This window comes from Euprymna scolopes, chromosome 46 (assembly GCF_053919585.1).
Source record: "Euprymna scolopes isolate OS-2025 chromosome 46, ASM5391958v1, whole genome shotgun sequence".
Taxonomy (NCBI): Eukaryota; Metazoa; Mollusca; class Cephalopoda; order Sepiida; family Sepiolidae; genus Euprymna; species Euprymna scolopes.
The window spans coordinates 179,845,392-179,989,260 of record NC_136527.1 but is presented as its reverse complement, the minus strand read 5'-3'; the positions used below and the strand labels follow the sequence as shown (position 1 = coordinate 179,989,260).

At 29.2% G+C, this 143,869-nt stretch overlaps 1 long non-coding RNA gene and 1 other non-coding gene across 3 annotated transcripts; both read right to left on the bottom strand.

Moving 5' to 3' along the window:
* Positions 1-28,536: 28,536 nt before the first annotated feature.
* Positions 28,537-82,977, bottom strand: LOC145271285 (uncharacterized). 2 transcript variants are annotated; one of them, XR_013865805.1, is made up of 3 exons: positions 82,757-82,977; positions 36,415-36,502; positions 28,537-30,499 (listed from the first exon to the last, which is right to left on the bottom strand). It is a non-coding gene; the product is annotated as an uncharacterized LOC145271285 (long non-coding RNA). The 2 variants fall into 2 exon arrangements; XR_013865806.1 differs by lacking the exon at positions 82,757-82,977 and adding an exon at positions 38,031-38,454.
* A 14,196-nt stretch (positions 82,978-97,173) lies between these two features.
* On the bottom strand, positions 97,174-97,336 carry LOC145271546 (U1 spliceosomal RNA). The gene has a single exon (XR_013865956.1). It is a non-coding gene; the product is annotated as a U1 spliceosomal RNA (small nuclear RNA).
* Between the last annotated feature and the right edge of the window lie 46,533 nt (positions 97,337-143,869).

Sequence of the window (143,869 nt, the reverse complement as noted above, 5' to 3'; positions counted from 1 at the left end):
TATAAAAAAATGAAAATATCGAACAAAAGTTTATATTGTACGTATCCGTTATGGAATGAAGTTCTTCGGAAAAAAATCACTTAATTTTAGCAAGTAGTTTTTTTTTTTTTTACAGCAAAAAACAATTTGTTATGATACCGATAAAAAGGTTACATTTTTTAAGAAAAAAAAGCTAGTATTAAAGATGGAGGGGGGTCGGCGCTTTAAACTGAGTTATCTCCCCGCGGTGTTTTAAAAAAAATTAAAAGATTCCAACGCGCTGCCATAAAAACGTGTTTTTTTCCGCTTAAGAAAAAAAAAAACTACTTGATCAAATTAAGTGAAATATTTTTTCGGAGATCTTCAGTCCCAAACGGATATTATAACCTTTTTCGATATTTTCATTGTTTAATGTCTTGAATAAACTGTACAAGTACCTAAATAAAACCTGCAAAAAAAAAATAGCATTAAGTGTTTTCTTCTAACCATTTGTATTTGTGACAACGAGTTGCCAACAAGTCGATTAGTGCTTGCTGCAGTGCTGCAGTCTGCACGTTCTTCAGATGCTACACTTCAATTTCTTGTTCTCTGTTAGTGATGAAGCATTGTAAATAGTGAGGAGGTATTGTAAATAGTGAGAAAACATTGTAAATAGTGAAGAGGTATTGTAAATTTTGCTCGGTATCATAACAAATTGCTTTTTCGCTGTAAAAAAAAAAAAAAAAAAAAAAAAAGGTACTTGATGAAATTAAGTGAATTTTTTTTCGGAGAACTTAGTTCCATAACGGATACATACAATTTAAACTTTTTTCGATATTTTCATTGTTTAATGTCTTGAATAAACTGTACAAGTACCAAAACCTTAACTATCTAAACAAAAAATAGCATTAAGTGTTTTCTTTTAATCATTTGTTTTTGTGACAACGAGTTGGCAACAAGTCGAGTAGTGCTGCAGCTGCACTGCTGCAGTGCTGCACGTTCTTCTGCTACACTTCAATTTCTTTTTCTCTGTTATTGAGGAGGCATTGTAAATAGGAACACCAAGTTGTGATACACAATTCCAGTGGATCACGAACAACACAACATTACACACATTACATTACATTAGAAGGAAATTGGAGTTTGTTTAATCACATCAAGTCTGTGCAATACCTTACGGGATGCGTGTATTATTATTATTCTCATCATTATTATTATTATTATTATTATTATTATTCCCTGTAAAAATAATTATTAGTCGAAGACAGCAATATATCAGAATCTCATGACGCCTATATATATTTTTTTAAATATTTTTTATCTGCTTTTTTGTGGGGAAGGAATATACTGTATTCGATACACCATTATCATTTTAAAATACTCATTGTGTTAATATTTACATTAAAAACTTAATTTAAGATTATGCTATATAGCAATACAATGAAGTGTTAAAAAAACAATAAATCATAAATGTTTAACAAGAAAAAAATACTGTTTGTAAAAACGGATTTTAAAAAATATCGTTTCATTAAATAAAATCTTACAAAAACGCCTTCCTTAATCTGAGTGAGACGAGTTTTATTTATTTTGTATTCTACCCTAACAATTTAATAAATAAAAGATAACGATTGAATTTCACTTGAAAATCCTAACTAAAATAAGCATGGTTCGTATTCTGAATAAGTACCGAATAATAAAACATATTTCTATCTCTTCTGTGAGTTCGTTCTATTTGGATTCGAAAACGAATCATAATTTAATCCAGGGCAACGTCGGGTCACGTTGCTAGTTCTTTATACAAATTAATGGCGCCGTCGTATTGCAAACAATTTATTCACGGATATACTGTTATGCGGCATAAATATAATGTGTATAAAAATAGTATATTATAAGTTTTTAATGCGGAACAATATGTTTTTATAAAAATATTTTTATTTCGTAATAAATTTACTATTATATAAATTGAAAAAAATATTTGTTAAATTTGTAAATCAAGATAACGGTTTTTATTAAGAAACCAATTCAAAACCTGAAATAGAAATATTGAATTTTTTTTTTCTAGTTATTTCTGTGGTTTTCCGGCGACAACCAATACAAATGCAAATTATGCGACGGAGTCTTTATTGGCCGAAAACATAAAAGTTACGTTTAGCAAAGATATGTTTGTTTCATTCGTCTGTTAATGTTGAATTATTTTCGTCTTATGAATTGTCAATACGTCCCAAGTCGCACACATCATCGGAAAACACGTAATTAACGAACATTTAACGTTTCATTTTAACAGTTTATCATTTTTTTAAAATCTTTTAATTTTTTAATATTTTTCATTCTTTTATATTTAAAAAAAAATCACGTATAAATTGTGTGTTTGTATCTTTTAATTACTTTTCAATTTTCAGTTTAATTTTTTAATGAATTGGACATACAAAATCGAAAATTTACGATTTACTAAAGAAATTACAACAAACAAAATTATCGGTTTGGGACAAAATAATTGAAAGCAATTTGTTTCGTATTGGATTTCCTATATTAACAGGTAAGTTTATTTCTTGATATATTTTTTTTATTTTATTCCTATACTTTTCGTAATTTGATGCATTTTAGCAAGTTTATTTTTAATGTATTCCTATAACACACACACACACACACACACACACACACACACACACACACACACACACAAAATCCCCATAGATTCCCCCATTGCCAGATTGCGGTTTTTTTACAAATAAATTTAAATAGTAAATGTGTAGTTTTCCAATGCAAATGGCTGCCGACTGTTATGTCATTTAAACATCTGCTATTTTAAACCTGTTCTTTTACTTTTAGAAAATCTTGGCATTTAACAGAATCCAACAAACACACAAAAAAGGGGTTAGAAATTAAATATACAATAAATAAAAGTTATTGTATACTTCATTTATTTTTGTATTTTAAATTGGTTTTAAATGGCGGCAGGTTTGTTTTCCATGAAGAAAACTGTGAGTCGCCATCTTGTATGCAAAAATGCTCGTAAAAACCGAATGTTTGGGATTAAAAAAAAACAGTATTTAATACTACTTGAAATTTTAAGCGAGATAGATACTAAATTAAATTTTATTGATTATGGTAACATTTCTTTATTGATTTTTGTCCCCTTAATTATTCGTTTGCTTCTTTGATTATTTTTCCAATTTATTTGTGAAAATCAAACCGGTATTTTATTAATCGATCTAAACTAGAAAAAAACATTAAATTAAACAAAACAAGAAAAACAAAATATTGTGAAAATAAAACCGGTGCAATTTTAGTTTTTCGTACTCATGCACAATACGGAACGTGCTGAAATAATAAGGTTATTATTTAGAAACCCATGTTTAACATGTGGAATTATTCTGTACTAATAATAAATAATTGAAGTGAAAATTAAATAAAACCTGAACTTCTATCTAAAAAAAAAATAGCATTATATGTACTAAGTGTTTTCTTAACCATTTTTTTTTTTTGCCATCAAGTCGAAAAGTGCACGATGTCTTTCATTCGTCTAATGCAGTGGTTGGTTCTCAACTTTTTTTCTGTTTTACTCGTGGGCCCCTTTTTCCCTAATTTTATCTTGGTGGGCCCCTTCATGAGTATTGGTCATAAGACAATCTTCTATTTTTCACTCATATAAATTTTGAGGCTTTAATAATCAAAGAAATATTATATAATTAAGCTTTATTTTTAAATGAAAACTAATTTAATGCAAATAAAGTATTCTACAACAACTATAATAATTATGATAATAATGATAAGTTTTATGTTGTGCCTGTGGACCCCCAGATATATTCCATTGACTCCTAGGCTCCATGTGGACCCCGGTTGAGAACCCCTGGTCTAATGCTTTCAATCATAACAACGCCATGTTGTGAAACAAAAAAATGCAATTCCAGTGGATCAGGAACAACAAAACATTACACACATTACACAATAGAAAGAAATAATTTAAGCACTGAGTCTGTGCAATGAGGAGCAAATACCTTAAAGGATGTGTGTATTATTATCATTATTGTTATTATTATTATTATTATTATTATAGTTATTATTATAGTTGTTATTATTATTATTGTCAGTATTATTGTTATTATTATTATTATTATTATTATTATTATTATTATTATTATTTGTAGAAATAATTATCAGTCGAGGACAGGAAAATATCCAAGAATTTTTTTTTCAGATTTCTCCTGACGATGTTATTAAAAGAAATATTTTTTAATCTACTATTTTTTTTAACTTTTTTTTTTTTGGGGGGGGGGTCCTGTATTCGATACATCATCATCATTTAAAAATAAGCATTGCATTTATATTTACATTAAAAATGAATTCAAGATTATGCAATACAGCAATAATATGAATTGCTAAAAATAACAAATTATAAATGTTTCACATGAAAAAATAATGTTTTTTAAAAAAAGATTTTATATTTTAAAAAATTATAATTTCATTAAATAAAATCTTACAAAAACGCCTTCCTTAATCTGAGTGGAACGAGTTTTATTTATTTTGTATTCTACCCAAACAATTTAATAAACAAAAGATAACGATTGAATTTCACTTGAAAATCCTAAACCTAGCATGGTCCGTATTCTGAATAAATACTGAATAATAAAAACGTAGTATTTCTGTCTTTATCTCTTCTGTGAGTTCGGTCTATATGGAGTAGAAAACAGCTGGATCGATTTTTTTAAATTTCACACGAAGGTACGTTATATGTTTGGCAGTGTTTTAAGATAGGTTTTGTGTCGGAATGCCTTTGATAAGTATCGAAAATCAAAATAATGAAAGAAGGAACAGACGATTTTGTCCAAAGTTAACATCTTTTACAACTAAACATCACATGTACATTTGACAAGCTTTATTAACATAAAAGCCGAATGGCTCAACAGAAACGTTTTTGATATATCAGAGGCGCGTTTGAAATAAATGTTTTAGTTTCAAGCACCATTTCACAGTGATACTTGACTTTTTCATTTTAAACTTAAATTTAAGTCATTATCACCGCACAACAACCAGTAATTCCAGGAATATAAACTAAACAGAAAGTTATTTGATATGACAGAGGCGCGTTCGAAATTAATGTTTCTGTTTAGACAACAACTGAAGCATGATACTTGACTTTCGCATTTTAAACTTAAATGCAAGCCATTATATATGCAAATTATTTGATAACATCAACAGTAGATTCTCTACAGTGCAATGTAGATTACACTTTATTGTGAAAGTCACTTGACTTTCGCATTTTAAACTTAAATTCAAGCCATTATGCAATTTATTTGATAAAATCAACAGTAGGTTCTCTACAGTGCAATGTAGATTACACTTTATTGTGAAAGTCACTGCGATGGGCATGTGAAGCTTCCTCCTGGTGCATCGCGATAGTTCTCCAATTAGAGCATGCAATCAATCGATTTGATTGAAAAATAGTCAATTTCATCGATTTCGATGACAATAAATATATGGGAGTGTGACACATTTGTTGATCATAATTTAATCCAGGGCAACATCGGGTCACGTTGCTAGTTTTTTTATACAAATTAATGGCGCCGTCGTATTGCAAACAATTTATTCACGGATATACTCTGTTATACGGCATAAATATAATGTGTATAAAGATAGTCAATCGTAAGTTTTTAATGCTGAACAATATTTTTTTATAAAAATATTTTTATTTCCTAATAATTTTAATATTATATAAATTGAAAAAAAAAATTTATTAAATTTGTAAATTAAAATAATAACGGTTAATATTAAGAAAGCAATTAAAAACCTGAAATAGAAAAAATGAATTCCAAGTAAAATCAGTTAATTGCCATGTCGCAATTATGAACATATCCAAAAATGAAGAAGAAAGACTTTGGAAGAAATTCCAAAATCTGGCATCTTGAAGGAATAAATGATTAGAGTGAAAGGCTTTCCAGCATCTAGAGATCTCTGCAATTAAGTGGCAGGATTTCATTGCTAAACACGCCTGCCGGCTGTATGTACGTCAAGAGGTCACAAGTGCGATGAGTTTGTCAGAGCATATCCCGTTAAAATGATATGATTGTGTCCGTTAAAGGAAAAGGGGCAATACAATTTTTCTGCAATTAAAAAAGTACATAGAGTTTATAAAATATAGATTTTACTATAATAAACTTGTATTTTTCTGCAATTGAAAATAAATTATCACGTTTATAAAAATGTAGATTTTTTATTTTAAAAAAAGCTTGTATTTTCTGCAATTAAAAATAAAATATACAGTTTATAAATAAATAGATGTTCCTACTAAAAACATTTTTCGTTATGCAATAAAAAAAAACTGCAAAAAAGCATTTAAAACTACTTTCAAATGAAAGAAATGAACCAGTAAATTAAATTTTTTAACTAAAGTAAATTTTATTCGCAACGATAACATTTATTTATTGTATATTTGTTGTTTTTTTTCTTAATTATTTGTTTTCTTCACTGGTAAATCTAAAAAAATATGGATTTTTATTAATTAATTTTTATTGCGGACTATTATCCTCATCTTTTTCTTAGTTTTTCACGACGTTTCGGCCAACTATTCCTCTGGCCTTCGTCAGGTGGTAACCGCGACGGATAGGAACTCTGAATCTCCTGGCTGCATTCTCTGCAATTACTACCATCCGTAGTTGTTGTCGGCTCACCACGTTTTGGCCAAGTATGCCTCTGGCCGGATTTGCATAGGATTGAAACCGCTATCTTCAGACAATTCTCACCTGGAACCGTAGAGATATAACGTCTCTATCAACTGCGCCACGGGCCCTGGGTTAAAGCTGGTGAGACGACAGCCACTACGGCAGGCAGTAATTGCATAGAATGCAGTCAGGAAATTCAGACGAAGGCCAGAGAAATAAAAATTAATAAATAAAAGTTAAATAAATAAAAAGTAATAAATAAAAGTTAAATAAATAAAAATTAATAAATAAGATTAAATAAATAAAAATTAATAAGATTAAATAAATAAAAAATTAATAAATAAGATTAAATAAATAAAAATTAATAAATAAAAGTTAAATAAATAAAAATTAATAAATAAAAGTTAAATAAATAAAAATTAATAAATAAAAGTTAAATAAATAAAAATTAATAAATAAAAGTTAAATAAATAAAAATTAATAAATAAAAGTTAAATAAATAAAAATTAATAAATAAAAGTTAAATAAATAAAAATTAATAAATAAAAGTTAAATAAATAAAAATTAATAAATAAAAGTTAAATAAATAAAAATTAATAAATAAAAGTTAAATAAATAAAAATGAATAAATAAAAGTTAAATAAATAAAAATGAATAAATAAAAGTTAAATAAATAAGAATGAAAAATAAAAGTTAAATAAATAAGAATGAATAAATTGAAGTTAAATAAATAAAAATTAATAAATTAAAATTAAATAAATAAAAATTAATGAATAACAGTAAAATAAATAAAAATTAAATAAATATAAATGAATAAATAAAAGTTAAATAAATAAAAATGAATAAATAAATGTTAAATAAATAAAAAATAATAAATAAATGTTAAATAAATAAAAAATAATAAATAAACGGTAAATAAATAAAAAATAATAAATAAACGGTAAATAAATAAAAAAATAATAAATAAACGTTAAATAAATAAAAAATAATAAATAAAAGTTAAATAAATAAAAATTAATAAATAAATGTTAAATAAATAAAAATTAATAAATAATACTCATCTCAATGAATTCCAATTAAAATAATATAAATTTTTATTGTTCTGCGATTAAAACTAAAATCTACAAAACTCCTTCTTAACATGACGAGGACAATTTTTAATATTCTGTACGTTAATCTTATATTTTAATAAACAAAAAATACGACAATAACTTAATTTAATTAATTTATTTTTAAATAGACCAGTCTGTATTCTGTACTATTTTTCTTATTGCTTTTTAAAATGAGTGAAGGGGGTCAAAATGTTAATACATTTTGGGCATCGCTCATTCATTTTTGCACGTACCTGGAAAAAACATTTATTTGTGATACGGCATTAATCTGAGCTGTTAATAAAAATAAATTAAGAAAATTTTAACCTGAGAAAAATACAATTTATAAAATCATAGATTTTATTAATAAAGAATTGTTATTTAATTTTTTTTTTATTAAATCTACAAAAAATATTAACATAACGTGTATGGACCATTTTTGTTTAACATTTTAATAAACGAAAGATGAGGTAACAACCTAGTTTTATTGAATATATATATATATATATATATAATGTGTATGTGTGTATATATGTGTATATATATAATGTGTATATATGTGTATGTGTATATATAAAATGTGTATGTGTATATATAAAATGTGTATGTGTATATATATATATATATAAATAAAATGTGTGTATATATATATATATAAAATGTGTATGTATATATATATATATATATACTACGTATATATATATAATGTGTATGTGTATATATAATGTGTGTATATATAATGTGTGTATATATAATGTGTATATATATATAATGTGTATGTCTATATATATAATGTGTATGTGTATATAAAATGTGTATATATAATGTGTATGTATATATATATAATGTGTGTATATATATAATGTGTATGTGTATATGTAATGTATATATATATATATATATATATATATATATATATATATATATATATATATATATATATATATATATAAATGGCGTAATGTAAATAAAAGTATATGGTAATTAGCGGCTTCTCTTCCAAGTTTTCGAATTTTGAATCATGCCCAAATGTATTTTATTTCCATTTTGGTAGATTGATAGTTGATATTTTTTCTAATGAGTTAAGGTCAAAGAGATTCATTGATTGATATAATCATTAAGTGAATGATTTTGTGCTACAAAACAGATACTTTAGGAATTGTAACTGTCAACTGAATTGAAGTAATAAATTGTAAAATTGTAAAAATTATGGAATTTGTAATATAGACTTCATTATGTTGTTTGTAATTATATTGGCCTTCTTAAATAAGGATTTGCATATATGAAAAAGAAATATATGTGAATAAAAAATATTTCCATATATATAATCTGTAGAAATATATTTTCTTATGATATATACCAAACCTTATTTAAGAAGCTTAATATAATTACATAGGAATATAGTGAATAAATGACAAAAATATATTCCAAAATTCATGATGTCACCATCTTATAATTTATTCCTTTAATTCAGTTGACACTTAACAATTCTTGAGAGCATTTGTTTCGTATCGCAAAACCAATCACTCAATTATTATGTAAATCAGTGAATCTATTATGCCCCTAACTCGTCAGAAGAAATAGCAACAATCAATCCGTCAAAGAAATAAAGTGTGATTTGGCATGAAGAGGAAGGGAGACTCCAAATCCTATCTTTCCCTTTTTAATTTTAAATGGATTGTCTTGCTTTATCCGGATCTCTAAATACATGAAAGCACGTCCCACAAAATCAGCATCACATTTGAATTTAAACTGATAAACAACATTACCGCAGTTGACATAAAGCACACTGACTTTGCGCAAAAGACAGGTAGATCTAATAGTATATACTAAACCTAAGAAAACAAGTTATAATCATACTAACAATGTGTTTTTCAATTATATACTTTTTCCTTCTCTTACTATTTACTGCAATAAGCCTGTCATAAAGCTTCTCTTACTAGTTACTGCAATAAGCCTGTCATAAAGCTTCTCTTACTAGTTACTGCAATAAGCCTGTCATAAAGCTTCTCTTACTAGTTACTGCAATAAGCCTGTCATAAAGCTTCTCTTACTAGTTACTGCAATAAGCCTGTCATAAAGCTTCTCTTACTAGTTACTGCAATAAGCCTGTCATAAAGCTTCTCTTACTAGTTACTGCAATAAGCCTGTCATAAAGCTTCTCTTACTAGTTACTGCAATAAGCCTGTCATAAAGCTTCTCTTACTAGTTACTGCAATAAGCCTGTCATAAAGCTCAACTTTCACATATTTACTTCAGCCACATTGTAGTGCGTACACAACGAGGGCATAATCACATTAATACAACAGTTCTTGTCAGACCACCGAAGTTAAGCACTGTTGAACCCGGTCAGTACCAGATGGGTGACAATTTGGGAATACTAGGCGCTGTATGTAGGAGGACTTGGACACTTCCCTGCAAGAACAACAAAAACCTGTCATTAGCCCTTCTGTCCAGGATATCCATATGACTGGGTTTAACATAGCGCAGACGGTTACATGCAAATACAGTACCGTGAGTGAAATGAAGTCACTATAAAGAAAAAGAAGACTATAAAAAGGAGAGCACGTTCGTTAGAGACGTGGATGACGTTCGAAAGCACGTTCGAGAAAACGATAACGTGAGAGATGTCACAGCCGTAACGAGAAATCACATGTGGCGGGAGAATGAGGAAATAAATGTCGTGCAGGTAGGTCTAATAGTATACACTGACATTGCGCAAAAGACAGCAAATTGACTTTGCACAAAAGACAGGTAGCTCTAATAGTATACTGACATTGCGCAAAATACAGCAAATTGACTTTGCGCAAAAAAAAAACAGATAGGTCTAATAGTATACACCGAACCTAAGGAAACAAGTTATAATCATACTAACAATGTGTTTTTCAATTTTATGCTTTTCTCAAAAAGTAAATTTAAATAAAGAATACATTTTAAACATAATAATTTTGATAATTTAAAATCTTTATTTTTTAATAAGATCTTCTGGATACCCATTTTTAATGACTATTTTCCTGAACTTACCTCTTTTCAGAGTAGAGTCTGCTAGGTGAATAACTCCTGACAGCTCTATGAATCAAATTATGAATTAAACCAGGCTTTCGTTATTTGGGTAGAAAACGTTCATGTAAATGATAATGGCACTCAAAAGAATGCATCAAATCTCAGTTTGAAATTCATTCAAAGTAAAACGTATTAACATGTGATAACGAATACCATGTGAACGGAGACAATTTTATTCAAATAATTAAAACGTAAGAGAATGAATCAATTAAGAGTCTGGATGTTAATGAAATATTTTACCATTTAAGATAAAACAAACTGAATGCAAATACTATAAAAATTGAATTTCATTTATTTTTTATTTGCAGATATTCATGGTTGAACAATTTTGCTGAAGTTGAACTGATTATTATTTTTATAAACATTAACTGGTCAACAGATTTATTTTAACTGATCATTTTTTATAAGCATTTACTAGTGAAAAGATGTATTTGAACTGATCATTATTTTTATGAACATGTACTGGTGAAAGAATGTATTTGAACTGATCATTATTTTTATGAACATTTATTGGTGAACAGATTTATTTGAACTGATCATTATTTTTCTAAACATTTACTGGTGAAAGAATGTATTTGAACTGATCATTATTTTTATAAACATTTACTTGTGAAAAGATGTATTTGAACTGACCATTATTTTTCTAAACATGTACTGGTGAAAAGATGTATTTGAACTGATCATTATTTTTCTAAACATTTACTGATGAAAAGCTAAGATGTATTCTTGTGAAATATGTGAATATTCTTGTTCTGCTGAATCAGATTTAACAACACATATGAGAAGTCACAGAGCAGACAATTTATATTCTTGTGAAATATGTGAATATTCTTGTTCTGATGAATCAGATTTAATAACAAATACTAGAACTCACAGTGCAGAAAATTTATATTCTTGTGAAATATGTAAATATTCTTGTTCTGATGAATCAGATTTAATAACACATACTAGAACTCACAGTGCAGACAATTTATATTCTTGTGAAATATGTGAATATAATTGTTCAAATAAAACAAATTTAGTAATACATATAATAACTCACAGTGCAGAAGATGCAAATTCACGTGAAATACGTGAATATAATTGTTCTGATGAATCAAACAATAAAGAAACCCCATATTCCTGTAAAATATGTGATTATTCTTGTTCTAATAAATCAAATTTAATGACACATATGAGAACTCACAGTGGTGAAAACCCATATTCTTGTAAAATATGTGATTATTCTTGTTCTCAAAAGTCACATTTAGTGACACATATGAGAACACACAGTCGTGAAAGGCCATATTCTTGTAAAATATGTGGTCATTCTTTTACTCACAAGTCAAGTTTATTGAGACATATGATAACTCACAGTGGTGAAAAGCCATATTCTTGTAAAATATGTGATTATTCTTTTACTCGAAAGTCAGATTTAGTGAGACATATGAGAACTCACAGTGGAGAAAAGCCATATTCTTGTAAAATATGTGATTATTCTTTTACTCGAAAGTCAAGTTTAGTGAGACATATGAGAACTCACAGTGGTGAAAAGCCATATTCTTGTAAAATATGTGATTATTCTTGTTCTAATAAATCAAATTTAGTGACACATATGAGAACTCACAGTAAGGAAACGAAATAGTCTTGTATATCGTGAATATTCTATTTCTAAAAACTCAACCTTAGTGGGACTTATGAGGACTTGCACTTCTACAAGTTGATCAAATCAAAAATAATTTTACGACATAAGGAATAATGAAAACTTTTTCCAAAATAATTTAAATAAAATCCAAAGCAGAGTTCATGCACTCTTACAATAAAACAACTAAGAGTAACACCATGGATAACTGGATAAATAAATTTAAAAACAACATAAAACGTTTTCCACAAATTGATTCAACATTAAATTTAATGAAATAATTACATAAAAAATAACCAATTTAAACCCAACACTTTGTTATCTAAGGAGATTTAAAAAAAAACATAAGGTTTACATATTTAAAACCATATAAGTTTAACATGTTCAAAAATGTATTAGTTTAACATATCCAAAAACATTAGTTTAACTTATCCAAAAAATATTAATTTAACATATTAAAACATATTAGCTTAACATATTCAGCAGATATTAGTTTAACATATCCAAAATATATTAGTTTAACATATCCAAAACATATTAGTTTAACATATCCAAAACATATTAGTTTAACATATCCAAAACATATTAGTTTAACATATCCTAAAAACATATTAGTTTAACATATCCTAAAAACATATTAGTTTAACATATCCTATAAACATATTAGTTTAACATATCCAAAACATATTGGTTTAACACATTCGAAAACATTTTTTTAAATATATTAAACTAATATGTTTTTTGGAATATGTTAAACTAATATGCTTTTGGAATATGTTAAACTAATAAGCTTTTGGAATATGATAACCGAATATGATTTTTGGAATATGATAACCTAATATGATTTTTGGATATGTTAAAGTAATGTGTTTTTGAATATACTAAAAACATATTAGTTTAACATATTCCCAAAACATATTTGTTTAACAAATCCCAAAATCATGCTGAAAAGAAGTTTTTAAGTTATAGACATTTTTTAGTAAAATCAACTTTCTTAATAAAGGATAATCGTAAAATACTTCCATGCAAGAATACACTTCATCCGTACATACACACCATCAATAAGATTATGTAATAAGACAGTCAAACAAATAATATCATAAAAATGTCTGCTGCGAACCAAAACAAAACAGTCGGCAAAAAAACACCAATAATTTCTATTGTAGAAACTGACCATTTATGCAAACCTACGCCAATAATTTCTATTATAAAAACGGGACCTATATCAATACCAACACCAATAATTCTATCCAATAAAACTGAACATATATGACCACCAACACCAATAATTTCAATTGCAAAAAAACTGGATGTATATGACAACTAACACAAATAATGTCAAGGTGCAAAAACCGGAGTATATAAAAACCAACACTATTGAACAAACCTGGACATATATGACAACCAACATCAATAATTTCAAAATGCAAAAAACTGGACACATATGACATGCAACACCAATAATTTCAAGATGCAAAAAACTGGACGTATATGACATGCAACTCCAATAATTTATATTGCATAAAACGACGCATATGACAAGCAACTCCAATAATTTATATTGCAAAAAAACTGGACGCATATTACAAGCAACACCAATAATTTCTATTGCAAAAAAACTCGACGTATATGACAACCAACACCAATAATTTCGAGATGCAAAAAACTGGACATATATGACAAGCAACACCAATAATTTCAGGATGCAAAAAAAACTGGACGCATATGATAAGCAACACCAATAATTTCAAGATGAAAAAAACTGGACGTATATGACAACCACCAGCAATAATTTCTATTGCAAAAAACTGGACTCATGACAACCAATACCAATAATTTCACGATGCAAAAAACTGGACGCATATGATAAGCAACACAAATAATTTCAAGATGCAAAACACAAGACGCATATGACAACCAAGACAAATAATTTCAAGATGCAAAAAAATCAATTTCTTTTGTTTTATATATTTTTCATTCCCAATTTTTAATTATAATTTTAACAGTTTCTTTTCTTTAATTAATTAACAGATTGGAAATAAAATTATACATTTTTACCAACGTCTGACTCATTAAATGCTTCAAACTTTTTATATATTTTTCATTCCCAATTTTGAATTAGATTTTCCAACTGTTTCTTTACTTTAATTAAAAGATTGTAAATAAAATTATTTCTTTAAATAAATTTGTGTTCGTTTATTCATTCAAGATTGAAAGTCACAGATAAATAAACATTACCTTTGAAAATTCAGTATAGAAATGATTATTAAAATTTCTCAGTTGTATCTTTGTGAAACATGAACAAATTTATGACACAAAGACAGGCTTGCAACGTCTTTTCTGTGCGAGGGAGGTTGCAGGCAAGAGAAAGGGGTACCCTCCACTAGGCTACGAAGTACACCCTATCAAGGCAGTATAGGTTGTTTTTAGCAGCTCCTGCCCAGATGTGGCAGCAGATCTCCATCCTTGGACGTATTTGGCTTTTATACAGATAGAGAATTGCATCATTAGTGAGATATCTACTGGAGCGGTAAAAGGATCCTACCATTTTTTCCAGCGAACTTGACAACGGACTTGATGTATGTGTTCCGTTTCAGATCAGGAGTAAAGGGCAATCCCAGAAGCTTGTCAGAATATAGAGCTTGCCCTAGACGAGAGCAACTCATATAAATTAATGCCAGGTGGGGATCAGAACGTTGATGATATAAAGATAGGAGCTTGGTTTTAGATGCATTAAAAGTAACCAGCCATCCCTTCCCCCATTGTACCACGCGCTCAAGATCAGAGGAGAGAGAATCAGAGAGAAATTGGTCATTAACCACCTTTGATATGTTGCCATAGATGGTCGTGCCATAAGCATAGATGTCAAAGAATGATTTAAGTATGTGTTTTGGGAGATCATTGATGTAGATCAGGAAGAGAGTTGGATCCAGGATGGACCCCAGAAGGACTTCAGCATTAATACTGTGAGCCTCTGAAAGCAGTTGATTTACATGTACTTAGGCCATCTTATCCCTCATGAGGAATAAACCCTTCCAAAATAAAGGCTATCATAGACATGCCTCTCCCCAAAAATAAAAAAGACATACAACGATTTTTGGGGACTGACAAATTCATAGCGAAATATTCATAGGTAACTACACCGCTAAGAAAACTCCTACACAACGATGCACTCTGGTCATTTGAAAAATCTCAAATAGAGGCTGTAGAGAAATTAAAATATATAATAACAATTTTTTTAATTCTATGATCCTTCTAAAGAAATAAAATTTACCACTGATGCTAGCAAACAAAGCGTAGGCGCAGTTCCATAATAAAAACATAATGAAACATGGCTACCCGTTTCATATGCATCACGATCGACAACTCCTGCTGAAGAAAACTATTTTTCTATTGAATTGGAAACACTTAACATAGTGTTTGCCTGTAACAAATTTCACTATGGAAGAAAATTTTATATTGAAAACGATCATAAACCATTAAGGCAGATTTTTAAAATATCGCTCACCAAAAGCCATCCGAGAATACAAAGATTTCTCATGGCACTCCAAAAAGTGTAATATATCCCAGGTCGAGAATCCGTAATTGCTGAGGCATTGTCGCGTGCATATATATCGCACACCTTACAAAAGATACCTGATATGGAGATGGACAAATGTATCCATACGATCCTAAAACAATACCCTATGAGCGATACAGAAACTTGACGTAGACTGAGAAGAGACCGGCAAATACTCAACATTACAAATGCTTCTGAAATATGCAACGTCAACTTGGCCAGAAAATAAAGACGTACCACTCAAAATAGCGCCGTATATGCCAGTTCAGGATGAAATATCGGTTGTCAAAGGACTAGTACTAAAAGGTACACGAATAACGGTCCCCACCTCTTTAAGAAAAGAAGCCCTACAAAAGATCCATACGGGACACTTAGGAATTGAGAAATTCATTACACGAGCAAAAGAAGTCATATATTGGATCAACGTAAATCATCAGATAACAGAAATGATAGGCACATATGCACACACTGTTTAAAATCATAGAAACCAACAACCGTCAGAATCTCTAATGCACCATGAAATACCAGTAACACTATGAAATACCAGTAACAAAGTTGCGACGGATATTTTTTTATTTATACAATAAAGCATAATAATAGAATACACAACGATAAAGTTTGATATCCACAAACTTGATGACTGTAAATCACGCATAGTGATCAAGAAAATAAAAAACTTTCGCAAAATTGTTTATTTCACAAACTGCGATTAGTGACAATGGACCTGAATTCGCATAATCAGAATTTAAACCATTTTTTAAAGATTGGGAGTTCAAACACATCACGACAAATTAGAACTATTCATAATTACATTTTTTTACATGGGGGTCACCACTTATCAAGGCCAGAAGGCCACTCAGGGATAAAGAAATATACAAAGTATAAAAAGGACACTAATAAAGTCATATAAAAGCAACCATATCTAGCAATGTTACATTAAAAGATAAATCGCCGTCGCCAACCCAACAACTAATGAAAAGATTGCTTATGACAAACCTTCCTAACATCATGCATAATAAAGCAATGAAAAGGCATGAAACAGATAAAAAGTCTAAAGAACTATCAACACTAAGCAAATGGAACCTGAAAGGTACAATTGTTAAGAAAACTAAAAGAGCCTCGTTCATATTTAGCAAAAACAGAACAAGAAAACTATTTAAGACATAAGGGGCGCCCCCCCTTAAAAACAAATGCAAATCCAACACCCAAAGTTACACACGACTATGAAAACATATTAAATCAAGAAAATAGTGCAAGATAAGCCGTACCACAAATGGACACGGAAAAGAGAACAACAACATTTAGGCTTCCAGCCAGATACAACACTAGTTAAATATATATAGAATAAAAAATAAAACCTTTTTTTCGAAGTAAAAACTGAAGATGTTATATGCATCAAGTAACATGATTTATCTCCCCTTGACTGGGATTACTCTTACCATCAATATTGCCTGCAACCTCCCACCACACAATCACGTGGTATATCGTAGTAGCAAAAACTACTACTCCTTTGTGTTAATAAAGCTTTTGTCTCGTTCACACGTGTGTCTCTCTCTTCTCTCCATGTTCTAACAAATCTTTACTAATACAGTCCACATAATGCAACAGATATGAGCATAAAAGCCAGAAACATGTACTGCAGTTTTATTGCTGTTCGCTGATTTAGGTATGTAAAACAAAACAAAGAAAATAGAAAAGCTGGTTCAGGGTAGACTGCCTGAACAGCTACAGCGAAGCAGGGGATTATTCTGCCCCATGAGATGCTTGCTGGGAGGTTATGAGTGTTTGCTCATCATAAGTTCATTTTTGATGGTGGTCGTACCACCCTACCATTACGGGTACGTTTTTGAGTGTCATTTGGTATGTTTGGGGATGCACATACAAGTGGATCCACAGACGTCACACATTTTTGTGGAGCTGTGTTGGGGAGGTCTTGCAACATTTGTGGGGTAGGCGTCACTGGAATACCTCTTATGTGTTGTCGGTTTCTTCGCAACACATGCCCATTGACATTCTCCAGGAGATAGGAGCGGTGACCATCTACATGGGATACTACAGTCGCTGGGTCCCAGCTTCCAGACAAAAGATTCTGTACCCTTACTCGTTGACCATGGTATAGGGTTGATAGATCTTCCTTAAGTGCATGTCGGTCAAAATACATCTTTTGGTTCTACTGGCGTTGTTGGAATGCGTTGTATATCTGATACTGATCATGGTTGTCGTTTCTGATTTTGGTGATCAGTGGAGATTGGATTTATCTACCCAGGAGTAGTTGTGCAGGGCTTGGTATGACATTTGAAATTGGGGTGCAGCTCCAGTGCAGCAGTGCGATCTCAGGAGTTGTTCCCGACTGTTTGGCTTTAATGAGAATATTCTTGATAGTCCTTATTTGACGTTCTATGAAGCCATTCCCTTGTGGTCTCCGAGGTAACGGGGTCTCATAATAGAAGCCCCATTCTTTGGCGAATTCGAGGTAGAGATGACTATCTTTGATTTCGAGGTAGAGATGACTATCTTTTATTTGGCGTGTGATGTTCACTACGACACTACTTGGTGAATTATCAGATAGACGTTTGACTATAGGATACTTTGAGTAATAGTCAGCTATGATCAACCATTGACTTCACTGCAGATCAAACAGGTCTGTGTCAACTACGTCCCATGGCTTTGTTAGGATGTCATGTTGCATTAGCGGCTCTTGCATTTGGGAGGGCTGATGCTGTTGACAGATACTGCATGACTTTGTGAACTGTTCAATGTCTTTGTTTATGTTTACCCAGTGAACAGTGTCCTTGGCAAGGAGTTTTGTGTTCTCTTGTCCTAAATGAGCAGCATGTAGTTGTTCTAATGTCTTTTTGCAGTGTCTGGGGGATGACGATTTGTTTTCCTTTGAGGGCAATTGAGAGCTGATCTCTTAGGCCCCAGAACACTCTAATGTCAATGGGCAGTTGCTAGATTGTCTCTGGCCATCCCGTGATGATGGTCTCTCTCAGTTGGTTAAGCAGATGATCCGCTGCCGTACACGTTCTTAGCTGTTCGATGTAATTAGTGGAAAAACGAACTGTATCAACCCGGACATCAAGTTCCATAAGGGCCGCATTACAAGATGGTGGTAGGCGCGATAATCCATCAGCCAAGATGTTGTCAGATCCCTTGTTATATGTGAGCCTGAAGTTGTATCCTTGGAGTTTTATTAGCATTCTTTGCAGACGTGCCGGGGCTGAGGTGAGCGGTTTGTCGATGATCACAGTGAGGGGTTTGTGGTTTGGAAATTGTGGCTATAAAGGTATGTGTGGAACCTCTATGTGCCAAATACGATGGCCAGTAGCTCCAGTTCGATACATGCGTATCTCTGTTCTGTCTGTGTGAGGTTCTTGCTAGCATATGTGACAACCGATAGATTGCCATCCTCATCTGGTTGTAGCAGAGCTGCACAGATTCCATGTAAACTCGAATCACAGTGCATGTATATCGGTTTTTAGGGTCAAAATAGTGGAGCAGGGAGGTTTCGGATACTTCATATTTTATCTTTTTGAAAGCTTCCTCATGGTGTGGTTCCCACTGAAAATCAGAGTCCTTGCGTAATACGTCACGCAACACTGCTGTCTTGGAACTGAAGTCCTTGACAAAACGAGACAGGTATGTCATCATACCCAAGAATTGTTGTAGTTCCGTCTTGTTATGTGGTTCAGGCATTTTCTCTAGGTACAGGTACATTCGCCGGATCTGGTTTTAATCCGGTATGTGTGTACAAGTTTTCAAAAAAGGATATTTCACGGCATTTGATATTGCACTTCTCCGAGTTCAAGGTAAGGCCTTCTTCAGTAGCGACCTTCATGAAATGTCTAAGATTTTCGTCATGTTCCTGCTCTGTCGACCCATATATGGTGATATCGTCAGCTGTACCACAAGCACCAGTGCATTTCTCGAGTAGTCTGTCCATCTCGAGTTGGTAGATGTCCTGACTGACACACAAACCGAATGGCAGTCGTTCAAAATAATACCTTCCAAATTGTGTTTGGAAAGTTGTTAGCGACTGACTTTCAGGGTCGAGCTTTATAGACCAGCACCCAGATTTAGCGTCGAACTTTGAGAAGAATTTTGCTCCTACAAATCGATGGTTGAGCTCCTCGACAGTTCGAATTTGGTGGCATGGCTGTATGAGCTTTGTTTAGCGCTCGTGTGTCTAAGCAAACCGTAATTGTGTTATCACGTTTGGTTACATAAGTGAGAGAGCTTACCCAGTTTGTGGGTTCGTTGATGCGACGAATGACTCCTTGCGATTCCATCTTTTCGAGTTCCGATTTGATTTGTCCGCGCATGGCTATAGGTGTCCTTCTCTGTGGGTCTATGTGGTAAGGTACATTGGGTCAACTACACTACTGATGGGTTGGTGCTGGGCTGAGATGGCACAATTCGTTGTCACTACCCTAGGAGCCACTGATGTTGGTATGCCCAATATGGCTGCTCCTGGTACATCAACCACATAGAATTGGGTAAACAGCCATGGGGGGGTATACTTGCACCTAAAAGTTGTGGTGCCATAACAGTTTATCCTGGTATTGTTGTAGGCTGTTAACAGACATGGTGTTGAGGTGAGTGATCCGGGCATTGGGTTTCCAGCTTCGTCTATACTGCTAGGTACATGTTGCGGAATATGCGGATAGGCAATGTATTTGCTTGTGCCCCTGAATCTACTTTCAGGGTGAAGGTATGAGTGCCTGGGTGGTCCTTCAGCTTAATGCTTAGATCAACAAATGCCTCATTTCGAGGATTTTTTATGTTTGCTGACTTTCCGCTGTTAGTTGTGATGGAGCTAAAGGTGAGGTTCTCCATTGCTGTGCCTGTGTCAGTCATGGCTTGGTCATCGTGTTACGCGACGCTGTTTATTTTCTTGCCAAACTCCCGTTGTTGGTTATGACTGTTATGTGAGGGCCTTCCTTATTGTCTCTCGGTGTTGTGCTTCCCTGAGATGCAAACTGTAGCCCAGTGACCTGCTTTTTCCATATGTGTGGCATATATCATTTTTGACAGGGCAGTGTTCTTTGCCAAAACGGTAACTGCGTCCACAATTTTTGCAGGGTTGTCCGCGTTTTTGGTCAATCCCTTGCCACTGGTGTGTACCAGTCACGGCTTATTGCGGTTATCTGTGGTGATTCCTGTAACTGGTGGAGCTGGTTGACATACACTCCTGAAGCCTCGTGTGAACGGGCTAATCTAACAGCTTCCTCGATTCTGTAACCCTTCGGTTTGTTTAACAGTTCCTTTTGCAGTTCGAGTATTGGTGTGCTGGCAATTAGTAACTCGACGAGGCATTCGTTTAATTCGTCGGCACTGAAATCATTTGGTCTCTGCTGGTATTTTCCGAGTTCCAGTCTACAAACGCGGTGATTTGTTGCCGGTTCTAGCTGCTCCAAAAATGCAGCAAATATTATTTGTGGATCCTTGCGATCATCATCCGACATAGACCAACTATTATACCGGCGTAAATCGTCTTCGCCGGTCGCCAGAAGTATTAGAGGGGATTTATCCTCGTGTTTCGTCGCTTTGACGGTGAAGTAAAGTTCCATTCGTTGTCGAAATAGTTTGAATGATTCGGCAATACATGTCGTGCACCAATCAAAACTTAGGGACTTGTAATGAAACTGTGGTCGTTGCAATGAGAAAGTTTAAAGAAAAAAAGGAACAAATAATTTTTGTGGCGTGGGAGGTTAGAAAAAAGTTCGTTTAGCATGCGAGAGATTAAAAAATCTTTTTTTTTGTTGCTTTTTTTACTCGCTGTTTTACCTTTTTTTAATTGTCTGTGACGTCATAAGATTGTGTGTTGCATGATAATATCGCTTGCCACCATGTCATGCTGTGTTGTGCATGGATGTGTAAGAATAAGATTGGAACACGTGTGTTTTGTTGGTAAGAAGGGAACTGAATAATGGCGCCCGCTTTATTGATTAATTGCTATGCACATGCGTGAGTACATACAAAAGTTAGATCACGAAATCGAAAGTTAGGGTCTATATAAAAGTTACTGAAACTAAATTACAACGAGCACTTTTTCTTTCCCTGTATTTTAATTAAACTAGTAATTTTACTATTACATTAAAATACACTCTGCTCTTTAGACTATTGTTCTAATCTCTTTAAATTTTATATATGTATATATATATATATATATATATATATATATATATATATATATATATAGAGAGAGAGAGAGAGAGAGAGAGAGAGATAGATATATATATATAGATATAGATATATACATAGTAGGGTGCAAGCAAATTACAAGGCGATCAATGTTGTTCATTATCGATTTGTGTTCTGTTATATTTTTTCTCATATTCCCATCCATTTTACAACATTGCACTACTTTTTATCAAAGGAGGAGATAATACATATGATGGCGCAAAACATGACAAGGAAAGCCAGGAAGGGGGCAACGCGACACATGGCTGAAATGCGCAAACAAACTAGAAACATGTACTACACTTCCATCGTTAGTCGTTCGTTGATTGCATGTAAAACATCAGGTTTAAGTCTGGAATTATAAGTTAAGGTCATCGTAAAGTTAACGGAATCGAATCTGATAAAAATAAGTCGCAATTTTCATAATGTAATCATGTGATTATTGTTTTGTTTCTTGTTGGTTCAAATCTAGTTTTTGTTATTTGATTGACTTCGCTATTTGTTCAATTCCTTCCTTTTTGAATTGTTTATGTGAATATTCAGTTTTGCATTTTTTTATATTTGGATTATTTGGATTACTGTTCTCATCTTGGATGTAAACAGTAGTTCGACTAATCCAAATCATAATGTGAAACAAAAATGTAGTGGGCAAAACAAAAAGAAAATACAACTAAAAACAGACGGAATAAAAACTCGCTTCTCGCAGACACGTGGGTCGTAACAATCACACTCTACTCGCCAGAATCACCTACACACAATCTGCAGAACGCCCCCTCTCCTTTCCAGTGTCCTGCCTTTATAGCGGCCGGGAACGACATATTTGTATAATCTCGCGAGAGCAGACGTGATTCAACGATAATCACATTGGGTAAACGCTAATAAAAGCCCATGGACACCATCTTGAAACTCTCTCTTTCGCTCAACCCAAAACAGACGTATCCGAGGTAAGCTCTATTTCTCATTTTGGTTACTGCTAATTCTGCTACAGATATATAAACACTCTGAAATATATATGCACACCCAAATGACGGTTCTCAGTATGAACTCACTATTAATTGTCTATGCTAATGACGAGAATAGGAGACAACTTACATCTGTTATTTATTGAAACGCTTTTTACCGTCATGAGTTTTTGTTACATAATAAGTAAAAATATTGTTTTTGTAAATTAATTATTTTCGAAACATATTTATTACAAAGAACATGAACATTGATATAATGTGTAAAAATATTTATTTAAATGACTTATTTCCACAAAAAAATTATTACAAAGAAAATGAACATTGAAGTAATGTGTAAGAATATTGTTTTTATGAATTAGTTATTTTCAAAACACATTTATTACAAAGTACAGGAACATTGAAATAATGTGTAAAAAGAGTGTTTTTTTTAATAATATATTTTCACAACACATTTATTACAAAGAATATGAACATTGAAATATTGTGTAAAAATATTGTTTTTGTGAATTAGTTATTTTCACAACACATTTATTACAAAGAATATGAACATTGAAATAATGTGTGAAAATATTGTTTTTGTAAATTAGTTATTTTCACAATACATTTATTACAAAGAATATGAACATTGAAATATTGTGTGAAAATATTGTTTTTGTAAATTAGTTATTTTCACAACACATTTATTACAAATAATATGAACATTGAAATAATGTGTGAAAATATTGTTTTTGTAAATTAGTTATTTTCACAACACAAATATTGTTTTTGTAAATTAGTTATTTTCATTGCGCATTTATTACAAAGAATATGAACATTGAAATAATGTGTGAAAATATTGTTTTTGTAAATTAGTTATTTTCATTGCGCATTTATTACAAAGAATATGAACATTGAAATAATGTGTGAAAATATTGTTTTTGTAAATTAGTTATTTTCACAACACATTTATTACAAAGAATATGAACATTGAAATAATGTGTGAAAATATTGTTTTTGTAAATTAGTTATTTTCACAACACATTTATTACAAAGAATATGAACATTGAAATAATGTGTGAAAATATTGTTTTTGTAAATTAGTTATTTTCACAACACATTTATTACAAATAATATGAACATTGAAATAATGTGTGAAAATATTGTTTTTGTAAATTAGTTATTTTCACAACACATTTATTACAAAGAATATGAACATTGAAATAATGTGTGAAAATATTGTTTTTGTAAATTAGTTATTTTCACAACACATTTATTACAAAGAATATGAACATTGAAATAATGTGTGAAAATATTGTTTTTGTAAATTAGTTATTTTCACAACACATTTATTACAAATAATATGAACATTGAAATAATGTGTGAAAATATTGTTTTTGTAAATTAGTTATTTTCACAACACATTTATTACAAAGAATATGAACATTGAAATAATGTGTGAAAATATTGTTTTTGTAAATTAGTTATTTTCACAACACATTTATTACAAATAATATGAACATTGAAATAATGTGTGAAAATATTGTTTTTGTAAATTAGTTATTTTCACAACACATTTATTACAAATAATATGAACATTGAAATAATGTGTGAAAATATTGTTTTTGTAAATTAGTTATTTTCACAACACAAATATTGTTTTTGTAAATTAGTTATTTTCATTGCGCATTTATTACAAATAATATGAACATTGAAATAATGTGTGAAAATATTGTTTTTGTAAATTAGTTATTTTCACAACACATTTATTACAAATAATATGAACATTGAAATAATGTGTGAAAATATTGTTTTTGTAAATTAGTTATTTTCACAACACATTTATTACAAAGAATATGAACATTGAAATAATGTGTGAAAATATTGTTTTTGTAAATTAGTTATTTTCACAACACATTTATTACAAATAATATGAACATTGAAATAATGTGTGAAAATATTGTTTTTGTAAATTAGTTATTTTCACAACACATTTATTACAAAGAATATGAACATTGAAATATTGTGTAAAAATATTGTTTTTGTGAATTAGTTATTTTCACAACACATTTATTACAAAGAATATGAACATTGAAATAATGTGTGAAAATATTGTTTTTGTAAATTAGTTATTTTCACAATACATTTATTACAAAGAATATGAACATTGAAATATTGTGTGAAAATATTGTTTTTGTAAATTAGTTATTTTCACAACACATTTATTACAAATAATATGAACATTGAAATAATGTGTGAAAATATTGTTTTTGTAAATTAGTTATTTTCACAACACAAATATTGTTTTTGTAAATTAGTTATTTTCATTGCGCATTTATTACAAAGAATATGAACATTGAAATAATGTGTGAAAATATTGTTTTTGTAAATTAGTTATTTTCATTGCGCATTTATTACAAAGAATATGAACATTGAAATAATGTGTGAAAATATTGTTTTTGTAAATTAGTTATTTTCACAACACATTTATTACAAAGAATATGAACATTGAAATAATGTGTGAAAATATTGTTTTTGTAAATTAGTTATTTTCACAACACATTTATTACAAAGAATATGAACATTGAAATAATGTGTGAAAATATTGTTTTTGTAAATTAGTTATTTTCACAACACATTTATTACAAAGAATATGAACATTGAAATAATGTGTGAAAATATTGTTTTTGTAAATTAGTTATTTTCACAACACATTTATTACAAATAATATGAACATTGAAATAATGTGTGAAAATATTGTTTTTGTAAATTAGTTATTTTCACAACACATTTATTACAAAGAATATGAACATTGAAATAATGTGTGAAAATATTGTTTTTGTAAATTAGTTATTTTCACAACACATTTATTACAAATAATATGAACATTGAAATAATGTGTGAAAATATTGTTTTTGTAAATTAGTTATTTTCACAACACATTTATTACAAAGAATATGAACATTGAAATAATGTGTGAAAATATTGTTTTTGTAAATTAGTTATTTTCACAACACATTTATTACAAATAATATGAACATTGAAATAATGTGTGAAAATATTGTTTTTGTAAATTAGTTATTTTCACAACACATTTATTACAAATAATATGAACATTGAAATAATGTGTGAAAATATTGTTTTTGTAAATTAGTTATTTTCACAACACAAATATTGTTTTTGTAAATTAGTTATTTTCATTGCGCATTTATTACAAATAATATGAACATTGAAATAATGTGTGAAAATATTGTTTTTGTAAATTAGTTATTTTCACAACACATTTATTACAAATAATATGAACATTGAAATAATGTGTGAAAATATTGTTTTTGTAAATTAGTTATTTTCACAACACATTTATTACAAATAATATGAACATTGAAATAATGTGTGAAAATATTGTTTTTGTAAATTAGTTATTTTCACAACACATTTATTACAAATAATATGAACATTGAAATAATGTGTGAAAATATTGTTTTTGTAAATTAGTTATTTTCACAACACAAATATTGTTTTTGTAAATTAGTTATTTTCATTGCGCATTTATTACAAAGAATATGAACATTGAAATAATGTGTGAAAATATTGTTTTTGTAAATTAGTTATTTTCACAACACATTTATTACAAATAATATGAACATTGAAATAATGTGTGAAAATATTGTTTTTGTAAATTAGTTATTTTCACAACACATTTATTACAAATAATATGAACATTGAAATAATGTGTGAAAATATTGTTTTTGTAAATTAGTTATTTTCACAACACAAATATTGTTTTTGTAAATTAGTTATTTTCATTGCGCATTTATTACAAAGAATATGAACATTGATATAATGTGTGAAAATATTGTTTTTGTAAATTAGTTATTTTCACAACACATTTATTACAAAGAATATGAACATTGAAATAATGTGTGAAAATATTGTTTTTGTAAATTAGTTATTTTCACAACACATTTATTACAAATAATATGAACATTGAAATAATGTGTGAAAATATTGTTTTTGTAAATTAGTTATTTTCACAACACATTTATTACAAATAATATGAACATTGAAATAATGTGTGAAAATATTGTTTTTGTAAATTAGTTATTTTCACAACACAAATATTGTTTTTGTAAATTAGTTATTTTCATTGCGCATTTATTACAAATAATATGAACATTGAAATAATGTGTGAAAATATTGTTTTTGTAAATTAGTTATTTTCACAACACATTTATTACAAATAATATGAACATTGAAATAATGTGTGAAAATATTGTTTTTGTAAATTAGTTATTTTCACAACACATTTATTACAAATAATATGAACATTGAAATAATGTGTGAAAATATTGTTTTTGTAAATTAGTTATTTTCACAACACATTTATTACAAATAATATGAACATTGAAATAATGTGTGAAAATATTGTTTTTGTAAATTAGTTATTTTCACAACACAAATATTGTTTTTGTAAATTAGTTATTTTCATTGCGCATTTATTACAAATAATATGAACATTGAAATAATGTGTGAAAATATTGTTTTTGTAAATTAGTTATTTTCACAACACATTTATTACAAATAATATGAACATTGAAATAATGTGTGAAAATATTGTTTTCGTAAATTAGTTATTTTCACAACACAAATATTGTTTTTGTAAATTAGTTATTTTCACAACACAAATATTGTTTTTGTAAATTAGTTATTTTCACAACACAAATATTGTTTTTGTGAATTAGTTATTTTCACAACACATTTATTACAAATAATATGAACATTGAAATAATGTGTGAAATATTGTTTTTGTAAATTAGTTATTTTCACAACACATTTATTACAAATAATATGAACATTGAAATAATGTGTGAAAATATTGTTTTTGTAAATTAGTTATTTTCACAACACAAATATTGTTTTTGTAAATTAGTTATTTTCACAACACAAATATTGTTTTTGTAAATTAGTTATTTTCATTGCGCATTTATTACAAATAATATGAACATTGAAATAATGTGTGAAAATATTGTTTTTGTAAATTAGTTATTTTCACAACACATTTATTACAAATAATATGAACATTGAAATAATGTGTGAAAATATTGTTTTTGTAAATTAGTTATTTTCACAACACAAATATTGTTTTTGTGAATTAGTTATTTTCACAACACATTTATTACAAATAATATGAACATTGAAATAATGTGTGAAAATATTGTTTTTGTAAATTAGTTATTTTCACAACACAAATATTGTTTTTGTAAATTAGTTATTTTCACAACACAAATATTGTTTTTGTAAATTAGTTATTTTCATTGCGCATTTATTACAAATAATATGAACATTGAAATATTGTGTGAAAATATTGTTTTTGTAAATTAGTTATTTTCACAACACATTTATTACAAATAATATGAACATTGAAATAATGTGTGAAAATATTGTTTTTGTAAATTAATTATTATTTTATCTGTTGCTGTTATATCCTGAGATCCTTCTTTATATTTTATATTACATCAGTTTGAATGCATCACGTGGTTACCTTTTTGAGATTTGTTTTCAAAATACCAGATGAGTTTATGAGATAATTTCATAACTGCCGTAAGTGGTTTCACAACAGTTTGGCTTTCGTTCACTATACTGTTATTAAACAACCCTTTATTACCCCCTATATTGATATACATTCTTTCTAATATATTATAAAAGTAGTGTTCTGGGATATTTATCAATACATGTTTGAACACGGAATACTCTTTTCAAGTTTTCTAAAAACAAATATTTACTCCTACAAATGGCGTTAATTGTATTTTTTCAGCTGTTAATGAACAATTATTTATTTCATTGCGATTTTCTAACCATTATAGTAATAGCGATCAACTAATTAGGTCAATAAATTTGATTTTTTCATAAGGCGAGTGGTTTGCAAAAACATAGCATTTATTTTTTTGTGTATTTTTTACTAAACTTTGTTTCTGAGAAAAATATATTCCCACATTTCGTAAGAATGTTTTTTCTTATATTACGATCAAAATATGAGATGATTTAATAAGAATACCTTGCCCGTTCCATAGCTTCTATTAGTTTTTTTTATTCATAACAGTTTGGCCTTCCAAAGATTGTTTCGATATTTCCTATAAATTATCTTATTTGCTCCAACAACAAATGTAGTTTGTTTAACTGTCAACGATTTTGCCGTCATTAAACAATTCTTTTGAGATATTCCCTTTCCAATCTAAACAGTGATCTTTTAGCCTTTGACCTATGTAACCTTTGACCTATGTAACCTTTGACCTATGTAACCTTTGAACTATGTAATCTTTGACCTATGTAACCTTTGAGATAGTTACCTTTAAATATAATACCTTTTGGAACTTTTCATAATGTGAGTTTGTAGAACATTGTTATGCATGGGTTTTGCTTTTATTTATTGTGTATTTTTTTCATGTGAGTCCGTATATGTGATTTTCGAGAATAGGAATATCCACACACGTCACAAGTATATGGCTTTTCCCCTGTGTGAGTTCTTATGTGTCTCACTAATGTTGCTGCTTCAATACAAGAATATCCACATACTTCACAAGAATGTGACTTTTCGCCAGTATGAGTTCTTTTATGTCTCACTAATTTTGATGTTTGAGAACAAGAATATCCACACACTTCACAAGAATATGGTTTTTCGCCAGTGTGAGTTCTAATATGTTGATCTAACGTAGTTTTTGAGAACAAGAATATCCACACACTTCACAAGAATGTGGCTTTTCCCCAGTGTGAGATTTCATATGCCTTATTAAATTTGATTTTTTAGAACAAGAATATCTACACACTTCACAACAATGTCGCTTTTCCCCAGAGTGTATCTTCATATGTGACACTAACGCTGATTTTTGTGAACAAGAATATTTACATTGTCCACAAGAATATGGCTTTTCCCCAGTGTGAGTTCTTATATGTGTCACTAACGTTGATTTGTGCGAAAAAGAATATCCACACACTTCACAAGTATATGGCTTTTCTCCAGTGTGAGTTCTCATATGTTGATCTAATGTTGATTTTTGAGAACAAGAAAAAACACACACTTCACAAGAATGTGGCTTTTTGCAGGTGTGAGTTCTTACATGTGCCATTAATGTAGATTTTTTAGAACAAAAATATCCATAGAGTTAACAATAATTTTGTTCATTGTGTATTTTCATATCGTTCACTAACTTTGATTTTTTCCAATATGAATATCAGAATTTTGCTTGTCCTCATTGTGTAACTCCAGTTTCTCAACTATTTCAGAAAATCTGTTAAATAATAATATCCGGATATATACAGTTAAAAAATAGTATCCAGATGGTTCTATTATTTTCTACATATCTATAGAAAGATCTTTAAAGAAAATGATGATCCATTAACATTCAATAAAGGTTTTCAAGCAGGAACACCTGTGAATAAAAAAATAAATGAAATTAATTATTAGTAGTATCATCGTTAAGTTTTTTTGTCCATACTGTAAAATAATTTTGGAAGATTATATATTTTGCAATTATCTATCTGACTATGTTAAAAATATTTGAATATAATGAAAATATAATTTATATTTGGGATACTTAGTATATTTGAATTTGTGAGTTTAAGGGAGTATGGAGTAAGCACTTAGTGACAATTACTGGTTCCGTCTGATCTTTAAGAATGACATTTTGTTAAAATTAATCGAAGAAGCTATAATCGAGACAAATATATATATATATATATATATATTCTATTTTCGATACATGTATTTCTTAGGATATGCCACAAATATATACTGAATATATATATATATATATATATATATATATATATATATATATATATATATATATATATATGTCTAAAATGAACTCTCATTCTTGCACTTTAATTCTCCTTGGGATTTGCATTGTAACGCACGTGCTTATTTGGAGTTGTATATTTACGCTTTTGTTTATTTTCTCTAAGACATTGCAGGTGAGAAATTTTTGTCATTTGTCTAGTGTGACTCTTTAACAGATATGCAATATGTTGCATGAAAGTTTCCCGGATATTTACATGTTACGTTTTACATTTTTGTTTATTTTCTCTAAGACTTTGCGGGTGAGATTTTTTTTTCATTTGTATCCTCTAGTTTGACACTTTAACAGATATGCAGTCTGTTGCCTGAAAGTTTCCCGGATATATATTTACTGACATGTTACGTTTCAATTAATCTTTAAAAAATATCTCATAACACTCTGTACTTCGATATCAATTTCACCAAACATCAGCTTTTTTTTTAATTCTGTCATCGTTCATTCTACATATATTCTATGACCAGAAAACCTGTTATCAATCAATAATCTTATATTTGAAAATAAATCCTTATAGCAGATTGAATGAGCACACATTCTTCACTGGCAAAATTTGTAGAAGATATTTAGCTTGGAATATATATATATATATCATAACACTCTGTACATCGATATCAATTTCACCAAACATCAGCTTTTTTAAAAATGATGTCATCATTTATTCTCAATATATGCCAGAAGATATTTAGCTATTATGTGCTATTAGTAATTATTATATATGCCATGACCAGAAAACCTGCGATTAATATTAATATATATCAATCCCTGTAATCTTATATTTGAAAATAAATCCATGCCTGCAAACTTATAACGGATTGAATGAGCACACGTTCTTCACTGGCAAAATTTGTAGAAGATATTTAGCTTGGAAATGTGCTATTAGTATGATGTCAATGTTTCTGAATTATATAAAAATCTAAACAATCGTCTACATACTGCATTGGTTTTTGCAATTTCAGAAGAACTGTCATCACCATTTATTTTTATTCTTAGGTAAATTATTTTACATATTTTATTTCTGCATTCTGTTTCACTCAAACAACTTGGTTGGAGTGTTGGCTCAGACTGGTGTAATTTTAATTGTTAGTCTAAAAACATTTGCACTGTTCAACTCCAGAAGTACCTTCGCTTTTTCATTAGATGCAGCAACGAGTAAATCAGCAGCAAAAAAACATGTCTGGTTTTAATGGTTTTTCAGACAAGTGTTTTTCTTTGAAGCGCTGGTTATAAAAAAGCCTTCAACTAATAATCAAGTAAAATTAAATGCCTGATGCAAGAATCATCAAACACATGATAAGGCATCACCAAAAAGAAAAAAAAGAAATCCATGTAGGTTTTATGATTTCATGAAAATATATGAAGTCTTCCATATTTTTTATCAAGAAATCAGAGTCTTCAAAACTATCTACAAAGCAGTTCTATTTATAGTGACAAAACATTTTTATGACTAGATACACCGTATAGACTTTCTGATTCTTATCTACTGACTTCTCAAACAACTCATAACTTCATGACTTGTGCTAGAGGCTAAATGATGTCAGTGAGGAGGCGAGCTGTTTGCACCCAGCGAATAATGTACAGCATATTAATTAGTTAAAACTGGATGTTAAATGTTAAAATGAGTTAAACTGGCATTGTTCCAGCGGCAGATGAAGATTCTACATATCAAGACATGTTCAGTCTACATTTAGCGATGGACAACAGATACTTAGAAAGGGAAATCACAATTCTCTACACAAGCAAGTAAATGTTGACATGAAGTTAGCTCATGGCTTGTTTCGAGATTATGAGCTAAAGGTAGATGTGGCACTAGAAAAGACAGGAGAAAATAAAGTTGACCAACTGGCAAGAGTGCCACAACGATGAAGCAGTAATTTAAAATTTAATGTTGAGCAAATTCTACTGCATATAACTTTAAAAGTAAGCAAATCACACACATCCAGCATCATAAAACGCACATTATACTTTGCTAAGCAAAAAGTACAACTGTGTTGAAAAAAATGGTCGGATCCTTCTATCGATCCAGTAGATATCTCACTGCTGATGCAATTCTCTATCTATATAAGAGCCAGATACGTCCAGGGATGGAACACTGTTGCCACATATAGGCAGCAGCTGCTAGAAAAGACTTGTCCTGCCTTGATAGGGTTCAAAATAGATTTGGTGGCCTGGTGGGAGATGTCCTTTTCTCTTCACTGCAACCTCTATCTCACAGAAGAGATATTGCGCGTTTGTCTCTGCTTTATCGTTATTTCCATGGAAAGTGTTCGACTGAGCTTTAATCTATGGTCCCCCCCTCGCCAAACTTTCACAAGAAACACTAGACTAGCTGAAAACATTATAAATAATCTGTGCCTAAACCTAAACATAGATTCCATGATCAAAGCTTCTTTCTTAGAACTGCACGCCTGTGGAATTGTCTTCCGTTTTCCTGCTTTCCAGTTGTCTATAATATGGTTGTCTTCAAGTTCAACGTGAACAAGTTTCTGATGAGCTGTTCCACTTAAGTTAACAAATTTACCGAACTTCCATTACTATCGATTACTATATTGTCCTTTTGACTACTCTACACTCTTTAACCCTTATCCTTGAATGGCCTATCGGCCTTGATAAGTGGTGACGCCAATGTAAAAAAAAAACTGATGTGCGAATAGTGGTTAAGACCATCCACAGGTTTTGGAGGCGACTTTCGTCTTGAATACATTTAACCTGATATATATATATATATATATATATATATATATATATATATATATATATATATATAGAACTAACATACTTAAATGCCTTTTATAACTCCCCTCTCACTCAACCTGATCCTGCCACTGACCCTAGAACTGGCACACTCTCCCGTTCCCCATGATACTAACCCTACCACTACAGCCACCAACAATAACAGCGTCATCAGACCCACTGACCCCAACCACACCTTTGTTTGCAAACCAGCTATTATTTAAATAAATCCTCTCGATATTTACCAGCAAATCTCTCGCACAAATTCTTGAAGATGTGTAAATGATTACACGAAAAGTTTACAGTCGAAACCCGCTGACACTTTGATATGAAAAAAATGCTTGGACCATACATCCATACCCTCGATGTATATAAAAAAGATATCATGGAGAAATGTAAAAATAAAAAAGGTATATATATATATATATTTATACTTTTTTTTATTTTTACATTTCTTCATATCTTTATATATATATATATATATATATATATATATATATATATATATATATATATATATATCGTCAGCTTTTATTGTGGCTGACACTCAGAAATCCCTCACTTTACAACAGGCATCTGTGTATTTCATTGAGAGACAGCTGACCAGAACATATCCATCCACACCTGCCCTCTAGGTCGGCTGACATTTGGTCTGGGACGGCTTACTGAGTATTTACAGTAAACTTCCATATCTGAAATGACGTTCCCTAAATATGACCGATGATTAGGATATATGTTTTTTTACTCATGTTCACCCTCTATTTGGGACCCTGCTTAAGAAAGATGAACAGGATGTTGGTTCACATTACATTTAAAATTCTACATATCAATCCATTCAGGGAAGTATGCAGCAGGAAAGGAATTCTTAAAATGTGTAGAAAGCTCGACAGTGAAGATGTGTGATTTTATTGCTAAAAGAATCTGTAGAGCATATGCACGTCGAGGGGACACAAGAGGTGTGAGTTCATCAGATTACATTCCATTATAATATTGTAAACCAGGCATAGAAATTGCGGCGATGGGAAAGGGGTTGGAACTTAGTTGACAAAAAGTGGGATATATTAGATTGGTTATTCTTCTTTGGACATTCTCCATGAGGGAGAGACTAATGGTAGATGCACCAGCAACAATGCTCCATCTATGGTGGCCTTGTAGAGGTGTGAGTAGTAGTCTAGCTTGAGAGAGGGAACCCACATTCTTTGCAGCAGCCTTTGCAATGTCGTCAATGCATTTGTTCAAATTTAATTTGCATGTGATTGTTAAGCCAAGAAATTTGAAGGATGAAATCTCAGGTATGGTGGTATTTATCGTGGATATCGATGGTTGGGGAGGTTTCTTGTAATGGTAAATGAATATCAGGAATAGTAGGGGTTCAAGGATCGACCTCTTAGGCCCTCTCATATTAATGTTATGCTGCTTGAACGTGCATACATCAATGACAATTTGGATGGTCCTATTGGCTAAGAAGGATCTAATTATATTTAGCATACATCGACTTATACCACAGCATTTAGTTTTCATCAGGAGTTCTTCGTGTCCGACTTTGTCTGAGGCCTTGGAGATATCAATAGCTGCAGCCCTAGCTTTGTCCACTAAATCCAGTGCATGGAATATGCATTCAGAAATGAATGTCAAATTATCTGCAGTAGAACGACATTGCCAACTTACATACTGTTTATCAGAGAGATTAGCTTTTGCAAAGTGGGAGACTAATGCTTGATTAAATAATGTTCCATAAATTTTAGTGATGAGTGGAAGGATACTAGTAGAGCAAGAATTGGGAGGGTCGGTATTTTTCACAAGAATTCTTGTACAACAGAAATAGTTTTCCAACTATTAGCGAAGCAAGATTCTGCAAGACATTTGTTGTAAAGTTTAGAAAATATAGGGTCTCATTTTTAATTAGTATAACAGTGAAAAGATCATATTTTAATTATTATAACATTTTAAATTAGTATAGCATTTTTTAATTAGTATAACAAGGGAAAGATCATTTTTTAATTAGTATAACATATTTTAATTAGTATAACAGGGAAAAGATAATTTTTTAATTAGTATAACATTTTTTAATTAGTATAACAGGGAAAAGATCATTTTTAATTAGTATAACATTTTTTTTAATTAGTATAACAGGGAAAAGATCATTTTTTTAATTAGTATAACATATTTTAATTAGTGTAACAGATCATCAAGTGTGGCTTCAGTCCAAACAGGAGAATTTGAAAGGGAGTTGTTTGTTAGTTCTTGTGAAGTAAGAAACAAATCGCCAGACAAACAGTTTCGCCTTCTAGGTTCCTGTGCACGCAACTTTCTGATTGTTGTAATTAGTGATTGTCCTTCATTCCCTACCCGTCATTAAAAAAAAAAAACGCCCTGCCCTAATGGAAGCAATCCTTTAAATAGTTGGTAAAAATCGTTCAGATGCAAATACTTCTATCAGAGCAGCAGCAGCAGCAGCAGCAGCAGCAGCGGATATAACAAGTTTTAACCGTTCACCGGTTTTGTTTAATCAAAAACGAACCCGATCCTCCTCCGATCACCAACCTCCTCTGGCCCGGTAAGTTTTACTTATTTTTCTCACAATAGAGGTTGCCATATTGCAAATGGCTTCAACAACATATTTATCTTTATTTAACAATAGAGGTTACCGTCAACAACATATTTATCATTATTTCACAAAATATGCATATTTATATTGTCATGAATTATTCATCAGAAAATATTTAGAAACTTTTTTATTAATTAAAACATTAACTTACTTAACTGATGAGAAAGAAACGTCCAGCTTTTAGAACTTGCATTTCTTAGTTGACCATCATACACGCATCTTCCCATTTAATCGTTGTGCTAGAAAAAACAAAGTTGTTGTATACGTATTTTTTTTATATAAAAATTATAAAAGAAACTAATTCCCATTCTAAAAAAATGAATATTGAACAAAACAACAAACAAAAATCAACGGAATAAAATTGAATAAAACAAATAAAAAATCAAACGGAATTCTCAAGCGACATGATATTTAAGTGTAGACGGAAAAAAAGATTTTTAAAAATGTTAAGAAAAAAATAAAAAAAATGTAAAAAAAAGAAATAACTAACGACATGATATTTAAAAATCAACGGAATAAAATTGAATAAAACAAATAAAAAAATCAAACGGAATTCTCAAGCGACATGATATTTAAGTGTAGACGAAAAAAAAAGATTTTTAAAAATGTTAAGAAAAAAGATAAAAAAAATGTAAAAAAATAAATAAATAACGAAAAAATAGTTTTTTTTGTTTGTTGAGTTGTCTAACAATTAAACCATATTCGAAATAAATTATTGTGTTTATGATAAACATTATTATTTCGGAATTCTCAAGCGACATGATAAAAAACGTAAAAAAAGATTTTTTAAAATGGTAAGAAAAAAGATAAAAAAAATAAAAAAAAATAAATAAATAACGAAAAAATAGTTTTTTTTGTTTGTTGAGTTGTCTAACAATTAAACCATATTCGAAATAAATTATTGTGTTTATGATAAACATTATTATTTTCTAAGAAATCACATAAGTTTAAACACATTTTTAACAAAAAGCTGAATGTCAAATAGAATATTGGAGTTTGTATTACTGTACACATAGATTCGAAATAGTTGTCAAAAATAAATATATAACAAATAAATGTTATCAAAGGCAAGATAAGTTACTTTTTCTGCCAAACTGGATATATTTTTTTGTGTTCTTATTCAATGTAACATATTTATTCAGCTCGAAAAACATACAGTGTTTACCGACGTATTGGAAAATTCAAGATGGCGTTTCACACCCTCTTTAACACCGTAAGTATGGAAAAAGGTGTTATAAATAAAAAACTATACAAAAGACTATTAAAACCCCGCCGAATATATGTCACGCTATGTCACGGTAACATATATTGAGCGAGTTTTTAACAGTATTTTATCCGGTTTTTTTATTTATAACATCTTTTCCCACATTTACCGTGTTAAAGAGAGAATCAGACGCCATCTTGAATGTTCCAATACATCGGTAAACACTGTATGGTTTTCGATCTGAATAAACATGTTACATTGAATAAAAACACGAAAAATATATCCAGTTTGGTAGAAAAGTAACTTATCTTGCCTTTGATAACATTTATTTGTTATATATTTGTTTTTTGACAACTTTTTCGAATCTATGTGTACAGTAATACAAACCCGAATATTGATTTTTTAGGAGTTGTTTCTAATTGGAGATTAATAATTTTTATTTACGGAATCAATTTTTATTGGATTGCCATAAAATAAACTTATCTTAATGTTTAAATTTTTTAAAAGTTACTGAATTGAATTTGAGTTTTTTCAAAAGTGCAAAATATAGGGGGAAAACTTACCTTTCATTCCAGGAATTTAATACGAAAAAAAAATCAAGATTAATTCGTTTTCCTTTGTGTTCAAAACAGAAAAATTGATTTGCTATAATTTCTTTTAAAAATTGATACAACTTTTGTTTTGTGTATCCAATTCATTAAGTAATAAAATATATGAAAATATAAAAGAATCAAAATTAAAAGATGGAAAACACGATTTTAAAATGATTTAAACGTGAAATTATTTAAATAGAAAATCAACTGCTAAAGAACAATAAATTTCGGTCATCGTAACACGGTGAAATAATTATTTCGTTCCTCGTGTAAAAATGCCCGTTCATGAGTTAAGTTTGCCAAATTCTTTTCCTAAAACAAATTATATTATACTTAAGGCTTATTGTGATTTCTTTAATAAATTACTATTTTGTGTGTCCAATTCATAAAAAAAAAAAATGAAATATATGAAATTATAAATATCAGGTCCGTTATTTTTAAGATTGAACATTTCATTATCCTCACACAAAAAGAATTGTGAAACTGAATATTTCACATAAACAACTGAAATAAAGAGGAAGAAAAATACACAAACGACGAAGTCATTCAAATTCCCAATATAAAATATAGACCAAGAAGTGGGATTACATTATGTGTAACTTGCAACTTATTGTTATCAAATTCGATTCGGTTTAATTTACGATGAACTTTTCTGGTGATTCTAGATGTAACCCTACAAATTAGTCTGCCTGTTAGACATACAATTGGCACCCAGTTTACATCGACGGAAGTGTAGTAGCTGTTACTTGTTTATCTGCAGATAATAACCATGTTTTGCACCCTCTCAACCATTTCTTGGGGTAAGTAATTAGTAAATTGTTAATATCTGAGATATCGCTACTCGGTAATGTCGAACGTGCATTTCTCGGACATTCTTTCTCGCAGTTCGGCTGGGAATTTGGCAGTCAAACTCAGTTCAGTTATGACAGTCAAAAAACTCGAACAACATTACTGTCCCCGTTTGTAACAGTTCCGACTTCCTTTCACTATTGACGTTTATATATTTACGTTTTAATTTTTTTTGTTTCTTTTTTACTTATATATTATAAATAACTAGAATATATAATTTCATAGTTTTTATTATTGTGTTTTTTTTTTTTTCTTTTTGTTTTTTTTGTTGTTTTTTTTTCGATATTGCAAAACTATGTTTCAAGTCAAACGTTTCCTCGGTTTATTTGGAAATTAGATTTTTGCAATCGGCTTTTTTAGAAATGAATTTTTCTTAATCTTTTTTTATGAAAATTTTCAATATTTTTTTATTTTGGAAATGAAATTTTTGAAATCGATGTTTTTGTTTTAGTTTTTTTTTTTTTTTGAGTGGGGGGGGGCTGAACATTTTCACTCGGCTTTTTTTTAGAAATTAATTATTATTATTATTATTATTATTTTTTATATTTTTTTTTCGCCATGTTTTTTTTTCTCCATTTGTCGTTTGGAAATTTAATTAAAGAATAAAATATTTTTTAAAAATTTCCAATAAAAAGTCTGTGTTGTTTGTTCATTTTATACCGATAATCTACACACGTAACATGGTGGCAGCTTTGGTAAACGAAAACACGTTTTCTCAACTACAAAAAACAGAAATACAGGTCATCATAAAACTAAGTGAGCTGTTTTTTTAAACTTTGTTTTCTCTATCTATTGCTACGTCTGTGGGAACAGCATAATATATTTTTTTACACAGTGGTCACCACTTATCAAGGCCCGGAAGCCACTCAGGGATAAGGGTTATTGCAAGTACATTACGTTAGTGTGGAGATTTGATGAAGTGTTTACCTAAGGGGGCGGTTCATTAGGAATCCGTTAGCGTTGGACTTGAACACATCCAAGTTGTAGTCAGGTGGGAAGCAGGCAGACGGAATAGAGTTCCACAGGCGTGCACTTCTAAGAAAGAAGCTTTGTTCATGAAACCCACTTTTTTTTTTTTTTTTTGGCACAGATAAAGAGTGTGGGAAAATTTTCACAGTGGATTCAGCTAGACGGGTGTTTTTCGTGAAAGATCGGCGAGGGGGGACCAGAGATTGGAGTTCAGACGAGCACCTGCCATGGAAATGTGGAGAAATGCGTGACTTACCTGGATAGACCACGTGCGGGTCGGTCACCAAAAATAAATAAAAAGAAAGAAAAGAAATGGTCAAGACTCTTATTTATAGAGTAGTGATCACGTGAGTTAGAAGAATATGCAAATAGAGGTGAACGATTTTGCGATATAAAAAGCCTGTGTTGTTAAGAGGAGGGGCAGACTGTTGGCAGAAGTCAGTGCTGTCAGACGTGCTTTAGAGTTTTGTTATTATATGCTGTGTTCGATTGTTGGGAGAGAGAAAAGAGAAGAGGAGGAACCAAGAAGACATTCTGCAGATACTTGACTTTGTGTTGGTTTTAAGCTATTTCGGCGCTTGGTGTGCGGTTACTAACAATGGACAGATTCGACATTCGCTTAATACCCGAGTTCGACGGATCTACCACTGGACCGGCTGTCGTTGAATGGATTGAAAAGGCAGAGAAAATCTGTAAACTGTGCAAAATTAAAGAACCAGCCACAGTTATCCCTTTGAGGCTAACCGGAGGGGCCTATGCAGTCTACCAACAACTCGGGGATTAACCAGACTGGGATGAAATCAAGCAGAGCCTGTATACAGCGTTTGGTACAGATCCATTTGTTGCGTGGCAACAGTTCACGAGCCGGACACTTCAACCCAAGGAAACAGTCGACATGTACCTAGCCGACCTGCGAAAATTATCTGTACCGTTTGGTGGGGTCAACGATAAAATATTAAGCTGTGCTTTTTTGGTAGGCCTACCCGAGGAGGTCAGTAAACTGTTGCGGGCATCATCAAGAATCGATGAATTGTCAACTGATGAGTTATTGGCCCGAGCTCGAAACATCTGTAAGGAACAGGAACCAATTGCAGCAGCAGCTCGTTTTCGACATGGAGGCAATGTGGACTCTCTTCCAGATAGTAATAAGCATGCCACCCCAGTGTGCTATAAATGTGGGGAGGCCAATCATTTTGCTAAAGAGTGCCGGAGTGATAGGAGAGGTGTATATCCACAATCAAAGAGACCAGTGCAATGCTATCGCTGCAATAAGTTTGGGCACATATCTCGCAACTGTTCGGGAAACGAAGTTGGGGGCAAGGTACTATCGCTACCCTTGCCCCCTGCCAACCAATAAACACAGGATTGCCTGTCATTAGCGTTAAACTTGATGATGTGCAGTGTTCAGCACTTATAGACACGGGGTGTTCCCGGTCTATAGTTAGTGCCCATTGCTGTCCGGTGTGGCGGAGGAACCCAGTTGGCGTTATGACCATCAATGGCTTATCACGGGTATGTTGTGGTGAAGGGACAGTCACAATCTGCACTGAGAAGGGTGACACAGCTAAAGTTGACGTTCTGGTGATGCAGGAGAAACCCCTTGGCTACGACATGTTGCTTGGAATTGATGCAATACAAGCACTAGGAGGCGTTACAATCACAGCAGCTAGAGGTATCAGGCTTGGAGAAGGGAAAGACGTCTGTGCAGCCATGTCGATTGAAGAAAAGGACTTCTGTGCTACATTTGATGACAACGAAAGGGTGTGGACTGCAAAGTGGAAATGGGCCATGGGCCAGGAACCAGATCGGCTGTGCAACACGATTCCAGAGTATGCAGTTTCTACCAAGAATAGGGCCGCATATGAAGAAGAACTTCAGATGTGGATTGACAACGGTTGGTTAATACCATACCCACAAGAACGTCTGGGACAACCCAAGGGATTAATTCCGCTCATGGCTGTTGAACAACCTACCAAAGAAAAAATTCGTCCCGTAATGGATTACCGAGAGTTGAATCGGCATGTTGATGCGTTTACCGGAAACGCAGATGTGTGCGCTGCTAAACTGAGAGAGTGGCGTCAAAAAGGGAGCAATGTAGCACTTCTGGATCTAAAGAGGGCCTACCTGCAGATACGTGTCCATGAGTCATTATGGCCGTTTCAGACAGTACTACTCAAGGGAAAACTATATTGTTTGACACGTTTGGGTTTTGGCCTAAACGTAGCACCCTTGATTATGACAACCATTATTAAAACTGTTTTGATGCAGGATGAGACCACAGCAAAAGCTGCTTCAGCCTACATAGATGACATCTATGTTAATGAGGACATAATGTCTGCGGATGCAGTTCGAATAAAACTGAAAGCGTTTGGGTTAATAAGCAAAGACCCTAAGCGCCTAAAGGATGGAGTGCCCGTGCTAGGCCTCGAGGTCTGGGAGGAGGGCAATACGTTGCGATGGAAACGAGGGAGCCCACTTCCAAAGTTACCCAATGTATTAACAAGACGTACTGTGTTTTCTATCTGTGGTAAATTGGTAGGACATCTACCTGTCTGTGGATGACTCCGATCGGCAACAGGAGTGGTGAAAAGACGAGTGACTACAGTAACAAAAGGATGGGACGATGTTGCGGATGATGATTCTCTCCAACAAATGATGGCTGAAATGTTGTCCAGAGTGCATAGGAATGACCCTGCCCGGGGTGAGTGGCAAGTGTCTGGAAACGAACTAAATGCATGGGTTGACGCAAGTTCGTTGGCTACAGGTGTCGTGTTGGAGCAACTAGGTGTTGTTGTGGAAGATGCATGCTGGCTTCGTCCGAAAAATGATGCCCAACATATAAATTTGGCAGAACTTGATGCCACGTTAAAAGGTCTTAATCTCGCATTGCAATGGCAGACTAATGTTGTGCATCTCCACACTGACTCATTGTGTGTTTACCATTGGTTAACCGACACCTTGACTGGAAAGGCTCGAGTTAAGACTAGAGCTGCAAGTGAAATGCTAGTACGAAGGAGACTAGCAATAATTAAGCGTCTAGTTGACGAATACAGCTTGCAGGTAGACATTACGTTAGTCTCGTCGATGCAGAATTTGGCTGATAGCTTGACTCGAGTACCAAAGAGGTGGATCGATGCAATGAGGCAGGGATCCGATCTTCAACAACAAACATGCGCGACTGTAACGGATCAATTAACACCTGACCAGATCCGTATGATACACCAGCAGATTGGACATCCTGGAATTCAGAGGACTGCATATTTTGTCCGAAGAGTATGCCCTGCAACTACAAAAGCATCAGTGAAAGCAGCCATACGTTCGTGTGAAGAGTGTCAGAGAATTGATCCGGCACCATCCCAATGGCAAAAAGGGAAGCTCGAGGTGGAGGGCAACTGGCAGCGAGTAGGGATGGACATAACACATTATGGGGGCAAACATTTTTTGACCATGACGGATTGTGGCCCGACGCGTTTCACAATATGGCGCCTGTTGACACGACAGGATGCAGCCAGCATTATACAACAGTTGAGAGCCGTCTTTTTTGAACGTGGTGCCCCGATTGAAATTCTGACTGATAATGCCGCCACATTTCGATGTCAAGAATTTCAGAAATTCGTGCACGAATGGGGGATTAAAATGCATTATCGGTGTGCATATTATCCCGAGGGTAATGGTATAGCAGAACGGTGTCACCGCACCATCAAAAGAATTGCAGCCAGGACGCAGTGCTCTATTCCAGAAGCTGTGTACTGGTATAATATAACACCCAAGGACAATGCAACACCAGCAACTGCACCAGCCAATGGGATTTACCAATATGAACAGCGTGTGAAAGGAGTTGATGCCATACCATCAGTGGTGAGTGTTGTCAATACACCATATCAGGTGGGAGACCTTGTTTGGATAAAACCCCCAAATGCTGGGTGCACTACGAAATTTTTCCGGGGAAAAATAGATGAAATCATAAGTCCTCAGACCATGTTGATTGGTGGCATACCACGTCACTTAAAAGATATCCGCCCTTGTTATACCTCTTCTGATTCTGAGGACGATGAGGAGGATCACACACCGTTCAGAGATGATCCTGATCACTTACTGCCCCTTCAGGTGAGCACAGAAACACCACCAACAGAACCAGATGAGGGAATGATGGGACATACTGATGACAATAGTGAGGAGAGCGATGGACACAAGGAAGTAATGCCTCATCGAAATACTCGACAGAGACGAATACTGCCCACCCCCCGTGATTGCGAAACCCAGCGAGAAGGGATGATGGAGCATACCGAGGAGATGACGCCTCCGATTCTTCGGAGAAGTACCCGACAAAGACGGATACTGCCCCCCTGCCCTGATTGTGAGACACCGCCTATGGAACCACAAGACGGGATAATGGAACAGACTGGTAGTAATGATGGTGGTAATGAAGAAAACAGCAATGAGGAAGTGCTTCTTCGAAGGAGTACCCGCCAACGACGATTGCCCGCATGTCCTGTTTGTGATCATGAGATCAGGGGGGAGTGTGGAGAAATGCGTGACTTACCTGGATAGACCACGTGCGGGTCGGTCACCAAAAATAAATAAAAAGAAAGAAAAGAAATGGTCAAGACTCTTATTTATAGAGTAGTGATCACGTGAGTTAGAAGAATATGCAAATAGAGGTGAACGATTTTGCGATATAAAAAGCCTGTGTTGTTAAGAGGCGGGGCAGACTGTTGGCAGAAGTCAGTGCTGTCAGACGTGCTTTAGAGTTTTGTTATTATATGCTGTGTTCGATTGTTGGGAGAGAGAAAAGAGAAGAGGAGGAACCAAGAAGACATTCTGCAGATACTTGACTTTGTGTTGGTTTTAAAACAAGGATAGGCTCAACACCCTGTGAACGTGTAGCATTGTTTCGTTTAATTTGTTGACTGTTCATTCACTTCTAGTGCTTATTACTAGAATTAATTTATCTTTGTGACTGATTGCCTGTTCTGCTCACACTTTTATGATTGCCTGTTCTGCTCAATTTTTTAAGATGTCTACCGATGACACAACAGCCACTATTACTGTCACTACCCTGTCCACTGACACGGTTGGTCTACACGTGGGAACTCCTGAAAGACTCTTGTTTATTGGGAACTCGGCAGATTCATCAAATTTGTTTTTCAAAAGATGGTCCAACGGTGCACTGCTGACTCAACTTGAGAGAAAACCTAGAAACATACAAGTTGCCGTATTTACTGGTAAACTGTTTAGGTGACAAAGCCATGACGATAAACCAGAATATATAGTTTGACACTCCGGATGCAAACCCCACTGTTCAGGATATACTTAAGTGAATACTCTTTCGAAATAACGAACAAAACCTTGAGAGGTTTGTGTTCCGTCAGAAGAAACAGGAGATGGGTGAAGCCTTTGACGCCTTCTACAAATGCTACGAATCGATGCTAAGGCACCAACTTGTGGAAGGCACCGGAGTCAAAGCACAAAGCAGGACCTTATAAAACTCAAAATATTAGAAATATAGAAGAGTGTAGGCATTTGCAGGGCAGCTGAAAAGACTTGAATCAAAGTCAAAACATGGGAACAGTGCTACTGCCCGGATGACGAAAGTCTACGATACCAGTAGAGTTACAGAACGAGTTCCAAATAAAGAATTATCTTTCTGTGGCTACTTAACTGTAGCTAAGCGCCGCAGATGTCAAGCTTTTGGTTAACGATGTAACGCATTTTATGAAGAAGGACCATTTTATGTCGAATTGCCCCTGTAAGTTCAGAAACGCCACCAAACAATGGAGCAACACATAAAAAAATACAGTACGCCACGACTGTGCCCCGCGTCGACACTTCATCAGAGGATGACGAGGGTGAATACATTCACTGGATTAACTTAGTGAAGTCAAATAAGAAATGCCAAGTGCCTCATGTTCCTCGCCAATCAGGAAATCGTCACAGAAGCAACCAACAACGCACTCATTGTGAAGTTTGCGGATAAAATAAAACAATAATTTGGGTTCTGACGATGTGGAACAAGTCCCTTATGAAACCCCGATGTTAAAAACCCTAAGACGCAAAACATATTCAGTGAAGTTTGTCGTATTAAAAGATGAAGACAACTGCTAACCCCTTCTTGGCCTATCTATAGAACCCATATCGGCCTACTGGAGATAAAGCAGGGTAACTTCAACCGTGTCACAACGGTTAACATAGACAATCATTATCCAAAAATGGAAAATTATGAAAGCTACCAGGAGTTACAGTCCTACAACTTAAGACTGAAAAAAAAACTGGGAGTCAAAAAACCTACTCCATGGGTTAGCCAACTAGTTCTCACAAGAAAGAAGAATGGAACTTAAGAATATGCCTGGATCCTCATGAACTCAACAAAGCACTCCTTGCGAGATTACTACATCATGCCTATCCTCGATGATAGGATCAATGATACGTAAATGTTTGCAATGCTCGTCATTGCCTGGTTCCGATCAGCTAGGTGAGGTGTTTGTTTGGTCTTCCAAAAAGTATTTAAGCTGATGATAGTTTGATGTTGATTGCTATTGTAAGAACATGTGTCAGATCATTCATGTTTGATAAATAAAAGAACAAAGTTTTAAAGTGATAAAATAATTTTATTTTCAAACTATCGAGGTTATTGAAACGAGAAATAGTTATAAAAATCTAATTTATAATACAGAATAAAAAATACAAAATAATTGAAACATGCCATAAAATTAGAAACCATGCAGATATTACAAAACTTGTAGAGAATTATTGCTAGAATGTGTGTAGTATTTGTTGAGAAAACTAAAATCACAAAATTACAATGATTGTAGACAGAGACAGCTGTTTTCATGCAATCGATGATATCAACTGGAAACTTTTTATATACAAATAAAAACTTCTATACACAAATATTTATTTTCACATAAAAATAAACACTTATATACAACGACATGATAGAAAATAACAAACATTACAATGATTGTAGACAGGTGTTTTCATGCAATCGATATCAACTAGAAACTTTTTATATACAAATAAAAACTTCTATACACAAATATTTATTTTCACATAAAAATAAATACATTTATATACAACGACATGATAGAAAATAACAAACATTACAATGATTGTAGACAGGTGTTGTCATGCAATCGATATCAACTAGAAACTTTTTATATACAAATAAAAACTTCTATACACAAATATTTATTTTCACATAAAAATAAATACTTTTATATACAACGACATGATACAAAATAATAAACATCACAAAGTCAAGTATCTGCAGAATGTCTTCTTGGTTCCTCCTCTTTTCTTTTCTCTCTCCCAACAATCGAGCACAGCATATAATAACAAAACTCTAAAGCACGTCTGACAGCACTGACTTCTGCCAACAGTCTGCTCCTCCTCTTAACAACACAGGCTTTTTTATATCGCAAAATCGTTCACCTCTATTTGCATATTCTTCTAACTCACGTGATCACTACTCTATAAATAAGAGTCTTGACCTAGTGCTTGTATTGCATCAATTCCAAGCAACATGTCGTAGCCAAGGGGTTTCTCCTGCATCACCAGAACGTCAACTTTAGCTGTGTCACCCTTCTCAGTAGAGATTGTGATTGTCCCTTCACCACAACATACCCGTGATAAGCCATTGATGGTCATAACGCCGACTGGGTTCCTCCGCCACACCGGACAGCAATGGGCACTAACTATAGACCGGGAACACCCCGTGTCTATAAGTGCTGAACACTGCACATCATCAAGTTTAACGCTAATGACAGGCAATCCTGTGTTTATTGGTTGGCAGGGGGCAAGGGTAGCGATAGTACCTTGCCCCCAACTTCGTTTCCCGAACAGTTGCGAGATATGTGCCCAAACTTATTGCAGCGATAGCATTGCACTGGTCTCTTTGATTGTGGATATACACCTCTCCTATCACTCCGGCACTCTTTAGCAAAATGATTGGCCTCCCCACATTTATAGCACACTGGGGTGGCATGCTTATTACTATCTGGAAGAGAGTCCACATTGCCTCCATCTCGAAAACGAGCTGCTGCTGCAATTGGTTCCTGTTCCTTACAGATGTTTCGAGCTCGGGCCAGTAACTCATCAGTTGACAATTCATCGATTCTTGATGATGCCCGCAACAGTTTACTGACCTCCTCGGGTAGGCCTACCAAAATAGCACAGCTTAATATTTTATCTTTGACCCCAATAAACGGTACAGATAATTTTCGCAGGTCGGCTAGGTACACGTCGACTGTTTCCTTGGGTTGAAGTGTCCGGCTCGTGAACTGTTGCCACGCAACAAATGGATCTGTACCAAACGCTGTATACAGGCTATGCTTGATTTCATCCCAGTCTGGTTCATCCCCGAGTTGTTGGTAGACTGCATAGGCCCCTCCGGTTAGTCTCAAAGGGATAACTGTGGCTGGTTCTTTAATTTTGCACAGTTTACAGATTTTCTCTGCCTTTTCAATCCATTCGATGACAGCTGGTCCAGTGGTAGATCCGTCGAACTCGGGTATTAAGCGAATGTCGAATCTGTCCATTGTTAGTCACCGCACACCAAGCGCCGAAATAGCTTAAAACCAACACAAAGTCAAGTATCTGCAGAATGTCTTCTTGGTTCCTCCTCTTCTTTTTTCTCTCTCCCAACAATCGAGCACAGCATATAATAACAAAACTCTAAAGCACGTCTGACAGCACCGACTTCTGTCAACAGTCTGCTCCTCCTCTTTACAACACAGGTTTTTTATATCGCAAAATCGTTCACCTCTATTTGCATATTCTTCTAACTCACGCGATTACTACTCTATAAATAAGAGTCTTGACCGTTTCTTTTCTTTCTTTTTATTTATTTTCGGTGACCGACCCGCACGTGGTCTATCCAGGTAAGTCACGCATTTCTCCACACAATGATTGTAGACAGGTGTTTTGTTTTGCAATCGATGATATCCACTAGAAACTTTTTTATATACAAGTAAGATTAATATATGTTTATTTATATTTAAAGATGAGAATAATGCTGAAATAACTTATTAAAAGTACATCTAACAACAATGAAGTATGTCATAACCAAAGGAGCATCGAACCTCTCAGAATTTCTGTAGGAGCAAATCTTTGATCAACACAAACATGGTCTTAATCAACGCAAAATGGCAGAAAATATTTTAATACTCCTTTCTAATGTTAATAGAATGATTCCACAATTTACAAGAGGGGGCAGAGCTCAGAAAACGTCTGAAATAACCTTGTATCTTGGGAAAATTTTTTTGTTGAGATCCTCGGTGCAAAAAGCCTCTGACATGGCAAAACAAGCTGGTGTCAATCTCAGAATAGTTGTTAGGCATCTTCAAAAGCTGAGCTACTTTGGTAGAGCTGCGAGAAGGAGACCTCTTCTTCGTCCTGCTAATATAAAGTGAAGAAATGATTGGGCTTGTGAGATAGGGTAGAGAGCTATGACCTTTTGAACCAATGTAATTGTCTCTGATGAGTTAGGATTTGCATTATCTACCGACAGTTTGACTGAAAAGACTGAAGCCAACGCTGAAATATGGCTGTTTCTCGATTATGGTATGGGTGCAATTTGAAGTGATCCTCGCTCAGACCTGGTGGAGTGCGAAGAAAACATCAATTCTGCTAAATCTGTTTCGATATTTCAGTATTTATGGACTACTGTGCTCTGTGTCACTCTATTCGGCGTCACATTGGTTGAGGCAAAATAACATTAATAAACATCCATGTCTAAGTCAGTACCCGGATATGAAATCAATCGGAAACCTTTGAACATATTAGACCGGAACCTTTGCACAAAAGAAAATGAAACACTAATCATGGCCATCTCGCATTCTTATAAGATTAGTAAACTTCCATAGCCAAGTCAGTCGCTGGATATGAACTCAATAGGAAACCTTTTGACATATTAGACCGGAACCTTTACAAAAAAGAAAATGAAACCATGTTCTAAGCATGGCCGTCAAGCATTATTATTATTTCTTATATGGTAAGAAATTCCTCAAGATGATATTCGTCAACTGAACAAAAAAAAAATTCCACGTAAAGAAGGGTGTTAGCAGAAAACAACAACTAAACTAAAATCGTCCTATCGTATGAATCTCATGCTTGGGCTCAGTGGTATTGTGTCAGTTGACCCAGAGTTTAAAATAAATTATTTGGGGCATGTTACGTGATTGAGAAGTCCCTTCCAGAACACTTCCAATAGTCTTAGTCTCTTGATTGAGCAAAGTTTCAGGTAGCTGATTAACGTTGTTTTGATATAATGAAACGGGATTGGGATTCAGAAGAATTTGGCACAGTCAAACAGGCTGCTGTTTGAATACAAACCATTCAATTTATATGCAATTATGATGTCAACATTTGATCTATAACTGATGGCATTTCAGGATATTATACTTTTTGACATTTAAATTCTATGTTGATATGTTGTTTCTGATAAATATCCTTTTTGAAAAATATACTTTTGACATTTAAATTCCATGTTGATAGGTTGTTTCTGATAAATATTCTTTTTGAAAAATTATACTTTTTACATTTAAATTCCATGTTGATAATTTGTTTTTGATAAATATCCTTTTTGAAAGAAAGTTGTTTCTGAAAAATATCAGTTTTGAAAAATGATACTTTTGACATTTAAATTTCCATGTTGTATTGAGAGAAAGCAGATAGATAGATAAATAGATCGGTAACTAATTTAACTTTGAACAGTTTTATTATTCAAGAGAAACGTGTGTATATCTGCTTATAATTAGCATCACAGATTCCTCTTTCATTGATTGTGACTAAATATTTATCCAGATTTTACTGGTCTATTTTCTTTTAAAAAAATGGTATATAAAATTGTATAATGTTTATATCTTTTAGTAATTGAATCTATTCGGTCCAGAACAATCTTGTTTTTTTATGCTTAAATTTCTCGTATGAATGCTAATTCCTAGCAAATACTATGCACGTGGTTTGCAAAAACTAGTTTTATTGATAGTGTGTTTTCTCATGAATCACTACAGACTATGCATACGGTATGCAATAAAATGGTTTTATTAATATTGTGTTTTCTCATGAATCACTACAGCCTATGCATACGGTATGCAATAAAATGGTTTTATTAATACTGTGTTTTCTCATGAATCACTACAGACTATGCATACGGTATGTAAGAAAATGGTTTTATTAATACTGTGTTTTCTCATGAATCACTACAGACTATGCATACTGTATGCAATAAAATGGTTTTATTAATACTGTGTTTTCTCATGAATCACTACACACTATTCATACGGTATGCAATAAAATGGTTTTATTAATACTGTGTTTTCTCATGAATCACTACAGACTATGCCTACGGTATGCAATAAAATGGTTTTATTAATACTGTGTTTTCTCATGAATCACTACAGACTATGCATACGGTATGCAATAAAATGGTTTTATTAATACTGTGTTTTCTCATGAATCACTACAGACTATGCATACGGTATGTAAGAAAATGGTTTTATTAATATTGTGTTTTCTCATGAATCACTACAGACTATGCATACTGTATGCAATAAAATGGTTTTATTAATACTGTGTTTTCTCATGAATCACTACAGACTATGCATACGGTATGCAATAAAATGGTTTTATTAATACTGTGTTTTCTCATGAATCACTACAGACTATGCATACTGTATGCAATAAAATGGTTTTATTAATACTGTGTTTTCTCATGAATCACTACAGACTATTCATACGGTATGCAATAAAATGGTTTTATTAATACTGTGTTTTCTCATGAATCACTACAGACTATGCCTACGGTATGCAATAAAATGGTTTTATTAATACTGTGTTTTCTCATGAATCACTACAGACTATGCATACGGTATGCAAGAAAATGGTTTTATTAATACTGTGTTTTCTCATGAATCACTACAGACTATGCATACGGTATGTAAGAAAATGGTTTTATTAATATTGTGTTTTCTCATGAATCACTACAGACTATGCATACTGTATGCAATAAAATGGTTTTATTAATACTGTGTTTTCTCATGAATCACTACAGACTATGCATACGGTATGCAATAAAATGGTTTTATTAATACTGTGTTTTCTCATGAATCACTACAGACTATGCATACGGTATGCAAGAAAATGGTTTTATTAATACTGTGTTTTCTCATGAATCACTACAGACTATGCATACGGTATGCAATAAAATGGTTTTATTAATACTGTGTTTTCTCATGAATCACTACAGACTATGCATACGGTATGTAAGAAAATGGTTTTATTAATATTGTGTTTTCTCATGAATCACTACAGACTATGCATACTGTATGCAATAAAATGGTTTTATTAATACTGTGTTTTCTCATGAATCACTACAGACTATGCATACGGTATGCAATAAAATGGTTTTATTAATACTGTGTTTTCTCATGAATCACTATAGACTATGCATACGGTATGCAAGAAAATGGTTTTATTAATACTGTGCTTTCTCATGAATAACTACAGACTATGAACGTAGTTTGCAAAAATAGTTTAATTACTAGTGTGTTTTTTCTCATGAATCACTAAAGTTGGATTTTTGAAATAAGAATATCCACATGAGTTATATTAATATGACTTTCACCGGTGAATTCTCATATGTCTAACAAAATTTGATTTTGTAGAAAAAGAATATCCACACACTTTACAAGAATGTGGCTTTTCCCTAGTGTGAGTTCTCATATGTATCACTAACGCTGATTTTTGAGAACATGAATAGCCACACATTTCACAAGAATATGGCTTTTCTCCAGTGTGAGTTCTCATATGTCTCACTAACTTTGATTTTTGAGAAGAAGAATAGCCACATACGTCACATGTATGTGGCTTTTCCCCAGTGTGAATTCTAATATGCATCAATAAATGTGACTTAAGAGAGAAAGAATATCCACACACTTCACAAGAATATGGTTTTTCTCCAGTATGAGTTCTCATATGCATTGTTAGCTGTGATTTGTGAGAAAAAGCATATCCACACACTTCACAAGAATGTGGTTTTTCCCCAGTGTGAATTCTTATATGTGTCTTAAAAATTGTTTTCTTAGAACACGAATATCCACAAACTTCACAAGAATATTGTTTTTCTCCAGTGTGTGTGTTCATATGTGTCACTAATCTTGATTTTTGAGAACAAGCATATCCACACACTTCACAAGAATGTGGCTTTTCCCCAGTGTGTGTTCTGATGTGTGTCACTAATGTTGATTTTTGAGAAAAAGAATATCCACACACTTCACAAGAATGTGGCTTTTCCCCAGTGTGTGTTCTGATGTGTGTCACTAATGTTGATTTTTGAGAACAAGAATATCCACACACTTTACAGTAATGTGGTTTTTCCCCAGTGTGAGTTCTCATATGTATTACAAGCGTTGATTTTTTAGAACATGCATATCCACAAACTTCACAATAATGTGGTTTTACCCTAGTGTGTATTCTCATATGTCTCACTAACGTTGATTTGTTAGAAAAAGAATATTTACACACTTCACACGAATATGGTTTTCCCCCAGTGTGAGTTCTCATATGTATGACTAACATTGACTTGTTCGAACAAGAATAACCACAAACTTCACAAAAATGTGGCTTTTCTTCAGGGACGACCTGCATGTTTCACTAAAATATTTTAGAACAACATTATCGGCAGAGTTGTGAATAATATGATATATTGTCCTCGGGTCTAAATTCACAGATGTTGAAGCAAATTTGAAAACAGTACTTTTAAAGAATTTATTATTTATTTTTATCTGACGTTTATATATTATATGATAGAATAATGTTTAACAAATATGATGATATATTCAAATTCAATAAAGTTGTTCAGGCAGGAACATCTGTAAATAAAAAATACATGAAATTCAATATTTTTAGTATCGTCATTTACATATTAGTATTCTATTTGTTTAGTGTTGTCAATGTTATTGGATTAATTCACAATTATTATTGTATTTGTCTGATTTATATATTTAATATGATTATCAGAATTATTGAGTTTTTATTGAACTTAATATTTTTTCATATGATTATAATTATTATTGAGTTTATATTGAATTAAATATGATTTCTTATTATTATCATAATTGATTTTTTCATTGAATATTATTTTATATCATTATAATTATTATTGAATTTTTTGTCGAATTAAATACGATTTCTTATTATTATCATCATTATTGATTTTTTCATGATTTAAATATGATTTAATATTATTATCATTATTATTGAAGTTTTTATTGAATTAAATAAGATTTCTCATAATCATCAGATATCATATGATGATTATTATCTTTTATTTTTTTATTTAATTAAATATCATTTCATATGATTATCATTATTGTTGAGTTTTCTATTGAATATAATAGGAATTCCTATTATTATTGTGTTTTATATTGAATTAGAAAATATATCCTGATGAAATAATTTTATGTATTTTGCTTCTATTTTGATGAATATACATTTAAATGTTTCTTAATTTGTAGGTCGATGAAATGGTTAGAAAATCCTTTATTTATTAAGGTGTGTTTAATATTAGTACATTTGCAATGCAACATAGTTGATGAATATGGTTTAATTCAACACAGTGTATTAAGTTTTTATTTTTAGTAAGAGTCATTTTTATTTTTAGTCATCAGCATACCATGAGTAGATGGGTGTTGCTTTATAAGACCGAAGACTTAACATTTTATTATCTACATTTGTTTTATTGAATTAAATAAGATTTCATATGATTATCATTATTATTGAGTTTGTTGTATTGAACTAAATAACATTTTATATACTTATCAATATCATTCAGTTTGATGCATTGAATTAAATAGAATTTTATAGGATTATCATTATTATTAAGTTTTTATTGAATTAAATAAGATTTTATATGATTATCATTATTATTGAGTTTGTTGTATTGAACTAAATAACATTTTATATACTTATCAATATCATTCAGTTTGATGCATTGAATTAAATAGGTTTTATAGGATTATCATTATTATTAAGTTTTTTATTGAATTAAATAAGATTTCATATGATTATCATTATTATTGAGTTTGTTGTATTGAACTAAATAACATTTTATATACTTATCAATATCATTCAGTTTGATGCATTGAATTAAATAGGATTTATAGGATTATCATTATTATTTAGTTTTTTATTGAATTAAATAAGATTTCATATGATTATCATTATTATTGAGTTTGTCGTATTGAACTAAATAACATTTTATATACTTATCAATATCATTCAGTTTGATGCATTGAATTAAATAGGTGTTATAGGATTATCATTATTATTAAGTTTTTTATTGAATTAAATAAGATTTCATATGATTATCATTATTATTGAGTTTGTTGTATTGAACTAAATAACATTTTACATACTTATCAATATCATTCAGTTTGATGCATTGAATTAAATAGGTGTTATAGGATTATCATTATTATTAAGTTTTTTATTGAATTAAATAAGATTTCATATGATTATCATTATTATTGAGTTTGTTGTATTGAACTAAATAACATTTTATATACTTATCAATATCATTCAGTTTGATGCATTGAATTAAATAGGTTTTATACGATTATCATTATTATTAAGTTTTTTATTGAATTAAATAAGATTTCATATGATTATCATTATTATTGAGTTTGTTGTATTGAACTAAATAACATTTTATATACTTATCAATATCATTCAGTTTGATGCATTGAATTAAATAGGTTTTATACGATTATCATTATTATTAAGTTTTTTATTGAATTAAATAAGATTTCATATGATTATCATTATTATTGAGTTTGTTGTATTGAACTAAATAACATTTTATATACTTATCAATATCATTAAGTTTGATGCATTGAATTAAATAGGTTTTATACGATTATCATTATTATTAAGTTTTTTATTGAATTAAATAAGATTTCATATGATTATCATTATTATTGAGTTTGTTGTATTGAACTAAATAACATTTTATATACTTATCAATATCATTCAGTTTGATGCATTGAATTAAATAGGTTTTATAGGATTATCATTATTATTTAGTTTTTATTGAATTAAATCAGATTTCATATGATTATCATTATTATTGAGTTTGTTGTATTGAACTAAATAACATTTTATATACTTATCAATATCATTAAGTTTGATGCATTGAATTAAATAGGTTTTATACGATTATCATTATTATTAAGTTTTTTATTGAATTAAATAAGATTTCATATGATTATCATTATTATTGAGTTTGTTGTATTGAACTAAATAACATTTTATATACTTATCAATATCATTCAGTTTGATGCATTGAATTAAATAGGTTTTATAGGATTATCATTATTATTTAGTTTTTATTGAATTAAATAAGATTTCATATGATTATCATTATTATTGCATTTGTTGTATTGAACTAAATAACATTTTATATACTTATCAATATCATTCAGTTTGATGCATTGAATTAAATAGGTTTTATAGGAGTATCATTATTATTAAGTTTTTTATTGAATTAAATAAGATTTTATATGATTATCATTATTATTGAGTTTGTTGTATTGAACTAAATAACATTTTATATACTTATCAATATCATTCAGTTTGATGCATTGAATTAAATAGGTGTTATAGGATTATCATTATTATTAAGTTTTTTATTGAATTAAATAAGATTTCATATGATTATCATTATTATTGAGTTTGTTGTATTGAACTAAATAACATTTTATATACTTATCAATATCATTCAGTTTGATGCATTGAATTAAATAAGATTTCATATGATTATCATTATTATTGAGTTTGTTGTATTGAACTAAATAACATTTTATATACTTATCAATATCATTCAGTTTGATGCATTGAATTAAATAGGAATTTATAGGATTATCATTATTATTAAGTTTTTTATTGAATTAAATAAGATTTCATAGGATTATCATTATTATTGAGTTTGTTGTATTGAACTAAATAACATTTTATTTACTTATCAATATCATTCAGTTTGATGCATTGAATTAAATAGGAATTTATAGGATTATCATTATTATTAAGTTTTTTATTGAATTAAATAAGATTTCATATGATTATCATTATTATTGAGTTTGTTGTATTGAACTAAATAACATTTTATATACTTATCAATATCATTCAGTTTGATGCATTGAATTAAATAGGTGTTATAGGATTATCATTATTATTAAGTTTTTTATTGAATTAAATAAGATTTCATATGATTATCATTATTATTGAGTTTGTTGTATTGAACTAAATAACATTTTATATACTTATCAATATCATTCAGTTTGATGCATTGAATTAAATAGGTTTTATAGGATTATCATTATTATTAAGTTTTTTATTGAATTAAATAAGATTTCATATGATTATCATTATTATTGAGTTTGTTGTATTTAACTAAATAACATTTTATATACTCATCAATATCATTCAGTTTGATGCATTAAATTAAATAGTATTTTATGGGATTATCATTATTATTAAGTTTTTTATTGAATTAAATAAGATTTCATATGATTATCATTATTATTGAGTTTGTTGTATTGAACTAAATAACATTTTATATACTTATCAATATCATTCAGTTTGATGCATTGAATTAAATAGGTTTTATAGGAGTATCATTATTATTAAGTTTTTTTATTGAATTAAATAAGATTTCATATGATTATCATTATTATTGAGTTTGTTGTATTGAACTAAATAACATTTTATATACTTATCAATATCATTCAGTTTGATGCATTGAATTAAATAGGTTTTATAGGATTATCATTATTATTAAGTTTTTTATTGAATTAAATAAGATTTCATATGATTATCATTATTATTGAGTTTGTTGTATTTAACTAAATAACATTTTATATACTCATCAATATCATTCAGTTTGATGCATTGAATTAAATAGTATTTTATGGGATTATCATTATTATTAAGTTTTTTATTGAATTAAATAAGATTTCATATGATTATCATTATTATTGAGTTTGTTGTATTGAACTAAATAACATTTTATATACTTATCAATATCATTCAGTTTGATGCATTGAATTAAATAAGATTTCATATGATTATCATTATTATTAAGTTTTTTATTGAATTAAATAAGATTTCATATGATTCTCATTATTATTGAGTTTGTTGTATTGAACTAAATAACATTTTATATACTTATCAATATCATTCAGTTTGATGCATTGAATTAAATAGGTTTTATAGGATTATCATTATTATTAAGTTTTTTATTGAATTAAATAAGATTTCATATGATTATCATTATTATTGAGTTTGTTGTATTGAACTAAATAACATTTTATATACTTATCAATATCATTCAGTTTGATGCATTGAATTAAATAGGTTTTATAGGATTATCATTATTATTAAGTTTTTTTTATTGAATTAAATAAGATTTCATATGATTATCATTATTATTGAGTTTGTTGTATTGAACTAAATAACATTTTATATACTTATCAATATCATTCAGTTTGATGCATTGAATTAAATAAGTTTTATATGATTATCATTATTATTAAGTTTTTTATTGAATTAAATAAGATTTCATGTGATTATCATTATTATTGAGTTTGTTGTATTGAACTAAATAACATTTTATATACTTATCAATATCATTCAGTTTGATGCATTGAATTAAATAGGTTTTATAGGATTATGATAATTAATAATTTTTTTATTGAATTAAATAAGATTTCGTATGATTATCATTATTATTGAGTTTGTAGTATTGAACTAAATAACATTTTATATTCTTATCAATATCATTCAGTTTGATGCATTGAATTAAATAGGTTTTATAGGATTATCATTATTATTAAGTTTTTTATTGAATTAAATAAGATTTCATATGATTATCATTATTATTGAGTTTGTTGTATTGAACTAAATAACATTTTATATACTTATCAATATCATTCAGTTTGATGCATTGAATTAAATAGGTTTTATAGGATTATCATTATTATTTAGTTTTTATTGAATTAAATAAGATTTGATATGATTATCATTATTATTGAGTTTGTTGTATTGAACTAAATAACATTTTATATACTTATCAATATCATTCAGTTTGATGCATTGAATTAAATAGGTTTTATAGGATTATCATTATTATTTAGTTTTTATTGAATTAAATAAGATTTCATATGATTATCATTATTATTGAGTTTGTTGTATTAAACTAAATAACATTTTATATACTTATCAATATCATTCAGTTTGATGCATTGAATTAAATAGGTTTTATAGGATTATCATTATTATTTAGTTTTTATTGAATTAAATAAGATTTCATATGATTATCATTATTATTAAGTTTTTTATTGAATTAAATAAGATTTCATATGATTATCATTATTATTGAGTTTTTTGTATTGAACTAAATAACATTTTATATACTTATCAATATCATTCAGTTTGATGCATTGAATTAAATAGGATTTATAGGATTATCATTATTATTAAGTGTTTTATTGAATTAAATAAGATTTCATATGATTATCATTATTATTGAGTTTGTCGTATTGAACTAAATATCATTTTATATACTTATCAATATCATTCAGTTTGATGCATTGAATTAAATAGGATTTATAGGATTATCATTATTATTAAGTTTTTTATTGAATTAAATAAGATTTCATATGATTATCATTATTATTGAGTTTGTTGTATTGAACTAAATAACATTTTATATACTTATCAATATCATTCAGTTTGATGCATTGAATTAAATAGGATTTATAGGATTATCATTATTATTAAGTTTTTTATTGAATTAAATAAGATTTCATATGATTATCATTATTATTGAGTTTGTTGTATTGAATTAAATAACATTTTATATACTTATCAATATCATTCAGTTTGATGCATTGAATTAAATAGGATTTATAGGATTATCATTATTATTAAGTTTTTTATTGAATTAAATAAGATTTCATATGATTATCATTATTATTGAGTTTGTTGTATTGAACTAAATAACATTTTATATACTTATCAATATCATTCAGTTTGATGCATTGAATTAAATAGGTTTTATATGATTATCATTATTATTAAGTTTTTTATTGAATTAAATAAGATTTCATATGATTATCATTATTATTGAGTTTGTTGTATTGAACTAAATAACATTTTATATACTTATCAATATCATTCAGTTTGATGCATTGAATTAAATAGGTTTTATAGGATTATCATTATTATTTAGTTTTTTATTGAATTAAATAAGATTTCATATGATTATCATTATTATTGAGTTTGTTGTATTGAACTAAATAACATTTTATATACTTATCAATATCATTCAGTTTGATGCATTGAATTAAATAGGTTTTATAGAATTATCATTATTATTAAGTTTTTTATTGAATTAAATAAGATTTCATATGATTATCATTATTATTGAGTTTGTTGTATTGAACTAAATAACATTTTATATACTTATCAATATCATTCAGTTTGATGCATTGAATTAAATAGGTTTTATAGGATTATCATTATTATTAAGTTTTTTATTGAATTAAATAAGATTTCATATGATTATCATTATTATTGAGTTTGTTGTATTGAACTAAATAACATTTTATATACTTATCAATATCATTCAGTTTGATGCATTGAATTAAATAGGTTTTATAGGATTATCATTATTATTAAGTTTTTTATTGAATTAAATAAGATTTCATATGATTATCATTATTATTGAGTTTGTTGTATTGAACTAAATAACATTTTATATACTTATCAATATCATTCAGTTTGATGCATTGAATTAAATAGGTTTTATAGGATTATCATTATTATTAATTTTTTTATTGAATTAAATAAGATTTCATATGATTATCATTATTATTGAGTTTGTTGTATTGAACTAAATAACATTTTATATACTTATCAATATCATTCAGTTTGATGCATTGAATTAAATAGGTTTTATAGGATTATCATTATTATTAAGTTTTTTATTGAATTAAATAAGATTTCATATGATTATCATTATTATTGAGTTTGTTGTATTGAACTAAATAACATTTTATATACTTATCAATATCATTCAGTTTGATGCATTGAATTAAATAGGTTTTATAGGATTATCATTATTATTAAGTTTTTTATTGAATTAAATAAGATTTCATATGATTATCATTATTATTGAGTTTGTTGTATTGAACTAAATAACATTTTATATACTTATCAATATCATTCAGTTTGATGCATTGAATTAAATAGGTTTTATAGGATTATCATTATTATTAAGTTTTTTATTGAATTAAATAAGATTTCATATGATTATCATTATTATTGAGTTTGTTGTATTGAACTAAATAACATTTTATATACTTATCAATATCATTCAGTTTGATGCATTGAATTAAATAGGTTTTATAGGATTATCATTATTATTAAGTTTTTTATTGAATTAAATAAGATTTCATATGATTATCATTATTATTGAGTTTGTTGTATTGAACTAAATAACATTTTATATACTTATCAATATCATTCAGTTTGATGCATTGAATTAAATAGGTTTTATAGGATTATCATTATTATTTTTTTATTGAATTAAATAAGATTTCATATGATTATCATTATTATTGAGTTTGTTGTATTGAACTAAATAACATTTTATATACTTATCAATATCATTCAGTTTGATGCATTGAATTAAATAGTATTTTATAGGATTATCATTATTATTTAGTTTTTTATTGAATTAAATAAGATTTCATATGATTATCATTATTATTGAGTTTGTTGTATTGAACTAAATAACATTTTATATACTTATCAATATCATTAAGTTTGATGCATTGAATTAAATAGTATTTTATAGGATTATCATTATTATTTAGTTTTTTATTAAATTAAATAAGATTTCATATGATTATCATTATTATTGAGTTTGTCGTATTGAACTAAATAACATTTTATATACTCATCAATATCATTCAGTTTGATGCATTGAATTAAATAGTATTTTATAGGATTATCATTATTATTTAGTTTTTTATTGAATTAAATAAGATTTCATATGATTATCATTATTATTGAGTTTGTTGTATTGAACTAAATAACATTTTATATACTTATCAATATCATTCAGTTTGATGCATTGAATTAAATAGTATTTTATAGGATTATCATAATTATTAAGTTTTTTATTGAATTATATAAGATTTCATATGATTATCATTATTATTGAGTTTGTTGTATTTAACTAAATAACATTTTATATACTTATCAATATCATTCAGTTTGATGCATTGAATTAAATAGGTTTTATAGGATTATCATAATTATTAAGTTTTTTATTGAATTAAATAAGATTTCATATGATTATCATTATTATTGAGTTTGTTGTATTGAACTAAATAACATTTTATATACTTATCAATATCATTCAGTTTGATGCATTGAATTAACTAGGTTTCATATGATTATCATTATTATTAAGTTTTTTATTGAATTAAATAAGATTTCATATGATTATCATTATTATTACATTTGTTGTATTGAACTAAATAACATTTTATATACTTATCAATATCATTCAGTTTGATGCATTGAATTAACTAGGTTTCAGATGATTATCATTATTATTAAGTTTTTTATTGAATTAAATAAGATTTCATATGATTATCATTATTATTACATTTGTTGTATTGAACTAAATAACATTTTATATACTTATCAATATACTTCAGTTTGATGCATTGAATTAACTAGGTTTCATATGATTATCATTATTATTAAGTTTTTTATTGAATTAAATAAGATTTCATATGATTATCATTATTATTACATTTGTTGTATTGAACTAAATAACATTTTATATACTTATCAATATCATTCAGTTTGATGCATTGAATTAAATAGGTTTTATAGGATTATCATTATTAAGTTTTTTATTGAATTAAATAAGATTTCATATGATTATCATTATTATTACATTTGTTGTATTGAACTAAATAACATTTTATATACTTATCAATATCATTCAGTTTGATGCATTGAATTAAATAGGTTTTATAGGATTATCATTATTATTAAGTTTTTTATTGAATTAAATAAGATTTCATATGATTATCATTATTATGTAGTTTGTTGTATTGAACTAAATAACATTTTATATACTTATCAATATCATTCAGTTTGATGCATTGAATTAAATAGGTTTTATAGGATTATCATTATTATTAAGTTTTTTATTGAATTAAATAAGATTTCATATGATTATCATTATTATTACATTTGTTGTATTGAACTAAATAACATTTTATATACTTATCAATATCATTCAGTTTGATGCATTGAATTAAATAGGTTTCATATGATTATCATTATTATTAAGTTTTTTATTGAATTAAATAAGATTTCATATGATTATCATTATTATTGAGTTTGTTGTATTGAACTAAATAACATTTTATATACTTATCAATATCATTCAGTTTGATGCATTGAATTAAATAGGTTTTATATGATTATCATTATTATTAAGTTTTTTATTGAATTAAATAAGATTTCATATGATTATCATTATTATTGAGTTTGTTGTATTGAACTAAATAAAATTTTATATACTTATCAATATCATTCAGTTTGATGCATTGAATTAAATAGGTTTCATATGATTATCATTATTATTAAGTTTTTTATTGAATTAAATAAGATTTCATATGATTATCATTATTATTACATTTGTTATATTGAACTAAATAACATTTTATATACTTATCAATATCATTCAGTTTGATGCATTGAATTAAATAGGTTTTATAGGATTATCATTATTAAGTTTTTTATTGAATTAAATAAGATTTCATATAATTATCATTATTATTACATTTGTTGTATTGAACTAAATAACATTTTATATACTTATCAATATCATTCAGTTTGATGCATTGAATTAAATAGGTTTTATAGGATTATCATTATTATTAAGTTTTTTATTGAATTAAATAAGATTTCATATGATTATCATTATTATGTAGTTTGTTGTATTGAACTAAATAACATTTTATATACTTATCAATATCATTCAGTTTGATGCATTGAATTAAATAGGTTTTATAGGATTATCATTATTATTAAGTTTTTTATTGAATTAAATAAGATTTCATATGATTATCATTATTATTACATTTGTTGTATTGAACTAAATAACATTTTATATACTTATCAATATCATTCAGTTTGATGCATTGAATTAAATAGGTTTTATAGGAGTATCATTATTATTTTTTTATTGAATTAAATAAGATTTCATATGATTATCATTATTATTGAGTTTGTTGTATTGAACTAAATAACATTTTATATACTTATCAATATCATTCAGTTTGATGCATTGAATTAAATAGGTTTTATAGGATTATCATTATTATTTAGTTTTTTATTGAATTAAATAAGATTTTATGTGATTATCATTATTATTGAGTTTGTTGTATTGAACTAAATAACATTTTATATACTTATCAATATCATTCAGTTTGATGCATTGAATTAAATAGGTTTTATAGGATTATCATTATTATTAAGTTTTTTATTGAATTAAATAAGATTTCATATGATTATCATTATTATTGAGTTTGTTGTATTGAACTAAATAACATTTTATATACTTATCAATATCATTCAGTTTGATGCATTGAATTAAATAGGTTTTATAGGATTATCATTATTATTAAGTTTTTTATTGAATTAAATAAGATTTCATATGATTATCATTATTATTGAGTTTGTTGTATTGAACTAAATAACATTTTATATACTTATCAATATCATTCAGTTTGATGCATTGAATTAAATAGGTTTTATAGGATTATCATTATTATTAAGTTTTTTATTGAATTAAATAAGATTTCATATGATTATCATTATTATTGAGTTTGTTGTATTGAACTAAATAACATTTTATATACTTATCAATATCATTCAGTTTGATGCATTGAATTAAATAGGTTTTATAGGAGTATCATTATTATTAAGTTTTTTATTGAATTAAATAAGATTTCATATGATTATCATTATTATTGAGTTTGTTGTATTGAACTAAATAACATTTTATATACTTATCAATATCATTCAGTTTGATGCATTGAATTAAATAGGTTTTATAGGATTATCATAATTATTAAGTTTTTTATTGAATTAAATAAGATTTCATATGATTATCATTATTATTGAGTTTGTTGTATTGAACTAAATAACATTTTATATACTTATCAATATCATTCAGTTTGATGCATTGAATTAAATAGGTGTTATAGGATTATCATTATTATTTAGTTTTTTATTGAATTAAATAAGATTTCATATGATTATCATTATTATTGAGGTTGTTGTATTGAACTAAATAACATTTTATATACTTATCAATATCATTCAGTTTGATGCATTGAATTAAATAGGTGTTATAGGATTATCATTATTATTTAGTTTTTTATTGAATTAAATAAGATTTCATATGATTATCATTATTATTGAGTTTGTTGTATTGAACTAAATAACATTTTATATACTTATCAATATCATTCAGTTTGATGCATTGAATTAAATAGGTGTTATAGGATTATCATTATTATTTAGTTTTTTATTGAATTAAATAAGATTTCATATGATTATCATTATTATTGAGTTTGTTGTATTGAACTAAATAACATTTTATATACTTATCAATATCATTCAGTTTGATGCATTGAATTAAATAGGTGTTATAGGATTATCATTATTATTTAGTTTTTTATTGAATTAAATAAGATTTCATATGATTATCATTATTATTGAGTTTGTTGTATTGAACTAAATAACATTTTATATACTTATCAATATCATTCAGTTTGATGCATTGAATTAAATAGGTTTTATAGGATTATCATTATTATTAAGTTTTTTATTGAATTAAATAAGATTTCATATGATTATCATTATTATTGAGTTTGTTGTATTGAACTAAATAACATTTTATATACTTATCAATATCATTCAGTTTGATGCATTGAATTAAATAGGTTTTATAGGATTATCATAATTATTTAGTTTTTTATTGAATTAAATAAGATTTCATATGATTATCATTATTATTGAGTTTGTTGTATTGAACTAAATAACATTTTATATACTTATCAATATCATTCAGTTTGATGCATTGAATTAAATAGGTGTTATAGGATTATCATTATTATTTAGTTTTTTATTGAATTAAATAAGATTTCATATGATTATCATTATTATTGAGTTTGTTGTATTGAACTAAATAACATTTTATATACTTATCAATATCATTCAGTTTGATGCATTGAATTAAATAGGTGTTATAGGATTATCATTATTATTTAGTTTTTTATTGAATTAAATAAGATTTCATATGATTATCATTATTATTGAGTTTGTTGTATTGAACTAAATAACATTTTATATACTTATCAATATCATTCAGTTTGATGCATTGAATTAAATAGGTTTTATAGGATTATCATAATTATTTAGTTTTTTATTTAATTAAATAAGATTTCATATGATTATCATTATTATTGAGTTTGTCGTATTGAACTAAATAACATTTTATATACTTATCAATATCATTCAGTTTGATGCATTGAATTAAATAGGTTTTATAGGATTATCATTATTATTAAGTTTTTTTATTGAATTAAATAAGATTTCATATGATTATCATTATTATTGAGTTTGTTGTATTGAACTAAATAACATTTTATATACTTATCAATATCATTCAGTTTGATGCATTGAATTAAATAGGTTTTATATGATTATCATTATTATTAAGTTTTTTTATTGAATTAAATAAGATTTCATATGATTATCATTATTATTGAGTTTGTTGTATTGAACTAAATAACATTTTATATACTTATCAATATCATTCAGTTTGATGCATTGAATTAAATAGGTTTTATAGGATTATCATAATTATTTAGTTTTTTTATTGAATTAAATAAGATTTCATATGATTATCATTATTATTGAGTTTGTCGTATTGAACTAAATAACATTTTATATACTTATCAATATCATTCAGTTTGATGCATTGAATTAAATAGGTTTTATATGATTATCATTATTATTTAGTTTTTTTATTGAATTAAATAAGATTTCATATGATTATCATTATTATTGAGTTTGTTGTATTGAACTAAATAACATTTTATATACTTATCAATATCATTCAGTTTGATGCATTGAATTAAATAGTATTTTATAGGAGTATCATTATTATTAAGTTTTTTATTGAATTAAATAAGATTTCATATGATTATCATTATTATTGAGTTTGTTGTATTGAACTAAATAACATTTTATATACTTATCAATATCATTCAGTTTGATGCATTGAATTAAATAGGCTTTATAGGATTATCATTATTATTAAGTTTTTTATTGAATTAAAGAAGATTTCATATGATTATCATTATTATTGAGTTTGTTGTATTGAACTAAATAACATTTTATATACTTATCAATATCATTCAGTTTGATGCATTGAATTAAATAGGTTTTATAGGATTATCATTATTATTAAGTTTTTTATTGAATTAAATAAGATTTCATATGATTATCATTATTATTGAGTTTGTTGTATTGAACTAAATAACATTTTATATACTTATCAATATCATTCAGTTTGATGCATTGAATTAAATAGGTTTTATAGGATTATCATTATTATTTAGTTTTTTTATTGAATTAAATAAGATTTCATATGATTATCATTATTATGTAGTTTGTTGTATTGAACTAAATAACATTTTATATACTTATCAATATCATTCAGTTTGATGCATTGAATTAAATAGGTTTTATAGGATTATCATTATTATTTTTTTATTGAATTAAATAAGATTTCATATGATTATCATTATTATTGAGTTTGTTGTATTGAACTAAATAACATTTTATATACTTATCAATATCATTCAGTTTGATGCATTGAATTAAATAGGTTTTATAGGATTATCATTATTATTTTTTTATTGAATTAAATAAGATTTCATATGATTATCATTATTATTGAGTTTGTTGTATTGAACTAAATAACATTTTATATACTTATCAATATCATTCAGTTTGATGCATTGAATTAAATAGGTTTTATAGGATTATCATTATTATTTTTTTATTGAATTAAATAAGATTTCATATGATTATCATTATTATTGAGTTTGTTGTATTGAACTAAATAACATTTTATATACTTATCAATATCATTCAGTTTGATGCATTGAATTAAATAGGTTTTATAGGATTATCATTATTATTAAGTTTTTTATTGAATTAAATAAGATTTCATATGATTATCATTATTATTGAGTTTGTTGTATTGAACTAAATAACATTTTATATACTTATCAATATCATTCAGTTTGATGCATTGAATTAAATAGGTTTTATAGGATTATCATAATTATTTAGTTTTTTTATTGAATTAAATAAGATTTCATATGATTATCATTATTATTGAGTTTGTTGTATTGAACTAAATAACATTTTATATACTTATCAATATCATTCAGTTTGATGCATTGAATTAAATAGGTTTTATAGGATTATCATTATTATTTTTTTATTGAATTAAATAAGATTTCATATGATTATCATTATTATTGAGTTTGTTGTATTGAACTAAATAACATTTTATATACTTATCAATATCATTCAGTTTGATGCATTGAATTAAATAGGTTTTATAGGATTATCATTATTATTTAGTTTTTTTATTGAATTAAATAAGATTTCATATGATTATCATTATTATTGAGTTTGTTGTATTGAACTAAATAACATTTTATATACTTATCAATATCATTCAGTTTGATGCATTGAATTAAATAGGTTTTATAGGATTATCATTATTATTTAGTTTTTTTATTGAATTAAATAAGATTTCATATGATTATCATTATTATTGAGTTTGTTGTATTGAACTAAATAACATTTTATATACTTATCAATATCATTCAGTTTGATGCATTGAATTAAATAGGTTTTATAGGATTATCATTATTATTTTTTTATTGAATTAAATAAGATTTCATATGATTATCATTATTATTGAGTTTGTTGTATTGAACTAAATAACATTTTATATACTTATCAATATCATTCAGTTTGATGCATTGAATTAAATAGGTTTTATAGGATTATCATTATTATTTAGTTTTTTTATTGAATTAAATAAGATTTCATATGATTATCATTATTATTGAGTTTGTTGTATTGAACTAAATAACATTTTATATACTTATCAATATCATTCAGTTTGATGCATTGAATTAAATAGGTTTTATAGGATTATCATTATTATTTAGTTTTTTTATTGAATTAAATAAGATTTCATATGATTATCATTATTATTGAGTTTGTTGTATTGAACTAAATAACATTTTATATACTTATCAATATCATTCAGTTTGATGCATTGAATTAAATAGGTTTTATAGGATTATCATTATTATTTTTTTATTGAATTAAATAAGATTTCATATGATTATCATTATTATTGAGTTTGTTGTATTGAACTAAATAACATTTTATATACTTATCAATATCATTCAGTTTGATGCATTGAATTAAATAGGTTTTATAGGATTATCATTATTATTAAGTTTTTTATTGAATTAAATAAGATTTCATATGATTATCATTATTATTGAGTTTGTTGTATTGAACTAAATAACATTTTATATACTTATCAATATCATTCAGTTTGATGCATTGAATTAAATAGGTTTTATAGGATTATCATTATTATTTAGTTTTTTTATTGAATTAAATAAGATTTCATATGATTATCATTATTATTGAGTTTGTTGTATTGAACTAAATAACATTTTATATACTTATCAATATCATTCAGTTTGATGCATTGAATTAAATAGGTTTTATAGGATTATCATTATTATTTTTTTATTGAATTAAATAAGATTTCATATGATTATCATTATTATTGAGTTTGTTGTATTGAACTAAATAACATTTTATATACTTATCAATATCATTCAGTTTGATGCATTGAATTAAATAGGTTTTATAGGATTATCATTATTATTTAGTTTTTTTTATTGAATTAAATAAGATTTCATATGATTATCATTATTATTGAGTTTGTTGTATTGAACTAAATAACATTTTATATACTTATCAATATCATTCAGTTTGATGCATTGAATTAAATAGGTTTTATAGGATTATCATTATTATTTAGTTTTTTTATTGAATTAAATAAGATTTCATATGATTATCATTATTATTGAGTTTGTTGTATTGAACTAAATAACATTTTATATACTTATCAATATCATTCAGTTTGATGCATTGAATTAAATAGGTTTTATAGGATTATCATTATTATTTTTTTATTGAATTAAATAAGATTTCATATGATTATCATTATTATTGAGTTTGTTGTATTGAACTAAATAACATTTTATATACTTATCAATATCATTCAGTTTGATGCATTGAATTAAATAGGTTTTATAGGATTATCATTATTATTAAGTTTTTTATTGAATTAAATAAGATTTCATATGATTATCATTATTATTGAGTTTGTTGTATTGAACTAAATAACATTTTATATACTTATCAATATCATTCAGTTTGATGCATTGAATTAAATAGGTTTTATAGGATTATCATTATTATTTAGTTTTTTTATTGAATTAAATAAGATTTCATATGATTATCATTATTATTGAGTTTGTTGTATTGAACTAAATAACATTTTATATACTTATCAATATCATTCAGTTTGATGCATTGAATTAAATAGGTTTTATAGGATTATCATTATTATTTTTTTATTGAATTAAATAAGATTTCATATGATTATCATTATTATTGAGTTTGTTGTATTGAACTAAATAACATTTTATATACTTATCAATATCATTCAGTTTGATGCATTGAATTAAATAGGTTTTATAGGATTATCATTATTATTAAGTTTTTTATTGAATTAAATAAGATTTCATCTGATTATCATTATTATTGAGTTTGTTGTATTGAACTAAATAACATTTTATATACTTATCAATATCATTCAGTTTGATGCATTGAATTAAATAGGTTTTATAGGATTATCATTATTATTTTTTTATTGAATTAAATAAGATTTCATATGATTATCATTATTATTGAGTTTGTTGTATTGAACTAAATAACATTTTATATACTTATCAATATCATTCAGTTTGATGCATTGAATTAAATAGGTTTTATAGGATTATCATTATTATTAAGTTTTTTATTGAATTAAATAAGATTTCATATGATTATCATTATTATTGAGTTTGTTGTATTGAACTAAATAACATTTTATATACTTATCAATATCATTCAGTTTGATGCATTGAATTAAATAGGTTTTATAGGATTATCATTATTATTTAGTTTTTTATTGAATTAAATAAGATTTCATATGATTATCATTATTATTGAGTTTGTTGTATTGAACTAAATAACATTTTATATACTTATCAATATCATTCAGTTTGATGCATTGAATTAAATAGGTGTTATAGGATTATCATTATTATTAAGTTTTTTATTGAATTAAATAAGATTTCATATGATTATCATTATTATTGAGTTTGTTGTATTGAACTAAATAACATTTTATATACTTATCAATATCATTCAGTTTGATGCATTGAATTAAATAGGTTTTATAGGATTATCATTATTATTTAGTTTTTTATTGAATTAAATAAGATTTCATATGATTATCATTATTATTGAGTTTGTTGTATTGAACTAAATAACATTTTATATACTTATCAATATCATTCAGTTTGATGCATTGAATTAAATAGGTTTTGTAGGAGTATCATTATTATTTAAGGATACATGGATTTTTATTCATCAGTTTTTATAGGTGGCATTTGTTGTTAGATTCTATTAAGACATCAAGGAAATTTTATTGTTCGTTTACAATTTTTGGGTAAACTTTAGTAATTAATCATTGTGTACAGTTGACTGTAAAGTGTTAATTTCTTTTTTTCTTTTTAAAATAATCATTTTTTTTTATTTTGATAAGAATCATTTTTTATTTTTTGGAAATATTCGTTTTATTTTCTGTAAGAGTCATTTTTATTTTTGGTAAGAATCATTTTATTTTTAGGAAGAATCATTTTTTGCATTTTTGGTAATAATCATTTTTATGTTTGATAAGCATCATTTTTTTATTTTTGATAGGAATGATTTTTAAATTTTGTATGAGAATCATTTTTTATATTTGATAAGTATCATTGCATTTTTTTTATATTTGATAAGTATCATTGCATTTTTATAAGAATCAGTTTTTGGTAAAAATCATTTTTTTATTATTGGTAAGAATCATTTGTTATTCATGATAATAATCATTAGTTATTTTGGTAAGGTTATTTTTTATTTTTAGTAAGAATCATATTTTTTAGTAAGATCATTTTTTTTTGTAAGAACAATTTTTTTTTATTTTTGGGAAGAATTATCTTTTATTTTTTATTGGAATCATTTTAATTTTTGATAAGAATTATTTTTATTTTTAATGAGAATCATTTTTATTTTTTATAAGAAGTTTTTTTGATAAAAATAATTTTTTTGATAAGAACTATTTGTTATTTTTGATAAAAATATTTATTTGATAAGAACTATTTGTTATTTTTTATGGGAATTATTATTTTTCATGAGAATCATTTTTATTTTATAAGCGTAATTTTATTTTTGATGAGAATCATTTTTCATAAGAACTATTTGTTATTTTTGATAAGAATTATTTTGTGTTTTAATAAGAATGTTTTTTATTTTTGATAAAAATCATTTTTTATTTTTGGTAAGTATTATGTTTATTTTATTTAAGAATCATTTTTTTTATTTTTGGTAAGAATCATTTTTATTTTTGTAAGAAACATTTGTTAATTTTGGTAAGAATTAGTCTTTTATTTTTGAAAAGAGTCATTTTTTATTTTGGAAAGAGTCATGTTTGCTTTCATAATTTGTGTTTTTGAATTTGGCAGATCTGAAGAGAATTCTAAAACTTAAAATATTGGATAAAATATAAAAATTAAAACATAATTCTCTAGCGACATAATAGGTAAGTGTATATAGAAAAAGAGTTTTAAAAATATTTAAAAAATACAATTAAATAACAAAGAAGCAGTTTTTTGTGCTCAGTTGTCTAACAATTCGATCAATCATTTTGTTTATTGAAAACATTAAGTTTTATTAATAGTGTAATTTCTCATGTATCACTACAGATATGCACATGGTTTGCAAGAAAATGGATTTAGGGGATTAGAGTCAACATGCTGTTTACTATTCTGTTTGCGACGTTTTTGAGAATTAGGGTCAAGGCTTCCGATTCTGTACTTTCACTTAAGAAATTAATAAACAAAATAAACGTTTGCTACGTTTATGGGGGATTAGAATCAACATACGGTTAACTATTCTGTACTTTCACCTAACAAATTAATGAACAAAAGAGACATTTCTTATGTTTTGGAAGATTATAGACTACATGTTGCTAACTATTTTGTACTTTCACCTAACAAATCAATAAACTATAGAGACATTTCTTACGTTGTTGACAATTCTGTATTTTCACCTAACAAATTAATAAACAAAAGATACGTTTGTTAAGTATTGGAGATTAGAGTATACATGTTGTAAACTATAAACTAAAGATTATGTTTATTACGTTTTGGGAGATTAGATGCAAGATATTAGATTTAAAATACTATTATCTATTCTGTACTTCCACCTAATAAATTAATAAACAAAAAAACGTATGTAACGTTTTGGGGATCTTTTGCAAAGAAAATCTATTTAGGGGATTAGAGTATATATTTTGTTAACTATTCTGTACTTTCACTTAACAAATTAATAAACAAAAGAAACGTTTGTTACCTTTTTTGGAGATTAGACTCTACATGTTGTTAACTATTCTGTACTTTCACCTAACAAATTAATAAACAAAAGATACGTTTTTTTTATGTTTTGGGGGATTAGAATCTACATTTTGTTAACTATTCTGTACTTTCACCTAACAAATTAATAAACAAAAGATACGTTTTTTTATGTTTTGGGGGATTAGAATCTACATTTTGTTAACTATTCTGTACTTTCACCTAACAAATTAATAAACAAAAGATACGTTTGTTATGTTTTGGGTATTAGAGTCTACATTTTGTTAACTATTCCGTACTTTCATCAAACAAATTATTAAACAAAAGATACGTTTGTTACCTTTTTTGGAGATTAGACTCTACATGTTGTTAACTATTCTGTACTTTCACTTAACAAATTAATAAACAAAAGATACGTTTTTTTATGTTTTGGGGGATTAGAATCTACATTTTGTTAACTATTCTGTACTTTCACCTAACAAATTAATAAACAAAAGATACGTTTTTTTATGTTTTGGGGGATTAGAATCTACATTTTGTTAACTATTCTGTACTTTCACCTAACAAATTAATAAACAAAAGATACATTTCTTACGTTTTGTGGAGAGTAGAGTCTGCATGTAGTTAGCTATTCTGTACTTTCATCAAACAAATTATTAAACAAAAGATACGTTTGTTACCTTTTTTGGAGATTAGACTCTACATGTTGTTAACTATTCTGTACTTTCACTTAACAAATTAATAAACAAAAGATACGTTTTTTTATGTTTTGGGGGATTAGAATCTACATTTTGTTAACTATTCTGTACTTTCACCTAACAAATTAATAAACAAAAGATACGTTTTTTTATGTTTTGGGGGATTAGAATCTACATTTTGTTAACTATTCTGTACTTTCACCTAACAAATTAATAAACAAAAGATACATTTCTTACGTTTTGTGGAGAGTAGAGTCTACATGTAGTTAGCTATTCTGTACTTTCATCAAACAAATTATTAAACAAAAGATACGTTTGTTACCTTTTTTGGAGATTAGACTCTACATGTTGTTAACTATTCTGTACTTTCACTTAACAAATTAATAAACAAAAGATACGTTTTTTTATGTTTTGGGGGATTAGAATCTACATTTTGTTAACTATTCTGTACTTTCACCTAACAAATTAATAAACAAAAGATACGTTTTTTTATGTTTTGGGGGATTAGAATCTACATTTTGTTAACTATTCTGTACTTTCACCTAACAAATTAATAAACAAAAGATACATTTCTTACGTTTTGTGGAGAGTAGAGTCTACATGTAGTTAGCTATTCTGTACTTTCATCAAACAAATTATTAAACAAAAGATACGTTTGTTACCTTTTTTGGAGATTAGACTCTACATGTTGTTAACTATTCTGTACTTTCACTTAACAAATTAATAAACAAAAGATACGTTTTTTTATGTTTTGGGGGATTAGAATCTACATTTTGTTAACTATTCTGTACTTTCACCTAACAAATTAATAAACAAAAGATACGTTTTTTTATGTTTTGGGGGATTAGAATCTACATTTTGTTAACTATTCTGTACTTTCACCTAACAAATTAATAAACAAAAGATACATTTCTTACGTTTTGTGGAGAGTAGAGTCTACATGTAGTTAGCTATTCTGTACTTTCATCAAACAAATTATTAAACAAAAGATACGTTTGTTACCTTTTTTGGAGATTAGACTCTACATGTTGTTAACTATTCTGTACTTTCACTTAACAAATTAATAAACAAAAGATACGTTTTTTTATGTTTTGGGGGATTAGAATCTACATTTTGTTAACTATTCTGTACTTTCACCTAACAAATTAATAAACAAAAGATACGTTTTTTTATGTTTTGGGGGATTAGAATCTACATTTTGTTAACTATTCTGTACTTTCACCTAACAAATTAATAAACAAAAGATACATTTCTTACGTTTTGTGGAGAGTAGAGTCTACATGTAGTTAGCTATTCTGTACTTTCATCAAACAAATTATTAAACAAAAGATACGTTTGTTACCTTTTTTGGAGATTAGACTCTACATGTTGTTAACTATTCTGTACTTTCACTTAACAAATTAATAAACAAAAGATACGTTTTTTTATGTTTTGGGGGATTAGAATCTACATTTTGTTAACTATTCTGTACTTTCACCTAACAAATTAATAAACAAAAGATACATTTCTTACGTTTTGTGGGGAGTAGAGTCTACATGTAGTTAGCTATTCTGTACTTTCATCAAACAAATTATTAAACAAAATATAGGCTTGTTACGCTTTGTTAACTACTATGTTTTTATCTAACAAATTAATAAACAAAAGATAGATTTCTAACGTTTTGGGGGAGATTATAGACTACATGTTGCTAACTAATCTGTACTTTTACCTAACAAATATAAAACAAAGGAGATGTTTGTTATGTTTGGGAGGAGTGGAGTCTAGATATTGTTAACCATTCTGTACTTTCACCTAACAAATTAATAAACAAAAGATACGTTTGATAGGTTTTGGGGATTAGAATATAAATGTTGTTAGCTATAAGCTAAAGAATGTTTATTACATTTTGGGAGATTAGATTCAAGATGCTGTTAACTATTATTTATTCTGTACTTTCACCTAATAAATTAGTAAACAAAAGAAACGTATGTTGCGTTTGGGGGGGGGAAGCGTCTACATGTTGATAACTATTCTGTACTATCACCTAACAAATTTATAAACCAAAGATACCATTTAAATGTCGTTGTTCAATTTCTTAATTTCAATTTTAGATCCATTTTTTTTTACTTTTTATTGTATTTAATGTTTTGTTTCAAATAAAAAAAACATCAAATCATTAATAATATTCATATTATTTAGAAAGCCATTCTTAACATGCTAACTTATTTATAATTATTATTTAGCAAGCCATTCTTAACATGCTAACTTATTTATAATTATTATTTAGCAAGCCATTCTTAACATGCTAACTTATTTATAATTATTATTTAGAAAGCCATTCTTAACATGCTAACTTATTTATAATTATTATTTAGCAAGCCATTCTTAACATGCTAACTTATTTATAATTATTATTTAGAAAGCCATTCTTAACATGCTAACTTATTTATAATTATTATTTAGCAAGCCATTCTTAACATGCTAACTTATTTATAATTATTATTTAGCAAGCCATTCTTAACATGCTAACTTATTTATAATTATTATTTAGCAAGCCATTCTTAACATGCTAACTTATTTATAATTATTATTTAGCAAGCCATTCTTAACATGCTAACTTATTTATAATTATTATTTAGCAAGCCATTCTTAACATGCTAACTTATTTATAATTATTATTTAGCAAGCCATTCTTAACATGCTAACTTATTTATAATTATTATTTAGCAAGCCATTCTTAACATGCTAACTTATTTATAATTATTATTTAGAAAGCCATTCTTAACATGCTAACTTATTTATAATTATTATTTAGCAAGCCATTCTTAACATGCTAACTTATTTATAATTATTATTTAGAAAGCCATTCTTAACATGCTAACTTATTTATAATTATTATTTAGCAAGCCATTCTTAACATGCTAACTTATTTATAATTATTATTTAGCAAGCCATTCTTAACATGCTAACTTATTTATAATTATTATTTAGAAAGCCATTCTTAACATGCTAACTTATTTATAATTATTATTTAGCAAGCCATTCTTAACATGCTAACTTATTTATAATTATTATTTAGCAAGCCATTCTTAACATGCTAACTTATTTATAATTATTATTTAAAAAGCCATTCTTAACATGCTAACTTATTTATAATTATTATTTAGCAAGCCATTCTTAACATGCTAACTTATTTATAATTATTATTTAGAAAGCCATTCTTAACATTCTAACTTATTTATAATTTCAACAAACATTTTCATAAAGCCATTCTTTACATGCTAACTTATTTATAATTTCAACAAACATTTTCATAAAGAAAACGTGTATCTCAAAAGTATAAACAAAAGATAAAGCAAAATAAAAAATATAAATAATAATGAATGAATGGATAAGTTTTGTGCTTTCACTCATTTTAAAGCGTTTATTTGCTTTCAAAAATAATTTATCTCGGTTCTTACGGGGTAGAACAATAAAAACTACCTCACCTCATTAATATTATTTAGAAAGCCATTCTTAACAAGAGTGGGGGTCCCTACTAACTATTTTGTACTTTCACCAAAATTTTTCATAACCAGAGGTACATTTTAAAGTATAAACACAAAAATAGATTACAAATAATAATGAATGAATGTTAATTAAATAAATAAGTTCTGTGTTTTTAACGTATGTTAAGCATTTACTTACTTTCAGAATCAATTATACTCGAGTTTTATGCTAGAATAATAAAAAACATAGGAGTCCAGATAATCATTCACACATCGAACATTAAACAAATTGCTTGAAGAAAGCCAATAAATGTCATGGTGACACATTTGCATATGACCAATGAGTGTTTATTTTATGTAAACTTTATTAAAGAAAGTGTTCCCTATTCAATAACCTTAAATATTGAATAAAACATCGCAATTCACACAGAAAATGGTAGATGGAAAACTGTTTTTTTATATTTAAAAACAATGAAATATCGAAAAAGCAGTTTTTGTGCTCAGTTGTCTAACAACACGACCAACTGTGAAGTAAATATTTTTTTGTGTGTAATTATTATTAATTTTTTCTCAAAAATAACGTAAGTTTTACTACAATAAACATTTTTGACAAAAATCTAATTGTCAGATTGGATACTTTATTTTAAGGAAGATCTTTTTAATCAGAAATTCATATAGTTTTTATTCAAGTTTGTTATAAAGCATGGCAAAATCAATATTTTTATTGGATTGCAACAAAAATAAATGCTTTTAAATGTTAAAGATTTTTTTAAGAATCAATATTTCTGAGGTACAAAAAATAAACTGATTTTCTGTTTAAGATTATTTTTTATTCAAACGGATTTTTTAAAAGCGTAAAATATAAATTAACGTGCACATTGGATTGCAATAAAAAATAAATTTATTTTAATATTTAATATAATTTTAAAGTTGTTAAATGATTTGTTTAGAAAGTGTTCAAAAAAGAAACTTACCTTTCATTCAGGGAATAAAATACGAGAAAAATGTCATTAAATCATTAAGAAATAAAATATATGAAAATATAAAAGAATCAAAATTAAAATATGAAAAACACGATTTAAACGCGAAATTATTTAAAGAAACAAATAAACTGCTAAAGAACAAAGAACGTAAGGTCATCATAATAACACGGTGTCATCATTATTTCGTTCCTTGTGTAAAAATGTCTGTTAATTAATTAAATGTTCGAAATGTTTTGCTATAAAATGTTTTACAATCAAGTTTAGATTAAAACTTGTCAATATTTCATGATGGTTGTGATTTCTTTTTTCTGTTTTATTTTTTATTTCTTCAGTAAACTTATTCGGCAGTCTTGCACTTGCAGTTAGGTCCCGGACAAAGTTCAACAACTCTAGAAGGTTCACATCAGTATTTACACCGTCAAATCACGAATATTACGAAATAATAGTTTAAAAAAAAATGATTAAAGTCTTAGAAAAGAAAAATGTGGAATTAATATAAAAAACACGATTTAAACGTGAAATTATTTAAAGGAAACAAATCAACTGCTAAAGAACAATCGTAATAACACGGTGTCATTAATATTTCGTTCCTTGTGAAAAATGTCCTTTCATTAGTTAAGTATGCCGAATTGTTCCTATTTACAATGTCTCCCCACGGAACAGAGGTAGACACCGGGGCGTTTTTTAACGTGGAGAAAAGGAACAAAAATTAAAAATTGTCTCAGTCGTGAAGGACTTCTCTTCCACTGACAGAACAAGAACTTGAACTCCAGCATCTGAAGAACAGATACTATTCATATACACTTTAGAATATATTTATCAATTCTTAAGCCTTTTGGTCATTTGTATTGTACATTTCTATTTTATATAAAATACATTAAAAAATAATTATCAATTTTTAAGCCTTTTGGCCATTTGTATTGTACATTTCTATTTTATATAAAATACATTAAAAAATAAAATATATGAATCTTTAAAAATCAGGTCTCCTTTTTTAAGCATAAACGGCACGGTGACACATTTGTATATTTGTTATGACAAACAATATTAACATTTTTTTTATTAAATTGTTAGGTGAAAGTATAGAATAGTTAACAGCATGTGTTCTAATCCTACCCTTTTTTTATTAAATTGTTAGGTGAAAGTATAGAATAGTTAACAACACGTGATCTAACCCTACCCTTTTTTTATTAAATTATTAGGTGAAAGTATAGAATAGTTAACAGCACGTGTTCTAATCCTACCATTTTTATTAAATAGTTTAAAAATAAAAAAAAAATTTAATAGCATTTTCACCCCAAACAAGGCACATTGCCACTTTGGTGTAGGGGGCTACTATCAGGGGCAGGAACTCCTGGGACACTATGTTGGGATTTGGGCAGCAAGATGTCGGTTCACGTTACACTTGAACTTCTGCATGTCAGTACAGTTTGGGAAGCAGGGACCTGGAATGGAATTCCAGAATCGAGCGGTTCTGGGGAAGAAACTACTGGAGTAGAAAGATCTTTTACATTTAGGATCTCTACTGTGTGTGGGTGGGATTTAGCTGCCTGTCGGGTTTTTCAAGGGTATCTACGTCGTGGGGGCACAAGTGTCTGCAGTTCGTCAGAGCATTAACCATTAAAATACTTGTAGAACAGGCAAAGGGATGCAACGTTTCGTCGATGGGACAGAGGCTGAAGCTTAGATTTCATTTCAGGGCTTATCAGATTGGTGACTCTCATTTGAACCTTGTCTAGGAGCAAGAGACTAGCAGCAGATTCACCAGCCCAAATGTGACAACAATACTCCATACATCGGCGAATAGTGGCCTTATAGAGGTACAGGATACTTACAGGTGTCAGTAGTTTTCTAGCATGGTAGAGAGAACCTACCTTTTTCGCAGTGGCCCTGACAATGTTTTCAATATAATTGGTCCAACTCATGTTTCCTATGAACGTTAGGCCAAGCAGTTTGAAAGATGTACTCTCAGACAGACAGTCACTGGCCATTGCTATTGGTGGCAGAGAAGTTTTCTTGTAATTATTGAAGGAAACCAGTTTACTTTTGGCAGCATTGAATGTGACCATTTATTTATGTCCCCATTCCACTACAGATTGGAGGTCATCATCTAGTGTCTTTGCCATTTCTTTAGTTATGTGTTCATTTGTTTTCCTGTCATGCCTGTTATAGAGCGTGGTGTCATCAGCATAAATACCCATCTCAGAGGCAGCTTTGTCGGGGAGGTCATTAATAAATATTAGGAACAATAGAGGTCCAAGGAAATAACCCTGAGGCACTCCCGCATTTATATCACACTGTGTAGATGTACGACCGTCTAAGAAGGATTTAATTATGTTAGGTGAAAGTATAGAATAGTTAACCACACGTTTTCTAATCCTACCCTTTTTTTATTAAATTGTTAGGTGAAAGTATAGAATAGTTAACAGCACATGTTCTAATCCTACCCTTTTTTTATTAAATTGTTAGGTGAAAGTATAGAATAGTTAATAGCACGTGTTCTAATCCTACCTTTTTTTTATTAAATTGTTAGGTGAAAGTATAGAATAGTTAACAGCACGTGTTCTAATCCTACCCTTTTTTTATTAAATAGTTAGGTGAAAGTATAGAATAGTTAACAGCGCGTGTTATAATCCTACCCCCTTTTTTATTAAATAGTTAGGTGAAAGTATAGAATAGTTAACAACACGTGTTATAATCCTACCCTTCTAAAATCAAAATAAAAATCGATCCGAGGTCTTCCCTCTCCCATTCCCTCACCACAAAAATTTGAAACTATGAACGATTACATGTCTCGTTGACTGCAATTTGGGCAGGAAGTTATTTGCTCAACTTACTTTATATATATAACAAAGTCTTAAATGATTATAAATTTTGGTTTTTATTCCATTTTTCGAAACTTTTTATAACTTGTCAGACGTAATGACAAACAAAATATAGGTTTATTTTTTAATCATTAAAATTATGTTGACTTCGATTGTAAATATTTACCAATTATTTTTTCTATATTAAGTTTCTGTTAATTGATGATGACCAATGAGTGTTCATTTTATGTTAACTTTATTAAAGAAAGTGTTTGCCATACTATAACCTAAAATATTGAATAAAACATCACAATTTATATGGAAAACGGTAGACGGAAAACTGTTTTTTTTTTTATATTAAAAAAATAGTTAAAAATAGAAAAAGCATGTTTTGTGCTCAGTTGTCCAATAATTCGACCAACTTCGAATAAAATACTTTTGTTTAGTGCAAACATTATTATTTTCTCCAAAAATCACGTAAGTTTTACTACAATAAATACATTGTTGACAAAAAATATAATTGTCAGACTGGATACTATATTTTAAGTAAGATCTTTTTAATCAGAAATTCATATATTTTTTTTATTCAAGTTTGTTATAAAGCATTGCGGAATTAATATTTTTATTGGATTGCAATAAAAAATAAACTTTTTTTAATGTTTAATTTTTTTTAAAAAATCAATATTTCTGAGGTGCAAAAAGAAACTGCTTTTCTGTTTCAGATTATTTTTAAAACTTAATCAAACGGCGGATTTTTAAAGGCGTAAAATATGAATTACTGCTCAAGGTTATTCAAAGGGATATTTTATAAGCGTAAAAAATAACTTACCTTTCACATTTGACTGCAATAAAAAAAATAAACGTATTTTAATATTTAACATATTTTTTAAGTTGTTAAATGATTTTTTTAAAAAGTGTTTAAAAAACTTACCTTTCATTCAGGGAATTAAATACGAGAACAATGTCGTTTTTTTCTTTTGTGTTCAAAACAGAAAATTTGTTTGTTTATGATTTCTTTAGTAAATTGATACAACTTTTGTTGTGTGTGTCCAATTCATTAAGTAATAAAATATATGAAAATATAAAAGAATCAAAATTAAAAAATGAAAAACACGATTTAAACGTGCAATTATTTAAGGAGAAAATCAACTGCTAAAGAATAAAGAACTTAAGGTCATCGTAAAACGGTGAACTCATTTTTTTGTTCCTTGTGTAAAAATGTCCGATTGTTTTCCTATCAAGTTTAGGTTATAATTGTCAATTCTTAAGCCTTTGGAGGTATTTCTATTGTAAATTTCTATTTTGTATTCAATTAATTTAAAAATAATAATAATATATTTGAAGCTTTAAAAATCAAGGTTATTTTTTTTTTAATAAAACATTTCATTATTATTTGGGTGTGTCGAACTACTGTTAACTGCAATCTGATTGGTTCAAACAAATCCGTGGGCGGACAAACCGTCCAATAAAGAGCATGCTTATTTCTGAATAATTTCTTACATAACGTCCAAAATGAGAACAGTAGTCCGAATCTTCCAAATAATCCTCATATAAAATCTTGTAAAACTAAATATTTCACATAGACAACTCAAACAAGAGAAAGAAAATGGAACGAAATTCGTGTTACACCGGTAATAATAATGCCAGGATTGGATAGAAAAATTGGCATCATCTTATAAATAAAATGAGATGTGTTGAAATTAGGCACCGCCAAAAATGGCCGCAAAATCAAGTTGTTGTTGTTTTTTAAAACTAAATTACATTTATTAAAATCCATTATTTCTAAGTAACGTTTTTTTTTCCAGAAAGATAAAACCCTGAATTTTATCATATAGAAAACAGAATAATGTAAAACTTCTTCTACTATGTTTAATTCAATTTTAAATGTTAAATTTTCCCAAAAAGTTAACAATTGATATTTTTTGTCTTGCACAAAAAACGTACTTAAATATTAAAAAAAAGGGGGTTTTGAAATAATTTATTTATTCATTTATTGTCTAACTAAGATTTAGGATGATTTTCTAAGAGAATATGCAAAAATATTATAATATAAGTACCTGAATTTCAAATAATTCCACTTATTCATATAGGTAACCAGATATTTCGCGTCGCCGTAGAGTTCAGATCGACTCTGTTTACGTTTTCTTTTGATGAGACGAAAACTATGGAAGACCAAACAGGCCAAAACAACTTATTTTTCAGTGACGAAAATTTCAATGTATTATTAAGCTGAGGCTGGCCAGTACCAGATGGGCGACCATTTGTATGAGTTTGGTTTTTAATGTGTATGTGTGTGGGGGCCAGGCTCCCCAAAATGGGGGGAGGGGGCAATTTAAAGCAGAATAAAAAAAAATTATTTCAGCGCGTTTGGTCCACCGTAGTCGAAAGGCGGCAAACGTTTTCAAACAAGATCGAAAAAAATGATGCTATTTTTAACACAAAGGGCACAATATTTATCGAATTTTTTTTTTGTATCGATTATTCAAAGCATGCTCTGTTTAATAATGGTCATGCATTAATCGGCTCGCTAAAAAAAATTGTTAATTTATTTATCAAAAATTTTAAAATGGCTTTTTTCGTATAAATATTAAAAAAATTTTTTTTTGTTTTGCTTAACTTAAATTAATTATTTTACTTAACATATTCACCGAATTTCACACTTCAAAACTCAAAAGCGGGATAATTAAACACAATCGAAGTTCTGATATTCAGACGTCAAAATAAGGTATGCAAACAATTTTTTTTTAATCTATAATTCTGTCCCTTACAACAACACAATATGTTTTGTTCAGTTTCAGATGATTATTTTAAGCATATTTGTTCCCACTTCAAAACAAGGGGGGGTTGTAAGCAAATATATATATATATATATATATATATATATATATATATATATATATATATATATATATATATATATATATATATATATATATAATATCGTTTATGAAAAATAAGTACACTGTTATAAAGTTCAATCTTCTCCTAACAATCGCTGAAAATTTCGTATTGATCGGATAATTACCTGATTTTTGGTAGATTTTTAAAAAGACCGTCCGTCAAAAAGTACTGACCTGCCCCCCCCCCCAGTTTTGGCGGTGCCTAGTTGAAATTGACAATATTAGAAAATAGTTTTTTTTTATTAAATAATTTTTTATTAAATACAAGTATTCAAAATATTTTAAACAGTTTAGATTTTTTTTATTGAATTCTGCCGCGTAATTTTATAAATAAAATGACAAACAACTAAAAATAATTAGAAATAATAAAAAGAAACGATTTTTAAATTGATAAAAAAAAACATGTAGAAAACAGATTTTGGTCGATTTCCTTCTCCGCCACACAAATTCCAACAACTGTAAGTGAAACAGTTTTTTTTGTGTGTGTGGTTCCTAATAGGCAGCACATTTTTATTTTTCCATGCGACCAGACCCCTTCCTTTTTTTGTGTGTGGATACTCTCATCATGAGCATCAACATAGTTATCCTCATGAATAACTTTATCATGTTCATAATAATACTTTAAAATTAGAAAAAAAGTTTTTCAATATTTTTATTATTATTTTTTATACTAATAATTATTAAATACTTAGTAATAAAATTCTTTTACAATAATTTCAATTTTTAAATTATATCAAATATTTTATAGTAATGACTGGAGATCTAATTATTTTTTAATTTTAAGATAAAGTAAAATTTTCACTTTTAATAGCCAATCGAATTGTGTTACTTTAATATGACTTCAAGGTTTTAAAAATTCTTTTACAATAATTATTTTTCATACAATAATTATTAATTAAGTAAGTTCTTTTACAATAATTTCAATTTATAAATTCTATCCAAATTTTCTAGTAATAACGTCAATTTCACGATCCAATAAAGTGTCATTATTACTACCGGTGTAACACGACTTATGTCTCATTTTCCCCTCATAGTTTTGTTTCCTTAAACTGCAAGAGGGCCAACATTTCTATTTTTGTCGAGTTACTTCTGTAAATCCATACTGAACAACTTAGAAATATCCAAACCGTGAAAGTACTTAAGTCATTCGATAAACCCCAGTGAAACACTTTAGTCATTCGAAATAATAAAAATATCAGTTTGTCAATTTTATCAACTGAGCATTAAAACTTCTTTTTCAATATTTAATTATTTTAACATTAAAAAAAATGTGTTGCTTTTTACACTTGCTGTTGTTAGATAATTCCATATTTTTATGCGTTATCCAATATTTTAGATTTTAAAATACATACATGTGAATCAATGTTACCGCGCGGAAATAGTAACGTTATTATTTTGAACCCCTTTCTTAACATGAGGAGGGAGGGGTTTTTTTGTAACTATTCTGCATTTTAACCAAACAATGCAATTAACAAAATCATTGTAAAAATTAAAATTAACTTTAAAATACTATTAAAATATAGCGCAGTAACGTAGTGCACACGCATCAATACATCACTTTAGTAAATAAAGTTTACATAAAATGAACATGTTTTATTGATTATCACAAATCAGCACAAACTTAATGTAGAAAAAATTGTCGGGTTTGTATTACTGTACACATAGATTCGAAAAAGTTGTCAAAAAACAAATATATAACAAATAAATGTTATCACAGGCAAGATAAGTTACTTTCCTACCAAACTGGATATATTTTTCGTGTTTTTATTCAATTTAACATGTTTATTCAGCTAAGGAAAGTGTTACATAAGGGAGGGAGAAGAAGAGGATTTGACTTGGACACTTTACTTGAGGGATACTGGTACCCTGGTGATGACGTGTCCATTTTACTAATGAAGAGAAGAAGTTTACGACGATGAGAGAGAGAGAGATATTACGAGTGTTAAGAGACGAGAGAACGGGACCCAAGATCCCTTAAACCGTTTGTCTAGTGGTTAGGACGCTTGCTGTGTATTTATGTGTTTGAATTAAAGAAGATTCATACCTGGTTCCGCTGCTCTGGGAGAGTCTTCATCTTGGTGGAGCTCTCTTGCTGTTTTCGCCGGAATACACAAGATGAAGACAGATGTTGGGTTTTCAACCTTTTATTCTCCCAGGCATGATCTGCAGATGCCGCCATCGATGGTCTCCACTGTGGGTACCTACCACGTCCCACGTCTGGGGCGCGCATCTCCCCCCTTACTTAGGAGAGAACCATTTTAGACTTCTGCTCGGCTCGGCATTTTCTGAGAGACTCAACGTTTCACCAACCTTGCCACGTAGCATCACATGACATCCGGTAAGATGAAACGTCACTTCCTGCAACGTGGATTAACTAAAAAAATATATCTCTGACCTCCTCCCACCCTCTCCCTCTCTCGATCTACTATCTAACAGAGACAGAGAGAGAGAGAGAAAATAGAGAGAGTATGAAAGAGCCAGAGAGAGAGAGAGAGGAGAGATGCTCTTTAACATATCCACAAACCTGATGACTGTAAATCACGCATAATAATCAAGAAAATAAAAACACTTTCGCAAAATTTTGTTTTACTTTTATTTTGTCTTTTATGCCAATCAAAAGTACAGGGTGGAACGATAAAATTGTCGCCATAAAGAAAACAACAGTACACCTTTAATTTTAAACTTTTATTGAAAAAATCAATTCAGGTAACTTGATTATGTAGTAGAGCTGATATCTATTCAATGTAGCCTCAGTCATATCTATTTCTTCAACCTCAATCACCGCTTCAATACGGGTCCAGAACTGGGACCATACCTTTTCCACAAGCGCCGGTGGGAGCTCCGTGAATACTCGGCAATCAGACTGGCTTTGGTGTTGTAGGAGGTCGTGGTGATGTTTTCGACGTATAAACAAATGAAATGGACCTGAGTTCGCATCATCAGAATTTAAACAATTTTTTTAAAGATTGGGATTTCAAACACATCACGACAAGTCCGAACTATTCACAATCCAATGGAATAGTAGAAGGAAATATACAAACTATAAAAAGGACACTTATACAAAAAATAGAGAGAGTATGAAAGAGCCTGTGCGAGAGAGAGAGAGAGAGAGAGAGAGAGAGAGAGAGAGAGAGAGAGGAGAGATGCTCTTTAACATATCCACAAACCTGATGACTGTAAATCACGCATAGTAATCAAGAAAATAAAAACACTTTCGCAAAATTTTGTTTTCCACAAATTTTGATCAGCAACAATGGACCTGAGTTCGCATCATCAGAATTTAAACAATTTTTTTTAAAGATTGGGATTTCAAACACATCAGGACAAGTCCGAACTATTCACAATCCAATGGAATAGTAGAAGGAAATATACAAACTATAAAACAGACACTAATAAAGTCATTTGAAAGCTACCAAGACCCATACCTAGCAATGTTAGCACTACGGACATCCCCATTAAAATATAAATCGTCATCGCCCAACAACTAATGAATTCGCTCCCAATTAAAATCGAACCAGAAAGGTAAAATTGTTAAGAAAATTAAAAGAGCCTGGTTCGTATTTAGCAAAAACAGCACAAGGAAAATATTTAAGACATAACAGGCGTCCCCTCTTAAAAACAACTGAAAATCCAACACGCAAAGCTACACATGATTATGAAAACATATTAAGTCAAGAAAATAGCATTCGGGGGGATTTTATACTTGCACCTAAAAGTTGTGGTGCCATAACAGTTTATCCTAGTATTGTTGTAGGTTGTTAACAGACATTGTGTTGATGTGAGTGATCTGGGCATTGGGTTTCCAGCTTCGTCTATACTGCTAGGGTACATGTTACGGAATATGCGGATAGGCATTACATTGCTTGTGCCGTTGAATCTACTTTCAGGTTGACGGTACGAGTGCCTGGGTGGTCCCTTAGCTTAATGCTTAGATCAACAAATGCCTCATTTCGAGGATCTTTCATGTTTGCTGACTTTCCGCTGTTAGTTGTGATGGAGCAAAAGGTGAGGTTCTCCATTGCCGTGCCTATGTCAGTCATGGCTTGGTCATCGTGTTACGCGACGCTGTTTATTTTCTTGCCAAACTCCCGTTGTTGGTTATGACTGTTATGACAGGGCCTTCCTTATTGTCTCTCGGTGTTGTGCTTCCCTGAGATGCAAACTGTGCCCCAGTGACCTGTTTTGCCATATATGTGGCATATAGCATTTTTGGCAAGGCAGTGTTTTTTGCCAAAATGGTAACTGCGTCCACAATTTTTGCAGGTTTGTCCACGTTTTTTGTCAATCCCTTGCCACTGGTGTGTACCACGGCTAACTGCAGCTATCTGTGGTGATTCCTGTAACTGGTGGAGCTGGTTGACATACATTGCTGAAGCCTCGTGTGAACGGGCTGATCTAACAGCTTCCTCGGTTTGTTTAACAGTTCCTTTTGCAGTTCGAGTATTGGTGTGCTGGCAATTAGTAACTCGACGAGGCGTTCGTTTAATTTGTCGGCACTGAAATCACATTTCTTTGTCAATAGGCGACATCTGTTGATGTCGGTTGTTTCATTTGGTCTCTGCTGGTATTTTCCGAGTTCCAGTCTACAAACGCGGTGATTTGTTGCCGGTTTTTGCTGCTCCAAAAATGCAGCAAATATTCTTTGTGGATCCTTGCGATCATCATCCGACATCGTTATATCGCATAGGATTAGCAAATCTCTCGACGGTGGCAATCTTTCTAGGGCAATTGCTCTTGACATATCTAAAGCCTTTGATAGGGTATGGCATAAAGGTTTACTTCATAAGATCGCTAGCTATGGTATAGCTGGAAAAGTCTTCTCAATTATTAAATCATTTCTTTCTGATAGGTTCATAAGAGTAGTAGTTGAGGGGCAAAAATCAGAAGCTCACAGTATTAATGCCGGTGTCCCTCAGGGATCCATCCTGGGCCCAACTCTTTTCCTGATCTACATTAATGATCTTCCAAATCATATCCTTACATCATTTGTAGACATTTATGCTGACGACACTACCATTTATGGTACCACATCTAAGACAGTAAACGACCAAGTTCTCTCCAATTCTCTCTCCTCTGATCTTGAGCACGTAGTACAATGGGGAAAGGAGTGGCTGGTTACTTTTAATGCATCTAAAACCAAGCTTCTCTCTTTACATCATCAACATTCTAATTCACATTTGTCATCAATTGAAATGAATGGCTCTCGTCTTCAGGAGGCCTCTAGTTTTGACAAGCTTCTGGGCTTGACCATTACTCCTGATCTTAAATGGAACACGTATATCAAATCTGTTGCCAAGGCCGCTGGAAAAATGGTGGGATCTTTCTATCGATCCAGTAGATATCTCACTGCTGATGCTATTCTCTACCTATATAAGAGCCAGGTACGTCCAAGGATGGAATACTGTTGCCACATCTGGGCAGGAGCTGCTAGAAAGGACTTGTCCTGCCTTGATAGAGTTCAAAATAGACTTCGTAGCCTCGTAGGAGATGTCCTTTTCTCCTCCTTGCAACCTCTATCTCACAGAAGAGATGTTGCGAGTTTGTCTCTGATGTATCGTTATTTTCATGGAAAGTGTTCAACTGAGCTTCAATCTATGGTCCCCCCTTGCCAAACTTTCACAAGAAACACTCGTCTAGCTGTAAACACTATCAATAATTTCCCCCACTCTTTATCTGTGCCTAAACCTAAACGTAGATTCCATGAACAAAGCTTCTTTCTTAGAACTGCACGCCTGTGGAATTGTCTTCCGTTTTCCTGCTTTCCGGCTGACTACAATATGGTTGTGTTCAAGTCTAAAGTAAATAAGTTCTTGATGAGCCGTTCCATATAAGTTATTAAATTTACCAAATTTTCATTACTAATGATTACTATATTGACCAATTTCTACTGTACACTCTTTAACCCTTATCCTTGAGTGGCCTCTGGGCCTTGATAATGTGGTGATGCCTTTGTAAAAAAAAAAAAAAAAAAAAAAATACCGGCGTAAACCGTCTTCGCCGGTCGCGAGAAGTATTAGAGGGGCTTTATCCTCGTGTTTCGTCGCTTTGACTGTGAAGTAAAGTTCCATTCGTTGTCGAAATAGTTTGAATGATTCGGCAATACATGTCGTGCACCAATCAAAACTAGGGACTTGTAATAAAATTGCGATAAGAAAGTGTAAAGAAAAAAGGAACAGATAATTTGTGTGGCGTGGGCGCTTAGAAAAAAAAGTTCATTCAGCATGCGAGAGATTAAAAAAATCGTTGTTTTGTTGCTTTCTTTTACTTGCTGTTTTACCGTTTTTTTTAATTGTCTGTGACGTCATAAGATTGTGTGTTGTATGATAATATCGCTGCCACCATGTCATGCTGTGTTGTGCATGGATGTGTAAGAATAAGATTGGAACACGTGTGTTTGGTTGGTAAGAAGGGAACTGAATAATGGCGCTCCGCTTTATTGATTAATTGCTATGCACATGCGTGAGTACATACAAAAGTTAGATCACGAAATCGGAACCAAAGAGTCTATATAAAAGTTACTGAAACGAAAGAGTGTTATATATTCGGGGGAGTCATAAAGGAGATTTTGTCAAGGAGATTGTGTAGTTTCTAATGGTTTTATTTTTGATGTCTTCGTGAGTGTGTGCTTGTGTACATGTATTTCTTAACATACCTTTATTCATGTGTCGTCAGTTGTTCCTCTGGTTTTCATTGTCTCTTGGAGGGGAGCTGGCCTGTTGGATGAAGAATTCACTCCAAGACGATGAAATGGTTTTATAGTTTTTATTCACCTTCCAAAGGTCGACACAGAATGGAGGTGAACCTTGCTTGTTTGATGATACACGTCAGCGTCCTCCCCAGCCCAGGGGGGGGGGACAGCTGAAAAGCCGTCTGTCTTATTCAACACCCGAAAACCCAACTGCCAAGCAAGAATCAGCTAACCTCATCACATGATACCACGTCATCTGGTCAGCTGACCCTTCTTTTGCAAACGTGTCCACTGTCCACGTTATTCACCTCTCTCTCTCTCTCTCTCTCTCTCTCCCTCTCTCTTTCTCTATTCTCTAATAGAGACACACAGAGAGAAAATAGAAAGAGTAAGAAAGCCAGAGAGGGGGGGAGAGATGCTCTTTAACATTCCTCCACCCCTTTTTTATCAAAATGTATGGCAAGCCATACATTTTTAATAACTAACTAACTAAAAAAAATAATTATATCCGAAGTACATCTTTATTTTTTCACTTTCCGGACTCACCCCTTTTCCAAGAAAGATCAGGCACCAGTACTCTTCTACAACACTATCAACCCTTCTGCTGCTTCTCAAAAGTCCCTCCTAGACATTAACTTGCTTCCAAGTTAGACAAAGATACAGCTTTGCAGATATACATCTTGTCTAGGCGGTCGCATTGTTGGATATTTTCCACTGACTCTGCTCTTTATTTGGACCACTTGGCCAAACAAATGGAGACTCCATTTTCGATCACTTTTTCGAAATGGGGCCAGCATATCGCAATTACGACCAGAACGTCGGATGCTCCATGTTGGTGGTAGCTTTATCGCATGGGGACTCGAACCCCAGACCCTCAGATTAAAAGTCTGATGCTCTACCGACCCAACCATCCCACTCGCGTTCTCGACTTTCAGCATAGGCCTAAGTCCCAGTTTTTTTTTCCTTTACTGTAATGCCCTGACGTCTTTCTCTGAGTGGTCCTATTACTGGAGCTTTGTTCTATTCAATCTACTACTTCGGGACTTCACAAAGCTCTTCTACTAACTCCCTTGGTTGGTCTAAGTCAAGATACGCCTTCACACTGATTCACTCGGAGCCTGTTTGAGTTCCTGGAACCCGACAAGATACGGAATCATCACTCCCTAACTAATGCGCCATCGATTTCTAACTAAGTAGTTTTCCCTTTGTGATTTTTCCGCATTCCCAGCAAGTCCCAAGATTCCAACCCAGATATCCCTCACACATTCCACTAAAAAAATAAAAAAATAATAAGGCTCTATCTTGTCCCTTACGTAATCTGCATCTTTCCCTTTCTTCTATCTCCCCGTGATTAGGCTTGGTACCGACTGTCCAGTCGCTCCGTACCCTGAGGAATTATCGCGACCTCGCACGCCAGACTTTTGTTGGACAAGACTTATTGCCGTTGCTTGGGCCTACGTGGCATCTTCCAACTCACTGGAACCACTAGTATTGTTTTAACAGGGTACTCATGACTCTAAAATAGTATTTCCCCTGCCAAATTTTCTAATTTGTGACAGTACCGTGGCTTATAAAAAAAATAAAACAACAGAAAAAAACTGCTTTCTACAGCCTAATCGCCTTGTAATTCTCATGAAAAAAAAATGCAACTACGCGCTAAACGTCCCTAAAATATAACTAAACCAACCAAATCCATTCCAAAATAATTTAATTTAATAATACCAATTAAATTCACCCAGCATGGTTTTTTTTTTATTTTTGGTACCTTTAATTCACAATATGGTAACATTTTATTTTCCTAAGTACTTGCATACATATTTCATTCATCTTCTCTTGAGCGATTCGTAACATAATGGCCACGTCAGCCATTGCACCCCCTCTGCCCCTTACACCATGTCAGAGGGCATTTCATTTGCTCCCTGAAGTTGATTACAACTAGATCCGCTCACGCTGGACAGAATACATTCCGTTCACTGCTATGTCAGAAAAAACTTTCTTTTTTTTTTTTCCAAAGTCGGTAAGCGCAACCTGCCTTGAAGACACATAGCTTCACGGAAAACATCGGATTTCCACACATGAAGTACTCAAACTTGCTCCATGTTGATTCTACTCGAAATCAACAGAAATCACGATAAAAAAAAATAAAATTCGAATCATTTCCCGAGAATAATGAAATTAATAACTACCCATGTAATTCAACACCTCTCCAAAATTCTAACATGCTTGCCACAGAAATTAAATTCCATTCACGCCCCACTTTTTTCTTTCATTTCTTCATATAGTTTATTTAACCCTATATTTATCCTTTTTTTTTCTACCTTACTTATGTGGTCAAAACGTCACTCATGTCGAATAGAACATTTATTCTACTTTTCGAAAATTGAAATTAATACCGACTGAACCTTTGACTCTTCCGAAACTTTTTTTTTTTTTTTAATCATTTATTACACTGTTTAAATCTTATTTCTTGCTCCCTATTTTATTATTACTATTTAATTAATTAAAAACACATTTTTTCTTTTATTAATCCTTCTTTCCATAGACCCCACAAGCAAGATTCCACCTCCCCATTCTGCGAAAAAAAAAAATACATGTCACAGAGTAAGAAAATCCTGCACAATACCATTTTAGAACACATCAATTACATAAAGAAAATAAATGAAAAAAAATACAAAAATATTCTATAAGCAATCACAAAGTCCCATCTTAGCAATAACAAAAATCCAAACAACAAAATTTTGTCCACTTCAGCAAGTAGGTCGGCTGCATAGTGCATCATCTTTTACCATTCCACATAATTCAAAATTAAAGAAAAACCACAGTCGTTTACAAAAAAATACCTAGACATTTACAATTAAAATACAGTCGTTTCTAAAATAAAATAAAACGACTCACTTATAAAGTCTCAGACAACTCGATGGAACTAAAATTGTCCATGTAAGAAAAAAAAAATTCCTAAGAAATAAAATCGTTCAATTAGTGAAAAAAGGAAAAAAAAAAAATCACATTTCAGAACCTATCCATTGTTTTTCATCAAAAGTACATATTGTTTTTCATTAAAAGTTACATTTAGTTCACAATTTAAAAATGACACGAAATATTCATAACACATATTTTTGATTGACATGTTTATCTTTGTGGTAAGGCTCGTTTCTTTTTGGTTTTCTCACTGGCCGTTGTTAAAAATTTACAAAATAAGGTCATTTTTCGTTTTCCCTTCTAATTTTGACATTAAGTGATATTTTTCTTCGTTCATATCGAGCTAATTCCCAATACGATAAATATTTTTTTTAACTATTTTCTATATATAAAGTTTTACATCTGTGTGTCTGTATGTCTTCCTTTTCTTTCTTCGTGAAAAGGTTGTACGTGTGTATTGCTTTTCTTTTTTTTTCTTTTTTTTTTCTTAATTATTTTTCTAATTCGCCTAGTGTTTTAATGGACCCTACGTTGTGTGTGTGTTGATTTCTATTTTTTTTTATTGTTCTTTCTTTTTCTTTTTTTTTTCATACATTTTATTGTTTTTTCTTGTCCTTTTTTTTTTTCTTTTTTTTTTTAGTCTATTTCTTTTTTCTTGACACTAAATCTCCATGCTTCCACGTTGTATTTTCTTAAACACAGGTTCGATTATCGCATCGGTGATGCGACTTAGTCACGAGCACCAAAACGAATATGTTATATATTCGGGGGAGTCATAAAGGAGATTTTGTCAAGGAGATTGTGTAGTTTCTAATGGTTTTATTTTTGATGTCTTCGTGAGTGTGTGCTTGTGTACATGTATTTCTTAACATACCTTTATTCATGTGTCGTCAGTTGTTCCTCTGGTTTTCATTGTCTCTTGGAGGGGAGCTGGCCTGTTGGATGAAGAATTCACTCCAAGACGATGAAATGGTTTTATAGTTTTTATTCACCTTCCAAAGGTCGACACAGAATGGAGGTGAACCTTGCTTGTTTGATGATACACGTCAGCGTCCTCCCCAGCCCAGGGGGGGGGGACAGCTGAAAAGCCGTCTGTCTTATTCAACACCCGAAAACCCAACTGCCAAGCAAGAATCAGCTAACCTCATCACATGATACCACGTCATCTGGTCAGCTGACCCTTCTTTTGCAAACGTGTCCACTGTCCACGTTATTCACCTCTCTCTCTCTCTCTCTCTCTCTCTCCCTCTCTCTTTCTCTATTCTCTAATAGAGACACACAGAGAGAAAATAGAAAGAGTAAGAAAGCCAGAGAGGGGGGGAGAGATGCTCTTTAACAAGAGCAGCGCTAGCAGTGTCAGAAATTTCGTGAAAATAGTGAATAATTGCACCCCATCTTTCCAAGCTTATAACTCCTCGAAAAATGTAATTCAAACCCTAATTTTTTTTTTCAATTAAAGGAGCAAGGACCAAGGTTCCATTAAATAAAAAAAAGAAAAAAACAACGTGTTTTTTTTTAAAAAGGTTTTAAACTTCGGACTTTACAGGTAAATTTCTAAAAACGGTTTTTTTTTGTTTTAAATTGTAATATATTATTTATTGACCTTTTCTCTTCAATTTGTGATATATAAAACTATTTGACATAAATTAATTATTTACTTTTTAATAGACATTTCAAAATGAGAGGCGTGAATTATTCGACCCCCTGTCTTTCCAAGCTTATAACTCCTCGAAAAATGTAATTCAAGCCCTAATTATTTTTTCAATTAAAGGAGCAAGGACCAAGGTTTCATTAAAAAAAAGACAAAAATAAACAATGTGTTCTTCTTATAAAATAAGGTTTTAAACTTCGGACTTTACAGGTAAATTTCTAAAAAAGGGATTTTTTTTTGTTTTAAATTTGAATATATTATTTATTGACCTTTTCTCTTCAATTTGTGATATATAAAACTCTCCGACATAAATTAATTATTTACTTTTTAAGAGAAAGTTGAAAATGGGTGACACTTGGGGGGGGCGTAAATTTTAAAAAAAACGTTTGTCTAAAATATTATATTCGGTTTATTGGAAAGAACATAAAATTTCACATTGACCCTGAAAATATCGTAAAAATAGAATCAATAGAAAAATTTTGATAGATTTTTAAAGTTTAAAAATTGAAAAATATTGAGTTCGGAAAATTCATTACTGTTTTTTAAAAAAAAATTCTATTACTTTTAAAACAACTGTAATAGTTTATTTTGGAAGTATAATCCATAAAGAAAATAAATAACCCACTTTTAACAGAGAAATTAGGAGATTTTTATATTGTATTCGCAGTTTCGTGTTAGGGATGTCAAAAATTCCTACAAAAATTCTGATACTGCTAGAGCAGCGCTATCATTACAATTTACATGCAAATTCTCGTGTTGCTCTATGGTTAATCTTCTCTCCAATTCAACAGACATTGTTTTAAAATTAACATCTTTTGTTTCTAAAAAAAATTAGAAATCATACATTACATTATCATATAATGACAATTAAATTGTCAATTTATTTTAATATTATCATAATAAATAGTTCAGAAATTTTGTAACAGGGTTTATGTCCACACTGTATATCGAAAGAAGACAATTTCAGGAGCTGTAGGCGACAGCTAGACGAATTCCTCACGATTAAACGTTGATTACATTTACATGCAAATTAGATACAATCAGAACGTTGGAATTGAAGTGGATAATAAACTGGTCGAGAGAAATGGCGTATTGCTTGGTATTACAGAGATTAAGCGGAGGGAGTACAAACCTACGAGTGAGAGGTACTTGGAAGAAGTAGGGAAGGATTTCTGATTTTGATTGTATTATCGGGGTGAGCGCGAACGCAGACCCCACACTTAGAAATAGCACGCCCGAGTCGTCCACATTTGGGACGATCGCAAAGGTCAACCCAACCGCAGTGCAATGGATGGGTCTCACTCTGGGGGAACAACCTTAATGATCACCGTTACCCCTGCATAAGGTAAGTATAATTTTTTATGTACCCACCACAGTTTTTATATCACACTTCTATACTAACCACCGACAAACACAAATAAAAAAGCTAAAATACCTCCACATAATTCTCACCAATATCAGTATATCACAACATTTCATTCACTAATAACAACAATTCATAACAAATAATTTACTATCATTTAAACGTACCAACATTTTCACAAAATACCTCAATTCTTAACGGAACTTACATTTTATTGTAATATTCAATGTCAAGGTTGTTTACATGTGAACAACATAAATTCATAATCTTTTCAATGAGAACAAATACAAACGAATGAAAACTTTTAGAATTCAAACCAAAGCACTAAACCAAAAACATATTTATGTAATTAAATCAGTTTTGTATTTCATTGATTGGCACTTGTACAGTTTAATCAAGACATAAAAAATAAAAATATTGAAAAAAAACGAGTAATATTGTACGTACGCGTTATGGAATGAAGTTCTCCGAAAAAGGAACTTAATTTGATCAAGTACTTTTTCTTACAGAGGAAATCAAATTTATTGTAATCGATCTATCATCGCCATTTGGCTATTTAGGGACACGGGGTAGAGTGGCTTTATACAAAGGACAACATGAAAAAAAGATTTAAAAAAGGACAAAGAAATTATGTGAAATAAGTATAAAAATATTTATGCAAATATTTTTCTGCTCATGTTTCAAAACAATAATTTTGTCAAAATTTGACAAACTTTAAGCGGTGATTGGAGTTATCTTCCCCTGACGGCCCCTTCCCTTCTCCTAAGCGAAAAAAAGATGGCCGTTACGTGATCGATCTCATTAAAATTTGATTTTCCTTGGTAAAAAAATAAAAAATAAAAAATAACTGCTGGATCAAATTAATCCATAACATAATCCATACAATATATTTTTTCAATATTTTTATTTTTTGATGTCTTGATTAAACTGTACAAGCACCCATTAATCATATCAAAGCACGGATGAAACAAAAATAAATAAAAAAGTATGATCTAAAGAGTCTTACATGAGCAGTAATTTAAAAAATGCCAATAGACGCTATATATTATTTTGTTCATATATTAATTTGTTCATATGTTAATCTCATGGAATAATTTGCGTCGTCGTCGAGGTCGTCGTCGTCGTCGTCGTCGTCGTCGTCGTCGAGGTAATTATCTAAGGCAAACGACGCTGATAATTAATGTAAATGATATAAAATATACTTTTAAAAGTTATATTTGTGATGACAGAAGAAAAACAGGTATAGTTTATCAATTTTAATGTAATTACGAAAAAAAAAACACCAACGTTTTTATTCTGCTAATTTGCTAACGCTCTTTCAAAAACAAATTAAAAATAACCACATTTTTCTGTGTAATTATTTTATACACTAGAATCATGTATACAAATTTTTGTACAAATAAATTTTATTCACTTTTATTTTTGAGAAAAATATTTTTCTCAGTACGTTACACACAGTTTTATGTACACACACACACACACACACACACACATACACACACACACACACACACACACAGAGGGTGCAAGCAAATTACAAAGCGATCTGAATGTTGTTCAGTATCGATTTGTGTTCTGTTATATTTTTTCTCATATTCGCATCTGCGAGTGGGGACATTTTACAACATTGCGTTACTTCTCTATCAAAGGAGAAGGTAATACATGGGAGTGCGCAAAACATGACAAGTAAAGCCAGAATGGTGATAACGCGACACATGGCTGAAATGCACAAAAAAAACTAGAAACAAGTACTACACTTTCATCGTTAGTCGTTTTATGCTTATTGCTGTAAAGTCTGGAATTATAAGTTAAGGTCGAATCTGATAAAAACAAGTCGCAATTTTCATAATGTAATCATGTGATTATTGTTTTGTTTCTTGTTGGTTCAAATCTAGTTTTTGTTATTTGATTGACTTCGCTATTTGTTCAATTCCTTCCTTTTTGAATTGTTTATGTGAAATATTCAGTTTTGCATTTTTTTATATTTGGATTATTTGGATTACTGTTCTCATCTTGGATGTAAACAGTAGTTCGACTAATCCAAATAATAATGAAATGTTCAATCTTTTACACGAGGAACAAAATAATGATTACACCGTTTTACGATGAACATAAGATCTTTCTTCTGAAGCAGTTGATTTTTTCTTCTTTTAATAATTTCACGTTTAAATCGTGTTTTTTTTCTTTTAATTTTGATTCTTTTATATTTTCATATATTTAATTGCTTAATGAATTGGACACACAAAACAAAATTTGTATCAATTTACTAAAGATTATATTAAGAAATCCTAACAAACAAATTTTCTGCGTTGGACACAAAAGAAAAACGTTTTTTTTTTTTTTTTCGTATTAAATTCCTGGAATGGAAGGTAAGTTTTTTTTTTTTTTTTCACTTTACAACAATATTATTCAACAACTTTAAAATAATCTTAAATATTAAAATAAGTATATTTTTATTGCAATCAAATAAAAAAAAAATCCCATTCAATAACTTTTAAAATAATCTGAAATAGTTTTTTTTTTCTGCAATCTCCCTCCAAATTATTGATTCTTAAAATAATGTTAAACGTAAAAAACGTTTACTTTTATTGCAATCCAATAAAAAGTATTGATTTCGTGATTAAAAATGTGTTTATTTAAGTAAAATTTACTTGATTTCTGTGAAAATCCTAATGTTTATCATAAACACAAAAATTTGATTCGAAGTTGGTTGAATTGTTAAACAACTGAACACAATACTTTTTTTTCGGTATTTAATATATATATATATATATATATATATATATATATATATATATATATATATATATATATATATATATATATATATATATATATATAAAATTTTATTTAGAAATAGTTATCTGCAATTGTGATATTTTATTCAATGTTTTAGGTTTTGGATAATGGAATAATGATTCTTTTATTACGTTTACATAAAATGATTCTTTTATTTCGTTTACATAAAATGATTCTTTTATTTCGTTTAAATAAAATGATTCTTTTATTTCGTTTACATAAAATGATTCTTTTATTACGTTTACATAAAATGATTCTTTTATTTCGTTTACATAAAATGATTCTTTTATTTCGTTTACATAAAATGATTCTTTTATTACGTTTACATAAAATGATTCTTTTATTACGTTTACATAAAATGATTTTTTATTACGTTTACATAAAATGATTCTTTTATTACGTTTACATAAAATGATTCTTTTATTTCGTTTACATAAAATGATTCTTTTATTACGTTTACATAAAATGATTCTTTTATTTCGTTTACATAAAATGATTCTTTTATTTCGTTTAAATAAAATGATTCTTTTATTTCGTTTACATAAAATGATTCTTTTATTACGTTTACATAAAATGATTCTTTTATTTCGTTTACATAAAATGATTCTTTTATTTCGTTTACATAAAATGATTCTTTTATTTCGTTTACATAAAATGATTCTTTTATTACGTTTACATAAAATGATTTTTTATTACGTTTACATAAAATGATTCTTTTATTACGTTTACATAAAATGATTCTTTTATTTCGTTTACATAAAATGATTCTTTTATTTCGTTTACATAAAATAATTCTTTTATTTCGTTTACATAAAATGATTCTTTTATTTCGTTTACATAAAATGATTCTTTTGTTATGTTTACATAAAATGATTCTTTTATTACGTTCACATAAAATGAGCACTTAAAAGAAACTTAATAAATAAAAAATAATTGGTAAATGTTTACAATCGAATCCAACGTAGTTTTACTAAAATAAGATAAAAATGTATTTTTTGTTTTTTAAAAATATTCCGAAAAATAGAATGAAAAACACAAAATTTAAATATTTAAGATTTTGTTTTATAAATAAAACTGAAAATGAGCACCCACCCCTTCCTTATCTTCCTAATAATAGATTATTCCATCTGATATTTAGATTTTTATAAAAAAATGTTTCTTTACTTTCGTTATTTCTGAGAAAATAATGTTTACCATAAACAAAATAAATTGATCCAAAGTTTGTCGAATTATTAGACAACTGAGCACAAAATGTTTTTTAATGTTTTTACACATACTTTTCTGTCCACATTTACCTAATATTTCGCAAGAGAATTGTTTGGGTTTTTATATTTTATTCAATATTTTAAGTCTTAGAATAAGGATAATTTTCTTTAATTAAGTTTACATAAAATGAGGACTGATTTATTGGCCATCACCGATTAACAGAAATTTAATATAGAACAAAATAATTGGTAAATATTTACAATCTACACCAGCATAGTTTTTCGTTTTTTTCGTTGTTTTGTTTTAAACTTTTAGATGTAGTTTTACGTCCCTAATTATCTATTATGTCGCTAAATCATAATGTTTATCATAAACACAATAATTTGATTCGATTCGGTGGAGAATTCCGTTTGAATTTTGATATTTTATTTAATGTGTAAGGTTTTATAATAAGAATAAATTTCTTTTATTACGTTTACATAAAAGGAGCACTTAACAGAAACTTAAAAAAAGAAAAAAATAATTTGTAAATATTTACAATCGAAATCAGCATAGTTTTTCGGTATTTCATTGTTTTTTTTTGTTTTAGTTTTTTTTTAATATTTTTTTTTTTACTTTTAGTAGTTGTCTGTCCACATTTATCCAGTGTTGCGAAGTAGGAAGAGTTGGAGGTTTTAGTTGGAGTCGGAGTTGGATTTCTAAGAGTACTACCCAACTCCGACTTTAGTCCAATAAATTTACCTTTTTACATAGTTTTCCTATTTGGTTTTACCAGTTTTTTTATTACACCAAACAAGGCACATTGCCACTTTAATGTAGGGGGCTATTATCAGGGACCTAAGTTGCAAGGGTACTATGTAGGGAGTTTAGCAGCAAAATGTTAGTTTACATTATGCTTAAACTTCTGCATGCCCGTACAGTTGGGGAAGCATGAAGCCAGAAGAGAATTTTAAAGTCTATCAGTTCTGGGAAAGAAACAATTAGAGTAGAAGGCTTTCATACATCTAAGGATCTCTTCTGCGTAGGGGTGGGACTTTGCTGCTTGTCAGGTTTGTCGGGGGGATTTTCATTGACGGGGGTACAATAGCTTGTAGTTCGTTAGAGCATCCACCATTAAAATATTTGTAAAACAAGCGGAGGGATGCAATATTTTGTCAATGAGACAGTGGCTGAAGCTTAGATGTCAGTTCAAGATCTATCAAGTTGGCAACTCTCTTTTGAACCCTGCCCAGGAGCGATAGACTAGTAGCAGATGCACCAGCCAAAATGTCACATCAGTTCTCCATACATGGGCGAATGGTAGCTTTATAGAGGTATAGGATATTTACAAATGTAAGTAACTTCTTTGCAGCTTTGTATCTATTCCAACTCATGTGCCATGTCTTTACATAGTTAAAAGTAGACTTCCCTGCAACCTCTTTCTCACAGCCTGTCTTTGCTTTATCATTATTTTCATGACAAGTGTAAACTTTCACGAGAAACACTCGTCTAGCTGAAAACACTATCAATAATTTCCCCACTCTTTATCTGTGCCTGAACATAAACATAGATTCCATGAACAAAGTTTCTTTCTTAGAATACAAACCTGTGGAACTCTTCCGGTTGCCTGCTTTCCAGCTGACTATAATATGGTCATTTTCAAGTTCAACCTAAACATGTTCTTAATGAGCCGTTTCCCTTAAGTAATCCAATTTACCGAATTTCTACTAACAATTATTGCAACAGTGTTCCATTGAACACTGTATGCTTATCAACCCTTATCCTCGAGTGGAATCTGGACCTTAATAATGGTGACTCCTTTGTAAAAAAACATAAGTCAAACATAAGTATAAAAAATTTCAAATGTAACAAATGTACCAAATTTCCACTAAAAATTACTACAACAGTGTTCCATTGACCACTGTATGCTTATAAACCCTTATCCTCGAGTGGCATATTGGCCTTAATAATACACAATATAAATTTGCAACAATACACAATTCATATTTGCAACAATACACAATATATATTTGCAACAATACACAATTCATATTTGCAACAATACACAATATATATTTGCAACAATACACAAAACATATTTGCAACAATACACAATTCATATTTGCAACAATACACAATATATATTTGCAACAATTCATTTTTGCAACAATACACAATATATATTTGCAACAATACACAATTCATATTTGCAACAATACACAATATATATTTGCAACAATACACAAAACATATTTGCAACAATACACAATTCATATTTGCAACAATGCACAATTCATATTTGCAACAATGCACAATATATATTTGCAACAATACACAATTCATATTTGCAACAATACACAATTCATATTTGCAACAATACACAAAACATATTTGCAACAATACACAATTCATATTTGCAACAATACACAATATATATTTGCAACAATACACAATATATATTTGCAACAATACACAATTCATATTTGCAACAATACACAATATATATTTGTAACAATACACAAAACATATTTGCAACAATACACAATATATATTTGCAACAATACACAATTCATAGTTGCAACAATACACAATATATATTTGCAACAATACACAATTCATATTTGCAACAATACACAATATATATTTGCAACAATACACAATACATATTTGCAACAATGCACAATACATATTTGCAACAATGCACAATAATATTTACAACAATACACAATTCATAATCGGAAAAATACACAATACATATGGTGATCCTAGCTTTGTATATGTATATGATACGAATCTTTTAGCACGGTTGAGAAACTGCACTTTCCTTTAAGCAGGCTTTGTAATGACCTTTCTATGTGGAGTGTTTATTAAAAATTATTTAATAACAATTTTATTATGTTAATTGTGTATTAAAAATTATTTTTTAATCAATAGGTAGAGATTAAAAAAAATCGCTGATAAGTTAAACACAGGTAGTAACAATAATTTCTATGTTCAAATGAATTAGCAATAAACGGATATCATTAAACAACTTTGAATAATATGCTTTAATTTCAAAAATATATACGGAAAACAAGAAATAACTAATAAAACATAAATGTATAGATTTTACTGTAGTTTTCCAACCGAATTAGTTACGATTTCGGCATTAAATAATTTCCTTTCAAGAAAGTGTTAATAGTTTTGATGAATTTACGGATAATGAATGTGATTTAGGAAGGCAGAAACAAACGTTTTCTGATGAACGTAGATATATTTCTTTTATTATAACAATTACAAATATGTCATAAACATTGTCACTCACACGCCTTAAAAAAGGATATGATTATAATGTATATAATCAATAAACATATCTTATAATTGCAACGGTTTATTAAACTCAATGAAAATGATTACACTTACACGTGTTTCATTACATAAACCAATCAAATCATCAGACTTTTTATGAGTTCATCAATGAAGAAAATCTTCACTGTTTTCTTGGTTCAAAATGGAAACCTAATTTTAAGGTGGATTAAACATAAAAATCCAATATCCAGTAAAAAAAAGTAAAGGAAACCTAATTTTAAAGCAGAATTCAAACGGTTTAAAAGACATAAAAATCCAAAAATCAGTAAAATAAATAATTTAAAGGCGAAATTCAACATTAATATGCAGAAGAAAGAAAGAAGTTTAGTTCGTAGACCATGAGTTGAATAGACTCATTTTACAGGCCATATTTAAATCTATATTAAGCTGTCAACATTAATACATTTTAATAATTTATACTATTAGGTGAAAATAATTAGGATAAAAAATCACAAAGAAACTAAAAATATATGAATAATGAAAATACACTAAAAATGTGGATGAAATAATTTGTTGAATTTCAAAAAAAATATATATATTTTAATCAAAAAATATCACTTCTGTAATGTTAGGTAAGGTAACAAATTCACAACTTTCGGTGGCTTTTTTCGTATACAAATATACGAATCTGTAAATATGTATTGTGTATTGTTGCAAATATGTATTGTGTATTGCTGCAAATATATATTGTGTATTGTTGCAAATATGTATTGTGCATTGTTGCAAATATGAATTGTGTATTGTTGCAAATATGTATTGTGTATTGTTGCAAATATTTATTATCAGACGTTAATTAAAAAATAAAATTCTGATAATCGATTATTAAAACTGTGTATATCATTTGTATAATAAAATATGGGAATGATAATAATGCATTCAAAAACGTTGGATGAAATAATTTGTTGAATGAAAAAGATCTGTGGAATTCTAAAAATAAAAGTATAAAAAAATAAGAACCTAATTCTGTTGCGTTAAATTCGCTATTGTGAATATTAACAAATATGTAATGTTAGGAAAATATCCAGTGTAATAGCAAACACATTATAAATAAGCGCACATATGACTTCCACACATATGACTTACAACGAAAGTTATTTTAAAAGACCATATTAGTATCCATTGCTAAGTAACTAGATTATATATTGATTTGTATTATTAACTTTAATTTACTGAGTATTTAAATTAAATTTTTCTGTATTATGAATTTATTATATTTCTATTGTTAGGAATATATTTTTATTATTATCAGTAGCAACTATAGTAGTTGTGTGCGTATTGTTCCTGCAAATTATTACTACATTATTGTTTATTTTACTTTATTAATTGCAGAATTTCTTTATCTATTACAAAATAATATGAAGAGTATTTTACATTTAAACAATATGAATATGAATTAAGTGTTTATTTCTGTGATTTTTAAATGTTTTAGAAAGTTATGTTTCTTGTTTTGTTGGTACGATTAAAATAAACAATGATACAAAAATATTTCATTTATTTTTTATTTGCAGATGTTCCTGCTTCAATGATATTAAAATATTAAATTTTATTTTTTATTTGCAGATGTTCCTGATTGAACGTTTTAATGGATATTAAGGGACCATCCTTCTCCTTAAACAGTATTCTATACACAATTATTTCCTTATATGGCAAACAACAAAAACGTCTGCACACAACTTTATCAGTCATATATGTGTGAAGAGTAATTTATTTAATATTTAAACTTTTACACGACAAAATATCTCTTATCAAAAAAATTAAGTGATACAAATTGAATTTTTTTAGTATAAAATCTAACTCGTATAAACAACTCCAGATTAAAACTGAAAAAGTCAGGATAAAATGACATATTGTTAACTTGGTAGTGAAAATCTTGCTCCAGGAGTAATTTCATTTAAATATGAATATACACATTAGGGAAAAGCCACATTATTGTGAAGTGTGTGGATATTCTTGTTTAAAAAAATCATATTTACTGAAGCATATGAGAACTCACACTGGGGAAAAGCCACATTCTTGTGAAGTGTGTGGATATTCTTTTTCTCGAAAATCTAAGTTAGTGATACATATGAGAACTCACACTGGGGAAAAGCCACATTCTTGTGAAGTGTGTGAATGTTCTTTTTCTCAAAAATCACATTTAGTGATACATATGAGAACTCACACTAACGAAAAACCACATTCTTGTGAAGTGTGTGGATATTCTTTTACTGAAAAATCAAAATTAGTGAGACATATGAGAACTCACACTGCGGAAAAGCCATATTCTTGTGAAGTTTGTGGGTATTCTTTTTCTCAAAAATCAAACTTAGTGATACATATGAGAACTCATACTGGGGAAAAGCCATATTCTTGTGAAGTTTGTGGATATTCTTGTTCTCAAAAAGTAAACTTAGTTTCACATGTGAGAATTCATACTGGGGAAAAGCCACATTTTTGTGAAGTCTGTGAATATTCTTTTACTGAAAATTCAGCATTAGTGAGACATATGAGAACTCACACTGGGGAAAAGCCACACTCTTGTGAAGTGTGTGGATATTCTTGTTCTGAAAAATCATCGTTAGTGATACATATGCGAAATCACTCTGGGGAAAAGCCACATTCTTGTGAAGTGTGTGGATATTCTTGTTCTCAAAATTCGGCATTAGTGAGACATATGAGAACTCACACTGGGAAGTGTCCCTAATGATGGCGGTCTTAATAGAGCTGAAAGAGAGAAACAGACCAAATACCAAGGTCTCATGTATGATATGAAAAGAAACTGGAACCTAAAGGGGATATCGATCATACCAGTTATCATAGGTGCCACAGGACTTATGAAGAAGAACCTGAAGTCCTACCTAACTAATATTCCTGGTGAACCAAGTGCAAAAGAGATTCAGACAATTGCACTTAAGGGAACAGCGAGGATACTAAAAAGAGATCTCGATTGGTTTCAATAAAAAAGCGGGGCAATGTTGGCAGCTGGTTTGGCTGCCCCATACCCGGCATTACAATCTTCAAAGGAAGAAAAATAAAAAAAGGAAGAATTGAATGCCTACTAGACACCATCCTCGGTTGCAGTTTCTGTGTACAGGGGTTTCCTATGAACTCTGGTATGAGGACACTTTCAATTTGAAGTAAACCCTGACTAAATATTCGAATTTAAATGAAAATGAAAAATAAAACTAAATCAACAAACTGGCAGGATGTCGCCCAGGATAAAAAGATCCCCTCAGCTTGGTTAGGCACTCGGTCAGATGAGGAAAATAACGTAGGTATGTTGCCACAAGAAACAACATTAAGTTGGACAGTCCAACATATCAGTCAAATTCTAGTCCTGGAATAATTTACTTTTTATGGATGATTTGAAACTCTATGCAGAATCCGAGAACCAACTTGTCTCTCTGATAGACATTGTTAAAAATTATACAGAGGACATCTGCATAGACGTTGGATTCGACAAATGCGCTAAGTGCACCATAAAGAAAGGAAGAAACATCTTAATCTTGACAATGGCTTGAAGAAAATGCTGTCTATAAATACCTGAGAGTAGAGGAGAATGAAACACTTGAACATGGAAGATGAGAGAAAAAGTTCCACGACTTAAAAAAAAATCCTCTTATCAGAATTATCACTAAAAAACAAAATTACTGCCATCAATCAATTGGGCACACCCTTTGTCTCGTATGAATTTGGCATAATCAATTAGCCATAGAACTGCATCAATAACCTTTACGTAAAAAACTCGGAAAATACTGGCCCTTCATAAAGTCATTTACAAACATCAGTGCATGGACAGGCTGTACTTACCACGGAGAGAAGGTGGTTTAGGCCTCACTACAATTACCCACACATACCAAGCTTCAATGGTAAGCATATGCCAATATATCAAATATTCTTCTGACCCCCAAATAAAAATGGTGAATGAACGTCACACCAAATGTCTGCAAACGTCAACTACAAAACTTGGCGAAAATTTCAGTGGTAACACACTGGATAACACAATAGAAGAATATGACAACCCAGCAACCCTAGTCACAGAAAATTCAAATCTTGGTTTCGATTGATTACCAATGAGAATTCACACATGATACAAAAATTATCAAAAGTCTTGATGTCAGATAAAACTCACAGACATGAAATGATAAAGCATAAAATAGCGCCAGGAATATGAAAATAGTTTACATAATATTTGTCTTCAGAAACAAATCTCACTACATAACAAAATTAAAAATATACTGAAAAACGACAACTTTTTTTTAATGTACCGTTTAGTCGGCTTGAAAAACAGTGTTTCTCGGTATATTTGAAAAATACAACGGTGGCCGACATTGTTGATTACGTTAAGTTCGGGAAAGTAAGTTCAAACTAAAAATCTATACAAAATACTGTCAGAAACCAACCGAATATGTCAGCCTATGTCACGGTAACATATATTCAATGGGTTTCTGACACTGTTTTATATAGTTTTCAACTTATTTTCCCAAACTTAACATATTCAACAGAGTCCACAACATTTGTTTTTTCAAATACATCGATAAACGTTGTGTTTTTCAAGATGATTAAACATTTTACATTAAATAAAAACAATAAAAGAATCACACCGTTAGGTAGATACATAACTTACCTTCCGTTTGCTTACATTTATTTATTTTTTGGACAACTTTTTAGAATCTGTGTATTGTAACTCCCCCTTCACCCAATTACTTATTAAAAACTCACATTTTTTAATACAAATAACAAAATACAATACTCGATTTAGCGGTTCCACATTTTAGCAACATTCGGCTTAATCCACTGATTGTTGGTCGAGTCCAAGCCATGCTGGACGGAAACTCCCGAGGATCCGGATCCAATTCTTCAAGAGTACAACTTTTTTTTACATTTTCCCCCTTTTCACTTTTTGGAGTGAATTGTTGTACTAAAAATATAACAAACATGCATTTTCTCTTTTTATTAGACTTTTCCATTACACCAAATTGAGACACAGCAACGCGTGGCAGGGTACAACTAGTATAGAATATTATGACAATTTGTATTTAACATGTGTTTTACATGACGAGAAAGTTATGGCGGCTAAAAAATCGTTCAGATATAAATTCATAGAAGATCAAGTGCTACAGAGAAATTATAACCTGAAAGGACTTAAAAACAGTAAATAAGAAAGTAATATTAAAAATTAGAAAATCTTTTCAAAACAAATTGTATGAAAACTTTGACAATAAACTCTACTATATGTTGTGTGTCTTTGCCTATACTTAATAAAAATTATTTAACATTTTGTTTAGAAACTATATTTTAGTTATTGTTGGATCACCTGAAGATAAACTTGATAATATTTTGTACAAGTTGGTAGGGTCAGCTCTTTTTATGTAGTGGCTTTTGTTTGGTTGGTTATATTTTTTGTAGTATTGCTTTTATTATGTAGTGGATGGTGTTGTTTATACAATACTTTGATCCAATGCTAAACTGTAAAGCATTCTCTCGGCAAAATTTACCTAAACAACCTAGCATGAAAAATCCAGCTGCTTTTAGTAGGGGTTAGAAGTTAGAAAAATTGAGTCCGAACTGTGAGTGAACCTCATGTGACTGTCAATAAATTAACTGAATGGCGATTTTATAAGATTCACACTTAAACAAGATTATTATGTAGTTTATGGGTGGATTTATCAGGTTTGTGTTAACTATCTGACCTCATAGAAATAAATAAAACAGACATTATATTTTAAGGGTAAAAAACAATTTTATTTATTAGTGGGAGGTATGTAGAGAAACTTTGTATTAGTGGCAGAACAGAATGTTTGTGAATGTGTGTGAGAAAAGTCAACATAGGGGGAAAATCAACAAAAAGAATGTTCATTAGGTTATACTAAGCGGTTTAGGTGGGAACAGAGTTGGTTTAAATTAACTTCGGTGTCTTATTTTTTTGGTTTGTGTGAATTAGGCAGTGTTTAGTCATTTAAGGCGTTCAGACCATAACCTACAGTGTCTTTATTGCTTGTTTGCTGAACAGGCTGTTCATACTCGGTTATCTCAGGTTCGTCCACATTTTGACTGTCATCCCTTTTTCGGGGTTCCTCCGGCCGCGTAGAAATCAGCCGTCCTTCTCTTCTCTCCAAACTCCAGAAGCGCGTCAAAAGCAAAACTTCCTGTTTCTCACAGGAAGTTCCGTATTTTCCGATCAGCAGCCAATTCTCATTAATCCCCACAAGTTTTCTGTTTCTATTATTAATAGAATATAAAGTTGTTCGAATGCATATACGCACTCAAACTAACCGTAGCATACATCATGTGAAGAAGATTTCAACCATTGTCATGTATATAATAGTCACTCATAAAGGACGTTCCTGCTGGAATCTACTATACCGCTTCTTACGCAAAAAAGAAAAATAACGGAAATAATTTTTCTTTAAACATGTGAGTTTATAGAGTAAATCGAGTTGTGTGAGTACCAATTATGTCTGTATCGGTCAGGAAGTCTCACTTCTCTAACAAATCTAACATGGAAATGCTGTATGCTGTCCTCGCAGGTGGTTGACAGGCATGATTCACGTTTTTAACAAATTTAGTCTTCACTTTCAAAAGATGCAAATTTTTTACGGATCCGATGTCGATTACACTAGCTCCTACCCGTTTTATAATGTAGTTTCATCTGGGTCCATGCATAAACAATCTGGCTCCTTTACTATTCTCTTAAACATTAGTTCAGTAAGTATAGTGGAGTTGATTCTAGCAGTCATGTTGAGCTGTGATTCGTGTCTTTAATTCAACCGACTGTGTTTAATTGTCTCAAACGTTGCATAAAAATGGGTGTTTTTTTACTATTCTCTTAAACATTAATTCAGCAAGACTTATCAGTTTCTGGTCAATATATTTGCTTCCTCTTGAGCTTTTTTGGAATGTGTTTCTTATTTAGATTTGGCTCTCAACAAATTCGCTTGATCTATGGTAATGCTTTGATGATGTTGATGATGATGATGTCTGCAATTTAAATTTGATTCAAATTACCTGTATCTAACACTGTTGTAGTGAGCAATTGTCAGACTCTATGGTGGACGCTATGCTATATTCAGCTAATATTTGTTTTGCTGAGAAGAGAAATTTTGAGCTCCCACACTGTTCTGATGACTTCAATATCATTATGTATTTACTGTAGTAATTTGCAATGATCAGATATCTTTCAGCATCCGATGAGACTAGGTCTATCCCTAGATAGTATCATGATTGTGTTGGTACCTTATGCTATAGTACAATGTCATGGTGTTGAATTTTTCGACTCCTGCAAAAACTATGTCTATCCCTGGATAGTCCTTTGATTTTTTGGTCTCTAGTGATGTACCTTATGCTATAATACAATACGACTCCTGCAAAAATAGTGATGTAGTAGACTTATATGCTGTTGAGGTTTTTGCAACTCTATTATTCGCACATGTCAATTATGTCTCTGTTAATCTTGAGCCAGTATATTGTGTGATTCGCAGCATTGTTTTTTATGTCAAAGATGCCCAGTGTGTTCTTGTTCAAGAATATTTTTCTGGAAGGCTCCTGGGGTTATCACACGTTCTCTATTTTGTAAGTTCACTGTTTTCTACTGAGACTCCGTCTCTGTAACCTCAGTACTAACATAGATCTGCTTGTACCTTATCAGATTGTCTTACCAGGGGTTGGTTCTCTCTCGTTAGATTTCTATTAGTGGTTAATCGAATCGGACACAATTTGTTTTTAAGGGGAATGGGAACAGAGTAAGGAAAAAGTCAATAGTTAGGAGCAAGATGAGAGGGACAACAGTTCCGGTGTGGGAATGAGACCAGAGATTTCGATTGTAAATCTTGGGAAGAAGAATTTTATTACAAGAAAATGGCTATTTCTTACATAAACCTTACCAGCAATTAAACATGTTAACACATCGGCTGTAATAACTCCGTCACGTATTAACATAATTCCGCCAAGAAAATACTTAGACATTCTATTTACTTTTGTTGAAAATGCTCAGGTTCCGTTGCCAGCAAGCTCTCTTATGTTCCGTAGACAAATATAGATTTAGTTTGATGAACATTTTTGAGAGGTATCATGTGGATTCGGTGCTGTTAAGGTGCATTTCAATAAAAATAGATAGACTCAGAATGAAGAGATATATCATAAAAGTCGATGACCTTGAGTGTTGACAGCGAAAAATTTGTCGTTTCTTTTTTGTTTTTTTATTTTGGAATTACGGTTTCATCAGCGGTTGAGCAAGTGAAGGACGTTTCTCGGACTGATTTTTCTAGCTAAGAAGCAGAATGACGCTCTCACATAATTGTTTAACTCAGATATTGTCCTATGCCAATGAATGAAATCACAGTGACAAAGAGGTTTCCTCTCGTTTGACTAAAGCATACGTCTAACTCTCTCGCTGATGTGACCCCAAAGAGGAAGAAGACTTCAAAAGATCAATTTCCTTTTCATTCACTGCGTATGGTAGAGGCGATCTTATCCCGGGGTGGGGGGTGTTTACTGCGGTGTCAGCAAAGGGGAATTGTCGGCCTAGTTCATTAATAGTTGGAGCTGACCGCCCCTTTCTGATCATATCTCCCCATTCTCTCGTTTACTGGTACCATTTGCGAAGAGTGACGACGGACAATAGAAGATATGATGGGATATAGGGAAACGAAAAAAAATCATTCACTAAAATAATTTTAAAACCTTCTTGTTGTAGGTTTTGAAAATAGCGACGCTTGCGATTTATAACTGGCGATCTGAAAAGTTACAAATCCAATAACACGTATTTCTATTAAAAAAGGACAAAAATATTATATTTGTCACAAAGATTCTTTACGTGCCTCCCGATGAGAATGTAAATAAAAACATGAATTATTTTTTATTTTCTTTTAATTCTTTTGTATTTCTTTTTGTCCTTACGGTGATTTGGTTCCTATTTACAATGCCTCCCCACGGGACAGAGTTAGACACCAGGGTCGTTTTTTAATGTGGAGAAAAGGAACAAAAATATAAATTGTCTCAGTCGTGAATAATTTCTCCTCCACTGACAGAGGACAAGAAATTGAAGTGTGGATCTGAAGAACAGATACTACACTTTGATCTTGACCCGAAGGCCACTTTTGTCTTCTATTTATTAACGTTGTTTATGTGAAATATTCAGTCCCACAAAATAAAACTGATTTTTGCCTAACAAACATGCCTTTGTTTAATTCGTCTCATTTTTATTCAGATGTATTAAATATTAATAGATATACGACAACAAATTCGCACCCTACACAAATGAATCTATTGACAAAAGCTTTGTTTCTAGAGTAATATCCCTTGACATATCAAAGACTTTTGATTGAGTATGGCATAAAGGTTTACTTCACAACATCACCAGCTATAAGATAGCCGGAAATATCCTCTGAATTATGAAATATTTTCTCTCTGATAGGCTTATAAGAATAGTTGTTGATGGGCAGAAAGCATATATATATATATATATATATATATATATATATATATATATATATATATATATATAACTTTATTCGATTGGCAAAATTTTAGAATAATTATAAAAAAGTGAACCATATCGTAAATTCAATCAACTAAAAAATGGAAACCGGGGTGAGGAAAAGAAAAAAATATATATATAATGGGGCAAGTTATATGTACAATTAAATAAAATAAATAAGTCGATTAAAAAACGATCGTTAAAATATACCCAAAGCACTTTTCGTTCAGACAAACATTTTCAAGGGTCATAAGTCTGAAAATTATTATTTTTTAGAATATTTGGTAGTGATATGGAATACGAGCGGAGAGGAGGTTAAGAAAAAAAAAAAAAACCTGACTACCCAAATAATTCTAACTGAAGCCGGAGGTTTCTCTGCTTGCACAAAGTAGGGGGGTTAGCAATGATGGCAAGTGCTTCGAGGACAGACAGGTGGAACTTTGTGCGTCCTCGGTACAAAACAGAAAAACACTCCGGAGAGGAAACAAGACCGCACTCCTTTTTATCGACCAAGTGTGGCCGATGGATGATTCTATCAGTTGAGATTTTCTGGTAGTAGGTTGATGATCCCGGATGAAACGGGGAACATGTTGGGCGATTCTGACCTGAAGACGCCGGGTCGTCTTGCCTATATAGACGGCACCACACCGACATTGAAATTTATAAATAATATTACTAGTTTGGGATATATATATATATATATATATATATATATATATATATATATATATATATATATATATATATATATATATATATTATATATTCATTGCAACCACTAGCATTACTTTCATATTTGTTGCCAGGTAAATCCTCATGTTTGTCTCATTTTCACGGTTTCATTATATATATATATATATATATATATATATATATATATATATTCATTACTCTATTTGCTTGCGTTTTATCTCCCGTCTTGGATTGTTTGGTTGTATATCATTCATGGTTTTTCTTCTTGGTTGGAACTCTGTTCGATGATTTGCTTTACCTCAATATCCATAATTTTATTGGTTTTTCTTGTACTTAGCCTGAATTGCATGCTACTGTATCTAGGATGCGTATAGCTTCAAATTACAAGTCCCTCCCCTACTTTTACTATACGTAGATTTGATATTTTCTGTTGGAGCCGACTTTTTCAGACTGATTCATTTGTTTGGTCTAAAAGTTTCCCCCTTTTCTATCCTCTTTTTGAAATAAAGTTTTCTCTGCATGAAGCATGCTATCACATCAGTTGCATGTTATTTTTTCATTCAATGGCGATGTAGTTGGACATCATTATCTTTTGTTGCGGGAGTCTTGAAGGCTTTGTTACAATTCACTTTCATTAGTCTGGGATCTTGAACAGCCAGACATCTGTTATGCAGCGGGTCGGGGGGGGGGGCATGTATAATGGGGTACATATAAGACATGAATGACGCTGATAATGATGAGGTAGACACTTACATCAGATTGGGATGCTTCTTGGGATGCTTCATATTATTAATACAGACTGCGAGATATGATGCAAGTTCTTAACACAGAGGAGGGGAGACATTACTCTTGATTATAAGGAGAACCCATAACTTGAAAGGGATAACAATGTTCCTTTTTAGATGAGGATAAGCATATTTACCTTTTCCGTTGTAAGGAAGGAGGACACGAGGCAACAACCATTACAAACATAGTTGGTTTCTTTATTCTTCAACCGGCCGAGTGATGATGTGAGGAATGCAAACTTGAATCTACATCGTCTAATCTTCTACCATTTGCTTTTAAAGAGCTCCCCTCTCCCACTGACTCTCTCTCTCTTATCTACTCTGTCTTTCAACTGACTGACACATCTTGACTCCTAAACTGACTTCTAACTTCAAACCCTTAGAGTCCTATATTGAGACGTCTCCTTTGTTATGACGTCAGAAGTGTCGTTTTCAAACATGATTAATTTTCACATAGATTTACATATGTTTGTCCAAACACACTTTCGGCAAACAAAAGAATCCTCGATTCTAATTCTAACTTATTTTCAAACAATATATTTTAACTCACATTGGACATTAATTTAACTGACATATTTAATACCCAGATTTCTAAAAGAATGGACACTCAACTGCTTTTCCGACATAAACAATATTTAACTATTTCTAATAGAATCAACAATAGCATTTCTTACATTCCATTTTCCATTATCTTTAACACTTGATTACAGGGTCCGATTCTCGCCTTATCCTAATATCATTTTCACTTATCTAGTTGTCTTCTTACTCACATGAGAAGGGACAGCCCTTTCATGTAACACATTGTGCCATTTCTATACGGTGAGACAGTTTTTCGCCAGCTTCACTTGAGCTGTATCCAGTGTAATATGCCCAGGTGGGGCATTGTGGCACTGCTTTTGCCCAGATTTGTTTAGTAGGGATTTTTTGTAGATGAACTCAGGGAGAGTTAGTGTTATTTATAGAGCGTTACCCTTGAAAATACATCTCTGTCGATGTTGAGTTACGTGATACCATGTCAAGTAGTTGAAGCGAAGTGAAGTCTGGTGTAATGTATTTGAGGAGAGGCATAATAAGGTTGATCATGTTGGAAATCTCTTCTATAGAGAAATATGTTAAGTTTATCTATGAAGATTGGTTTGCTATTCTTGACATCTTTGCTTAGGTTTTGAATGTTTCATTTTCGCTTTTTCTATCGCTATTTGTCCTCAATTGAATTGGTGTAAATTCGCTTGTGTCCTTTTAACTCTATGACATCTTTTACTTTTCTTTTTGTATCCCTTTTAACTATAGTAAAACTTTTACTTTTCTTTTTGTATCCCTTTTAACTATAGTAAAACTTTTACTTTTCTTTTTGTATCCCTTTTAACTATAGTAAAACTTTTACTTTTCTTTTTGTATCCCTTTTAACTATAGTAAAACTTTTACTTTTCTTTTTGTATCCCTTTTAACTATAGTAAAACTTTTACTTTTCTTTTTGTATCCCTTTTAACTATAGTAAAACTTTTACTTTTCTTTTTGTATCCCTTTTAACTATAGTAAAACTTTTACTTTTCTTTTTGTATCCCTTTTAACTATAGTAAAACTTTTTGTGAGGGAGAAGCTCTTCACAATTTCTTATACCTTGAGTAAGCGAAGCATATAAAATCGTATTTTATCCCTAACTTTATTAGATTATAGTGTCCCTATTTACAATGCCTCCCCACGAGACAGAGTTAGACACACAGGGTCGTTTTTTAATGTGGAGAAAAGGGACAAAAATAAAAATTGTCTCAGTCATGAAGGATTTCTCCTCCACTGACAGAGAAAAAGAAATTGGAGTGCAGCACCTGAAGAACAGAGACTACACTTTGATCTTGTCCCGGATCTTTTTTGATGATCTTTGTTTAGTTTTGCCGAATTCCAGGAGAAGAGTTAGTCTCATCTCGTTTAGTATCCAGTATCTTTGTGTTGTTACTGTCACTAGAAGATGCAACGCTGCTTTCCTTGCGTAAGGGTACGTTTTTATTTCAGTTTGTGAATTCGGAATTTCTTTTCATTTTCATTTTTGTTTGAATGTTTTGTTAGTGTTTTCAAACTTGAAGTATCTGTGGAGGAGGAGGAGGAGGATAGGAGGAGGAGGATGAGGAGAGGATGGTCTGTTTGCATGATAAACGATCCCGTCCCCATGGTGGATGATGGATGTATTGAATAGTAGAGGGATTGAAAAAAGCAAAAGCTCGCATAATGATGACGAAAGCATACAGTTATATATCAGCGAAGGAATGTAATTTATTTACAAAAATACACATGAGAAATATTAAGAAAGAGATAGAAAATAAGAGTTTGTTACATGCGATTGATAATAGTTAGTTAGGAGCGCTGTGGTGGCTGATGCGACCCGATCGGTTTCTGTCACATCTTGACTGGTTGAGCGTTCAGCGGAAAAGCGGGTGAAATATGAGAAACAGGAAGTGACGTAGCTAGGTCGCTCTTCGCTAAAGCTTTGTAGTTTATGAAGGGTCAGCATCTTTCGAGTTTTTATATCAAGGTTATTTATGCAGTTCTGTGATCAATTGATTATGCCAAATCCATAAGAGACAGCGGGTTTTGCCAATTGATTGATTGCAGTAGTTTTGTTTTTCGCTTGATCTTTATGTTTGGGTCTGTATCCTTCCTTCCTTCCTTCAATGTGCTGTATTGATGTGCACCATCTATTTGTTTTTGAAGGAATGATGTAATATCAGTGTGCACATTGTACAGCTCCGAAAAGCGAAGTATCCAGGAATGAGGTATACTGTCAAAGGCCTTTTTGTAATCAATCCAGGCCATTGACAGATTTTTTGTCTTTTCTGCATTCTTCTAATATTGTTCTGTTTACAAAGCGTTGGGTTTTTGTGCCAAGATTTTTCCTCATACACTCCCTCTGCTTACTTTCGAGGTAATCACCAGCAATCAGATGGTCGTATGTTGCATCAGCGATTATCCCTGTTAGGAGCTTGTTGGTTGTTCTGAGGCAGCAGATTATTCAATATTAGCTAGCCATGTAGGTGTCCTCATTTTGGGGAATAACTGATGTACTGCCTACAGTAAGCCATTCAGGCAGCTCTTCATCTCCACTGATGATTCTAATGAATGCCTTGGCATGGTGATGATGGAATGCGCTCAGATTTTCAGCCAGAAATTTGGTATTTGGTCTATTCCTGGGGTCTTCAAATTACTGCATTGAGCTACCTTCCTGCAGACATCTTCCTTGGTAATTTTTAGAGCTGGCATCTTTTATTCCCTTTTTTGTTTTATTTTAATTCGGTCGAAGTTCTCAGAAGTCAAGGAGCCTACAACCAGGAGCTAACCCTTGAAGTCTACATGACATACATACACATTCGAATGTTCCATTTAAGTTCTTTATCTCTCAAACATTGAATTAGTAAAAAATTGAGAACATAATTTTCCTCTCCCCTAATTAACCATTTTTATACGTTGTAGTATATCTTTAATTTGATCTCTTGGTCTTACTGTATTCCAGGTCAAGAATTTATCTATTCTGGTGGAATATCAAACTTCGTGCTATTACTTGAGGTAAAATCACTTGGAGAAGGTGCACCATTCCTCGTAAAAGCTAATGTAGGTTAGCCATAGTGAGATTTTATTTGGGCAGTAAATACTATGTGATTTTGAATATTTGGTCAGGGGTTTCTTTGTAAAAAGTATTCTCAGGCCATATTTTTCTGGCAAACCCCTATACAGAGAAACCTTAGACACTTAAGGACAGTAGGCAGCCTTAGTGTGAGTTCTATTTGATTTTTATTAAAAGAATATCCACACACTTCACAACAATTTGACTTTTCCCCAGTGATAGTTCTCGTATGTGTTACTTATGTTGATTTATCAGACCAAGAATATCCATACACTTCACAAGAATGTTGTCTTTTCCCCAGTGTGAGTTCTTATATGTTTCACTAACTTGTATTTTTCCGTAAAAGAATATCCACACACTTCACAAGAATGTGGTTTTTCCCCCAGTATGAGTTCTCATATGTTTCAATAAATTTGATTTAGCAGAAAAAGAATATCCACACACTTTACAAGAATGTGGCTTCTCCCCGGTGTGAGTTCTCTTATGAGTCATTAAATTCGATTTTTTAGAAAAAGAATATCCACACACTTCACAAGAATGTGGCTTTTTTCCAGTGTGAGTTCTCATATGTATCACTAAATTTGATTTTTGAGAACAAGCATATCCACATACTTCACAAGAATGTGGCATCTCCCCAGTGTGAGTTCTTATATGGATCAGTAATGTTGATTTTGCAGTACAAGAATATCCACAAACTTCACAAGAATGTGGCTTTTCCCTTTTAGACTCATGGGCCCCAGTGTGAGTTTTCATATGTTTCAGTAAATTTGATTTTTCAGAACAACAATATCCACATACTTTACAATAATGTGGCTTTTCCCCAGTATGAGTTCTCATATGTATCACTAAGTGTGATTTTTGAGAACAAGAATATCCACACACTTCACAAGAATGTGGCTTTTCCCCAATGTGAGTTCTCATATGTATCACTAAGTGTGATTTTTGAGAAAAAGAATATCCACACACTTCACAAGAATGTGGCTTTTCCCCAGTATGAGTTCTCATATGGATCAATAAGTGTGATTTTTGAGAACACGAATATCCACAAACTTCACAAGAATGTGGCTTTTCCCCAGCATGAGTTCTCATATGTCTCACTAAATTTGATTTTTCAGAACAAGAATATCCACACACTTTACACGAATTTGGCTTTACCCCAGTGTGAGTTTTCATATGTGTCACTAAATTTGATTTTTGAGGACTAGAATAATCACACACTTCGCAAGAATGTGGCTTTTCACCAGTGTGAGTTCTCATATGCTTCAGTAAATATGCTTCTTTTAAACAAGAATATCCACACACTTCACAATAGTAGGGTTTTTCCCTTATGTGTATATTCATATTTAAATTGAATTCTTCCTGGAGTAAGATTATCACTACCAAGTTATAAACAATATGAGATTTTATCCGGACTTTTTACATTTTAATCTTTAGTTGTTGATGCAAGTTTTATTTTATGCTAAAAAATATCGTAGTGTAAATGTTATAATATTCTCTGTTTTAAATTAGCAGATTATTCTGAAATGTTAAATTCGATATCTAATGATTTATAAAAACATTAAACAAAAATTTCACAAATTTAAATATGATATTCTTATCACTATTTGCTAAACAATCCAGATAAAATAACTTTTCACACATATCTGGCTTATAATGTTGTGTGCAGTTGTTTTTGTTGTCTGCCACGTAAGGAAATAATTGTGTATAAAATACTGTTTAAGGAAGAAGATGACCCCTTAATATTCATTAAAAACATTCAATCAGGAACATCTGCAAATAAAAAATAAATGAAATTAAATATTTTAATATCATTGTTTATTTTAATCGTGTCAACAAAACAAGAAACATAACTTTTTAAAACATTTAAAAATCACAGAAATAAACACGTAATTCACATTCATATTGTTTTAATGTTTAATACTATTCATAGTATTTTGTAACACATAAAGCAATAATGCAATTAATAAAGTAAAATAAACAATAATATAGTAAGAATTTGTAAAAACAATAAACATACAACTACTATAGTTGCTACTGATAATAATAAAGATATATATTTTTAACAATAGAAATATAATAATTTTATAATACATGAAAATTTAATTTAAATACTCAGTAAATTAAAGTTAATAATACAAATCAATATATAATCTAGTTAGCAATGGATAATAATATGGTCTTGTAAAATGTGTGGAAGAATTTGTAGGAACAATAATACTATTGTTAATAATAAACTAATATATTGCTACTAATATAATGCAACTACCATAGTTGCTACTGAAATTAATAAAAATATATTGCTAACCATAGAAATATAATAAACAATAATACAATAAAAGTGAATTTAAATACTCATTAAATTAAAGTTAATAATACAAATCAATATATAATCTAGTTACTTAGCAATGAATACTAATATGGTCTTTTTAAATAGCTTTCGTTTTAAGTCATATGCGTGGAAATATAGCCGCTTATTTATAATGTGTTTGATATTAAACTGAATATTTTCATAACATTACATGTTTGTTAATATTCATAATAATTTAATGCAACAGAATTATGTTCTTATTTTTTTATACTTTTATTTTTAGAATTCCACAGATCTTTTTCATTCAACAAATTATTTCATCCAACGTTTTTGAATGCATTATTATCATTCCCATATTTTATTATACAAATGATATACACAGTTTTAATAATCGATTATCATAATTTTATTTTTTAATTAACGTCTGATAATAAATATTTGCAACAATACACAATAATATTTGCAACAATACACAATACATATTTGCAACAATACACAATACATATTTACAGATTCGTATATTTGCATACGAAAAAAGCCACCGAAAGTTGTGAATTCGTTACCTTACCTAACATTACAGAATTGATATTTTTTTATTAAAATAGATTTGTTTTTGAAATTCAACAAATTTTTATTAGCATTCAACAAATTATTTCATCCACATTTTTAGCGTATTTTCATTATTCATATATTTTTAGTTTCTTTGTGATTTTTTATCCTAATTATTTTCACCTAATAGTATAAATTATTAAAATGTATTAATGTTGAAAGCTTAATATAGATTTAAATATGGCCTGTAAAATGAGTCTATTCAACTCATGGTCTACGAACTAAACTTCTTTTTTTCTTCTGCATATTAATGTTGAATTTCGCCTTTAAATTACCTTTCCTTTATTTTACTGAATTTTGGATTTTTATGTCTTTTAAACTTTTTGAATTCTGCTTTAAAATTAGGTTTCCTTTACTTTTTTTTACTGGATATTGGATTTTTATGTTTAATCCACCTTAAAATTAGGTTTCCATTTTGAACCAAGAAAACAGTGAAGATTTTCTTCATTGATGAACTCATAAAAAGTCTGATGATTTGTTTGGTTTATGCAATGAAACACGTGTAAGTGTAATCATTTTCATTGAGTTTAATAAACCTTTGCAATTTTAAGATATGTTTATTGAATATATACATTATAATAATATTCTTTTTTAAGGCGTGTGTGTGACAATGTTAATGACATATTTGTAATTGTTATAATAAAAGAAATATATCTACGTTCATCAGAAAACGTTTGTTTCTACCTTCCTAAATCACATGCATTGTCCGTAAATTCATCAAAACTATTAACACTTTCTTAAAAGGAACGTATTTAATGCCGAAATCGTAACTAATTCAGTTCGAAAACCTACAATAAAATCGTTTTTTTATGTTTTATTAGTTATTTCTTGTTTTCCGTATCTATTTATCAAATTTAAAGCATATTAGTCAAATTTATAGATTTTTTAATGATATCCGTTTATCGCTAATTCATTTGAACATACAAATTGCTGTTACTACCTGTGTTTAACTCATCAGCAAGTTAATAATGACATATTTGTTAATATTAATAATAGCGAATTTAATGCAACAGAATTAGGTTCTTTTTTTACTTTTATTTGAGAAATCAACAGTTTTTTCATTCAACAAATTTTTAATAATAACGAATTCCATGCAACAGAATTGGGTTCTTTTTTATTTACTTTTTATTTTTAGAAATCAACAGTTTTTTTTCAGTCATTGTTATAATGTGTGTATGTGACAATCTTAATGTAATATTTCTCATTGTTATAATGTGTGTATGTGACAATCTTAATGTAATATTTGTCATTGTTATAATGTGTGTATGTGACAATCTTAATGTAATATTTGTCATTGTTATAATGTGTGTATGTGACAATCCTGATGTAATATTTAGCATTGTTATAATGTGTGTATGTGACAATCTTAATGTAATATTTGTCATTGTTATAATGTGTGTGCGTGACAATCTTAATGTAATATTGGTCATTGTTATAATGTGTGTATGTGACAATCTTAATGTAATATTTGTCATTGTTATAATGTGTGTATGTGACAATCTTAATGTAATATTTATGATTGTTATAATGTGTGTATGTGACAATCTTAATGTAATAGTTGTCATTGTTATAATGTGTGTGTGTGACAATCTTAATGTAATATTTGTCATTGTTATAATGTGTGTGTGACAATCCTAATGTAATATTTGTCATTGTTATAATGTGTGTGTGTGACAATCTTAATGTAAGATTTGTCATTGTTATAATGTGTGTATTTGACAATCTTAATGTAAGATTTGTCATTGTTATAATGTGTGTATGTGACAATCTTAATGTAATATTTGTCATTGTTATAATGTGTGTATGTGACAATCTTGATGTAATATTTGTCATTGTTATAATGTGTGTGTGACAATCTTAATGTAATATTTGTCATTGTTATAATGTGTGTATGTTACAATCTTAATGTAATATTTGTCATTGTTATAATGTGTGTATGTGACAATCTTAATGTAATATTTGTCATTGTTATAATGTGTGTAGGTGACAATCTTAATGTAATATTTGTCATTGTTATAATGTGTGTATGTGACAATCTTAATGTAATATTTGTAATTGTTATAATGTGTGTATGTGACAATCTTAATGTAATATTTGTCATTGTTATAATGTGTGTATGTGACAATCTTAATGTAATATTTGTCATTGTTATAATGTGTGTAGGTGACAATCTTAATGTAATATTTGTCATTGTTATAATGTGTGTATGTGACAATCTTAATGTAATATTTGTCATTGTTATAATGTGTGTAGGTGACAATCTTAATGTAATATTTGTCATTGTTATAATGTGTGTATGTGACAATCTTAATGTAATATTTGTCATTGTTATAATGTGTGTATGTGACAATCTTAATGTAATATTTGTCATTGTTATAATGTGTGTATGTGACAATCTTAATGTAATATTTGTCATTGTTATAATGTGTGTATGTGACAATCTTAATGTAATATTTGTCATTGTTATAATGTGTGTATGTGACAATCTTAATGTAATATTTGTCATTGTAATAATGTGTGTGTGACAATCTTAATGTAAGATTTGTCATTGTTATAATGTGTGTATGTGACAATCTTAATGTAAGATTTGTCATTTTTATAATGTGTGTATGTGACAATCTTAATGTAATATTTGTCATTGTTATAATGTGTGTATGTGACAATCTTAATGTAATATTTGTCATTGTTATAATGTGTGTATGTGACAATCTTAATGTAATATTTGTGATTGTTATAATGTGTGTATGTTACAATCTTAATGTAATAGTTGTCATTGTTATAATGTGTGTATGTGACAATCTTAATGTAATATTTGTCATTGTTATAATGTGTGTGTGTGACAATCTTAATGTAATATTTGTCATTGTTATAATGTGTGTATGTGACAATCTTAATGTAATATTTGTCATTGTTATAATGTGTGTATGTGACAATCTTAATGTAATATTTGTCATTGTTACAATGTGTGTACGTGACAATCTTAATGTAAGATTTGTGATTGTTATAATGTGTGTATGTGACAATCTTAATGTAATATTTGTTATTGTTATAATGTGTGTATGTGACAATCTTGATGTAATATTTGTCATTATTATAATGTCTGTATGTTACAATCCTAATGTAATATTTGTTATTGTTATAATGTGTGTATGTGACAATTTTAATGTAATATTTGTCATTGTTATAATGTGTGTATGTGACAATCTTAATGTAATATTATTGTTATAATGTGTGTATGTGACAATTTTAATGTAATATTTGTCATTGTTATAATGTGTGTATGTGACAATCTTAATGTAATATGTGTAATTGTTATACTGTGTGTATGTGACAATGTTAATGTAATATTTATCATTGTTATAATGTGTGTATGTGACAATCTTAATGTAATATTTGTCATTGTTATAATGTGTGTATGTGACAATCTTAATGTAATATTTGTCATTGTTATAATGTGTGTATGTGACAATCTTAATGTAATATTATTGTTATAATGTGTGTATGTGACAATTTTAATGTAATATTTGTCATTGTTATAATGTGTGTAAGTGACAATCTTAATGTAATATGTGTAATTGTTATACTGTGTGTATGTGACAATGTTAATGTAATATTTATCATTGTTATAATGTGTGTATGTGACAATCTTAATGTAATATTTGTCATTGTTATAATGTGTGTATGTGACAATCTTAATGTAATATTTGTCATTGTTATACTGTGTTTATGTGACAATCTTAATGTAATATTTGTCATTGTAATAATGTGTGTATGTGAGAATATTGATGTAATATTTGTCATTGTTATAGTGTGTGTATGTGGCAATCTTGATGTAATATTTGTCATTGTAATAACGTGTGTATGTGACAATCTTGATGTAATATTTGTCATTGTTATAATGTGTATATATGACAATGTTAATGTAATATTTGTCATGGTTATAATGTGTGTATGTGACAATCTTAATGTAATATTTGTCATTGTTATAATGTGTGTATGTGACAATGTTAATGTAATATTTGTCATTGTTATAATTAGTGTATGTGACAATCTACATGTAATATTTGTCATTGTTATAATACGTGTATGTGACAATCTTAATGTAATATTTGTCATTGTTATAATGTGTGTATGTGACAATCTTAATGTAATATTTGTCAGTGTTATAATGTGTGTATGTGACAATCGTAATGTAATATTTGTCATTGTTATAATGTGTGTATGTGACAATCTTAATGTAATATTTGTAATTGTTATAATGTGTGTATGTGACAATCTTAATGTAATATTTGTCATTGTTATAATGTGTGTATGTTACAATCTTAATGTAATATTTGTCATCGTTATAATGTGTGTATGTGACAATCTTAATGTAATATTTCTCATTGTTATAATGTGTGTATGTGACAATCTTAATGTAATATTTCTCATTGTTATAATGTGTGTATGTGACAATCTTAATGTAATATTTGTCATTGTTATAATGTGTGTATGTGACAATCTTAATGTAATATTTGTCATTGTTATAATGTGTGTATGTGACAATCCTGATGTAATATTTAGCATTGTTATAATGTGTGTATGTGACAATCTTAATGTAATATTTGTCATTGTTATAATGTGTGTGCGTGACAATCTTAATGTAATATTGGTCATTGTTATAATGTGTGTATGTGACAATCTTAATGTAATATTTGTCATTGTTATAATGTGTGTATGTGACAATCTTAATGTAATATTTATGATTGTTATAATGTGTGTATGTGACAATCTTAATGTAATAGTTGTCATTGTTATAATGTGTGTGTGTGACAATCTTAATGTAATATTTGTCATTGTTATAATGTGTGTGTGACAATCCTAATGTAATATTTGTCATTGTTATAATGTGTGTGTGTGACAATCTTAATGTAAGATTTGTCATTGTTATAATGTGTGTATTTGACAATCTTAATGTAAGATTTGTCATTGTTATAATGTGTGTATGTGACAATCTTAATGTAATATTTGTCATTGTTATAATGTGTGTATGTGACAATCTTGATGTAATATTTGTCATTGTTATAATGTGTGTGTGACAATCTTAATGTAATATTTGTCATTGTTATAATGTGTGTATGTTACAATCTTAATGTAATATTTGTCATTGTTATAATGTGTGTATGTGACAATCTTAATGTAATATTTGTCATTGTTATAATGTGTGTAGGTGACAATCTTAATGTAATATTTGTCATTGTTATAATGTGTGTATGTGACAATCTTAATGTAATATTTGTAATTGTTATAATGTGTGTATGTGACAATCTTAATGTAATATTTGTCATTGTTATAATGTGTGTATGTGACAATCTTAATGTAATATTTGTCATTGTTATAATGTGTGTAGGTGACAATCTTAATGTAATATTTGTCATTGTTATAATGTGCGTATGTGACAATCTTAATGTAATATTTGTCATTGTTATAATGTGTGTAGGTGACAATCTTAATGTAATATTTGTCATTGTTATAATGTGTGTATGTGACAATCTTAATGTAATATTTGTCATTGTTATAATGTGTGTATGTGACAATCTTAATGTAATATTTGTCATTGTTATAATGTGTGTATGTGACAATCTTAATGTAATATTTGTCATTGTTATAATGTGTGTATGTGACAATCTTAATGTAATATTTGTCATTGTTATAATGTGTGTATGTGACAATCTTAATGTAATATTTGTCATTGTAATAATGTGTGTGTGACAATCTTAATGTAAGATTTGTCATTGTTATAATGTGTGTATGTGACAATCTTAATGTAAGATTTGTCATTTTTATAATGTGTGTATGTGACAATCTTAATGTAATATTTGTCATTGTTATAATGTGTGTATGTGACAATCTTAATGTAATATTTGTCATTGTTATAATGTGTGTATGTGACAATCTTAATGTAATATTTGTGATTGTTATAATGTGTGTATGTTACAATCTTAATGTAATAGTTGTCATTGTTATAATGTGTGTATGTGACAATCTTAATGTAATATTTGTCATTGTTATAATGTATGTGTGTGACAATCTTAATGTAATATTTGTCATTGTTATAATGTGTGTATGTGACAATGTTAATGTAATATTTGTCATTGTTATAATGAGTGTATGTGACAATCTTAATGTAATATTTGTCATTGTTATAATGTGTGTATGTGACAATCTTAATGTAATGTTTGTCATTGTTATAATGTGTGTATGTGACAATCTTAATGTAATATTTGTCATTGTAATAATGTGTGTATGTGACAATCTTAATGTAATATTTGTCATTGTTATAATGTGTGTATGCGACAATCTTAATGTAATATTTGTCATTGTTATAATGTGTGTATGTGACAATCTTAATGTAATATTTATCATTGTAATAATGTGTGTGTGTGACAATCTTAATGTAATATTTGTCATTGTAATAATGTGTGTATGTGACAATCTTAATGTAATATTTGTCATTGTTATAATGTGTGTATGTGACAATCTTAATGTAAGATTTGTCATTGTTATAATGTGTGTATGTGACAATCTTAATGTAATATTTGTCATTGTTATAATGTGTGTATGCGACAATCTTAATGTAATATTTGTCATTGTTATAATGTGTGTATGTGACAATCTTAATGTAATATTTGTCATTGTTATAATGTGTGTATGTGACAATCTTAATGTAATATTTGTCATTGTTATAATGTGTTTATGTGACGATCTTGATGTAATATTTGTAAAAGGAACTTAAGAAAGCAAAAGACAATTCTCCTCTGCCACAAAAATTTGAATCTTCGAACAAGTACATGTCTTGTTAATCGTTAACTGGTCATTAAATGGGTGATCATTTTACAATAAATTTATATAGCAAAGTGATACCTTACTCTTAAATCTTAAATAATAATTATATTTTTAAAAATTTCTTTGCGGATATTTTAAAAAGTTATCGTAACTTATTAGCCAATAAAAGTAGATTTTGAATTTTGAAGTGATGGCCACTAAATGGGTGATCATTTTATGTAAACTTTATAGAAGAATATGATCACATTCTTAAATATAAAGTATTGGATGAAATATTAAAAATTAAACGAAAATTCAATTCAACTTATGTTTATGATAAACATTATTTTCTAAGAAAAATCCAAAGTATTGGATAAAATATTAATAAAAATACTAAATAAGTGTATTCAATATTTTCTAAAATTATTAAAACAACTAGCATTTCAGCCTGGCATTACCCGCGTGTTTGGATGTGTATGTTGAGCAAAAAAAAAAGTGGTAGTAGGAAGGCAGGCTCGAACCTGTACCGCGAAGGAGGAAAAGAACAGGGAAGAAAACCTGACACTGACAAACCTTAAGTGACTTATGTTTAAATTAAGTCTAGACAATCTAAAGGAGAGGATAACTTTAAAAAATATCGGCATTGGTTAAAATAGGTAATAAATTTATAATTCAGGATCTACGTATTAAACCCCGTATATCACCGGGTAATTGAGTTTCAGTCACAAAAATGGCCGTAACATCATAGAGAAATTAAAAAGTCAACTTCTTTTTTTTTATTTTTAGGAAAATCTAGTTGTAGAGGTTTTGTAATTTTTATTAAACGAAAACTTATTATTAAGTGGTGCTAATGCAGAGAGTGATCCGCACTATTTTTTAAAATCGTATTTCCACGTTTAATTAAAGTTTTATAATATATTTTTTTATTCAATTGCAAGGGTAAATTACAGAATAGGTACAAAACTCCCTCCCCTTCCCATGTTAAGAATGGCTTTTTAAACAATAACTTTATTATTTCAGCACGGATCACTCTCTGCAGGCGTACCTATTAATTTAATTAATTTATTCATTTATTATTATTATTATTATTATTATTATTATAATATAATACTATGGTGCCATTAATGTATGCAGCGGGGTGAATACTGCAGTGAGAGGGGGTGTTTGACCAGACGGGATGGGGTGAAAGAATGCAGAGAGATGCAACAAACTTAGCTAAGAAAACAGGACGAATCGTCAATATGTCATTATGGACCTGTTAAATGCCAAGCAGATAGTATATTGTCTCAAAATGGAGACAGATTTGGAGTTATCTACGATATGTCAAAGGAGATGATGTATTATTAGATGATGAAGCACCACACACACACAGTGCTGGGCGAAAGGAACCCAGGGGACTGCCAATACATATCAGTGTGAGCAACCACCCCAGCTCGCAGGGAGAGAGAGGTGTTGAGTGGACGAGACAAGGGTAGAAAGAGGGAAAGAGGTGGAGAAAAGGGGTTGGATATAGAAAAAGGAATTTAAAAAGAGTAGAGTCGTAGCCAGCAAACTGAATGGATTGGGTGATCAAGCGCTCCTCCGCTCCTGACATGGGGCCCGCACAGCCTGATGTTATGATTTTATGATAGCCTGTGTTAATGGGAAATCTATGACCTAACTTATCTCGTCATACACCGATCACTGCTATAGTCAGTCATCTCAATTTTGACGGTAGCCATTGTGAAGAATGGACTTAATAAATACTTGTTATTGTTATAAACCGGAGTTCTGTTTGTTTGTCGTGAGGACTCTTCATTTTGTAGCAAGCCGCAAGGACCAGCAGAGTGATTGATGTACCTGGTGACTACACAGGATAGGAGACGAAGGCCAGAGGAATAGTTGGCTAAAACGTTGTGAAGCAAGTAAGAAAAGATGAGGATAATAGTTTGTAATAAATAAAAATTAATTACATGTCTTGTTGACCGTAAAAATGGGTGCTCATTGTACGATAAATTTTTATAGCAAACTCTAAAATTTAAATAATTTAATTTTAAAAAATTTCTTTGCGGATATTTTTAAGGTCATTGAAACTTGTTAGCCAATAAAAGTAGATTTAGAATTTTGAAGTGATGGCCACTAAATGGGTGATCATTTTATGTAAACTTTATAGAAGAATATGATCTCATTCTTTAATTATAAAGTATTGGATGAAATATTAAAAATAAAACGAACATCTCTAGAGACATACTAAGTAAGTGTATTCAGATTTTTGTTATATATAAAATATTAAAACAATTAAAAACTTCAAAAGCAATTTTTGTGCAAAGTTGTCTAAAAATTCAATCATATTTGAAAATTAAATTATCGTGTTTATGATAAACATTATTATTTTCTAAGAAATCACATAAATTTTACTAAAAATAAACAAATTTCTGATTTAAAAAAAATCTTAATGTCAGATTGAATAATATTTTCTTAAGAGATTTTTATTGATTGGAGATTCATACTTTTTTTTATTCACGTTTGTTAAAAGCAGAATCCATAGTTTTATTGGATTGCAATAAAAAATAAACTTATTTTAATGTTTAACATTATTTTAAAAATTATGCATTTTTTGAAATTGTAAACAAAAAAGAAGAAAAGAAGAAAATAACTTACCTTTCATTCCAGAAATTCAATACGAAAAAAAAAAAAGTGGGATGAATTCGTTCTTTTTTTTTTTTTTTTTTGTTCAAAACAGCAAAATTTGTTTTGTTTGTTAAGATTTGTTTAGTAAATTGATACAGTTTTTATTTTGTGTGTTCAATTCATTAAGAAATAAAATATATGAAAATATAAAAGAATCAAAATTAAAAGATGAAAAACATGATTTAAACGTAGAATTATTTAAAGAGAAAATCAACTGCTAAAGAACAACCAATTCAAGGTCATCGTAATCCGGTGAAATTATTTTTCGTTCCTTGTGTAAAAATGTCCGTTCATTAGTTGGATTTTTTTTTTATTAAAATTAAAGTTCTCTTCTTATATGTATGTCTAATTTATTAAAATAAATAAGATACATGAAGATATTAAACTAAGGTTTATTTTTTACGACTGAACATTCTATTATTATTTGGATTAGTCGAACTACTGTTTACATCCAAGATGAGAACAGTAATCCGAATAATCCAAATAATAAATAAAAAGAAGAATTAAACGACTAAAATAAAAGGAAGGAATTACACAAAGTGTAAAGTCAAATGACAAACATAGATTTGGATTAAAAAAAAAAAGAAGCAAATTATAACTATATGATTACATTATGAAACTTTAAACTTATTTTTATCAGTTATGATGACCTTCCCTTATTATTTCAAACTTAATTTGCTAATTAGCTTGCCTCTTAGACATACAATCAGCAAATATACGGCAGTTAACTTATACTCATGTCAGCCATGTTTTCATATTAAAAGTTAAATAACTAAAACTCTACGCAGAATCCCAAACTAATAAAAGACAGTAATAATGAAAATGTAGTACCTGTTTCTGGTTTGTGTATGAAAAAAAAAAAAAAGGTTTATAATTTTGACTTTATTTCAAAGTATTTGTCTGTCGAGCTTTGGACCCGTTTTCATGATGAAACATTTATGAATCCGGAGACAGAACTATAAAATGAAAGTGTAGTATCTGTTTCTGATTTTTGTACTCATAGCAACCATGTTTCACATTATTATTATTATTATCACGGCAATTGAAAGGCATAATTTTGTTGTTGACATTTTGGCCTTCGGGACAAGATCAAAGTGTAGTATCTTTCTTCAGATGCTGCATTGCTGCAGTTTGCTGCACTCCAATTTCTTGTTCTCTGTCAGTGGAGGAGAAATCCTTCATGACTGAGACAATTTTAATTTTTGTTCCTTTTCTCCACATTAAAAAACGACCCTGGTGTCTAACTCTGTCCCGTGGGGAGGCATTGTAAATAGGTACATTAATTATAATTCAGCTGAATCTCATGAGTTGCTTTATATCGTAATGTTGCCATCAAAGGGACATAATTCCCAAAAGAGTTACCTGCCCTTTAAACGATATATAAAAAGGAAAAAAATATGATTTAATTCATTATCGATTTGTGTTCTATTCTATTTTCTCACATACTCACACTCGCGAGCAGGGCATTTTACATTTCATCTGGTGATGAGGATGAAAAGATATAAGGATTTAAAAGCAACTGTTTCATGAACATATCAAATTTTTAACAGCAAGAATCGGCACTTATACATGACAGTTACATGAGGTGAATGTTTGTATTTTTGTTTCAAGAACCGCGACAGATGTCGCTTGTCAGGGATCGATAACTCTTCCTTTTCGAAAAGTTAGTGCAAACTAAAATTATATTTTTATATATTTTTAGATACTCTTGCATAATTTGACCCGAATTCTCATGAATTCCCGTTAAGCATGGATCAGACGAGACCGGCAATCAGTGTCAGCCGAGCGTCGTAACCTGACTATATATATATATATATATATATATATATATATATATATATATATATATATATATATATATATATATATATATATATATATATATATATATATAAACAAGAAAGGGTGCAAGCAAATTACACGGTGTTTATCCTTTAAAGGGCAAGTAACAGTTTGAGAAGTATGCCCCTTTGATGGCAAAATTCGATATAATGCAACTCATGAGACTCAGCTGTTGTTAAATATCGATTTGTGTTCTGTTATATTTTTTCTCATATTCACATTTGCAAGTCGGGACATTTTACAACATTGCGTTACTCCTCTATCAAAGGAGGGGGTAATACATGGGATGGCGCAAAACATGAAAAGTAAAGCCAAAATGGGGATAACGCGACACATGGCTGAAATGCACAAACTAGAAACAGGTACTACAGTACTACACTTCCATCGTTAATCGTTTTATGCTGATTGTGTGTAAAACATCAGGTTTAAGTCTGGAATTATAAGTTCAGGTCATCGTAAAGTTAACGGAATCGAATCTGATAAAAATAAGTCGCAATTTTCATAATGTAATCATGTGATTATTGTTTTGTTTCTTGTTGGTTCAAATCTAGTTTTTGTTATTTGATTGACTTCGCTATTTGTTCAATTCCTTCCTTTTTGAATTGTTTATGTGAAATATTCAGTTTTGCATTTTTTTAATATTTGGATTATTTGGATTACTGTTCTCATCTTGGATGTAAACAGTAGTTCGACTAATCCAAATCATAATGAAATGTTCAATCTTTTACACGAGGAACAAAATAATAATTACACCGTTTTAAGATGAACAAAAGTTCTTTGTTCTGAAGCAGTTGATTTCTTCTTATAATAATTTCACGTTTAAATCGTGTTTTTTATATTTTAATTTCGATTCTTTTATATTTTCATATATTTAATTGCTTAATGAATTGGACACACAAAACAAATTTTGTATCAATTTACTAAAGATTATATTAAGAAATCCTAACAAACAAACAAATTTTCTGCGTTGGACACAAAAGAAAAACGATTTTTTTTTTTCGTATTACATTCCTGGAATGAAAGGTAAGTTTATTATTTTCACTTTACAAAAATATAATTCCACAACTTTAAAATAATCTTAAATAGGTACAAGTGCACTTATTGATCCGTGCTGAAATAACGTTATTATTTAAAAAGCCATTCTTAACACGGGGAGGGTGTTTTTCGTACCTATTCTGTACTTTAACCTTACAATTGAATAAAAAAGCATATAAAACTTTAATTAAACTTAGAAATATTAATAATAATCTTAAATAGGTACATTATTGATCCGTGCTGCTGCTGAAATAATAAGGTTACTATTTAAAAAGCCATTAACATTGAGAGGGGAGGGTGTTTCGTACCTATTTACAATTGAATTAAAAAAAACATACAAAAGCATATAAAACTTTAATTAAACTTAGAAATATTAATAATAATCTTAAATAGGTACATTATTGATCCGTGCTGCTGCTGAAATAATAACGTTACTATTTAAAAAGCCATTAACATTGAGAGGGGAGGGTGTTTCGTACCTATTTACAATTGAATAAAAAAGCATATAAAACTTTAATTAAACTTAGAAATATTAATAATAATCTTAAATAGGTACATTATTGATCCGTGCTGCTGCTGAAATAATAACGTTACTATTTAAAAAGCCATTAACATTGAGAGGGGAGGGTGTTTCGTACCTATTTACAATTGAATAAAAAAAAAAACATAAAAAAGCATATAAAACTTCAATTAAACTTAGAAATATTAATAATAATCTTAAATAGGTACATTATTGATCCGTGCTGCTGCTGAAATAATAACGTTACTATTTAAAAAGCCATTAACATTGAGAGGGGAGGGTGTTTCGTACCTATTTACAATTGAATAAAAAAAAACATACAAAAGCATATAAAACTTTAATTAAACTTAGAAATATTAATAATAATCTTAAATAGGTACATTATTGATCGGTGCTGCTGCTGAAATAATAACGTTACTATTTAAAAAGCCATTAACATTGAGAGGGGAGGGTGTTTCGTACCTATTTACAATTGAATAAAAAAAAACATACAAAAGCATATAAAACTTTAATTAAACTTAGAAATATTAATAATAATCTTAAATAGGTACATTATTGATCCGTGTTGCTGCTGAAATAATAACGTTACTATTTAAAAAGCCATTAACATTGAGAGGGGAGGGTGTTTCGTACCTATTTACAATTGAATAAAAAAAACATACAAAAGCATATAAAACTTCAATTAAACTTAGAAATACGATTTTTAAAAAAATAGCTCGGATCAGTAAGTGCACTAGCACCCTTTAATATTAAAATAAGTTTATTTTTTCACTTTACAACAATATTATTCAACAACTTTAAAATAATCTTAAATATTAAAATAAGTTTATTTTTTATTGCGATCCAATATGAAAGGTAAGTTATTGTTTTACGCTTTAAAAAAATCCCCATTCAATAACTTTCAAAATAATCTGAAACATTGTTTTTGCAATCTCCCTTAAAAAATATTGGTTCTTAAAATAATATTAAACATAAAAAGTTGTAATTTTATTGCAATCCAATAAAAAATATTGATTTCCTGAATAAAAATTTGTTTATTTAAGTAAAATTTACGTGATTTCTGCGAAAATCCTAATGTTTATCATAAACACAATAATTTGATTCGAAGTTGATTCAATTGTTTGACAACTGAACAAAAAACTGTTTTTTCGGCATTTAATATATATATATATATATATATATATATATATATATATATATATGTGTGTGTGTGTGTGTGTGTGTGTGTGTGTATATATATATATGTGTATATACATGTATACATATATGTATATGTATATATATATTTATGTATATATATATGTGTATATATGTGTGTATATATATGTATATAAATATGTATATATGTATATATATTTATGTATATATATGTGTGTATATATATGTGTATATATATGTATATGTGTGTATATGTATATGTATGTATATATATATGTATATATATATATATATATATATATATGTATATCTATATATGTTGTATGTATGTATATATGTATATGTATCTATATGTGTATATATATGTATATATATATACATATGTATATATGTTATATACATATACATAATTTTATATAGATATACTGTTCTGAGGAAGAAACAATTAAAATAGAAGGCTTTCATACATCTAGTGATCTCTACTATAAAGGGGTGGGATTTAGCTGCTTATCGGGTTTGTCACGAGTATTATCATTAAGGTCGTACAAGAGTTTGTAGAGATATAGGATATTTTCAAGTGTAAGTAATTTTCTAGCAGGGTAGAGAGCCCACCTTCTTCGCAGCAATCTTGGCAATTATCTCGATGTATCTATTCCAACACATGTTTCCTTCCTTTGACAGAGTTAAAAGTAGACTTCATAGTCTAGTGGGTGATGTCATTTTCTCTTCCTTGCAAACTCTTTCTCATAGCCTGTCTCTGCTTTATCATTATTTTCATGGTAAGTCCTCGTCTGAGCTTCAGTCTATAGCCCCGATTGGCAAACTTTCACAAGATACACTCGTCTAGCTGAAAAAATTATCAATAATTTCCCCCACTCTTTATCTGTGCCTAAACATAAAAAATATATTCCATGAACAAAGTTTCTTTCTTAGAATACAAACCTGTGGAACTCATCCATTTTCAACTTCAACCTAAACATATTCTTAATGATGCGTTTCCCTTAAGTAATCCAATTTACCAACAATTACGACGACAGTGTTACATTAACTACTGTATGCTTATTTACATCTATCCTCGAGTGGCATCTGGTCCTTAATAATGGTGACACTTTTGTAAAAAACATCATAAGTCAAACGTAGGTATCTAAAATTTCAAATGTAAAATTTTCACTGACTCTAAAAAATATAATAATTTATTATGATTTCTTAAACTTGAAAAAATATATTAATTATTGTGTAGAAACAACTTTTAAAAAATAACAAATGTTACGAACTATTAAAAACTGGGATCGCAAATTAAAATCCAACACATTTCAGCATTTTGTAAGACCATATTCTGTGGAGATCATAAAAGTCTATAAAGTTTCTTCCGTGAACAACTTGTGCTTTAGTTCTAATTAAATAACTTTATACCTATTAAGTCTGCACTTTATAAACCACAAACAAAGTTGATAATGCCAGCACAGAAATGTTAGGTAAGCCTATCTAATCCAATGCTCACCAAACAATGAAGTACAACTATTGATACAACACATAATATATATTGTCTGATTATTATGTGAAGATGAATTACTATTGATACAACACATAATATATATTGTCTGATTATTATGTGAAGACGAATAAGTATTGATACAACACATAATATATATTGTCTGATTATTATGTGAATATGAATTAGTATTGATACAACACATAATATATATTGTCTGATTATTATGTGAAGATGAATTAATATTGATACAACACATAATATATATTGTCTTATTATGTGAAGATGAATTAATATTGATACAACACAATATATATATTGTCTTATTATGTGAAGATGAATTAGTATTGATACAACACATAATATATATTGTCTGATTATTATGTGAATATGAATTAGTATTGATACAACACATAATATATATTGTCTTATGATGTGAAGATGAATTAGTATTGATACAACACATAATATATATTGTCTTATTATGATGTGAAGATGAATTAGTATTGATACAACACATAATATATATTGTCTGATTATTATGTGAAGATGAATTAGTATTGATAAAACACAATATATATATTGTCTGATTATTATGTGAAGATGAATTAATATTGATACAACACATAATATATATTGTCTGATTATTATGTGAATATGAATTAGTATTGATACAACACATAATATATATTGTCTGATTATTATGTGAAGACGAATTAGTATTGATACAACACATAATATATATTGTCTTATTATTATGTGAAGATGAATTAGTATTGATACAACACATAATATATATTGTCTTATTATTATATAAAGATGATTTAGTATTGATAATACACATAATATATATTGTCTTATTATTATGTGAATATGAATTAGTATTGGTACAACACATAATATGTATTGTCTGATGATTATGTGAATATGAATTAGAATTGATACAACACATAATATATATTGTCTTATTATGATGTGAAGATGAATTTGTATTGATACAACACATAATATATATTGTCTTATTATGATGTGAAGATGAATTAGTGTTGATACAACACATAATATATATTGTCTTATTATTATGTGAAGATGAATTAGTATTGATACAACACATAATATATATTGTCTTATTATTATGTGAAGATGAATTAATATTGATACAACACAATATATATATATATATATATTGTCTTATTATTATTAAAAGATGAATTAGTATTGATATAACACATAATATATATTGTCTTATTAATATGTGAAGATGAATTAATATTGATACAACACATAATATATATTGTCTTATTATTATGTGAATATGAATTTGTATTGATACAACACATAATATATATATTGTCTTATTATTATGTGAATATGAATTAATATTGATACAACACATAATATATATGTTCTGATTATTATGTGAATATGAATTAGTATTGATGCAACACCTAAACATTTTAATGACAATCGATTTGGCAGGTGAGTTGTTACACATTCATTACACATAATACAATTAAATGTCCGGGTAAAGTCTGCTATACAAACAGTAAAGATGATATTTAATGACAATATGGATACTCAGGGTTCGTTGAATTAGCATATCTTTCAATATAGCACTTAAAAACTTTCGATGTTAAACGGAGAAACACTTTAAAGTCGTTAACAAATGATAATCATATGAAATCATATTTAATTTAATAAAAATCTCAATAATAATGAAAATCATATGAAATAATATTTAATTCAATAAAAAAACTCAATAGTAATGATAATCATATGAAATATTTAATTAAATAACAAACTCAAAGATAATGATAATACTGAGAAATCATATTGAATTCAATATAAAATAATCAATAATAATGAAAACCATGTGAAATCATTTTTAATTCAATAAAAAACTCAATAATAATGAAATAATATAATCAAATGAAATAATATTTAATTCAATAAAAAAACCCAAAATCCTAAAAATCATAATTCAATAAACACTCAATAATAATGATGATCATATAAAATAATATTTAATTAAACAAAAAACTCAATAATAATGATGATAATATAAAATAATATTTAATTAAACAAAAAACTCAATAATAATGATGATCATATAAAATAATATTTAATTAAACAAAAAAACTCAATAATAATGATAATCATATGGAATAATATTTAATTCAATAAAAACTCAATAATGATAATCATATGAAATATTTTATTCAATAAAAACTCAATAATAATGATAATCATATGAAATAATATTTAATTCAATAAAAAACTCAAAAATCATGAAAGTCATAATTTAACTCAATAAAACTCAATAATAATGATAATCATATGAAATAATATTTAATTAAATAAAAACATCAATAATTATCATGATCATATGAAATAATATTTAATTCAATAAAAACTCAATAATATTATAATCATATGAAATAATATTTTATTCAATAAAAAACTCAATTTAATGATGATCATATGAAATAATATTTAATTCAATAAAAAACTCAATAATAATGATAATCATATGAAATCTTATTAATTCAATAATAATGATAATCATATGATATCTTATTTTATTATATAAAAATAACCTATAATAATGATAATCATATGAAATAATATTTAATTCAATAAAAACTCAATATTGATAACTATATGAAATGTTTTATTCAATAAAAAAACTTAATAATAATAATCATATGAAATAATATTTAATTCAATAAAAAACTCAATAATAATGATAATCATATGAAATAATATTTAATTTAATAAAAACTCAATAATAATGATGATCATATGAAATAATATTTAATTTAATAAAAACTCAATAATAATGATAATCATATGAAATAATATTTAATTCAATAAAAACCAAATAATAATTATTAGCATATAACATCTTATTTTATTCAATAAAAAACTCAATAATAATCATAATCATATGAAATAATATTTTATTCTATAAAAAACTCAATAATAATGATAATCATATGAAATCTTATTTATTCAAAAATAATGATAATCATATGAATGTATGAATGTTATTCAATAATAATGATAATCATGTGAAATAATATTTTATTCAACAAAAAAATCAATAATAATGACAAGTTTCTGCTCGTTTGACTTGTTTATCTAGTGTTAATTTATTCACTGTTCAGGTACCTCGTTATAATACATCATATTATTCCAGTACCTTTCACTTCAAAGCTGTGGACGTGGAGCTCTACTCTGTCCGTTTTCATTTCCTATAACAATTCACTATAAAATCTCTTAAAACTATACTCCTTAAAAATAAGAAACAGAATTAACTTTCTAAACATAAAACCATTTTTATAGATTTATTATTAAATGTGCTGATCTTACATGTGATTATGTTTTAAAAAATATGTTAAGCTGAATTAGAGATGAACAAATATTTTTCTTCATTGGTTAAGAATAATAGGATTGACACATTGAGAAATACACGAGAAGAAATAGAAACTGTAATTGTCCCAAGCGAAGAAAATATTAATCTATATGTGGTAGTTGTTATCAAATGTTTAGTTAAAAATCAAAATAATATAATTACGTTAAATGTTTGTTATATGTTAATAATAACTTAAATATTTTGTCTTGCTAATATTTAAATATAAAACATTAAACTCACTTAGAAGTTAAACGTCTATGATTCCAAATAATTTTAACGTTCAGATGAATAAAGAATGGACAAATATTTTAAAATAAAACAATTCAACCCCATTTTTAAACTTTTTTTGTCTCAAATAATAGAAGTCTTACAAGCATCAACACAGGAGAATGGTTGGATTTTGATGTTTGTCTGATTGGTCGGGAGTAAGTATGTTGGTGCAGAGCGTATACCTGAAACTTTTTTAGAAGTCTAAGACAAATATGGTCTTGGTAGTTGCACGAAGCCATATTTGGCAACAATACATATGGTAATCTTAGCTTTGTTTACGTATAGGATACTCTTATGTAATTTTCTAGCAAGGTTAAAGCAAGCTTTGTAACATCCTTACTATGTAAATTGTGTATTAACAGATTGTTAAATAACAATTTTGTTTTAACCAATAGTTAAAGTGACGTTAAATGGGCTGGTAAGTCCAGCTAGAATTCGTCACATAAAGATTAAATATTAACTCACTGATAAGTTAAACACGTAGTAACAACAATTTCTATGTTCAGATGAATTAACGATAAACGGATATCCTTAAACAATCTATAAATTTTAATAATATGCTTTAAATTTGAGAAATATATACGGAAAACAAGAAATTACTAATAAAAATGAATGTATTGATTTTTACTGTAGTTTTCCCAATCGAATTACTTAGGTTTTACGCATTAAATACGTCTCTTTTAATAAATTGTCGAGACTTTTGATACATTTACATATTCCTATATCAAGTGTATGCATCTGCGTTAGTAAAGCAAAAAGAAAACGTTTGCTGATGAACCTAGATGGATTTCTCTGATTATAACAATGGTAAATATTACATGAAAATTTTCACGTTTATAATCTATCTATTCAATAAACATGCATTAAAATTGCAACGGTTTATTAAACTCAATACAAATGATTTACATTTTCAGAGCATATGTAACTTTATTAAACATTAAATTCACATACATATTGTTTAAATTACTGCGTCTTACACGTTTTTCATTGCATAAACCATACAAATCATCAGACGTGTCATCAGAAGAAAATATTTATTTTTCTTGGTTCAAAATAGAAATGTAATTTTAAAGCGAATTAAAAAGGTTTAAAAGACAGTAAAATATCTACTGGTTATAGATACAACATTAATATGCAGAAGAAAGTTGTTCGTAGACCATGAGTTGAATAGGATAATTTTACAGGTAATATTTATGCAGAAGAAAGAAGTTGTTCGGTCATATTTAAATTCATATTAAGCATGAGCCCTCCACCACGATCAGGAAAGGGTTATAATCGCTGCTCTAGACCAGGGATTGATGACCAATGCATTCAAGAAAATGGCAGGTATCAGTAATGACAACAAATGCAGGTTCTGCCATACAGAATTGGAAAGTGTGAGTCAACATTAATATGCAGAAGAAAGAGAGAGGCTTAGTTCGTTGACCATGAGTTGGATAGTTGAATTTCACAGTCCATATTTAAATTCATACTAAGCTTTCAACATTAATACATTTTAATAATTTATACAATTAGAAGATGAAAATAATTAGGATAGAAATCATAAAGAAACTAAACAAATATATGATTAATAAAAATACACTAAAAAAGTTGGTTGAAATAATTTGTTTAATGCTTGTAACAAGTTGCTGAATTTCAAAAATAAAAAATCATTAAACTACTGAGAATATCAATTCTGCAATGTTAGGTACGGTTACCAATTCACAGCTTTAGAGAGCCATTTTTGCATACAAACGTTATCTACTAGTTTTAGATACAACATTAATATGCAGAAGAAAGAAATTAGTTCGTAGAGCATGAGTTGAATAGACTCATTTCACAGGCCATATAAAAATTCATAATAAGCTTTCAACATTAATACATTTTAATAATTTATACTATTAGAAGGTGAAAATAATTGGGATACAAATCATAAAAAAAACTAAAAAAATATACCATTAAATAAAATATGCTAAAAAAAGTTGGATGAAATAATTCGTTGAATGCTAGTAACAAATAGTAACGATAATATGAATATAATGTATATGGTATACAAATATGTATTACCAGACGTTAATTAAAAAATGAAATTCTGATAATCGATTATTACAATTTCTATTATTAGCAATATATTTTTATTATTATCAGTAGCAACTATGGTAGTTGTATGTTTATTGTTCATACAAATTATTACTACATTATTGTTTATTTCACTTTATTAATTGTATAATTCATTTATCTATTACAAAATACTATGAATATGTTTTTTACATCTAAACAATGTGTTTGTGAATTAAGTTTTTATTTCTGTGATTTTTAAATGTTTCATAAAGTTATGTTTCTTGTTTTGTTGACATGATTAAAATAAACAATGATATTAAAATATTAAATTTTATTTATTTTTTATTTGCAGATGTTCCTGATTGAATGTTTTTAATGAATATTAAGGCACCATCCTTCACCTTAAACAGTATTCTATGCACAATTATTTCCTTACGTGGCAGACAACAATAACATCTGCACACAACTTTATTAGACATA